At 43.6% G+C, this 144,179-nt stretch overlaps 1 protein-coding gene across 1 annotated transcript; it reads right to left on the bottom strand.

Moving 5' to 3' along the window:
- Positions 1 to 47,673: 47,673 nt before the first annotated feature.
- On the bottom strand, positions 47,674 to 116,307 carry KAZALD1 (Kazal type serine peptidase inhibitor domain 1). The gene is made up of 5 exons (XM_030202847.1): positions 116,169 to 116,307; positions 96,896 to 97,510; positions 76,970 to 77,130; positions 49,667 to 49,814; positions 47,674 to 48,290 (listed from the first exon to the last, which is right to left on the bottom strand). Exons 2-5 carry the CDS (start codon positions 97,395 to 97,397, stop codon positions 48,196 to 48,198), a joined length of 906 nt encoding a protein of 301 aa, XP_030058707.1. The 5' UTR covers positions 97,398 to 97,510; positions 116,169 to 116,307; the 3' UTR covers positions 47,674 to 48,195.
- Positions 116,308 to 144,179: the final 27,872 nt, after the last annotated feature.

Below are 144,179 nucleotides of genomic sequence, written 5' to 3'. Positions count from 1 at the left end.
TTTCTCTTAGTGGTTTTGCATTTTCATATTTAGTTTTTCCAGATATGAGTCTGGCAGCAGTATTCTGGGCTGTTTGGAGTTTTTTGATAGTCTGTTCTTTGCAACCAGCGTACAGTGTGTTGCAGTAATCCAGATGGCTTATTACCAATGACTGTAGCAGGATGCGGAAGATGTATCTCGGGAAGAAGGGTTTTACTGCTGAACTCTTCACGCAAGTGATCCGTTCCACAATTCAATACAAAGGTCTTTTTTAAGACCATTTATACACTATTCACCAGTATTTCTTATTCTGGATCATCATTAGCTGTCTACCTTAGTATTTAGACTCCTGATGCAGGCCCTTTGGCCGAAACACAACGGTTGTGTCGAGTCAAATATACGAGTCAAATATACTAATTAATAAAATTTGGTTTTAGCTTTACTGTGATCCAGTCTCTGGGACTCCTGGTTTTGTGCCCACTTTTTTGTTTGTTTTACAAAGTATCCGTGGGTCTTCTTTGAGTTTTCCACGCTTTGTGGATTCTCTATCTACAGAAAAGCTTTATAACATTGCCCTCTTAGGGAAAATTTTATATAGAGCTGCCTAGCTTTAAGCCTGAGAACGCACATAATGGAAAATTCCTTGCATTGTATTTATTTATTGGGATTTATTAACCTCCTTTATAAAGAAAGGTAGTGTACAGCAGGTCCAGTTTAACATAAAATTACACACTTACTTGTGGAAAGGGCTTGCTAACTTTTACAGCAGTGTTCATGTATTTTATAAACTCAATTATGGGTAGAAGAAAGAAATAAAAACAAGTTAACTAGGCACAGTGTTACAAAATTAGCCTCTTAAAGGCCATGATAAACATATAAGCAATAATTCTATAGGTGGCATGTAGGTTAGGCTGTAAAATACAAACTCATTTTGGAGTATTTTAATCATTGTAATCAAGTGTGCATCATCTCCCGGATTCTATAATGGGCCCCAAACTTGCACGCTCAAATTTGTACATGATCCAGATTTGTGCATTGAACTAAATTGGTAAATAAGCTTTTACCAGTTATTTTTTTCTGTTTTTATATGTGAACTTGAGTTTGTGATAGCTTGAAATTGAAATATCCTACATTTAAAAATATGTGGTTTAAATGTCAGCTTGGTTCTGTCTTCTCCTTTCAAGCAGTTGCTAGCTGGAATAACTTACCAGGTATAATTCAACTAGATCAAAATTATATGCATTTGCTTAAGAATTTTAAAACTTTTTTATTTGATAGATATGATGGTTCATATTTTGTATTACCATATAATTGACTGTGTAGCTTCTCATTTCTGATTGAGCCTTCCTTTCTGTAAACTGCCTGGAACCTCCTGTTGGGATAGAGCGGTATACAAGATAGGGATCGGATTGGATATTTGGCTGCTAACAATCAATTATTGGCATTAATTGGCTGTAATTTGGAGTTGTGCGCTTATGTACAATTGCATAATGATTTGCATCTAAATCTTCTTGTATGCAACCCGAACGGGGACATGACCATGGGAGGGGCATGGGCGGGTCAGGGGCATTCTAAGAAGTTACACATGATGTTACACTACCCACAACTGTACAATACTACCTTAGCCCTTAAAGGGTAACGGGGGGCACCTAGATGTGGGTACAGTGGGATTCGGGTGGGCTTTGGAGGGCTCCCATTTACCACCACAAGTGTAACAGGTAGGGGGGGATGGGCCTGGGTCTGCCTGCCTGAAGTGTACTGCAGTACCCACTAAAAACTGCTCCAGGGACCTGCATAGTGCTGTGATGGAGCTGGGTATGACATTTGAGGCTGGCATACAGGCTGGCCAAAAAATGTGTTTTAATTTGGGGGGGTGGGAGGGGGTTGGTGACCACTGGGGGAGTAAGGGCAGGTGATCCCCGATTCCATCCGGTGGTCATCTGGTCAGTTCGGGCACCTTTTCGAGGCTTGGTCGTGAACAAAAAGGGACCAAGTAAAGTCGGCCAAATGCTCGTCAGGGCTGGCCTTCTTTTTTCCATTATCAGCCGAGGACGGCCATCTCTTAACCACGCTCCTGTCCCACCTTCGGTACACTGCCGACACGCCCCCTTGAACTTTGGCTGGCCCTGCGACGGAATGCATTTGAAGCCGGGCAAAATCGGCTTTCGATTATACCGATTTGGCCGGCCTTATATATGTACAGGCTGAATGTGGACTAATGTATTGCCACTGCCCGATTACCGCCAGGTAAACATTGGTGCTACAACAATAAAAAATAATTTTTGTAGCCCCAGAAATAGGGTGGGAATTACCGCCGGGCTGCTGCGGTAGCCCGGCAGTAGTTTCGGATTAGCGGGCAGTAAGCCCATGTTAGGCTTACAGCCGTTTAGTTAAAAACCCCCTTAATTTGAGGTGGATCCATATAGAATCCAAAATACTAATGAATAGAACTTTAAAATAATCTGCCCAATATTCAGCGCTATTTAATCGGCCAGGGATGGCTTCTGGCTGGTTAAATAGCCTTAAGCCGGCTAAGCACTAATATTCAGCATATAGCTGGCTCTCTCAGCTGAATATTACTACTTAGCAGCTATCTGGATGGCCAGCTGTGTCGCGTGACGTGTCCAGTCAATGCTGATATTCCGCAGTGGCCAGCTATGTTTGGCAGCCATATCAGGCCACGTGAATAGCTTATCTTTGGCCGCTATGAATGGCCAGTACTGAATATCGACTTGGCCAGCTATGTTCATGGCGACCAAAATAAACTGGATATTCAATGCCGGTCACTGGAAAGGTGCCAGGCATTGAATATCCAGCATCACCGCCGACCACAGGAGTTAGCTGGGCTGCCTCCTGTAGTCTGAATATCGGCCCCAATAGGTACATGTACGGTATATGTAGCACTGCTGAGTGTACATATAGCTGCTCTGTATATAAACATCTAGGGCCCCTTTTACCAAGCTGTGGCAAAAGGAGGCCTGAGCAGGTGTCAACACGTATTTTTCACACGCGTCGAGGCCCCCTTTTACCACAGCGGGTAAAGGGGAAGTCTCTCTTTCTTGCAGGAAATGGCCATATGGCAAGTAAAGCACTTGTCGCACGGCCAATCCAGGGGGGAGCCCCTGCCAACCAATGAGGTAGCAGTAGGGGCTCCCGCGCTAACCAGGCGGTAACTGGGCAGTGCACGACTCTGCCCGATTACCGCCAGGTACACTCCAGCGCTACAAAAGTAAATGTATTTTTGTGGCGCTGGATATGACGGCCTGATAAGGGTGCTAGAAAAAATGCACTGGCGATCATTAAGCCTGCGTTGGACTAAAAGGGGTCCTAAATGTTGTGGCCAGTGTTTATATTGAAACACTGACCACCACTGCCATACCCCATTTAAGCCGAACAAAAAGTATTTCATGCTTTCAGGGTCCCAGATTCAAGGGAAAGGCAAAATCCATCACTGTGCTACACCTGGAAATCAAGTGCTCGGGAGCTGCCACAGTTAGGGTAGAGCGTAGATATTCCTATTAATGTACTCTAACCCATACATCTCACTCAGAGGAACAGGATCTGTGACTTCAACCAGCCGTTTCATGTCACTGTGCTCTTTAAGACTGTGGCATGTGGAAAACCAGGGCCGGGAAAACGCCAAGTGAGTATCAGCAGAGGCTACAGCTGTAGTTTTTCATCCTGAGCAGGGTGGCGACTGCTCCTGCTGCTGCTGGATCCCTTTGATGAAGGCAGTGCTGACACTCCTAATGGCTACAGGAGCAGGAAAGGGAGCAATGACCTCCCCCATCACCCACTCCCACAATGCTGTTTTATTGCAAGAGGAGACAGGCATCATGGGGAAGAAATGTTAACATGGAAGCAAACAGACGTGCCCTGCATCTTTCCTTCCAGAGCTCCTGACAAATTCCAGGCTACCCAAATCTAGGTTATAAGCTTTCGTTCATCAACTGGGGGTGTCACACAGCATCTGATGCTGAGTAGATTTGTAGGCACATAATATTTTAATAAGAATTATGTGTTCTGCCTTAGATGTTAATCTAGCTGATTGTTTAAAAACACTGCTCTCTCAGGTTCTGCTGTTTATATATAAATGTCTTCTTCCACTGCACTTTTTTTTTTGGGGGGGGGGGGAAGTGGAGAGAGGAATTTAGCTCATGCCTATCTGTAGTATTTGAAGGTTCACTATAACATCAATGTGCTGTCTCTAATTCCTACTGAAATCTATGTCCGATCCTTTCCCCCCGCTCATTATACAGTAAGCAGCTACAAATTTGGGTGTTTAAATATAAATTCCTAATTTTATTTATTAGGATTTAGGATTTGCTCTGAGTCAAGTAGGTTCTAATGATCTTCACTACTCCACACAGTCCAAGTAATGATTTGAAAAATATTCCTCTTCATTTGATATACTCCATAATGGACTTTTCCTTTAGGAAGTTTGGACAGCTTCCTAAAGGAAAAGTCCATAGACCGTTATTAAATGGACTTGGGGTGTTGGTTTGTGAATGGCCTTCTTATTGTTAGTCTCATGATACAGGCCACAGTTTGGATATTTTCAAATGCTGGCTCTATAGCATCTGAATCTGTTCACGCTTTCCAAAAATACTAGGACTAGGGGGCATGCGATGAAGCTACAATGTAGTAAATTTAAAACGAATTGGAGAAAATGTTTTTTCACTCAACGTGTAATTAAACTCTGGAATTCGTTGCCAGAAAATGTGGTAAAGGCGGTTAGCTTAGCGGAGTTTTAAAAAAGTTTGGACGGCTTCCTAAAGGAAAAGTCCATAGACCGTTATTAAATGGACTTGAGGAAAATCCACTATTTCTGGGATAAGCAGTATAAAATGTTTTGAACATTTTTGGGACCTTGCCGGGTATCTGTGACCTGGATTGGCCACTGTTGGAAACAGGATGCTGGGCTCGATGGACCTTTGGTCTTTCCCAGTATGGCAATACTTCTGTACTTATGTTCTATATTATTTCTGGCTCAAATTGAAAACAATACAGTGATGAGGATTTACAATTATTTTTACAATATCTGAATGAAGTTGATGTAAATATATCATTTACTTTACATATCGGAGGAGATACAGTGAATGTTTTGGATATTCATTTAACATAGGATCATGAGGGGTTTGGTACACAATCTTATCGAAAGGAGACAGATAGGAATGCTGTCCTGCATTATCAAAGTCATCATCCTGTAAGATTGAAGGACAGCATTCAGGGGGGACAATTTCTTAGGATATGAAGATTATGTACCAACCAGGGTACTTTTGTTCATCAGGCACAATATATGAAAGATCGGTTCCTCCAACAGGGGTATCCACCGAAATTGGTAAGTAACGCTTATAAAAGATTGTTTAATACACAAAGAATATGGTTGGTCAATCAGTCCAATCAAACTAAAGATGACAGATTTGACCTGCGTCTTGCCATATACTAATGTATCATCGCACGTAACAAATATCATTTGAAAACATGTTGTCATTATACTCTCAGTTTAATCAAAGCCCATGGTTTGCCTTCACCCGGGATTTTAATTTAGCAAAGTATAATGGAGGAGTGGCCTAGTAGCTAGGGCGGTGGACTTTGGTCCTGACGAACTGAGTTCGATTCCCACGTCAAGCACAGGCAGCTCCTTGTGACTCTGGGCAAGTCTCCATTGCCCCATGTAAGCCACATTGAGCCTGCCATGAGTGGGAAAGCGCAGGGTACAAATGTAACAAAAATAAAATAGATACTATTGGAGATTCTGCATGGAATGTTGCTATTCCACTAGCAACATTCCATGTAGAAGGCTGTGCAGGCTTCTGTTTGTGTGAGTCTGATGTCCTGCACATACATGTAGGATGTCAGACTCACAGAAGCATAAGCCTGCGCAGCCACATTGGTGATCTGCAAGGGCTGACTTCTACATGGAATGTTGCTAGTGGAATAGCAACATTCCATGTAGAATCTCAAATAGTAGCAACAGTGGAGGAGTGGCCTAGTGGTTAGGGTGGTGGACTTTGGTCCTGACGAACTGAGTTCGATTCCCACTTCAGGCACAGGCAGCTCCTTGTGACTCTGGGCAAGTCACTTAACCCTCCATTGCCCCATGTAAGCCACATTGAGCCTGCCATGAGTGGGAAAGTGCAGGGTACAAATGTAACAAAAATAAAATAGATACTATTGGAGATTCTACATGGAATGTTGCTACTATTGGAGATTCTACATGGAATGTTGCTATTCCACTAGCAACATTCCATGTAGAAGACTGCGCAGGCTTCTGTTTCTGTGAGTCTGACGTCCTGCACGTACGTGCAGGACGTCAGACTCACAGAAGCAGAAGCCTGCGCGGCCACATTGGTGGAATAGCAACATTCCATGTAGAATTACAAATAGTAGCAGTAGTGGCCTAGTGGTTAGGGTGGTGGACTTTGGTCCTGACAAACTGAGTTCGATTCCCACTTCAGGCACAGGCAGCTCCTTGTGACTCTGGGCAAGTCACTTAACCCTCCATTGCCCCATGTAAGCCACATTGAGCCTGCCATGAGTGGGAAAGCTCGGGGTACAAATGTAACAAAAAAAAAAGTATGTGTTTTGATACTGATATTCACATTTTATGTAGACTTAATAAAGATTGATATCATTTGTTACATTATTATAGTGGCATTAAGGATAAAATATTATCAATAGTGATGATATTGAACTAGTATTTTACCCAGTGTTAGTATTTCAAGGTGAGTTATATTCAGGTATAGTAAGTATTTCACTCTTCCCAGACACCACAGATGTCATTGGCTCCCAATCAAAGAATCTTCACCTTAGTCCACAAAATCATATACGGTGTAGTCCCAGAATACATGACAGACCTCATAGACTTACCAGTAAGAAACAAAGTCAGATCATCGAGATCCTACCTAAACCTAGACTACCCAAATTGCAAAGGACTGAAATACAAAACAACTTATGCAGCCGGCTTCTCTTACATACGCGCACAACTATGGAATGGGCTCCCAAAAGCTGTGAAAACAATCCACGACCACTTGAACTTCAGGAAATCACTAAAAACCAACCTCTTCAAAAGGCCTACCCCAAAGACCCCACGTAACCCTCTTCACCTACCAACACAGCATGACTATGATCGCACAGGACAACACGCAATCTTCATTTCGACCCTCCACTTATACCTCATACGATCACTATACAACTTTGTATTTGTTATCCACCGACTGGGCAAATGCCTTTGACGGTACTATGTAAGCCACCTTGAGCCTGCAAATAGGTGGGAAAATGTGGGGTACAAATGCAATAAATAAATAAATAAATTGTACCAAATTCATTTATGGCACCTTAAAAAATGGCCCTGAAAGCAAATGCCTAAAGTTAGGCCTGGTTTATAGAATACACAGAGCACCTGTCCCCATGACTAAAATGTAGGCATGACCATCTACGCTAATTAAAACATGATATAAACACTCGCCTAACTTAGGTGCGGATCGGGCATCTTTCATAACACTTTTCTTCCAGGAAATTGTCCAAATCTTTTATAAACCCAGATATGTTAAATGCTGTTACCAAATCCTCTGTCACTGATGGGCCGATGATCAGAAGCCTTGCGCTGCTCTAAACAGTGCTCTAAAAATAGCGCTGGAACAGCACGGGGCTATAACGTCCCTATGATCGAAGCTAATAGCACGCAAATGTATGTGCGCTATTAACTCTGATCATACGGGTACTTCTGTGGAAGGATTGTGCCTGGGCATGCGCCCAAGGCACAATCCTCCCACAAAAGCCCGGATCTCTCAAACAGCAGAAGAGGTTTGACAGGTCCGGGATTTTCTCCCTGACCTGTCAAACCTAAGCCCAAACCTAAGCCTGTCAAACTTCCAGGTCCCCTACCCACAAAGCACAAAAACCCTGGTGGGCAGTAGGACTGCTAGCTTCCGCCTTCCACCCTTCCCCCCCCCCCCCCCCCACATCGCACAAAAACGCCCTGGTGGTCCAGTGGGATCCCTATCTGCCCCTCCCCCCAGCAGCCTACCTCTTTGTAGTCGTGGTAGTTAGAGGAAGGAGGGACTAGCACTATAGTTCGGGGACAGTGTCGGCGGCCGCCCAAAAAGTAAGCTTGTTTGGCAGGAAGGAGGTTTTTGGCTGGTGGGGCTTGGGGATCCCCACCAACACGGGTATTTCATTTACATATGGGGGGTGCCGGGAGGACAGGCGGAAGTTAAATTTGGGTTTTGCTTTACTTTGAGGGGAGGGGGCAACAGACATGAAATTTTTGGCTTTCCCGTCTCAGGCCCGCCCTATATCAGCTGTCTGGCTATACTACTAAACCGGCTATGAGTTGGCTGGCTCTCTATACCCGGAAATTCAATGCCAGAGTCCAGACTTGGCCCAGCATTGAGTTTCTGGGTTTAACACTAGCGAGGATCAGCAAAATGCATACGCTGCTTACCGTGTTCCTCCAGCCCATTTTCTCTGAGTGGGCCAGAATACCAAGGACAAATTGTACTCCTTGCCTCATTCTCTTTTGCCTTGGCTCTGTCTCGGTCTTTCTTTTCAAAAACAAACACGGGGATTAATGATAGGAAAGCAGTCCTTTAATCTCTGTTTTTATAAACAATCAAGATCAGAAAAGTAACTACCATTTTTCTCAGTGCAAATACAGTTTCATGTTCACTGGTTCATCTTGTACATTCATTGTATCCGTAGAAAGCTGTTGAAAAACTTACACCTGCCGGATAATTCTACCTTTTGTTATGTTTGCAAATATTCCCTGGCAATGAGCAGGGAGAGGGGGGTGTATACTGAATTTTGTAAACTGTTCTCCTAACACATAGTCCATGCATTACTAAATAGTTAGTTAAACCAGCCCAACATCTAAAGGAAGACTCGCTTTTCTTGATTTATAGCTGTTTATTAAAACAAAGTAAACAATTGCCTTGAAACAAAGATTCTGCCCTGGCAGGATGAGTTTTTTTTTTTTTTAACTGGAGGAGTGAATTGACTGTCAGAGCAAAGGAGCATTGTTAAACATCTAGAGAGATGGATTCAGAATTATTGCAGAGATGGAAGTTGAATTGATAAGTCTGCCTGGATGTCCTTCTGATTGACTATAAGGATGTTGATGACAGTGAGAGACAGATGTTTAGCTTCAGTGGTATAAGGAGGATGTGCGTTCCAGGAGTGGAGATGATGAGAGAGAGAGGCTGTGAACTTCTTGCTTCCTTAGTTCAAAATGGAGAATTGAGAGGCCCTTTCACAAAGGCGTGTAAGGGCCTATGCTTGTCCAGGGTGAGCCAAATTGGTATTACTGCCTAGTTACCGCGTGCCCCAGGCGGTAATTTCGAATTTGGCGCAGGCTGAAAACATGCAGTAGAAAATATTTTCTACCACAGGGCGCCTACCTGGCAGTAAATGACAGTTGGAGGGACATAATCGAATGTCGCCGGCGAACTAGGTCGCCGGCGATCTATTTTGGCGGCGGCGCAACAGCTGACCGGAACCGTATTTTCGAAAAAGATGGCCGGCCATCTTTTTTTTCAATAATACGGTTTAGCCCGGTCAAATGCCAGAGTTTGCCGGGTTTGAGATCGCCATTGTTTTTCAGCGATAATGGAAAAAAATGCTGGCCATCTCAAACCCGGTGAAATCCAAGGCATTTGGTCATGGGAGGAGCCAGCATTTGTAGTGCACTGGTCCCCCTAACATGCCAGGACAGCAACCGGGCACACTAGGGGCACTTTTAAAAATGTTTTAAAAATACACAATTAGCTCCCAGGTGCATAGCTCCCTTACCTTGGGTGCTGAGACCCCAAATCCCCCCCCCCAAACCCACTCCCCACAACTCTACACTACTACTACTACTACTACTACTACTACTACTACTACTACTACTATTTAGCATTTCTATAGCGCTACAAGGCGTACGCAGTGCTGCACAAACATAGAAGAAAGACAGTCCCTGCTCAAAGAGCTTACAATCTAATGGACAAAAAATAAAGTAAACAAATCAAATCAATTAATGTGTACAGGAAGGAGGAGAGGGGGGTAGGTGGAGGCGAGTGGTTACAAGTGGTTACGAGTCAAAAGCAATGTTAAAGAGGTGGGCTTTCAGTCTAGATTTAAAGGTGGCCAAGGAAGGGGCAAGACGTAGGGGCTCAGGAAGTTTATTCCAGGCGTAGGGTGCAGCGAGACAGAAGGCGAGACAGAAGGCCCTTATGGGTGAAGGGGGGCACCTACATGTGGGTACAGTGGGTTTTGGGGGGGGGGGTGGAGGGCTCAGCACCACAAGTGTAACATGTAGGGGGGGGGGGGGTGGACCTGGGTCTGCCTGCCTGAAGTGCACTGCACCCATTAAAAACTGTTCCAGGGACTTGCATACTGCTGTCAGGGAGCTGGGTATGACATTTGAGGCTGGCATAGAGGCTGGCAAAAAAGTGTTCTATTTTTATTTTTTTAGTGTGGGAGGGGGTTTTTGACTACTGGGGGAGTATGGGGAGGTCATCCCCCATTCCATCCGGTGGTCATCTGGTCAATTGGGGCACCTTTTTGAGGTTTGGTCGTGAAAATTAAAGGACCAAGTAAACCCGGCGAAATACTGATTAACGCCGCTTTTTTTTCCATTATCTGCAAAAGCCCATGCCCGCCCATGTCCCACCTTTGCTTTGCCACCGACACGCCCCCTTGAACTTTCACCAGCACAGCGACGGGGAAAGCGGCGATGGTGTCAAAAACGCCGCTTTCGGTTATACCGATTTCGCCGCTTTTGCAAGATCGCCGGCCATCTCCCGATTTATGTCGGAAGATTGCCGGCGATCACTTTTGAAAATAAGCCTGTTGGCGTGCGGGGTCGGGAAACAGCACATTGTAACTTTGAAATTACCACTGGGTGGGCACGCTAACTGGGCGGCAGTGTTGATTTGACGCATGCTACACATGCGGTAGCCCTACCGCCGCTTTGTAAAGGGGACCTAAATTTTATCTGGGCAGTGCATTATCCAGATAAAATAACAGCAGCGGCTGAGGCAGCAAATTCAAATGGCAAGACCTTCCTCCGACTAAGCCCGCTACCTTTGTGCGAAATCTATATAACGCAGCCTTATATCAGGAGCATAGCCTAGAGTCTACCAGCCTTCAATAGAAAAGATAAAAACTTCGTCCGCATTCTTATCCAGTAACATTTGCAATCATAATTTCTTGAGCCAGCGTTCCTACTGTCTGGCACACGCTGCAAGTGCACAGCAGTCGGTATCCAAATTATTATGGAGGTCTTTTGGCAACTCTGGAATCCAATGAGTTTTCAGATAGCAGGTGGCAATTTTAAGTGACTGATCCAGTGAGCCGGCAGGATGAGGTTGGCATTTGAAAACAGTGCTTGTTTAGAGTGGAAATTATCCAGCCTTTGTATTGGAATGTTCCCTAATAAGATATTCTCACACAGGGAAGGGCTGCTTACAGTGATACAATTAATTTAAGCAACTATTAACTAGCAATTATTCATTTTCTAAAGTAACTGTTCTACTTATTGTAACTGATTACTTGTCTAGTTAGATAACTAATTATGTAGATACTATCTGTAATCAGAGGGACTTATGTATGTTTTTGAAACTTCTTTTCTGTCTCTCTGTGCCCCCCTCCCAGTTCATTGTTCACTCTTCAGTCCATTCCCTATTCTGCGTTCTTTTTTATGACCCCCCCCCCTCTCTTTGGAATACTCCCCCTGCTGATATCCACTTTGAATGATCTGTGCCTAGATTTAAAGCATTTATTTATTTACTTTAGCGTTTCCTGGCTCATGGTAACGCCAAGTGCGCAATGGTCAGCTGTTCATTAATTATGATTTTTTTTGGGGGGGGGGAAGTTCCCTCTCTTCTCTACCTTTTGCTTTCCTTGACATTTTTCCTCCATCCTGTTCGATTTTGTAGTTCTTTTCTACTTCCATTTTCAGTTTATGTTGTAGACTGCTTTGATGTAAGGGATGCAGTGGGTTGCGGACCTGGGAAATTGGGTTCAATTCCCACTGCTGCCTAATGGTCAGCAGTGCTTTGAGATCCTGGGAAACCGGGTTCAGTTCCCTCTACAGCTCCGTGTGACCCTGGGCAAGTCACTTAGCCCTTCATTGCCTTAGGTACAATATAATAATGCATTAGTACATAAGTAGTGCCATACTGGGAAAGACCAAAGGTCCATCTAGCCCAGCATCCTGTCACCGACAGTGGCCAATCCAGGTCAAGGGCACCTGGCACGCTCCCCAAACGTAAAAACATTCCAGACAAGTTATACCTAAAAATGAGGAATTTTTCCAGTCCATTTAATAGCGGTCTATGGACTTGTCCTTTAGGAATCTATCTAACCCCTTTTTAAACTCCGTCAAGCTAACCGCCCGTACCACGTTCTCCGGCAATGAATTCCAGAGTCTAATTATACGTTGGGTGAAGAAAAATTTTCTCCGATTAGTTTTAAATTTACCACACTGTAGCTTCAACTCATGCCCTCTAGTCCTAGTATTTTTGGATAGCGTGAACAGCCGCTTCACATCCACCCGATCCATTCCACTCATTATTTTATACACTTCTATCATATCTCCCCTCAGCCGTCTCTTCTCCAAGCTGAAAAGCCCTAGCCTTCTCAGCCTCTCTTCATAGGGACATTCTCCGAGGACAAGCAGGCTGCTTGTTCTCACATGTGGGTCGACATCCGCGTCGTCCCGGGAACCGGCATTTTGCAAGCAAAATATTTTAAAAGTCTTACCAGAGTCTCTGGCACGTGTGCAGCACGCACCGCGCATGCGCGGACCAATTTCCTGCCCTTTGCATGAACGTGTTCCTCTGTTATTTTTTCTCCGCGCTCCTCTCAGGCCCGGGAAAGAGTCTCATCCGTTTTGTGGCTTTTGCCTTATTTCTTTTCTTTTTTTAATAGAAATGTACATTAAAAAAAAAAAACTTCCCATAGTTTTCTTTATTTTTTTGCCCTTTTAATCGCGTCTTTTAATTTCGCCGAAGCCTGACTTCTGTAGTTAGTAAATTAATGGAAATGCTTTTAAAACAAAGAATAGTAAAGTTTTTGGAAGCCAACGGATTACAGGACCCGAGGCAACATGGTTTCAATAGAGGCAGGTCTTGTCAGACAAATCTGATTAATTTCTTTGACTGGGTGACCAGAGAGTTGGATCGAGGGAGAGTGTATTTAGATTTTAGCAAAACTTTTGACACAGTTCCTCAGACAACTAATAAATAAACGGAGTGCCCTCTTTATGGGCCCTAAAGTGACTGACGGGTTAAGAATTGATTGAGTGGAAGGCAACAGAGCGTAGTGATAAATGGAGCTCATTCTGAGGAAAAGGATGTTACCAGTGGTGTGCCACAAGGTTCGGTTCTTGGGCCGGTTCTTTTTAACATTTTTTATAAACGATATTGCTGAAGGGCTGTCTTCATTAGGGTAGACACCCCTCATGGTGTAGCTAACACGAGGAAGGACTTAGTGGAGCTAGAGCAATGGTCTAGAATTTGGCAGCTTAGATTTGATGCCAAAAAAATACAGAGTCATGTATTTGGGCTGCAAAAATCCGAGGGAACAGTACAGTTTAGGGGGTGAAGAACCTTTGTGCACAACAGAGGTGCGGGACTTGGGTTTGATCGTATCTAATGATCTTAAGGTGGCCAAACACATAGAAAAGGTGACAGCAAAAACTAGAAAGATGCTATGATGCATAGGGAGAGGAATGGCCAGAAGGAAAAAGGAGGTGATGATGCCCTTATATAAGACTCTGGTGAGACCTCATTTAGAATATTGTGTAGAATTCTAGATACTTCACCTTCAAAAAGATATAAACAGGATGGAGTTAGCCCAGAGGGTGGCTACTAAAAGGGTCACTGGTCTTCATCATAAAGCATATGGGGACAGACTTAAAGATCTCTGTATATATTCTTTGGAAGAAAGGTGGGAGAGGGGAGATATGATAGAGACATTTAAATACCTATGCAGCATAAATGCACAGAAGGCAAATCTCTTTCAATTGCAAGGAAGCTCTGGAACAAGGGGGAATAGGATGAAGGTGAAAGGGGACAGACTCAGAAGTAACCTGAGGAAATACTTCTTCACAGAAGTGTGGTGAACTCGTGGAACAGCCTCCCAGTGGGTGGAGAAGAGAACAATATCTGAATTCAAGAGAGCTTGGGAGTGAAAGGGAGAGTAGATGGCATGGATTGGCAGACTGGACAGGCCATATGGTTTTTATCTACCTACATTTTCTATGTTTCTATGTTAAATCGTTTTGAAAATCTGCTGGTAGGGTATTAAGATGGCACTTGCCAAAAGCCATTTACCTGAGTAAATGAGCTATTTTAACATTGCTTATTCTGCTTGCAAGTAAGAATACATGCATTGCTCCTGAATGGACTTACTTTTACTTGCTTTGAACAGAGCTATGCCTGGGGAGGGAATTAGGGCAGCGAGTACAGCAATGTGTGTAACAGTGTTTATGTTAAAGGAAACTGCGTGACTTTGCAGTTTAAGAATAGATTAGGGAATTGAGAATGAGGCCTGGCTATGACCACCTTGATGGTCTAGCAGAGAGCAAGATAAACCACAAAGCTAAAATGTGCTGTGGCTTACAGGCCTTAAGTGCTGAAAGATGCCTCTACATCTATTTGCATTTCTTCTGTACGTTTTTGGATATTTGGTGTGATGAGTCCTGTTCTTTAGAAAACAATTCCTCTAACTCTTCACCTGGAACCTGTCCTGTCCACCTTCAAGGCCCATCTTAAAGCCCATCTGTTTGCCACAGGCTTTTGACTCCTGCCATGCTTCGCTGACTACTGGTCTGAATGAGACCACATAATGACATCTCTCCTTGCCTACCTTGCCTACTCTTAGCCACTGCTCAAGCTCTTGGGGCCCCTTTTACCAAGCTATGGCAAAAGGGGGCCTGTGCTGGCATCGGCGCGTGCTTTTCACATGCGCCGAGGCCCCCTTTTAAAAAGGAAGTCTCACTTTCCTACAGGGAATGGCCGTGCGGCAAGTAAAGCACTTGCCGTGCAGCCATTTCGGGGGAGCCCTTACCATCACCCATTGAGGTGGCAGTAAGGGCTCCCTCTCTAACCCGGTGGTAACTGGGCAACACGCAGCCCTGCCCGATTTACCTCTGGATACACTTTGACGCCACAAAAATAAATACATTTTTGTAGCTCCGGAAATGATGGCACGCTAGGGGTGGGAAGTACCGCCGGGCTGCTACGGTAGCCCAGCGATACTTCCTGTATAGCGAGCAGTAAGCCCGCGTTGGACTTACCGCCACTTAGTAAAAGGAGCCCTTAGTTTTTTGTCCTATTCCTTTTCTTGCTTTTCTGTCCACGTTGTAGTCCTTTTCTAATTTCTAACTCTGATTTTTTTTTTCTATACTGTAAACCGCTTAGATGGAATTTCCCTTAGGTGGTATATCAAGTATTAATAAACTTGGACACTTAGATGCCATGAACTGAATTGGCCACAGGATCTTTACCTGCTTTTCATTTTTCCCTGGTTCTATGTTTTCTATTTGAGATTTGCTGATGGTAGCAGAAGCCCAGACAAAGTAACTCCAAAACAGATTCATCATAATTCAGTAGCGTGACCACAAGCTGCACAAGGACGATAAGGAACTGCAAGCAGCTATATATACAGCACAATGAGCTTTACAGTCTATAACATAACATAGTAACATAGTAGATGACGGCAGAAAAAGACCTGCACGGTCCATCTAGTCTGCCCACGATAAACTCATATGTGTATACCTTACCTTGATTTGTACCTGTCTTTTTCAGGGCACAGACCGTATAAGTCTGTGCAGCAGTATTTCCCGCCTCCCAACCACCAGTCCCACCTCCCATCACCGGCTCCGGCACAGACCCCGTATAAGTCTGCCCTCCCCCATCCTAGCCTCTCAACAGAGCCTCATGTCTTTCCACATAATATAATAGTATTATCACACCTTGGCAGAGTCACCCTCTGTGTGTTAAATGTTTAACAAAAGAGCCAATCTGACCTGAGCCCTAATGGATAAACAGAATTATTATTATTATTATTATTATTTGTAACATTGGTATCCCACATTTTCCCACCTATTTGCAGGCTCAATGTGGCTTACATAGTACCGTAGCGACGTTCGCCGGTTCCAGTCTGAACAAATTCAAAGTGTGCAGAAATACAGGGTGTGGTTGTGATAGAATAGGATCCATATATGATAGATACATTGGGGAAAATTATACACTTTAGCAACGTAAACCTTTTCAAGACATCTGGAGGAAACACCCGCCCTAAGTTTCCAAGATGGTGCTGATGAGAGAGAGCGGAGGGTGGACTGGGGGTATCCAATCTAAACAGATACTTTTGGGTGGTTCAGATTAGATCCTTTCCATCTTGGGAAACCAGTCACCCCTTGCCCTGGGTGTGAATTGAGGGGGTGTTTCTAGATTCTACCTCCTGCTGACAGGCTCTGTGGGCACCCTACCAGATAACCGTCTCATGGGTGTTCGATGTGGGTGTCCTGAAGATCTGGCTGGCTGGGGGGGCCTACAGGACTAGGTTTGGGGACCACTGGCATATACTCATTATTGAAGAGAGGCAAATTTGACTCCTGGCAACCATATAGTGAGGGATCCCCCTTTGTGATTTTCTTGGTATGAATCAGGAGAGGTTTGCCATTGTCTTCTTCTGAGGCATGACAAATTAAGGGGCCCTTTTAAAAAGGTGCGGTAGGCTCTACACATGTGCAGCGTGTGCCGAAAAGAGATTACCGCCACACCCCTGGCGATAATTTCGGATTTGGCATGCGCCCATAATGCCTGGACAGATTATTTTTTTATTACCTAACGCATGTGGCGTTTCCAGCATGAGTCAGCAGTTGGCACGTGCCGACCAATTGGTGCGTGCCAACCAGTCATTGTGCGTGTAGCACGAGCCCTTACTGCTAGATCAATGAGTGGCGTTAAGGGCTCAGTCCGTAAATAGACACGTGCTGGTTTCAGTTTTACTGCAGGCCCTTTTCCCGGCCCCTTTGAAAAAAAGCCCATTTTCCCAGATGCGGTAAAAACTGGTCCAGCAAGCACCCAAAATATGCAGTCACACTACTGCAGGCCACTTTTTACCGCGGCTTAGTAAAAGGACCCCTAAGTGACTTGCCCAAGTACACAAGAAGCTGGTGTGGGATTTAAACTTGGGTCCTTTTGGTTCCTAACCCAATGCTCTAACCATTAGGCTTCTTCTTTACTCCATACATTGTATTTGTTTCCATACTGGGCTTGGCGATCGCCTTTACGGTATTATGTAAGCCACATTGAGCCTGCAAATAGGTGGGGAAATGTGGGATACAAATATAACAAATAAATAAATAACTAGGCAAGGGAAAATTCAGAATCCTATCCTTCGATATATGGTGATTCACTGGATGAGATGCCTTTGTGGAACCCTTAGAATAGGAAAATACTTGCTGTTGTATTTAAAAACTGAAAGGAGCTTTCAGACTATATTACGGAATAAACCAACAGCTGGAAAAGCTTGTAGTGAGCTATCAGTGAAATATGGAACTACACTTGAACTGTGTTGGAACAACATAATATGCAGGCTTTAAAAAAACTGTTCAATATCTTAAACACATATTTGTAATTTTGCCAGAGAAATATAAAGACTACGATGTCCCCACATGAGTTTTGAAGAGGTACAAAAAGTATTTTACTCGAGAAGATGAATGAATGGACTTATTGCTCCGAGTCCAAAGGTCAGAACAACATCTGATTTAGACTGTCACTAGAGATAAAGCCAACAGATGAGGCAACTAGAAACTAGACAGGACAGTTTAAAAATAACTACTCGGGAAGCACCTAACAGCTAGCAGCTGAGGAAAAAAAAAACAGAACCATCAACTAGAAACCAAACAAGGGATCAAGACATCATCATCATTCATATGATGAACTGAGAAAGCACCCCAGCCAACAAGCCAGAGAGATACCAATGTACCAAAGAGGTAGACCAGAAACTATGTCATTCGGAGCCAATCACAGGAGATGGTCTCTAGCAAAGGTGGAGTCAGCAAGTAGTTGGTGAGAAGTTCCTTGGCAGAGCCACCACTGAAATGTGGTTTCCTGGAAATCTTATAAAATGCAAGTGCAACTAAGCAGGAAGAAGCTATAAACTACAGCTGAAAGAAAAAGAAGACCCAAGAATGAAACGAGTCACCACTGAGGTCTGTGACTTATTTATTATAAAGAGACTCATTGTTTCTGTGTAGCGTGAAAGTTTGGAGACGTTGGGTTACTAGTTATTTGCTAGTTGCCAGATACATGCATGTAATTTATAGGATTGGGCTCTCTTAGAAACAGGACACTGAGCTGGATGAACATTTAGCCTAACTACTAGGGCACGGTTGTGTAACCTTGGTCCTCGAGGGAGGGAACCCAGTTGTGTTTTCAGGATTTCCTCCAATAAATGTGCATGAGATCTATTTGCATACAATAGAGGCAATGCATGCAAATAGATCTCATTCATATTCATTGGGGAAATCTTTAAAACCCTGCACTAGGGAAACTCATGTCCTTATGTTCTAATAAAGCCTCTCCAAGACATGTAATATTTTTATGGCCTTCTACATGTGACATAACCTTACTATCATCTGCAGGTTGCCCAGTCTTAAGGACCTCATCTGGAACTCAGACCATGACAAAAAGAAGACAATGCAACGGCAGCAACTCCCACACTTCCAAGCACATGAATGGGCAGTGGCTACAAGGAATGATCCAATTCACAAACATTTCTAGTGTATAAGTGCCATTTATTTACAGTAAATCTGCACATTATCAGGGTTTTCCTTGCTGACCATGGCCAGCAATGGTGTGGTGCATTTGGGCACTGTGTCTCTGTAGGTGCACCCGCAGAAGTTAGGCCGGTCTCGGAAGGGGAGCCCTTCCTCCTCATGCTACTTCTGAGGTTCACGTGGATGCCCCAAGGAAGTCTGAGAAGACCAGGCTCTCCTTCCTTGCCTTCATGAGGGAGAGTGAAAAGAGAATGTGGCATCTAAGCAGACATTGCTGCTACTGTAGTGGTGGGAGGAGATTGATTATCCTTTTCAAAGGTTGTGCTATGGTGGAGGTCAAGGTAATGCCTGCTACCTCCTTGTGCATCCTAGAAGCTGATCTTTACACTCTTCTCAGTATAGCTTTGAAGACCCTGGATCTGCTGCATTGCTCTAACAATGGCTCCTCCACAGTTTGTGACAAAACTGCTGGGATGAACCTCATAGCTTCTCGTCACTGATTATCTCAACTTGCATCTCTTCTCGTCATCATCCTTTTTCTCTTCTGCATTATTTTTCTGCTGCTCCCTCTTTTATTAGAGCACGGTTGTATTTGCATTGCCTGCCACTTCTGCACAACCAGGACTAGATAGGCTTGCTTTCTCCTCTTCTGTGTCCCTTCTTTGGACATCTTCTCATCTTCTGCCTCATGTGGCTTAAATACTGCATCACCTACAGGCTTTAAAACAGAAAAGTGTACTTATCAATTGAACCCTGTCACATTCACATGCCTGTTGTCCATGGGACCACTGAGTAGGAGGTCTGGATTACAGTTAGCAGCCCACACAGGCTGGTACTAGCACAAGTAGATGGCTCCTGCAAGACTTATGGGGTCTCATCAGTCTTCTTCCCATCTGTCCCTCCCTGCTGGCCCTCCATGTTTGACACTGTGGAAATGACAAGAGTACAAGTCATGCTGGACAAATAGACCCTCATTTAATGATGGGGATTTTGTGCTTGCCATTGTAGACATGCAAATTTTAGAGGATATTGATTGGTAATATCTTATTAGATACATAATTACATTTGGGTCAAAAATCAACCACAGCAGCTAGCATCTACAAAGACTAGGGGACACTCAAGGAAATTACATGGAAATACTTTTTAAAACAAATAGGAGGCAATTTATTTTTTACCCAACGAATAGTTAAGCTCTGGGGCTCATTGCCGGAGGATGTGGTAATAGCAGTTAGCGTATCTAGGTTTAAAAAAGGTTTGGACAAGTTCCTGGAGGAAAAGTCCATAGTCTGCTATTGAGACAGACATGGGGGAAGCAACTGCTTGCCCTAGGATTGGTAACATTGAGTGTTGCCACAATTTGGGTTTCTGCCAGGTACTTGTGATCTGGATTGGCCACTGTTGGACATGCGCATATCCATTTTTCAGTATGCGTGTAAAAAATGCCTTTTTGGGGGCCGAAAATGGACATGTAGCAAAATAAAAATTGGCGCACTTCCATTTCGGGTCTCAGACCCTACTGCCACCCATTCATTTAGCGGTAAGGTATCACACATTAACCAGATGGTAATCATCGGCACATACAATGCCGATTACCACCTGATTAACGCCGCACACCGGAAAATAAAATATATTTTCCGGCACGCGTAGTGGATGCGCATAAAAAAATGAAATTACCACCTAGGCCGTAGGGTAGCCAGTCGGTAGGTCCAAATTGACACACGTTGTGTGCGTGTAGGTATCAACGCGGCTTAGTACCCTAAGTTGGTAAACTGGGAGTAGGTGGAACATTTTACAATGGATTTATGCCTTTCATCCCTTTCATACTATTAAGGTCATTTTCAAAGGTGAACTATCTCGGATTTTGCCTTGTGATGTGCCTCAAGGCTCACCTTTATCCCCAGTTGTATTTAATATATCTGTATGAGTTCCAGGGGATCTAATGCGGGGATGCAGTATCCCTCATTTATCGTATGCAGATGATTTTCAATTGGCTTTTTCCAGTGACTTCCTCTTTGATGTGAGCTCAGTAACCAATTTGTCGGGAGAATAGTTGTAAAAGAATGTTACAAAACAAACAAGCTGAATTTAAGGAAACATCTTGATTTGATCCCAACTGAGAAACTGAATCTAGGAAGGATAAACATTTATGAAGTTTAGGGAGAATCAGCAATTCAAAGCATTCTACTACTACTACTACTACTACTACTACTACTATTTAGCATTTCTATAGCGCTACAAGGCATACGCAGCGCTGCACAAACATAGAAGAAAGACAGTCCCTGCTCAAAGAGCTTACAATCTAATAGACAAAAAATAAATAAAGTAAGCAAATCAAGTCAATTAATGTGAACAGGAAGGAAGAGAGGAGAGTAGGTGGAGGCGAGTGGTTACAAGTGGTTACGAGTCAAAAGCAATGTTAAAGAGGTGGGCTTTCAGTCTAGATTTAAAGGTGGCCAAGGATGGGGCAAGACGTAGGGGCTCAGGAAGTTTATTCCAGGCGTAGGGTGCAGCGAGACAAAAGGCGCAAAGTCTGGAGTTGGCAGTAGTGGAGAAGGGAACAGATAAGAAGGATTTATCCATGGAGCGGAGTGCACGGGAAGGGGTGTAGGGAAGGACAAGTGTGGAGAGATACTGGGGAGCAGCAGAGTGAGTACATTTATAGGTTAGTAGAAGAAGTTTGAACAGGATGCGAAAACGGATAGGGAGCCAGTGAAGCGTCTTGAGGAGAGGGGTAGTATGAGTAAAGCGACCCTGGCGGAAGATGAGATGGGCAGCAGAGTTTTGAACCGACTGGAAACACAGGTGGCATCTCATTTTAAGAAGTTTTTTTTTTTTTTTAGTTTTACATATGATGAGGCAGATCCACAATTTGTTTAAAGAGGAGGGCTTTCGGCAATCAGTTCATGCAGTACTACTACTACTACTTAACATTTCTAGAGCGCTACTAGGGTTACGCAGCGCTGTACAAATTAACAAAGAAGGACGGTCCCTGCTCAAAGGAGCTTACAATCTAAAGGACGAAATGTCAAGTTGGGGCAGTCTAAATTTCCTGAGTAGAGGTGTAGTGGTTAGGTGCCGAAAGCGACATTGAAGAGGTGGGCTTTGAGCAAGGACTTGAAGATGGCAATCTCTTTTATTTAGGATTTACACCAAAACATTCTTGGTCATTTATAGTTACTACAGAATACGGTGGCCAAAGTGATTTGCGGAAAAAGGGTAGGAGACAGCCATAACTTTTCTGTTCTCCCTACACTAGTTACATCTGGATTTGATGACACCTTTTAAATTGTTAACGTTTGTATTCACAAGTTTTAACGGAATTGACCTAAAATCTCTTTCTAAGTTTGTAGCTCAGAATCATCCATTGGTGAAGGAGATAAGGTAGCCTCTGCTAGATCTTGGACAATTTCAGATATTGTATCACAACTCTGCAATGGTCTTCCATTACAAATCAAGGTGGTCCAATTATTTTATATTTAGGAGAACACTGAAAACACAGCTGTTCCAGCAATTATTATAAAGATTATGAATGACACATTTCTGCTAGTGAGTGTGGAAGAATTGGGTTTCAGGTCTGCCATTCATACAGTGGCACAACTAGGACTGAATGGGCCCTTGGCAGAAAAATTAAGATGGGCCCCTAGAACACCATTTCACCCAAGGTAGTGGGGATGGGGAGGAGGACCCCTTCAGAGCTCTACTCAGGGAGCGGGGGGGGGGGGGAATTGAAAGGATTCTGGGAAGAGTGTGTATGGAGCCAGGGATATGGTGTGTTGGGCAATGGGACAGCATTAATATCTCGGACTTAAAACAGCAACAATACCACCTATAAAAGACATACCAATATACTTCCTGCTGTAAAAACAGGACAAGTCAGATTGCTACAGATCCTTACACCAAAAACTAAAAACCAGCAGAATACCTCAATTCTATCATTCTTACAGAATACAGAGAGTATAGGTGGTCGGTAACTCCGAGGTTTCAGAAGGCTAATGTGGATGGGCTGAGTAGAGCTGAGGTAGATGGATGAGGCTAAGGCAGGGAAAGTTTAAATCCTTGGGGTAGTGACACCTGTGTCAGCAGTAAAAGGACAGTGAGAGCACTTTTGAACATAGCAAGGAAGAATCCCTTCACTGTGTCCCTCTGGTGTAGCTGCACCAGTTGCCTGCCGCCTAATATCTCTGTTACTAATTATAATATGCACACTGAACACACACAAGGGAATTATCTGCAAATCACAGTAATGCACCAAAATAATACAACAAATGAAACAGAATAATATTTGCAGCATTCTGGAAATATACATGGGTATTTTAACACTTGGATCCCAGTCAGCCATAGCTTCCCAATCCAGCATCTTCTTGTTGACCATGTGAATAATGGTGTTCAGCAAAACTGAAACAGAAATCCTGTGATTTCTGGCAACTATAAAATGATTTGCCTATCAATGTTTTTGGTAGGCTGCCAAATGGTCACCAGGTTTTAACTTTGCTGCCATTTAATTTATTGTTGAGTTACCAAACAACATGTTTGGATTATTATTAGCTGTACCTAATGGAACAGCAGGCTGAGAACCAGGCAAGCCAGGGTTCAAACCCAACTGCTGTTCCTTGACCTCTTGGACAAGTCACTTAATTCTCCATTGCTTCTGGTCCAAGCTTTAATTATAAGCCTTCCAGGGACAGGAAAATACCAACCGAACCTTAATGTAACTTGCCTTGAGCTACAATTGAGAATGGCATGAGCTGAATCCAAATCCTAATCCAAAATCTAGTACTATGCATATTGTGACATAATAAAAAACCTTGCAAAAGTCAATCAAAACATATAAAGCAAATTTATCATACCATAATAGCGCTAACTTCCAAGAGTCACACAAGGGCCAACCTAGAAAAAGGCAGCATCATAAACACTGCAATAGCCAATACAACAGTAATACACATATTGGGAAAACTAAACAAACTGGATTAGTATAATCAATCCTATACAGACATTCAATACTAAGAGAATACCTAGCTTTTTCTACAGACAAGCACAGACAAATCCTCACCAAGTGCAGAATAAATAACCACAAACACAAAATAGAAATCTGCAGACAAAAATCTAACTAAAAACCTAAGAAGTTAGACTCTGCATAGCCAGAAGGATGCTAGGTTGCGTAGAAAGAAGCATAACCAGGAGTTGAAATAAGGTGTTGATGTCCCTGTACAAGTTATTGGTAAGGCCCCGCTTGGAGCATTGTGTTAATTTTTGGAGGCCTTATCTTGATAAAGATATTTAAAAAAAAAGTTTCAGAGGAAGTTGATGAAAATAGTATGGGGTCTGTACCAAAAGACATATGAGGAGAGACTGGAAGACCTAAATATATACACCCTAGATGAAAAAAGGTATAACCACTTAAATTGGTCCGCATAAAAATCAGTCCTATCTTTAAGCGGTTCAGTTTATGTGGTTAAGGGTTGAATATTGCACTTAACCGCATAGGTTTTAGCAGCCAATATACAGTTGGATATTGAAATCAGGTGCCTGGACATGGCCTGGCATTGAATGTCCGGGAATACAGTAGGTGGCAGACATAAAAACACTGCCTCTGGTTGAATGTCAACCTCGTTGTATCTTCTTTAGAATAATTTATATTTAGTGTAATTTTTTAAATCAATGCATTTTATTTACATTTATTCTGTTTGTTTTAATATGCTTTCTTGATTATGTGATCCACCTTAGGGTATGGTGCAGGATATAAATTCTTAATTAAATTAAATTTGTACTGATAAATAGCTCGTAGCTATTTCAAGTTAAAACCTCTGATTTCTGTAAGCATTGTACAAGACCTGGAGTCTGGTTTTGTTGATGGAGAGCCAAGTCATGATTTCATTCAGCATATGCATACATAACTGTGCAGGGGGAATTGAGAGGATACAGGAATTTTATCTTCTGGTTGGCTATAATATCAGGCATAATATTTCTTTTCTATTTTATGCCTTATTTTGAACAATCGTGATCTTTTGAGTTACAACATCTTTCCTATACTTTAGCTCACACCTTTTTCAGTAGTAACTCAAAGTGAGCTACATTCTGGATAGTAGATATTTCCCTATTGCCAGAGGGTTTACAAGACTGCTTCGGGAAGCAGATGAAAGCTTAGCTCTTCTCCCAAGCAACTAACTACCTAGTCACACACACAAGGACTACCACTGGCTGTACATACTATGATAGGATTTAGCTATCCTACCCTAGCTGAGATCATAATTCATATACCTTTCTGACTTCACATGCATATTTTCTATCTAAATCTTGTTATTCTACCTTATCTGACTACATGTTTCATCTGTCTATATGTTTTCTTCTTATGCTGTCTATTAAGATGTCTTATTGTGTATTATGATGACATTGTAGGTAGCAATTTATGCCATTAGAAGGGGCATAATCGAACGGAAACGTCTATCTCCATGGGCGTTTATCTCCGAGAACGGGTCCGTGAAGGGGCGGACCAAACTGTATTTTCGCAAAAAATAGACGTGCCCTAAATTCTCGCTACAAATGCATATTTTTTTCCATTATCGGCGAAAGGCGCCCATCTCTGATCGGCCGATAACCACGCCCCAGTTCCGCCTTCGACACGCCCCCATCAACTTTGTCCGCATCCGCAACGGAGTGCAGTTGAAAACGTCCAAATTCGGCTTTCGATTATACCGCTTTATTCGTTTTTGTGAGATAAACGTCTATCTCCCGATTTGGGTCATAATATAGGCGTTTTTCTATTTCGATTATAAGCAGGTAGGTGTACCATTATTGGAATATTTTTTTTCTGTTGAAATTGTCTATTGCCTATGTCCAGATTGTTCTTGCTGTACTATGTCTTGGGTGAATTTCTTCAAAAAGATAGTAAATAAATAAAAAAAATTAAATACATTTACCCCCATGTTTACTAAGCCATGACCTAATGCCAACACAGCCCATTCACTTTGAATGGGCAACGCTGGCATTGCCACGAGGCAGCTTCTAGCGTGGCTTAATAAACAGGGGGAGGGGGTAATTTTGTACCTGAAGTAATGGAGGGTTAAGTGACTTCCCAAAATCACAAGGAGCAGCAGCAGCAGGATTTGACCCAAGCTTCCCTGGAGCAGTTGGGGGGAAGAGGGGGTGGTGGTTGGGAGGCGAGGATAGGGGAGGGCAGACTTATACGGTCTGTACCAGAGCTGCTGATGGGACAGAGGGGGTGGTGGTTGGGAGGCGAGGATAGGGGAGGGCAGACTTATACGGTCTGTACCAGAGCCGGTGATGGGAGGCGGGACTGGTGGTTGGGAGGCGGGAAATACTGCTGGGCAGACTTATATGGTCTGTGCCCTGAAAAGGACAGGTACAAATTCAAGGTAAGGTATACACATATGAGTTTGTCTTGGGCAGACTGGATGGACCATGCAGGTCTTTTTCTGCCGTCATCTACTATGTTACTATGTTACTATATGTCAGCCTATTGCTCTAACTTCTAGGCTACTTTTCTTTTCCACTTTTAAGAAGCTAATTTCTAGAAGCTACTCATTAACAAGCATGCATCATCCCTAACCCATTCTTCTTTTTCTGATACCCATGTTCAACTAATGTTTTTTTACACAAGAGCCCAAGATTCCCACAGACCTTTGACTTTGTCAGGGGAGATACATCCAGATAGCTTTAAGGTTATTTGTTCCCGTAAAATGTGGCAAGGTCCTTCTTTTTCTTCAAAGCCCCTTTAGACAATCCATTTCCTTCCCTCCAGTACTCCCTCAGCTTAAGGTCAGCTTCAAGCACTGTCCTTCTGTCACATACATAATGGTTTCATTTGTGTTATTATGATGCATGATATTCTTGCAAGCTCTCCAAAATCATCTTAAAAAGGATCCAAAAGATTACTGATATTAAATACACTGCTCAACCTGGAAACCATCCTAAGTGATGGAAAAGAACCAAGTGTTTATTTTTAAGAGACATCACTCTTCTCTTCTTTTTTGATCCCAGTGCACTCCATAATTTAATGGCTACAGCTGCAATTAATATGCGCCAAATGGTTTCTTCTCGTAGACTGCGAGTTTAACAGATGTCTCCATGTTCCTGTGGGTGACCTATCCTAATCTGAGTTAGCACTGACATTGCAAATTAAGCAGAGTTTACAGAATCTTCATTTACACTGGTGAAAGAGAATGACAGGGACCATTGTTAATTCTGCTTGCTTATTTTGACATAAACAAAACAGTTAACAATAAACTACAAAGTCTTAATCACTAGTCCATTATTCATTTCTCTTCGGCATCTGAATAAGTGACATATGTATAGGACTTTTATCCCCCAGTTCCCCCATTGGTCCTGAGGAACTGAGTTCAATTCCCGGCACAGGCAGCTCCTTGTGACTCTGGGCAAGTCACTTAACCCTCCATTGCCCCATGTAAGCCGCATTGAGCCTGCCATGAGTGGGAAAGCGCAGGGTACAAATGTAACAAAAATAAAATAGATACTATTGGAGATTCTACATGGAATGTTGCCACTATTGGAGATTCTACATGGAATGTTGCTATTCCACTAGCAACATTCCATGTAGAAGGCTGCGCAGGCTTCTGTTTCTGTGAGTCTGACGTCCTGCACGTACGTGCAGGACGTCAGACTCACAGAAGCAGAAGCCTGCGTGGCCACATTGGTGGAATAACAACCCTCCATTGCCCCATGTAAGCCGCATTGAGCCTGCCATGAGTGGGAAAGCGCGGGGTACAAATGTAACTAAAATAAAATAAAAATACCTTTCTTCCTTCCCAAAGTATATGTGTGCGCGCACACACACACACACACATATAAATTGATGCAAATTAAATTCTCCTGTACCTCTCATGCTTGACCTTGACACAGATTTAGTGAAAGGCTATACAGTCAATTATTATGTATGATTGAGAAATGCATCAGAAATAACAGGGCATCTTTATGAGAAGTCCAAAAGGGTGCCTATTTGAAGCCTCCTTTTAAAGGCATCATAGGCACCCCTTGTTCCTTTTTAAAATCGGCTTCTAGAACCAGCCCTCATAGTGCATAAATGCAGATACTAACAGGCAAACACAGTGAAGGTGACAACAAAGATGATGAAAAATCAAAACGTCCAACGGACTCAAGGAGTTCACATCAGAAGTTTTATTCAAAGTATGAAATGGACTGGACACGAATCGTGTTTCGGCCACAGAGGCCTGCCTCAGGAGTCCCTGTGATATGTAAGTATATAATATTCAGTGTTCTGCAACGTCTGAAAGCAATAATCTAATCACTACTACTACTTATCATTTCTATAGCGCTACTAGACGTACGCAGCGCTGTACACTTGAACATGAAGAGACAGTCCCCGCTCGACAGAGCTTACAATCTAATTAGGACAGACAAACAGGACAAACAAGTAAAGTCGGCCAAATGCTCGTCAGGGACACCCTTCTTTTCTCCACTATCGGCCGAGAACGCCCATCTGTTATCCACTCCCCCGTTTTATATGGTTTTATGTGATTTTGATTTCAATTAATGTGATTTTTTTTTATGCCCTTTGCTTCCCTGCTATACATACTGCACTTGAGATTGCTATCATGCTGTTTATGTGCCTGTGAGGTGAGTACTGTCAGCGGCATAACCGAAAGAGAAGGACGCCCATCTTCCGACACAAATCGGGAGATGGGTGCCCTTCTCTCAGGGTCTCCCAAATCGGCATAATTGAAAGCCGATTTTGGGCGTCCTCAACTGCTTTCCGTCGCGAGGATGACCAAAGTTCACGGGGGCGTGTCGGCAGTGTACCGAAGGCAGGACAGGGGAGTGGTTAACAGATGGGCATCCTCGGCCGATAGTGGAAAAAAGAAGGGCGTCCCTGACGAGCATTTGGCCGACTTTACTTGGTCCAATTTTTTTCACGACCAAGCCTCGAAAAGGTGCTCGAATTGACCAGATGACCACCGAAGGGAATCGGGGATCACCTCTCCTTACTCCCCCAGTGGTCACCAACCCCCTCCCACCCAAAATAAAATTAAAAACATTTTTCCAACCTCTATGCCAGCCTCAAATGTCATACCCAGCTACATCACAGCAGTATGCAGGTCCCTGGAGCAGTTTTTAGTGGGTACTGCAGTGCACTTCAGGCAGGCGGACCCAGACCCATCACCCCCCCCCCCCCACCTGTTACACTTGTGGTGGTAAATGGGAGCCCTCCGAAACCCACTGTACCCACATCTTAGTGCCCCCTTTACCCTTTAAGGGCTATGGCAGTATTGTACAGTTGTGGGTAGTGGGTTTTGGGGGGCTCAGCACCCAAGGTAAGGGAGCTATGCACCTGGGAGCAATTTCTGAAGTCCACTGCAGTGCCCCCTAGGGTGCCCGGTTGGTGTCCTGGCATGTGAGGGGGGAACCAGTGCACTACGAATGCTGGCTCCTCCCACGAACAAATGCCTTGGATTCGGTCATTTTTGAGATGGGCGTCCTCGGTTTCCATTATCAGCGAAAACCGAGGTCGCCCATCTCTAAGGTCAACCATCTCAACATTTAGGTCGACCATCTCTAAGGTCAACCATCTCAACATTTAGGTCGACCATCTCTAAGGTCGACCTAAATGTTGAGATTTGGGCGTCCCCGACCGTATTATCGAAATGAAAGATGGACGCCCATCTTGTTTCGATAATACGGCATGCCCCGCCCCTTCGCGGGGACATCCTCAGAGATGGGCGCCCTTAGAGATGGGCGTCCCCGTTCGAAAATGCCCCTCCACATGACCTATGAATTTTTAGTATTTGTCACTATCTTCATGAAACTGGCAACAGATAGTCCTCAGAAAGGTGAATCTTGGTAGGTTGACATGTATTTAGCTCTTTTTGTTTGTTTTTACTGCAGACATGCCAGTTTCCTTGAGGTCAGTACTGTATGACCCTTCTAATTGTATAGATGTTCCAGTAACTGGTTTCTCAAGAGACTGATAGTGTTGAGTACTTGCAAGATGTTTTTGAGTGGTCTAGCAGTGTTCTTAGATTTTTTTTTTTCTATGTGTAGAATTGTATGTTTATATTCCTCTATAATATAGGAAGATTGACATGGATAATGATTTTTTTTAGATGCTGATTTTATCTAATCTCTCTAACAGCTTCCACAGTACTCTGGGAACCCATTGTGAGCAACGTTTGAGAATGTCAGGTGTTCGCACCACAGGTATTTCCATAAATAAAGGCATTGCACTAAATTTTGATCATTTTATAATGGTGTGGGTGTGGTTTATTCTTTTTTTTTACCCCACATTTCCCATTTTATTTTCTACTTATCTGTGCTGATTTTGTCAGTAAAATCTTTCTAGAAAGTATTCTTATACATCCTCTATTTGTTCTCCTAAGTGGGATCGTAGTCCTGATAGAGTGGTTCTGAATTTGCCCCTAATGCAGGCGCTCCGTGCGGAAACATGTAGAGTCTTTGACTATTTCAAACATTCAGATCCCTATTTGTTTTTGAAGCTGCTCTTTTAATAAACTCACTATTCTAATACTATATCACTGGCTGTCAACAAGTCTACGTTTTGCATTTGGATTTACTCTATGATTTGGCCACATTTTGCCTCTTTTTTCCTGCTATCTAGAACCCTCTATAGTTACCTGATACTGCTAATCTATGACCTCAAAGTGCATCATATTACTGCGGAAATCCAGAGTACATTGTTGCACTGTTCCTCCCCTGATTCATTGGATGCAAGTTGAAGAAGAGGGGGTGGTAGGGCTGCACAAAGTCACGGGGAGCAGGGGGCTGATGGTGTTCATAAAGGTATAGTATTGACATGATTCCTAAGGTGGCTTTGCAAAGTCATAAGTACATAAGTAATGCCATACTGGGAAAAGACCAAGGGTCCATCGAGCCCAGCATCTTGTCCACGACAGCGGCCAATCCAGGCCAAGGGCACCTGGCAAGCTTCCCAAACGTACAAACATTCTATACATGTTATTCCTGGGATTTTGGATTTTTCCAAGTCCGTTTAGTAGTGGTTTATGGACTTGTCCTTTAGGAAACCGTCCAACCCCTTTTTAAACTCTGCTAAGCTATCCGCCTTCACCACTTTCTCCGGCAACGAATTCCAGAGTTTAATTACACGTTGGGTGAAGAAACATTTTCTCCGATTTGTTTTAAATGTACTACACTGTAGTTTCATCGCATGCCCCCTAGTCCTAGTATTTTTGGAAAGCGTGAACAGACGCTTCACATCCACCTGTTCCACTCCACTCATTATTTTATATACCTCTATCATGTCTCCCCTCAGCCGTCTCTTCTCCAAGCTGAATAGCCCTAGCCTCCTTAGTCTTTCTTCATAGGGAAGTCGTCCCATCCCCGCTATCATTTTAGTCGCCCTTCGCTGCACCTTTTCCAATTGTACTATATCTTTCTTGAGATGCGGCGACCAGAATTGAACACAATACTCAAGGTGCGGTTGCACCATGGAGCGATACAACGGCATTATAACATCCTCACACCTGTTTTCCATACCTTTCCTAATAATACCCAACATTCTATTCGCTTTCCTAGCCGCAGCAGCACACTGAGCAGAAGGTTTCAGTGTGTTATCGACGACGACACCCGTCATCCTTTATTGGCATTCACATGAGGGAGTACATTGCAAGCACTGTAGTAATGCAACAGTGCCTCAAACACCTAAGGAAACTATGCAGATATGCAGATGAGATGGAGGGGGTTGACTACTTGCTTGGGTAAGGCTCTGTAATGTCTGGTGTTATGATCTTATAGTGTTAATTAATCAAATTTGGTGTGTCGTTATGGACATGAACAAGGTGGCAGATGTATACTGTACCTCCATGTAGAGATGCATAGCTTATCTAGCTATATTGTGTAGAAACGGAAGTGATGTATGGCAGCATCTGTTTGAGAAAGGTGCCATTATACCTCGTGCCTACATTATCGATCACTGTCACTTTTCCAGAGGTGGTACTGTGTGTTGCTAGATGAGGGGTGAGGAAATGCGGCCTCCATAGAATTGGCTGTGTACTAGTCAGGGGAGTAGCCAGAACCCAATTTTTGGAGGGCCCCAGGGGTAGACTGGGGGTGCCAAGTATTTCCTGTTACTATATTACATTTGAGTCTTCTAGCTGGCATATACCTTTATAGTTCAATGCAGATAACGAAAGAGAGCTAGAGCATACTCTAGGAAGTCACAATGCAATAAAAGCCAAGAATACACATCTAAGTCAGGTTGCAAATTTAACAAATAAAAACATGTTATGTTGTCTCCTAAACTGATGATAATTTCTAACTGGTCTAAGTGACAAAGGTAGTGCATTCCATGACAAAGTGGCCTGATATGACAAAGTTGTATTAAACTGTTTTTTTTAGACTTCAGATGCTTAACTGACGGAAAAGTTAATAACAGCTGGTTCTTAAGACCATGCACTACTTTGCCAGTTAAACACTGAAAATAAAAATATTGCCTAGCATTTATAGGGAGTCAACGCAGTTCTAAAAACCATGGTATAAGTGCATCACATTCAGATGCGGAAAAAAATCAACCTAACAGCTGCATTCTGTACCAACTGCAACCTAGGTTTCAAAACTTGTGAGCAGCCAAAGTAGACCAAGTTGCAATAATCTACCTATGATAACATTAGAGCTTAAACATGAAGTCTAAACGTTGACTGATCAAAATATTTGCAGAGATGAGTTATTAGTTCTCTGCAAATATTTTGATCAGTCAACGTTTAGACTTCATGATCAAGCTCTAATGTTATCATAGGTAGATTATTGCAACTTGGTCTACTTTGGCTGCTCACAAGTTTTGAAACATAGGTTGCAGTTGGTACAGAATGCAGCTGTTAGGTTGATTTTTTTCTGCATCTAAATGTGATGCACTTATACCATGATTTTTAGAACTGTGTTGGCTCCCTATTCCAAAACTGAGTTGTATTTACCTTTCCCCTGGTAAGGGCCTCAACCCTTGGACAAGAAGTATGTCTAGAATGATCCAAGCAGTATATCACAAAATCAAAATGAAAATGGTAGGACCAGGGGACAGGACAACAATCAATTAGCTACATAAGTACATAGTACATAAGTACATAGGTATTGCCATACTGGGAAAGACCAAAGGTCCATCAAACCCAGCATCCTGTTTCCAACAGTGGCCAATCCAGATCACAAATACCTGGCAAGATCCCAAAAAAGTACAAAACATTTTATACTGCTTATCCCAGAAATAGTGGATTTTCCCCAAGTCCATTTAATAACGGTCTATGGACTTTTCCTTTAGGAAGCTGTCCAAACTTTTTTTAAAACTCCGCTAAGCTAACCGCCTTTGCCACATTCTCTGGCAATGAATTCCAGAGTTTAATTACACGTTGAGTGAAGAAACATTTTCTCCAATTCGTTTTAAATTTACTACATTGTAGCTTCATCGCATGCCCCCTAGTCCTAGTATTTTTGGAAAGCGTGAACAGATTCAGTTGCTATAGGGCAAGGCATTTGAAAATATCCAAACTGTGGCCTGTATCATGAGACTAACAATAAGAAGGCCATTCACAAACCAACACCTTCAAAAATTCCAAAAAATCTTTTGCCTTAATATCCAACTCATCATCTAAGTACAGATTAACATCACCAATAATTAAATTTAAATCTTACTTCAAAACACTCCTTGATATAAAATCATATACCGAATCTTTGGCATCAAGCCATTTTCCTGGAGGACAATAAAATAAAGTGAAACAATTAGATCCTACAAATTTATCATCAACTACATCACATGATAAAATCTCCAAAAAAGGAGCACTTAGAGTATCTTATATATTATCACGATCTCATTACCACTTCTATTAAGCCTGGGTAAATGAGTGATTTTATAACCTAATGGACAAAGGTCATTAAGCCTAGGATCATCAATCAATTGTAACCATGTCTCTGTCAAAAACAAAAATCTCTTCAAGCAAATCCCTAATTATATGAGATTTTATAAACAACAGATCTAGCATTAATGTAATAACATGGAATCGTATTGTGAGAGGTTTCTAATTGACTAGCAAGTGGAATCCTAATCAAATTATCCTTCACCCTGCCCTGACCACTCCATGCTCTTTTATATATGGAATTATTAAAAGCACACCCATTAAAAACTTTAGGGATTTCATCATCCACCTCCTCTCCCCCCCTCTCCCCCTCTTCATTGTCTTCCTCCTGTTCCTCCTCACTGCTGCTCTCACAAGCAACATGAAAACCTGTGATTGTTCCCAAAGTCTATCAGGCAATTACAAGCAAATTTAAGGAAAAAGGATCTTCCCACAGCAAAAACCTTAGGCTTTAGCCGTAGGAAGGCCTTCCTACGAAGCTGAGTTGGCCTGGAGACATCCGGGAACAACTGTATTATTTAACCACAAAACAGCAAACTCTTTTTAGGAAAATAAGCTTTGAGAACAATCATTATGTTTTCCTAGATCCTATACAACTGGAGGCTTTTCTGGTTGATAACGCTGTTATTACAGGACAAGATAGGGCTGGAGTATAGGGTTGGGGTATTAGTTAGATGTATGGTTTTTATTTGGCCTGCAATGTCAGTATTTGATATAGTTATTTATCCTTTATGTTTTGCCTTTTCTCTTTAGTGTACTGAAATTTTCTTCTTGATGTGGACTTGAAGATATTTTATTTTTATTATTCATTTGCTTGATGTATAATTGCTTTTCATTTTTCTGTATTGTTTGTAATACATGATTCAAATTCAATTAAAAAAATAAAAAAAAAATTTTAACATGAAAACCTGTTATAAAAAGAAAAGAAAAACATGAAAACCTGTGGGGTGTGGGAGAAGTAACGTGAGTCATGGTCAGGCATCATGTAAATTGCCCTATGATAGGATGATGCTATGCAATAGAATCTCACATGAAGGCCATGCCTCAGGCTGCAAACCTGCAAGTAATGCAGGTGACCCTTAAGTGCTGATGGGATTGTGACAGCATGTATATATTTTGTGCATTCTGAATTGTCGTCATCAGATGTGTGGGATGTGTGCTGCTGTTGGGGTAATCTCCATGAGTGCTCAAGCTCCTTTGTGTGCAGATCATCTTGTGTTTTAACAAATAGCTTCCAAGGTAATTCTTTTGCCTTATGTCATATATATCTTTGAACAAATACAGAAGGTCTCTAATGGTGGGGAAGTGAAGCTAACACTGAAGATTAAGTATTACAGTCGAAAAGGAAAACGGGCAAATAGACTCCACAATCATCATGTATCCTACTCTGTATTGCTCACTAGAAGCGGTTGTCCCTCCCCGGAGTCTTTTCACCCTCACTGGGATTACTTCTTTCTATATGATACTATATATTTGTCCCAGAGTTGTATCCTCTTTTCCGGAACCTTAGCTTCCTTGCACCTACTTTTAATCTATTTTCCACTCTGTATATATTTCCGAAGTTGGTACCAGGGGCGTAGCCAGACAACAGATTCTGGGTGGGCCTGGGCAAGAAGTGGGTGGGCACCTAGTGTTCTTCACCACCACCACCAAAAAAATATCTCAGCTGGCGAGAAAACGCTTCTGTCCACCTTGGCTTACCATGAAAGGGAAGTCTTCAGTTGATAGAGCTTGGGATCTCCACCAGCTACCAGTAAACGTATGCTACTGTTGGGTGGGCCTGAACCCTAAGTGGGTGGGCCCTGGCCCACCTGTGGCTACGCCACTGGTTGGTACTCTCCTCTACGGAACCTGTAAGCCACATTGAGTCTACTGCAATGCGGGAAAATGTGGGATACAAATGTAATAAATAAATAAATAAATTATGCTAGCTATGTTTCAGTAAATATTTTCCAAGAAGGTTCAACATTTTTCCAACTTTCAAAACCACAACCTTTACATAGCTGACTTGGAGACAAGCATAGTTCTTTTGTTTTGATGTGCGGTATGCTGCTAGACTTTTTCTGTGTTTTCTATTTTTATGGTTTTCTGTATTTGCTACATAATGAATTTCTTGAAAATACAGTTTAGCAAATAAGCAACAGATGTTACAGTCTTAATGGACTAGCCTACTACAGTTCTGACAATCAGTTATTATATTTGATTCGAATTGTGAGTCCAGTAAAAGGTATAATCTTCTCTATGATACAGGGGCGTAGCCAGACACCCAATTTTGGGTGGGCCTGGGCCCAAGATGGGTGGGCAAAAGAACCTCGCCCCGTCCCACAGGTGATTTGGTCTCTCCTTCTCTCGCCTGCATGCCATAAGGTCTCTCAAACATCCCCCCTCTCCCATATACCTTTTAAACAGCATATTTTCACCAGCAGCGAGCAGCAACTAATACACACTGCTCATGTTGGCCCCACACCTGTCCCTCTGATGCAACTTCCTGTTTCCACCTAGGCAGAATTACATCAGAGGAAAGGCTGTGGGGCCAGTGCGAGCAGTATGTATGTCACTGCTCACTGCAGGCGAAGATCTGCTACTTACAAGGTATGCAGGAGGGACACTTGTTGGGAGTTTTCGGCTGGTGGGGCTTGGGGATCCCTGCCAGCCACATCATAGGTATGCTGCTACTGGGTGGGCCTGAACCCAAAGTGGGTGGGCCTGGGCCCACCCAAGCCCACCCTTGGCTACGCCACTGCTATGATATGTATTTAAGTAGACAAACACGTCAAACTCATGACTTCATACTGAATTTTTATAACAAAGACCATTTTACAACTTTTCTTACAAGCAGATTTTACAAATTGCATAGGAGCACAGGTTCACTAAGCTTTTTGTTTCGCAGATAGAGAATAGGAAAATAGATTTCATAAATCAAGGCTCCTGTAGACTAAAAAGAAGTGATAGCAAAATAAAGTCCCTGATGGAACTGTTCATGAACACTAAGGTAAAAGTCGGAGGTTTTAGAGTTTCCTGCCTAATGACTGTTTAAAAAAATAGAAAAGGGTGCAGCGCTGCATCTTTTAGTAATCATATGAAGTCTAAAGTAGCAGAGAAAATGGAAAGTATGTAAAAGCAAAACTAAATTGCCTGCTGCTAATTGGGAAAGCATTGCTAAGTGCCTGCATGTTTAGGCCTGTTTAGAACAGTAAATGGCTTCATTATGGCTTGGGAATGTTGGCAGGGCTTATGATGGATAGCAGTGAATGCTTTCTTGGCCAGTTGAGATGATGCCTGAAATTCTGTAGACCAGATGTAGCAGCATTTGGCCCCATGTGATGTAGTTATACCTATGCATCGTGAAGATTTTTGTCCAGATAGGGCAGTGATGTAGATCCCTGCCCAGTCTCATTATTACCCTTTAAATATTCAGGCCATAGGGATGTGTACATATTTTTAAAAAACAAATGGGAAAGTGAGGCGATTTTCAACTGGTCCACTTTAAACAAACTATTTGTTTTCAGTCTATGGAGGGTCTGGAAAACACTTCTTGAATAGCCAGTGTGAGGCTCACTGCGTATTGAACCCATGACCCTTGCGAGTAGAAGCTGAAAGAACATTAGATATTTAGGCAAAATACAAGACAGTGAAGAGTTATCCACTGGGCATCAGAAGAGACACAGCCATGAAGGGAGCCCTTTGTACCAGTTTTCCTGGCATCACAAAGCATGCACATGCCATGCTATCCAAGCGCCTTAACCTGCACCAGCCTCCATAAAGACGACACACTGTCTGAAATTCCAACTGCAATTTGCAGAGAAAGATGAAAGGAAGAGGAGTCAAACTGCCCCTGCTGCAGTTGATGCTGGAACTGTGGTGGAGAGTTGGTAATATGGAGAGAGCAAGGTAAACAGAAGTTCTTTGATAAGCAGAGGCAGGACAGTTGGAGCTGCTTATGGAAGCCAAGATTAAGTCTTTTGTTTTGTCTTCTTTTCTGCACACAAAGTGAAGGGCAGGCCTACCCAGAAACAGTGAGACAGAGGCTAGTGCCAGTCAAAAAGGGGCATGTGACAGGAAGCTGAGGCAGACCAAGGTAGGTCTCTCTCAAAGAGGAGCAAAGAGGTCACATGCAAAAGGGGTGACCAATAAAACTCAGAGCTGCTACTTATCATTTCTATAGCACTACGCATGCCGCGCTGTACACTGGACATAAAGAGACCACCCCTGCTCGACAGAGCTTACAATCTAATTAGGATAGACAAACAGGACAAATAAGAAATAAGGGAATTACTAAGATGGGAATGATAAAACATGGGTATTGAACAAGTGAGTAAGGGTTAAGAGTTAAATGTAGCATCAAAAAGCAACTGGTAATTCAATATAAAAACTGAATTACAAATGCAAACAATATAATATGCACACCCAGTTATGGGGACATAACAGCCAGCAATCAAGAATGCATCCCCGTGTTGGTCCAATGGAGGCATCTGGGGTTATATCTCTTTAATTTTATTTCATGTCATAGTTGTGATAGTCTGTCAAAACATGAAATGTAAAGTACAAAGAATCGGTATAAGTGAGAGTGGGATGTTTGACCACGGGAATATAAATCCTGGCGACAAGAATCTTAAAAAGTTTGTTTATTGATGAAAAGACCCGACACAACTGTTGTGTTTCGGCCGTCAGGCCTGCATCAGGAGTCTTGCTCAATAACGTGTCGTTTATTGAGTCTTAGCAAGATTCCTGATGCAGGCCTGACGGCCGAAACACAACAGTTGTGTCGAGTCTTTTCATCAATAAACAAACTTTTTTAAGATTCTTGTCTCCAGGATTTGTACTCCCATGGTCAAACATCCCATTCTCACTTATACTTGTGTTTTCCCGTGGGGCGTTCGAGTTCTCCGCTTCGTTGTGGATTCTTCTGAACAAGTACAAAGAATCAACACATCACAGAATCATAAATCAATCAATCCCATCCGACATAAAACTATAAACAGTGTAATAACAACTGAGTTTTCAATGAATGTCTTTTTCCCCTTGGATATTTCTTCCCATTCCGTTATCGCTGTTGGACATCCTAATTTTGGGCCTGTCTTAGTCCTGCCTAAAATACCCCTTGCTATTTGGATGCACTGCAGTGTAAAATGTCCTCATTCTGCCTTTCCAAAATCGCTATTTAGAAGTTTTCAGTAGTTGGTTGTTTTATTGGCCCTTTTGAGACTCCCATCTGCTTTGAAAATGAGTGCCTTAGTGGCATTACTCGGGTGTTTCACATGTAAGCAGAGGTACTTAACACGTGTAAGTGCTGAACTTGCAAATTGCACATACAAGTTCTGGAAAACACAAATGTTTGTGCTACATCTTGCAAAAATACACAAGAAGAGCTAATTAAACCTCAGTTTGAGGTGGTTTTTATGGCCAGAGAGATAAGCACAATTAACTCCTCACTCACTCCTCAAAACTCCAGGTCTAAATGAGCAGTTAGCTCACACGTATATGTTATTCAGAAGAGGAGAAAATGCCAGCAGTGAAATTTTGAAAATATATATGTATCTGTCTTGTAAAATGGGATATATATAGACATTTTGCAAGTTTGTCTACACGATAAAAACAGAGAAAAATGAAGGCAGGTAAAGACCATATGGCTTATATAATCTGCTGACCCCATACCATCTATTATCCCTTCCTTTCCCTTAGAGATCCAATGTACTTGTCCAAAGCTTTCTTGAATTCATATACAGTCATCATCGCCACCACCTCTACCAGGAGGCCATTCCACGCATTTACCTTTTCCATAAAGATGTATTTCTTTAGGTTTCTCCTGAGTCTGCTCCCATTCACCTTCATTCTATGCACCCTCAATCAAGAACTTCCTTTCAATTTATGCCACAGAGGTAGTTAAACATCTCTATCATATCTCCCCCTCCTCCCTTTCTTCTGACGTATACGTACTCAGATCTTTGTCCCCCTATGCTTTATGAGACCCATTTTAGTACCACCCCCTGGCCTGACTCCATCCTGTTTACATATGTTTGAAGGTACCATCTCCAGAATTGTACACAGCACTCTAACCCCACTGTTTACTAAAGTTTAGCTCGAGTTATCTGCAGCAAGGCCCATTTTATTCCTATAGGCCCTGCTGCAGATAACTCGAGCTAAGCTTTAGTAAACAACCCCCTAAATGAGGTCTCACTAGAGACTTATACAGAGGCATGTGCCTCCTTTTCCCTGCTGGCCATTCTTCCCCACACACACCCAAGCTTCCTTTTGGCTTTTGCTATCACCTTTTCTACCTGTTTGGCCACCTTAACATCATCACATACCATCACACCCAAGAGCTGCTCTACTTTCAGGCATTATGCTTGCACTATGCTGGCACCAATCTCCCTTAAAATCTATTCATACAATGATATACAAGTGTAAGCAGTGGCTTCTCTAAACTTGCTACTCACACGCATATGCCCGTTCACATTTGTAAAGTAGCTTTTTACACATCTAAAATGCTGCCTATTTTAACAAGATCACTCTTATCCTGAGCTGGGAGTGGGCAGATCAGGGGCAGGAGCATGCGAACATATTTTACTATGGAATAAAAGCAAATACAACACTTAATTGCATTTTGTTAGTTTGTGTGTGTATCTATGAAAATGACTATAACATCTGATAAAGAATGGTAATATATCTTTGTATTGCTTTTTTAAGTACATAAGCATCGCCATACTGGGACAGACCAAAGGTCCATCAAGCCCAGTATCCTGTTTCCAACAATGGCCAATCCAGGTCCCAAGTACCTGGCAGAATGCCAAAAGAATAATAGATCCATACTGTTTATCCCAGAAAAAGGCAGTGTATTTTCACCAAGTCTACTTTAATTGCAGTTTATGGATTTTTCTTCTAGGGACTTGTCCAAATTTTTTTTAAACTCTGCTGTTCTAACTGCTTTTACCACATTCTCTGGCAACAAGTTCCAGAGCTTAATTATATGTTGAATATGTTGAATGAAGAAATATTTCCTCCAATTTGTTTTAAATGTACTACTTAGTAACTTAATTGTAAAACCCTTGGAAAAGAATAAACAAGTGATTCCTGTTTACCTGTTCCACTCTGCTATCATATCTCCCTTCAGCCATCTCTTCTCTAAGCTGAAGATCCCTAACCTTTTTAGCCTTTCATCACAGGGAAGTCATTCCATTGCCTTTATCATTTGGTTGTCCTCTGTACCTTTTCTAATTCTGTTATATCTTTTTTTTTTTAGATGTGATGATCAAAATAGCACACAATATTCAAGGTGCAGTCACATTGTGAAAGCAAATTACAGTAGAGGCATTATGATATTCTCAGTTTTATTCTCCATTTCTTTCCGAATAATTCCCAACATTCCATATGCTTTCTTGGCCACAACTGCACATTGAGTAGTGGATTTCAATGTGTCTTCAACGTTGACACCTAAATCCTTTTCCTGGGTAGTGACTCAATATGGAACCTTTGCAGTTTGGGTTCCTTTTCCTTATATCCATCACTTTGTATTTTCTCACATTAAATTTCATCTACCATTTGGATGCCCAGTGCACCACGCTTGCACGGTCTTTTTGCAATGTCTCATAATCCTCTTGTGATTTAACACCCTTGAATAACTGTGTTGACAACAGATTTGATCACCTCACTCATTATTCCTGTTTCCAGGTCATTTATAAATATGTTAGAAAGCAGTGGTCTCAGCGCAGATCCCTGGAGAACCCCACTATTTACCATTCTCCATTAAGAATATTGACCATTTAACCCTAATACCTGTTTTCTATCTTTTAACCACTTCTCAGTCCTCAATGGGATATTGCCTCCTTTCCCATGATTTTTTAATTTCCTGAAGAGTCTCTCACGAGGTATTCTGTCAAATGCTTTCTGAAAATGCAGTTTAACTCTCTATTATTGCATTATTATTATGTTTCCCTGTATGAACCCTAGTGCAATAGACCTTAAACTACTTTTTCACCATTTCAACTGTTTATTATAAATATTCCCATTTTAGCTGTTTCTCTGATTCGCTGTCACTTACACTCAATGCAAGCATTTTGTGTTAGTAATAATGTAGTCCTTTGGGACATTCGTTTTCTGGCCTATAAAGTGTATTCTCTGATGCTTCTTGGATGATTTTACATCTGGTACAACCTACCCCTGGTGAAAATGGCGCTCAAAGTGGACAATTTTGAAAGGGATTTACCTAGGCTACTAATGAGTTACCTTGAAATCCATGAAAATTGTCTCTCCCCTCAGAGGCAAGGTGGCTAGATTTAGCCATGGGGGTGGGGGGAAATGATATCTTTAGCTGAAGCAGGTTCCAAATCCAAAAACCTTCAAACTACCCATACTGTTGATAAGATTATTGGTTTTCATTTAGGGGTCCTTTTACAAAGGCGTGCTGAAAAATGGCTTGCGGTAGTGTAGGCGCAGGTTTTGGGCATGCACAGAATCATTTTTCAGCGCACCTGTAAAAAATGCCTCTTTTTTCCCCCCCAGAAAATGGACGTGCGGCAAAATCAAAATTGCCGCGCATCCATTTTGGGTCTGAGATCTTACCCGCCAGCCATAGACCTAGCAGTAAAGAATTTGGGCGGTAATGACCTACCCACGTCAGATGCCACTTGGCGCACATCTGCTACGTGCGCCAGAAAAAAAAATCACAGGACTAAATTTACGCATGTAAATTTTAATTAAATCCAATTAGCACCAATAATTGCTTGTTAAAATCTCAATTCTAGCAAAGGACTCAAGATCGAAAATAAGGGGGGGGGAGGGGAAAAAGCCTCAATGAGCTATTTAAACACAATCGCTCCGTGCTAGCCAGTATTATCAAAGTCATTAAAAAACCCTTATCCAGCAGAAGTCCAATGCAACAGTACAAATCCAACTGTGCAATAAAAGCCTCTGTAGCAGGGGTTCTTAACCCAGTTCTCGTGACACATCTAGCCAGTCAGGTTTTCAAGATACCCACAATGAATATGCATGAGATAGATTTGAATACAATTCAGGTAAGGCATGCTAATCTATCTCATGCATTTTCATTGTGGTACTCTGAAAACCTGACTGGCTAGGTGAGTGCCGAGAACTGGGTTGAGAACCCCTGACCTATAGAGAGAGAAGAAAATAACCTTGGGCCCTGTTTACTAAGCCGACCTAGAGGTGCGTTAGCATTTTTAGCAAACGCTAACTGTGTAGGCGCCCACAATATTCCTATGGGCGCCTACACAGTTAATTTTGTGCACGCGCTAAAAACGCTAGTGCATCTTAAACAGGGTCCCTTATCTTTTACCTGCAAACTCAGATTTAGAAGCCCAAAAGATAAGGTTTCTTCTTCTGTCTTATAGAGGCTTTTATTGCACAATTGGATTTGCACTGTTGCATTGGACTTCTGCAGGATAAGGGTTTTTTTTATGTCTATGATAATAATGAAACTAGCACAAGCAATTGTGCTTTAAGTGCACTGAAAAATGGCCTGCAGAAGTGTGGGCATGCGTTTTGGCCATGTGCAGAATCATTTTTCAGTGTACCAGTAAAAAAAATGCTTTTGGGGGGGGGGGGGGGGGGCCGAAAATGGACTTGTAGCAAAATGAAAATTGGCGCACATCCATTTTGGGTCTGAGACCTTACCACCAGTCATTGACTTAGCAGTAAGGTCTCACGCATTAACTGGGTGGTAATGGTCAACGCACGTTCAAATGCTGATTACTGCCTGTGCGCCAGTAAGTAAAAATATTTTCCAGAGCGCATAAAAAATGAAATTACCACCCGGGCCACGCAGTAGCCGGGTGGTAACTTGGAATTGATGTACGTTGGGCGCTCCTAGGCGCTTACACGGCTTAGTAAAAGGGTCCTTGAAGCTTTTCCCCATTTGTTTTTGATCTCAAGTCCTTTGCTAGAATGGGTGTGATATAATGCATTGCTTGCTGATTGTTATTATTGGTGGAGGGATTTTTTTTGTATATATTTTGAATAGAACATTTGGATTCCACTTTTCTTTTTGTGATAGTGTTAATTAGAATGTCCCTGGTCCTTCTTGTATACTCAATCAGTCATTCTCTCGTGGTTCCAGGTTCTAGCACAATTTATTATGCAGAGACATCAACATTTGTGTTTTCTGTAGCTGGACCATTGCTTTTGCATAAGCTATCGGGGCATCTTCGGTGCTGTTTAACCTTGTAGCAATTTAAGAAGATATTAAAGACTCATCTATTTTGCAGGCTTTGTTGCTGTAGGGGTGGAAAATTGATGGGTGAACAGCAGTTTTGCTTGATTTATACTGTAGTTTGATTTTTAGTTTGTATGTTTTTTGTTTTTGTTTTTTTAATTATGCATGTGTTGCTTTTTGTAAGCAGCTTAGTGTTAAGTGGAATAAAAATGTATTACTACTACTACTACTACTACTATTTAGCATGTTCAAGCTTCACCCCTCTTTCTAACCTTCTTTCTCTGTAACCAGTTCCACAAAGAATTGAAGAGTCCTCACCCCTAACATTATTTAAAAGGAACTCCTCCTTTTTCTTGAGAATTCCCCATAAAATTGTCATGATCCATTAATCTCTGCTCAGTCCCTACTGTGCTTGCAGTCTTGCTTTTGTAAAGTCAGCTTAAATAAGGGCACCACAAAACCCCCCAAATAATAATAATAATCCTTACATTCTAACTGCAGCATTTGAAATATTTTCCATAAATGATCAACAGCTTTTTGCCAATGTCTTATTTTTCCTTTTTACCATGATACATATACCAGTTATAGACAGTGGCGTAGCCAGGGTTGGGCTTGGGTGGGCCCAGGCCCACCCACTTTGGGTTCAGGCCCACCCAGTAGCAGCATACCTATGATGTGGCTGGCAGGGATCCCCAAGCCCCACCAGCCGAAAACTCCCAACAAATGTCCCTCCTGCATACCTTGTAAGTAGCAGATCTTTGCCTGCAGTGAGCAGTGACATACATACTGCTCATACCAGCCCCACAGCCTTCCCTCTGATGTATTTCTGCCTAGGCGGAAACAGGTAGTTCCATCAGAGGGAAGGGTGTGGGGCCAACATGATCAGTGTGTATTAGTTGCTGATTGCTGCTGGTGAAAATCTGCTATTTAAAAGGTATACGTGAGGGGGGTATGTTTGAGAGACCATATGGCATGCAGGTGAGAGGAGAGACCAAATCACCTGTGGGATGGGGCGAGGTTCTTCTGCCCACCCATCTTGGGCCCAGGCCTACCCAAAATTGGGTGTCTGGCTACGCCCCTGGTTATAGATACTCCTTTTTAATAATAAAACATAGATTTGTAAACTTGTGACCAATAAGCTTGAACCTTACAAATAAATACCGAGAGATAATTTGAGTATTTCTCTTTTGTTATTACAACATTCACACCTGAGATGACCCAGAAATGAACGCATCACCTCTGTAAGCGGTCTGGACATTCAGTTCTCTTGTATCCATGGAGCTAGACAACCATTTTATTTTTAATCAAATGCACATACTGTATGCATCATCTTTCATTTCATTTACCATATGAAGCCAACATGAATGATAAACCCCTACTATGGTCATTACATAGTAAATCTAAGGCATTTTTGCACACACAGATTGAATTTCTGACCTTATCAGCATTTGGTAACACTGACGCTCTAGCATGGAATGAACCGCATGTTTAATAGTTTACCTGATTTTAAACATTTTCTATTATGTCCAAATGTAAAAGATTCTGAACTCTTGTCCTAGTTCAGATTTACAAATCTGTAGGACTTATAGGGATAGCAACCCAGAATATTGAGCACAGTAAGGGCCTCATTTGGGAAAATGCATCAATAAGGGGGGAGTTATTAATATGGATTACTGTTAAGATATGTCATTTTACTATTACCCCAGTTATTAGTAACTACATTTCACTGCATAAAATGGGACCTGTGATAAAATAATCCATCTTAATGGTAGCCCACATTGATAATTTCTCTCCTTAGTGTGAAGAGTTTCAGTCTCTGGTAACCAGAGCTGATATTGTGATGTCATAATGCCTCATTCCACCAATGCCTAAGAGCCAGCCTCATCCGTGATGTCACAATGACTTGATTCCCCTATACTTGGTTCACTTTTACTACATATAGCAGTGATTTCCATTTCTAAAGACATTTCTCTTTTCTTTAATTAAGAGGGGAAAGTTATCAGTGTGGGCTACCATTAAGACATGTTATTCTACTGTTAACCCCAGTTATTATTAACTACATTTCACTGCATAAAATGGGACCCGTGGTAAAATAATCCATCTTAATGGTAGCCCACATTGATAATTTCTCTCCTTAGTGTGAAGAGTTTCAGTCTCTGGTAACCAGAGCTGATATTGTGATGTCATAATGCCTCATTCCACCAATGCCTAAGAGCCAGCCTCATCCGTGATGTCACAATGACTTGATTCCCCTATACTTGGTTCACTTTTACTACATATAGCAGTGATTTCCATTTCTAAAGACATTTCTCTTTTCTTTAATTAAGAGGGGAAAGTTATCAGTGTGGGCTACCATTAAGACATGTTATTCTACTGTTAACCCCAGTTATTATTAACTACATTTCACTGCATAAAATGGGACCCGTGGTAAAATAATCCATCTTAATGGTAGCCCACATCGATAATTTCTCTCCTTAGTGTGAAGAGTTTCAGTCTCTGGTAACCAGAGCTGATATTGTGATGTCATAATGCCTCATTCCACCAATGCCTAAGAGCCAGCCTCATCCGTGATGTCACAATGACTTGATTCCCCTATACTTGGTTCACTTTTACTACATACAGCAGTGATTTCCATTTCTAAAGGCATTTCTCTTTTCTTTAATTAAGAGGGGAAAGTTATCAGTGTGGGCTACCATTAAGACATGTTATTCTACTGTTAACCCCAGTTATTAGTAACTACATTTCACTGCATAAAATGGGACCTGTGATAAAATAATCCATCTTAATGGTAGCCCACATTGATAATTTCTCTCCTTAGTGTGAAGAGTTTCAGTCTCTGGTAACCAGAGCTGATATTGTGATGTCATAATGCCTCATTCCACCAATGCCTAAGAGCCAACCTCATCCGTGATGTCACAATGACTTGATTCCCCTATACTTGGTTCACTTTTACTACATATAGCAGTGATTTCCATTTCTAAAGACATTTCTCTTTTCTTTAATTAAGAGGGGAAAGTTATCAGTGTGGGCTACCATTAAGACATGTTATTCTACTGTTAACCCCAGTTATTATTATCTACATTTCACTGCATAAAATGGGACCCGTGGTAAAATAATCCATCTTAATGGTAGCCCACATTGATAATTTCTCTCCTTAGTGTGAAGAGTTTCAGTCTCTGGTAACCAGAGCTGATATTGTGATGTCATAATGCCTCATTCCACCAATGCCTAAGAGCCAGCCTCATCCGTGATGTCACAATGACTTGATTCCCCTATACTTGGTTCACTTTTACTACATACAGCAGTGATTTCCATTTCTAAAGGCATTTCTCTTTTCTTTAATTAAGAGGGGAAAGTTATCAGTGTGGGCTACCATTAAGACATGTTATTCTACTGTTAACCCCAGTTATTAGTAACTACATTTCACTGCATAAAATGGGACCTGTGATAAAATAATCCATCTTAATGGTAGCCCACATTGATAATTTCTCTCCTTAGTGTGAAGAGTTTCAGTCTCTGGTAACCAGAGCTGATATTGTGATGTCATAATGCCTCATTCCACCAATGCCTAAGAGCCAGCCTCATCCGTGATGTCACAATGACTTGATTCCCCTATACTTGGTTCACTTTTACTACATATAGCAGTGATTTCCATTTCTAAAGACATTTCTCTTTTCTTTAATTAAGAGGGGAAAGTTATCAGTGTGGGCTACCATTAAGACATGTTATTCTACTGTTAACCCCAGTTATTATTATCTACATTTCACTGCATAAAATGGGACCCGTGGTAAAATAATCCATCTTAATGGTAGCCCACATTGATAATTTCTCTCCTTAGTGTGAAGAGTTTCAGTCTCTGGTAACCAGAGCTGATATTGTGATGTCATAATGCCTCATTCCACCAATGCCTAAGAACCAACCACATCAGTGATGTCACAATGACTTGATTCCCCTATACTTGGTTCACTTTTACTACATATAGCAGTGATTTCCATTTCTAAAGACATTTCTTTTTTCTTTAATTAAGGGGGGAAGTTATCGGTATGGGCTACTGTTTAAACATGATATTTAATTTAACCCCAGTTATTAGTAACTAGGTCTCATTGCATAAACTGGGACCTGTGCTAAAATAGCACGAGTTCATGGTAAAATACTATATCTTAACAGCAGCCCACAATGATAACTTTGCCCCTAAGACATCACTAGATCTTGCACCAAAACTTCAACAAGTCACATGCAAGCACTGTAGAAATTGTATCACAGCTGTGCTGATTGATTGGAACTTACTGACAAAAGAAATGAGCATACTTCCTTTGGAGGAAACAAAAACAATACTGAACAAAAATTTCTGCTTCATTGTTAGGGTCCTCCACACATATCTGTCCTTCCAAGGAGGAGCCTTAGTAATAATCATCCCCATCTTCACTCTCCTCATCATCCTCAAACAGCTGATGGCGTGGTTTTGGCAATAATAGCCCAGTCATGTTCAGCTGATCTGTAAAGGAGCATTAAAAGAGAGCTTTCAGATTCTCTGCAATCTTAAACCGACATTATCAGAAGGTAAAACATTAAACATAAAACATCTCTTACTGGCCAGTTTTCAGAAGCTTTTTTTTTTTTTAAGTTGGTGAGTTACATTCAGATAAAGTAGGTATTTCACTTAGGGGTAGGTCTACTAAAAGGGCATTTAACTGTGTGATTAATCGCAATTAAAAATTTGAATAGAAATACAAATACAGGACAAGGCCTTGGGTTTCCCAGGGCTTCTGTACTTTGCGGTTATTTTTATAACAGGGCATCTCAGTTAAGTGAGCAGGAAGGCACTAGTTTAGTGCTCTTTTATAAAGACCCAGAGAAGCAAACCCAACAGCAACAGTGCCCACGTTCAAGGTGCGGGCATGCTTCGCCCAAACTCCGCCCCTTTGCACACCGGCTTCCACTGCAAATACCTTTCATCAGGACATTATTTTATAAGAGCTCATTTGTGCACCTGAATCAACATTTTACATGCAAAAATGCTTCATAAATTTAGCCTGTACGGGGGCAAGTCCAGAAGTGGGTGTATCCAGCTGGTATTTTGCACATTTGCAGATGGCACAGAAATGTGAGTGCCCGGTACTAAAACTGCCCTTTATATACCTAAAAGCAGGGGTGTGCTGGTAAATTTTTAACAACAGGCTCTTTCTCCGGACGTAGCCAGCTCTGAGGTTGAAAGGGCCAGGGGTGGCCCGGTGGGGGGGGGGGGGGGGGGGGAGCAACACTTGCCTCTCTCTCCTCCTTCCCTTCGTGCGGGCACGCTAGGCATACCTTTGCTGGCAACCAATAAATGGACTGCCACCACTCCCAATGTCTTGCTCTGAGCAGCATGCTGAAACTTCTCACACATGCTGGAGAAGTCCCAGCCTGCTGCTCAGAGCTAGAAACAAGGAGCTGGGAGCAGCAGCAGTCTATTTACTTGGCTGGCAGGGCTCAGCATGCCCACCAGCAAAGTAAAAGAGAAATCAGCAGGGGGCCCAAGCCTACATTTTGGGAGCCAGTTGTTAAAGTAGCCATGGAGGGCCCTACTTTAACAACCGGCTCCCAAAATTCTTAAAAACTTAACAACCGGCTCTTGCAAGCCTGTGAGAGCCTGCTCCAGCACACCACTGCCTAAAAGCATGCGTAGCCTTGGATTTTGTTACAATCATGTCTTGTAGCTACCCCTAGGGCCTAGTTCTTTTCAACATTTTTATAAGTAACTTTACTTATGAAACCCACAGCCACAAATGAGAGAAAACAGACCTTGGGGTGGTGGCCAGGGCACAGAGGGAACAGAGTCTATAAATATGTCTTACAGTAATAATGTATTGTGTATATAAATGTACACTTCACCTGGTGTGAGCACTGTGAGGCTGGCAGTGGCCACAGTTTCCCCAAACGTGTTCCTTGCAAAGCAGTGGTAGTCTCCCTCATCTGTTGTACGGACCTCTTGAATTTGAAGCCATCCAGTCACTTCATACTTCTGTGGACCTCCCCTAAACTGAGGTCATAAGAACATAAGAACAGCCATACTGGGTCAGAACAATGGTCCATCTAGCCCAATATCCTGCTTCTAGCACTGGCTAATCCAGGTCACAAGTACCTGGCAGAAACCCAATTAGTAGCAACATTCCATTCTACCCAGGGTAAGCAGTGGCTTCCCCCATATCCATCTCAATAACAGACTGTGGACTTTTCCTCCAGGAACTTGTCCAATACTTTTTTAAACCCAGATACTCTAACCACCTTTACCACATCCTCCAGCAGCGAGTTCCAGAGCTTAACTATTCTTTGAGTGAAAAAATATTTCCTCCTATTTGATCTAAAAGTATTTCCATGCAATTTCATTGAATGTCCCCTGGTCTTTGTACCTTTTCAATGAGTGAAAAATCGATTCACCTCCACCTGCTCCAAACCATTTAGGATTTTGTAGACCTCAATCATATCCCCTGTCAATTGTCTCTTTTCTAAGCTGAAGAGCCCTAACCTCTTTAGCCTTTCCTCATATGGGAGCAGTTTCATCCCCTCTGTTAATGTTAGCATGCATAACCGAATAAACAATAATAACTGCTATATCTGAAGGCATAGTTCATTTAGGAGTGGAGGAGTGGCCTAGTGGATAGGGTGGTGGACTTTGGTCCTGGGGAACTGAGTTTGATTTCCACCTCAGGCACAGGCAGCTCCTTGTGACTCTGGGCAAGTCACTTAACCCTTCATGGCCCCAGGTACAAGTACCTGTATATACTATGTAAACCACACAGAAAGGCAGCATATCAAATCCCAGTTCCCTTTCCCTATTTCAGATTCTACATGGAATGTTGCTACTATTGGAAGTTCTAGATGGAATGTTGCTACTATTGAGATTCTACATAGAATGTTAATGTTGCTATTCCACTAGCAACATTCCATGTAGAAGCCTGCCCTTGCAGCTGCGCAGGCTTCTACATGGAATGTTGCTAGTGGAGGAGTCATCTAGTGGTTAGTGTGGTGGACTTTGGTCCTGGGGAACTGGGTTCAATTCCCACTGCAGGCACAGGCAGCTCCTTGTGACTCTGGGCAAGTCACTTAACCCTCCATTGCCCCAGGTACAAATAAGTACCTGTAGATAATATGTAAGCTGCATTGAGCCTGCCATGAGTGGGAAAGCACGGGGTACAAATGTAACAAAAAAAATTTAGGCACATCATATATTGTTTATGCATCCAGCAATGGAAATATTTATGTGTTTCAGGGTTATGGTTCTTGTAATCAGGATACATTAATGTTTAATAAACTAGAACTTCACATCTACAGATCTGGATTTAATTCTGGTTTGGTATGCAAACAAGTGTGTTTGTATTCCATAGGTCTCAACTGACTTGGTCTATTCTGGTCAGAGATGTAAATCCATTGCAGAATGAATCTGTCCTGATTTTGAGCACTTCAAAACCCCATTCTTGAACCACAAAGTGGACTGAGATAGAGAGAGCAGTGAATTATATCTGCAGCACAGTTAGAAGGAGTATGAGCATTTTGGAAATCCAGTCCACCCTTCCTTGCAGCATTTTTCTACATTTCCCCCCCCCCCCCCCCCCCCCCCACCACCACCACCACCACCATACACACACAAACTTCTAACACATTTCGTGATGCACTATAAAACTTTGCCATTCTTAAAACATTCCATACCTGCCTACCCTCTTGAATTTTCCATCTGATGGTCTTGGAGAAAGGAATACTTTCACCTACCTAAATCTTGTACCATTCAGCAACAGTGAATATAATACACATGCATCCACAGGGATTAATTTGTGTGGGAATGGGACAGAATATGACCAGAATGGTCTGGTATTTCTTTAGTCTATAAGCAGGAAGTGACATAAGAGAGAATAGAAGCCTGGTCCTTTCAGGGCCAGCTCAAGGGTATCTGCTGCCTTAGGCAAACCTTCAGCCATGCACCCAGCCAAACACCTCCAAACACTACTCACACCCCACCATAGCCAGCATCTCCCCTAACCTTCCCTCCCCTCCCCCCATAATAAAGCATCTTCCCTTCCCTAACTCTTGTGTCCAGTATTTTCCCTTCCCCCCTCCCCCCAGGTGCATTGTTCCCTCTAAGCTGAGCAGGGCTCTCCAACTGCATGTCATTTCAAGATGATATTGTTAAACTGGTTTGGATGTAGGGGATTTTCCTTCCAATCAGGGAAAAATTGTCACCCCCATTATGAGGAATAATAGAAAACCTTACCATCCTAATTCATATTATAGACTGGTGGCCTCTATACCTATCTTTTGTAAGCTCGTGGAAGATGTTGTGGCCCTTCAACTGACGAAATACTTTGATATGTATAATGTTTTGAATCCCTCACAATCAGGATTTAGGTCAAATTATAGCACTGAGATGGTAATTGGGTCACTTATTGATAACATCCACAAACTTCTTTGTGAAGGGAAGAAAGCCCTAGTGCTACAGTTTGACCAAACTAGTGCTTTTGATTTGGTAGGTCACAAAATTGTTCTTCGAATATTGGGGGAGCTGAGTGTAACTGGAAAGGTTTATAACTGGCTCTCTGAATTCTTAAAATATTATACTTATAGAGTAAAGATGGATGGTATATTATCAGAGAGATGTTGTAATTCTACCAGTGTCCCACAAGGTTCACCATTACCTCCACTACTCATTAATGTTTATATGTATTCATGAAGACATGCTCTAGAAAAGTTGGGTATTTATTTTTACAGTTATGCAGAAGACATAACAATGTTAGTTCCAATTATTTCTCAAGGTTCAACTCATTTAGTTTTACTTCATAATATTCTCAATACTTTGGAATTATGGATGAAAATGCATAAGCTTAAATTGAATTCAGAAAAAACAAAATTTCTTTTGATTAGCCGCTCTGCAGGTGAAGAGGAAAATAGTGTAAGGAATGGATCAATCAAGTTACATATCAATTTTCATCCACTATTGAGTGTTGGGGGTCTTATTGGATACTAGATTATCTTTTGAATCTCAGGTAAATACCCTCATTCAAAAAGCATTTTTTATTACATACAATCTCCAGAGGGTACGTAAATACTTTGAGCAAGACTACTTTCATCTTATGGTTCAATCTCTGTTATTAAGGGGTCCTTTTACTAAGCTGCGGGAAAAAGGGTCCTGCGGTAGCGGCGAGGGACATTTTTCCTGTGCACCAGGGCCCTTTTTATCGCAGCGGGTACAAAGCCCCTTAAAAAAATGGCCAGAAGTCCTGATGCAGTTGACGACACGATGGCCAACGTTGGTTCCTGGCATTTGAAGATGGCTCTGTGAATGCTGACTCCAATTAACGAACATCACTACAGTTTCTAAAGCTAAGTGGAACTTTATGCTACAAACTGTGTGAATGCCTTGTTTCTGCATAAGCCTTTGAAAAGAATGTTTCTATACAAGATTTTCTGAAAGCATATTTGCTATTGAAAGAGATTTTGCATCCTCGGGCAGGAATGTTTTTTTATGTCAATGATTAATGTTTAGCCATAATTTGACGTTACAGCTTCTTATGGGTTTTATCCCTAGAAGCTCTTTGAGGTATTTTCCTTCCTGACCCAGGTATTTGTGACATTGTTTGGTTTCTATTATATTTTTGGGAGAACTATATTTAGTTTTGGATAGTTAGTATAACTTCCAAGTTCTCACCACATTGAATGTCTAGTTGATTCCATTTTATTTTATTTTTTTACAAAAATTTAGGAATACTATAACCAAGACTTTATTTATCTGCCCTTCTTTAAAGATTTTGAAAAGTCTAAAGTTAATAGATTATCTTTTTTTCATTTCAAGCTGCTCATCTTGATAATGAGATTCAATCTTTTCTATTTTCCGCTACAAGTTACTTATATTTTCAAAAAGAAGTTAAAACCATTTAATGAGGAAGTAGATCTTGAATTATTTAAGTACATAAGTACATAAGCATCGCCATGCTGGGACAGACCAAGGGTCCATTGAGCCCAGCAACCTGTCACCGACAGCGGTCAAAAGAACAAGCAATTTGTCCCGCCCATCCTAGAAATACTGTATTCCCTCGTCCATTCAATAACATTCTATGGCTTTTTCCTCCAGGAAGCCGTCCAACCCCTTTTTGAAGTCCGCTAAGTTAACCGCCTTAACCACCTTTTCCGGCAGCGAATTCCAGAGTTTAACTACGCGTTGAGTGGAGAAATATTTCCTCCGATTCGTTTTAAATTTACCACACTGCAGCTTCATCGCATGCCCCCTTGTCCTAGTATTTTTGGAAAGCGTAAACAGACGCTCCACATCGACCCGTCTCATTCCACTCATTATCTTATAGACCTCTATTATATCTCCCCTCAGCCACCTTTTCTCCAAGCTGAAGAGCCCCAGCCTCTTAACCTATCCTGATAGGGAAGTCGTCCCATCCCCTGTATCATTTTTGTCGCCCTTCTCTGCACCTTTTCCAATTCCACTATGTCTTTTTTGAGGTGCGGCGACCAGAATTGAACACAATACTCGAGGTGTGGTCTTTTAGGGCCCTCAGCAAACTTTTACTTGGGGGCTCTGTATTTAAACGTTTGCCACAATTATAGCCAATCTGGTCTTATTGAGATGCACAAATTAAGGGGCCCTTTTACTAAGCCACATAGGGTGCCTACATGCGCCCAATGCACGTCAATTCTGAATCACTGCCTAGCTAGACTGGATGGACTGTACAGGTCTTTATCTGCCGTCATTTACTATGTTACTAGGTTACTGCGTGGCCCATGCAGTAATTTCATTTTTGATGCACATCCACTACGCATGCCAGAAAATATGTTTTATTTTCTGGCACGCAGCGAAAATCGGGCAGTAACTCCAATGACACACATAGGCAATTATTGCACAGTTAATGCGAGAGACCTTACCGCTGGCGGTAAGGTCTCAGACCCAAAGTGGACACACACCAATTTTTATTTTGCCACATGTCCATTTTTGGCAAAAAAAAAATTTTTAAGGCTTTTTTTTACACGCGCGCTGAAAAATGGATCTACGCGCGCCCAAACACACACACCTACACTAGTGCAAGCCACTTTTCAGTGCACCTTAGTAAAAGGACCCCTCAGTACTGCGTGCGTTTGGGAATGAGACAGCTCACTTCTGTCCTGGTCCCACCTCTTCTCCCCACTTTCTTTTTGCCTACGAGTTAAACCGTTTACATATATAAATGTGACCCACTGAGCGAAAAGGTACATAAAGTGGGGTTACAAATAACAGAGATAAAGACTATAAAAGTTTGCAGAGGCAACTTTCATTTTCAAAGTTTTGTGTAGTATAAGGTCAGTAGAATGAGGCGTGCGATTTTCACAACTTTGATGTTTTTCATGTTCTATAGCTTAAAAACTGTAGGTACCTAAAGTAGGGTGTGTGATTTCCTGGGTTAATTACTTTCTTATTGATAAATATTTCTCATTTTTTAAAGACATACTTAGTACATACCTGACGCTGAAATTTGACAGGATTATGCAGTTGGTATCGCTCTATCTTGTGGTATAAATAAGTCACATACCCCACTTTTGGTACCTTTTTGCTCAGCAGGTCATAAATACACACGGATCTACAGAATAAAATGCATCATCTGAAAATATTTGGAAGAAAGCAGATACCATTAGGGAAAGGGGGTGGGATTTGATATACCGCCTTTCTGTGGTTACAATCACAGCAGTTTACATATATACAGGCACTTATTTTCCACCTGGGGCAATGGAGGGTTCAGTGACTTGCCCAGAGTCACAAGGAGTTGCAGTGAGAATTGAACTCAGTTCCCCAGGATCAAAGTCCACTGCACTAACCACTAGGCTACTCCTCCTCTGGCAACATTCCATGTAGAAGCCTGCACTTGCAGATCAGCAATGCGACCGTGCAGGCCGCGTTGCTGATCTGAGGGCAGGCTTCTACATGGAATGTTGCTAGTGGAATAGCAACATTCCATGTAGAATCTCAAATAGTAGCAACAGAATCTCAATAGTAGCAACATTCCATCTAGAATCTCAGCTAGGGAAAGGGAAATGGGACTTGATATACCGCCTTTCTGAGGTTTTTGCAACTACATTCAAAGTGGTTTACATATATTCAGGTACTTATTTTGTACCAGGGGCAATGGAGGGTTAAGTGACTTGCCCAGAGTCACAAGGAGCTGCAGTGAGAATTGAACTCAGTTGCCACTGCACTAACCACTAGGCTACTCCTCCACTAGCAACATTCCATGTAGAAGCCTGCCCTTGCAGATCAGCAATGCGGCTGCACAGGCTTCTGTTTCTGTAAGTCTGACGTCCTGCACGTATGTGCAGGATGTCAGACTCAGAGAAACAGAAGCCTGCACAGCCGCGTTGCTGATCTGCAAGGACAGGCTTCTACATGGAATGTTGCTAGTGGAATAGCAACATTCCATGTAGAATCTCAAATACTAGCAACATTCCATGTAGAATCTCAAGTAGGGAAAGGGAAATGAGACTTGATATACTGCCTTTCTGAGGTTTTTGCAACTACATTCAAAGCGGTTTACATATATTCAGGTACTTTTTTTTCCACCTGGGGCAATGGAGGGTTCAGTGACTTGCTCAGAGTCACAAAGAGCTGCATGAACCATTAGGCTACTCCTCCACTCCATTACTATTAATTCAGGCTTGTTTGTTTAGAGAGATTATGGAGGCTGTTTTACAGGGGTTCTGCAGTAGTGCCATGTGTAAATAGCGAGTTTAGAAAAACCATTAGCTTACCCATGTACTGTATATCCACATCATACACAGTTGTACAGGGGGTGTTTTCTGGATGTAGTTTGGGTGGACCTGAAAAGTATGTGTGCATTTCCTATATTGTACTGGCAATACATGCATAATTTAAATATTTACCTATCAGCAGATATAACTCCTCTGTGTCACGCTTCAATGTCAGCTAAGCCTTTATTTAGACTTAGACTTTGGAGGAATGATTGATGGAGCAATTTTGGTTACCTCTCTGGTGTTTAAACCGCCTCACATTTCTGAAGTAGGCTTTTAGAGGTCAGCTGCTTACGTGGCTCTCCTTGGACATCCAGATTTGTGAAAGTTGGCCCTGCTCCTAACAGGAAAAGGTTCTTACATTAAGCCTATTTCATAAAGGCAACATATATGCCTATGTGCCTTCATGAATTAAGCACCCAGAAGCAGCCTCTGTATTATGAAAACTGCAAGGCACACATTTACCCCCAAATTCTATAAATGCATGCCCAATTTGTGCATGCAATTTAATTGAGTAACGAGCCAAGTAGCGCCAATAATTGGGTGTTAACAATCAATCACTGATGCTAATTCACAATTTGAATTTTCATGTGCATGATCATCTTGCTAGACGATATTCTATAAAGATGCATGTGTAAAGTTTTCAGCATGCAACTGAAAAGGGAGAGTGGCCATTAGAGGGGCATGATCGAGTAAGGGATGTTCACTAAAGATGAACACAGTATTAGAGAACACGGGAGATTCCTGCCCATTTTAGGTACACGGATTTACACCAGTTTTCATCTGGTGTAAATTTGGGGGCAGATTCCGGCACTAAGAGTTAATATATAAACAGTGCCCAGTTCGGAGTGCCGTTTACAGAATAGCACTCATTTATTTTGGTGCCCAAATCTGGGCACCTTTTACTGAATCTAGTCCTTCCTATACCCCTGCTCCAAAAATGGTATAATATATGCAAGTACCCTACACATGTACTCCCATACTTTATAGAGTATGCACTTACATTGCAAAATGCAATTCTGAACCCTGCTCGACCCTAACTACAGCTCCAAGAATGACCTCATGCACTGTGAACGTAAGTAAATGCCATCTTGCCACAGACACCTATATGTGAGCACACTGCTGCCTAATTTTATATAGAGACCTTGAGAATCCTGCAGCAGTGCTTGCAGAAAATCCCACAGGCTCTACCAATAGCAGTGCAAGTCAGAATTTTCAATGACATCACTAGTTGCTGGGAGGAAACATTACACTTTTGCCCTTTCACCCTTGAACAGATTCTAGAAGGCAGCAGTGCCCCCTGTGGCCAGTGTTCTAATCAGGGAAGGAGTTCAGTTTTGTAGGGAGTATAGAACTCAGTCCAGAATTCAAACTGCCCAATATGTACTACTACTACTACTACTATTTAGCATTTCTATAGCGCTACAAGGCATACGCAGCGCTGCACAAACATAGAAGAAAGACAGTCCCTGCTCAAAGAGCTTACAATCTAATAGACAAGAAATAAAGTAAGCAAATCAAATCAATTATTGTGTACAGGAAGGAGGAGAGGAAGGTAGGTGGAGGCGAATGGTTACAAGTGGTTACGAGTCAAAAGCAATGTTAAAGAGGTGGGCTTTCAGTCTAGATTTAAAGGTGGCCAAGGAAGGGGCAAGACGTAGGGGCTCAGGAAGTTTATTCCAGGCGTAGGGTGCAGCGAGACAGAAGGCGTGAAGTCTGGAGTTGGCAGTAGTGGAGAAGGGAACAGATAAGAAGGATTTATCCATGGAGCAGAGTGCACGGGAAGGGGTGTAGGGAAGGACGAATGTGGAGAGATACTGGGGAGCAGCAGAGTGAGTACATTTATAGGTTAGTAGAAGAAGTTTGAACAGGATGCGAAAACGGATAGGGAGCCAGTGAAGCAACTTGAGGAGAGGAGTAGTATGAGTAAAGCGACCCTGGCGGAAGACGAGACGGGCAGCAGAGTTTTGAACCGATTGGAGAGGAGAGAGGTGACTAAGTGGGAGGCCAGCAAGAAGCAGATTGCAGTAGTCTAAACGAGAGGTGACAAGGGTGTGGATGAGGGTTTTGGTAGAGTGCTCGGAAAGAAAGGGGCGGATTTTACGGATGTTGTAAAGAAAGAAACGACAGGTCTTGGCAGTCTGCTGGATGTGAGCAGAGAAGGAGAGAGAAGAGTCAAAGATGACCCCAAGGTTTCGAGCCGAGGAGACAGGGAGAATGAGAGAGCCATCAACAGAAATAGAAAACGGGGGGGGGGAGGGGGGAATGTAAAGGGAAATTACCGCTGTAACGGCATCTATCCAGCTATCTGGCGATATTAGGCGCCGCCGGTTAGCAGCTTAAAGATAGCCAGTTATAGCATGTGATTTTCATCGCGGAGCCAGCTAAGCCACCACAACAGCCCGGCTATCTCCCACAGTCTGAATATCAGGGCCAAAGTCTATAGCAGCAATACCATAAACTGGCACCTTGTCACAAAGAGGCACGTTTAACACCAATTCTATTATGGCTTAAGGGTTTGTCTAAGTCATTATAGAATAGTAGCAAAAACTGCATTGGTGCACGAAAAAGTTAGGCACACCTACTTATGATTGGTCAATGGCTGGCAGAAGTGAGCACATCTAAGTGCACCGTGCGATGCGTGCAACTATTTATATTCTATAAATGGCTTCTATCGCATCACAACACGCCCATGCTCCCTCCATGTACACCCTCCCGACAGCTGAAAACACACTCATTATAAAATAGTGCCTATCACTTACGCAGATAACTGCCAACTACTGGTGCCAATCATGCTAGTAAATGCTAGTATTCTATGAAGTAGGCATGCTATTGGTACCTAAACTGAGGCACCAGCATAGAGAATTGGCTTTCATGCAGTGACGATCCTAGCCTGCATGACACCCGGGGTGGATCGCCAATGCACCCCCCTCCCAGCGAAATGACACCCCCCCGGGTGCACGCCGCTGCGGGGGGGTGCTGCGGCGCGCGCCTGTCAGCTGAGTTCGCTAACTTCGCTGCAGCTCCCTCTGCCCCAGCCGGAACAGGAAGTAACCTGTTCCGGGGCAGAGGGAGCTGCAGCGAAGTTAGTGAACTCAGCTGACAGGCGCGCGCTGCGGCACCCCCCAGCGGCGTGCACCCGGGGCGTACCGCCCCCACCGCTCCCCCCCCCTTGGTACGCCACTGCTTTCATGTCTTAAGTTTTGCCTTCCTACCTCTGACCACACATATGAAAAGAGAACCCTCCAGCCTAGAGATCTAGCCAACAGTTTTAGGTTATAGAGACACCCAATCACCCTAATTAGGTCTAGGAGAAGTCTAGGAAAAGATACAGTAGAGGCCAACTGAATTTTGGTTTCGACACCAACACTGACCCGAAATCTAGGTTTGGTTTTCAGCCGAAAATGTATGTTTATTATTGGCCAAAATCAAACCTCTGTCTCTCCCTTCTCTCCCTCCCCCCCTGAGATTGCTCTCCCGTGTTGCCCCCCGCCACCCGACCACTCCTCGGGCCTACCTTAGTGAAGTCCTGGTGGTCTAGTGGCCTCTTTGAGGGCAGGAACAGAACCCACTCGTTCTTGCTCTGTACACTGCTCCAAACCAAATGGCTGGCTGGTTCCAATCGGAATATGGCTGCCAGGACCTTCCATGGCAGTCGCAGCAGACATTTGGCTTGGAGCAGCGTACAGTAGGCCTGGGGAAAACCTACAGGTGGTAAGGCAGGAAGGGGGAGGCGCGGGAGAGTGATTGCCAGGGGAGGAGGCTTTGCCGCTGGGAGGAATAGGGGGTGCAGTTTGTTTCAGTTTCTGCCAAAAATGAGCAGCCAATTTTGGTCACAGATTCACAACTGAAGATCCTAGGCTCAGTCAGCAATCTGAAGCCACTTACGTTCTATGCTGTACTTGGGCTAGTGGGAACAAGAAACCGGCTCAACCAATCTTAGAACTTGAGAGAGAGAGAGAGAGAAGTTGGACTGGACCATCATCCAGAGGCTGAGGGAAATATAAGAAGCACTTACAACAATCAGCTTCCTAAGAATACCACCTCCACCCTGGTCCAGCCTGTCATCTAAATTGCCTGGCTGCTTTTTTCGGTGTCACATACTATGTTACTTTATTCAAAGTCTCAGGAACTCTGAAGACTCCAACACTGCTAATCTCAAATGCTGATTATTGTCGATAAGGTACCTAGCTGATATTAAATGCTACACTGTTCTAGAAGAGAGTTGTATAGAGATTATCCACCTATTCTCACCCAGAGAAACAGATGAGAAAACAAATATTCTTGCCTAATGCTTCTGCCAAAATAGTAGCCACTGTTGTTATTGTGTCCCATTTATTTTCTGACAAAGATTATAGTGAACAGGTCGGTTCCAAATGGATCTGCTGTAGTGGTCTAACTTATTGAATGAGAAAATAAAGAGCAGCATGTGTGATAATTGCCTCTGGCCTCCTGGTGCATGCTAGTCCCGGCCCTGGTCCCAAACTATCAAGTTACCATTTATGTATGGGGGATGCTCCTATTCCTAGCATACACTAGGCATCCACCTAGGTGAACTAATAAAAACATTGGCTACATTTATACAAGGCCTTTTTCACATGTAAAACAAGCTTTACATGTAAATAAACTTTTCTAAGATTATGCCCTGTGGTAACCAAGCCAGCTACTTAAACATGAAAGTGTCACTAATAACATGTTCAAAGCACTGTATGATGCCACACTTTTTTTTAAGTTATTTTGTTTTGGGGATTTTTTGTTTTGTTTTTTGTTTTTTTTCAAAATGGATGTGCCCTTTCTGTATGTGCTACAAATTGCATGTGTATTTCCCACGGCCTTATATGTATTTACAAAAGGCTCCATAATCAGTAATCCTTTTGTAAAATACTCACCCCCACCCTCCTCCCCGATATTCAAAGCTATTTAGGTTGCCAGGAATGGCTCCTGGCCAGTTCAATAGTACTTAGCTGGCTAAGCGCTGATATTCAGCATGAGATAGCTGGTTGTCTCCACTGAATATTAGTCCTTAGCGCATAGCAGCTAACCAGCTATATTGCATGATATAACCAGCTAGCTGCAAATATTCAGCGATGTCAGGGCTGCCGATAGGGGGCGGGGCAAAATTCCCCAGGCCCGAGCCTCCAAGGGGGGCCCGGCCCCAGGGTCTCTCTCTCTCTCTCTCCTGCTCCTGACAGCAGGGGCGCCGAGAGGGGGGGACAGGGGGGACAAAATTCCCGATGTCCGGGCCTCCAAGGGGGGGGGGGCTGGCGCTGCAGTCCCACCCACCACTGCCACCGGGCCCCTTCCACCCGAATCCCCGCCAGCAGAAGTGCTGTCTTCTGTCTCCGGCGTGCGCGGCCCACACAGACGCGCTCCTCTCAGCTGATCTTCGCTGTACTCTGCAGGGTTTCTGTGCATCTGACCGAGGTTTGGGTGGAAGGGGCCCAGCCCGGTAGCGGAGGTGGGTGGGACTGTGGCGCCGGGCCCCCCTCAGGGGGGGCGGTGACAACCTGGGGGGGTGGCAGTGGGGGCAGTGCCAGGGGCCCGGGGCGGCCCTGTCTCTCGGCGGGCCTGCCTGACAGGACCCGAGTGATCACGTCCTGACAAGAGCAAGAGAGAGAAAATTCTGGCACCGGGCCCCCCTTGGAGCCTGTGGAGGACCTGCAGCTGCTTTTTCCCTCAGGCTGGCGCATGCTTGGTTTTGAAACTGAGCATGCACCACATGAGATAAAAAGCAACCACAGGGGCAGGCAATGCGGAAGAGGAAAGAGCAGCACTGGAGGAAGACCTTTTCTGCTGGCAGGGCCTCGGGATCCCTACCAGTCAAGGCATTTGCCATTCTGGTGGGTGGGGGTTGGCAGCGGCAGCGATCCTGGAGAAGGGCAGCGGTCCTGCCCCAGGCCCGGCGGCAGTAGCCCTGCCCCTGGCCTAGCTCAGTCTCTCTGCGACCCTGAGCGAAGTTTAGCAGCCGAATTGGATCACATAAATAGAAGGGCTATTTTTAGCCGCTATAAACTTAATATTAATATTAACACACACACAAACAAAAACAGATATTCAATGCTGGTCACCGAAATGGCTCAGCCCCAATCACGGCACTTAGTCGACCTGCCTCCCACGGGCGGAATATCAGCCTCTCTGTGCATTGCAAATGTCCAGGCTTGAATGTCTTTTATTCCGCCTTAATGACCCATGCAAAATTGGGTTTCACGCATTGCTAAGGACCATTTAACTTTTTTTCTGAGGTATATTATTACTAGATATTTGCTCCTTTAGAAAGACTTACTAGCCGGGCTCTGTAATAGTGGAATTTGATCCCAGTTCTAGAGAAACCTATTTGAACTCTACAGAAGCATAGCTCAGGACAATCTTTCCCTACTTGTTAAAGGTTGCTCTGAGACATAACAGAGACACTGTGATAATTCATAATTTCATAAGCACTCAAAACGTTTTCACCGAAAAAAAAAATGACAATCATTTCTTTCATGATGGGAATCTGATCCATTTGCTCTTAGTTACACTAGTTTTAAGGGGTGCTTTTTAATCCAATTTTGTGAGTCATTTGGGAAAACATTAAAGATCACATTACAATAAGAAACCATCTTTCAGCCAGAGATAACACTGTTGTGCTTGCCAGCCCTTCTCTGCAGTTTTAATGATTCTGCTGCCTTTAACCTACATGAGGTTCATTAAAAAGGGCAATTAAAAAGCATCAAAAACCTATTTACTTTTCTCTGCAGCCTCTGGCAATGTGTCAAAACTGCCAGAGAGAGACTACGGACGGACGTGTATACAGTACTGAAACCTTAGCAATGGCTGGCAATAAAATTTTATTAAGTTCTAAATTAAACTTCCTTGAGAATCACAGAAAATAAGAATGGGTTAAAATGGTCCAAGGGGGTGAAAGGAGAGGTGAATGTTAACACTGTTCCAGGAAGATACCCCTCCCCCCTTATCCCAATTCCTAAGCATAGGATAAAGGGGATGTTAGGCAGGAAACAACCTCAAGGTGGCGCTCATGCATTCAGCAGTAGAAGGAGAGCAGTCATATGCTCACTTCTTAACCAGGATAGAGAGTTCTTTGGACAAAGTAGTTCTCTACCACAGAACGGACTTCTATAAAACTGCCTAGCCTATGTGTGGGTAAAGTTATTACCATGAATGCGTAATATTACCATAAAATGATTACCATAGAATGCGTTAATGCATTTTGCAGTAATTTGCCTGTCAGTGAATGCTAATTGCATGCTATTTAAATTTTTTTTAATGCTTTTGGGAGGGAGTATGTCATGGACTTGAAGTGGGTATGGAAGTGTTGTCCAGATAGCCCATTCTGATTAGCGCATGCCAACTGGATAACAAGGACTTAACATGGGAACACCTAGCACCTCCTAAGTAGGAGATAAGCGCTCCTGTGGTATTTTTCTGCAAGTCCCACATGGAAAAATTAGCATGGGGCCTGCATAAAAGAAGAAATCTTTAATATACTGTATGGGCTTAGCGTGTGGGAAGGCCCTGCATTAAAATGCACCACACCAGTATTTTAGCATGTTTTAGTAAAAGGACCCCTAAATTAGGACTGCCTTCTTTCTGTCCTAAGTTAACCAGGTATCACCACTGGATATTGGTAATGCCAAGATAACTCCCAGCTTTGCCCAGACTCAGCCTCCAGATCACCCTAATATTGCTGGATAGTGCCAAGACAATTTGCCTGGATTTTGAGCAGCTGAAAGCATTGGCGTACCAAGGGGGGGCGGTGGGGGCGGTCCGCCCCGGGTGCACGCCGCTGGGGGGGGGTGCCGCGGCACGCGCCTGTTGCCCTGTCTCCGAGTTTGCAATTCGCATGTGTTCACTGCTCCCTCTGAGTCTGCCCTGGAGGGGGTGTCATTTCGCTGGGGGGGGGGGAAGAGGTGTCATTTCACCGGGGGGGGGGGGGGTTGCGCTGCACCTGGAGGGGGGGGGCGCATCCGTGATCCGCCCCGGGTGTCAGCTAGGGTTGGAACGCCACTGGCTGAAAGAAAGTACCTCCCTCCCTAGATTTTTTTTCCTGTTTCTCAGCAACTGCTTGGAATTTCAGTTTGAAATTTTACAGCTTTACTTCCTGTTACTGTCTACATTAATGTGCGGAGTGAAATGAGATTACCTTTAAATACAGCAAAGTTACAGACTTTTTAGCATGACCACCCAGCGATTTTTGCACATTCAAAACTGTTTGCACTGTAAAACTACAATTATTTGGGGGGGGGAAAGGGGGTACCAGCTGTTAATGACATCACAGTGACTTAGGGCCCCTTTTAACAAGCTGTGGCAAAAAGGGGCCTGTGCAGGCGTGAGCACGTGGTTTTGGCACATGCCGAGGCTCTCTTTTACCGCAGCAGGTAAAAGGTAGGTCTTTCTTTTTTTTACAGAAATGGCCGTGTTTGGCCATTTCGGGAGGGAGCCCTTACCGCCACCCATTGAGGTGGCGGTAAGGGCTCCCACACTAACCCAGTGGTAACTGGGCAGCGTTACCACTGGGTACACACCGGTACTGGTGGCATAGCTATGTGGGGCCACAGGGGACTGGGCGTACAGGACATCAGACTCACAGAAACAGAACGAAGCCTTGCGCCGGAATAAGAGGACCTTGGCTGGCGGGGGTTGGGGTCCCCCGCCAGCAAAGATAGACGATGGCGGCGGCAGGGGAGGGTTAGCGGAGGGAGGGGGTCAAGAGGGTCATCGGTAGGAGGGGGTCAAAGTTGCTGTTGGTGGTGGCGGCGGTCAAAAATGGCAGAGGGGGGGGGGCTAAAATGTGCCCCCTCACCACGGGCTCTGGACCCCCCTCCTGCCGAAGTCTGGCTACGCCCCTGACCGGTACTACAAAAATAAATATGATATGACAGTGTGCTGAGGGTGGGAACTATAGCCCGATAAGCCCTCGTTGGGCATACCGCTGCATTGTAAAAGGGGCCCTTAGGCTTTTGTCTGGGACACAATGTTGGAAGCTTATTGCAAGCTCCACCTAAATCAGCAAACAATCATCAAGCTCAAGGAACGACTGCAGATGATCCGGGACAACCTGCCATAGGGACTGATCGACCAGGCTCTTAAGAACTTCTCCAAGTGACTGAAGGCTTCTGTTCAAGCTGGGGGTGGACACTGAGCATTCACAATGACTGTGAAATTCTGACACTATCATTTCAATGACATTAGTTTACTGTGGTTTAGTTCAAACATTTTTAATGCACAAAAATTGCTAGGTACTAATGCTAAAATGTCAGTAACACCAACATAGCTTAAGATAATTAAATGTTGTTTAAATCTATGATGACTAATTAAGCACAAAAAAATGTCTCGTTGAAATTCAAAGCGGCTGCTGAGAAAACAGCAAAAAAACTCTAGGAGGTTACTTTTTTTTAAGATTAGAAAGATAGATAGATAGATAGATAGATAGATAGATAGATAGATAGATAGATAGATCGATCTACTATTCCTGCCTGCAGGTAAAAACATTGCTGATGGTTCTTTGAGTTTGTGTAGAGCTCAGGATTTATTATTTTGTTTTGACCTCTGACCAGGGGCGTAGCCACGTGGGGCCACGGGGGCATGGGCCCCCACAGATTTAGTCCTGGCCCCCTCTACTTTCGACCCCCCCCCTCGCCGACCCTCCCCGCCACTTCCGAACCGCCACCGCAAGGTACCTTTGCTGGCGGGGGGTCCCCACCCCCCGCCAGCTTTAGTCTTGTTCAGCGCCGGTCTCCGGTGCATTCACTGATCTGTGCTGTGAGTCCTGACGTCCAGCACGTGCAGCGACAGGGGGGGGGTCGGCAGCTGGGGGAGGCGGGTTAAAATGTGCCCCCCCCATCTTGGGCTCTGGACCCCCTTCCCGCCGAGGTCTGGCTACGCCCCTGCTGCTGCTGCTCTTTGTTGCCCCTCAGAAGCTGCTGCCCGCAGGCGATCGCTTAGTCTTGCCTAGTGGTTAAGCCGGCCCTGTTCCCTAGAGATCTGTTTGTGCTCTAGGGTCCAATATAGTATGTGCAGTGCTGTGTTTTCCAAAGATAGGGGTGCTGTTTTTGCATGATTCTTACATGAAGCACACATAAGCCGCGGTCACAGCATTTTTTTTCCCTCACCAGCCTTGCAGGACATAAATTCTTGGAGCCACAGATGCACTGCTTCAAAACTGTAAGAAAACTATCACAGAATTTTTGCAGATGTTTTGCACTGTTTTTGTCCATACGTTAATCTAATGTCTGGGGCCTGTATCCTAAAGGATTTCTCCCATTTTGTTTCTATAGGGAAATGATTTATGGGTATCTTGAATTCTTAAACTTGGTTTAATGGAATAATATAGAGGGCTAGGGTTACTAACTGACCCCAGATCTTCAGTACAGACTGATCCAGTGCTGGTTTTATACCACTCCATGCAGGGACTGGCGTCTTGTTTTTCTAATTAATACAATAGGAACTGCAGTGGAGAGATAGGCCAGTGGTTAGAGAAGCTGACCGACAACCAGTGAAGTCTGACTCAAATCCTGCTGCTGTACCCTCTGAGTTTGGGCAAGTCACTTAACCCTCTATTAGCTCAAGTACAGATGTGAAAGGCGATTCAATAACTGTGAGCTTGTAATTATGTGCACGGTAGAGGTCGCCAAAAATTACACACACAAATTTAGGCACATTTCCCATTTGCACATGCAATTTAATAAAATACTGAGCCAATTTGTGCCAATAATTAGATTCAATTGGGGCCAACACACATAAAGTTAGGCGCAGGATCCGCACCTAAAATTTACGTGCAGTCAAAAAAAGAGGGTGTGGAAATGGGAGGATCATTGACATTTTGGGGCAGAACGGGGGCATGATTTTGAGTTATACATGTAATTAAAGAATAATGGAAAGGGAAATGGGACTTGATATAGTGCCTTTCTGAGGTTTTTGCAACTACATTCAAAGTGGTTTACACACATTCAGGCACTTACTTTGTACCAGGGGCAATGGAGGGTTAAGTCACAAGGAGCTGCAGTGGGAATTGAACTCAGTTCCCCAGGATCAAAGTCCACTGCACTAACCACTAGGCTACTCCTCCACTAGCAACATTCCATGTAGAAGCCTGCCCTTGCAGATCAGCAATGCGGCCATGCAGGCTTCTGTTTCTGTGAGTCTGACGTCCTGCACGTACGTGCAGGACGTCAGACTCACAGAAACAGAAGCCTGCGCTGATCTGCAAGGGCAGGCTTCTACATGGAATGTTGCTAGTGGAATAGCAACATTCCATGTAGAATCTCAAATAGTAGCAACAGAATCTCCAATAGTAGCAACATTCCATCTAGAATCTCCAATAGTAAGCAACATTCCATCTAGAATCTCAAGTAGGGAAAGGGAAATGGGACTTGATATACTGCCTTTCTGAGGTTTTTGCAACTACATTCAAAGTGGTTTACATATATTCAGGTACTTACTTTGTACCAGGGGCAATGGAGGGTTGAGTGACTTGCCCAGAGTCACAAGGAGCTGCAGTGGGAATCGAACTCAGTTCCCCAGGATCAAAGTCCACTGCACTAACCACTAGGCTACTCCGCATGTAAATTTAGAGAGAATGTGCAGGACATGGGCATGTCTCCCATTTATACAAGTAACTTACAGACAGGGATGCTGAGAGACAAAGCTGGGCCTGTGGCAAACAAATTTGAGAGTGCCCCCCCCCCCCCCCAGTCCTCGGGCCCCCCACCTGGCAGTAGCTTACTGCTCACTCGGTCTATCTTCTGCTCCTGCATGCTGGGTTATGGCATTAACTCTGCTGTGCCAGCCACGGGTCCTTCTTCCTGCTATGTGTCCTCCCACCTAAGCAGAAACAGGAAGTACTCCACATAGGATGTGGGACGTAGCCAGCAGAGCAGAATTAACCAATAAAGCAATACCTCAGCACACAGGAGCAGGAGATTAATCCAGCCTTCTGCCTGTGCCTGCCATCAAAAGCCTGAAAAAAAGTGGCTTTTCTATTGCCAGTGCCAGGCCCCTCTTGGAGGCTGGGCCCGGGGGAATCTTGCCCCCCCCCCCCCCCCCATCAGCGACTCCGCTTACAGAATACTGTAAGTTACATGTGTGACATGTTGTGCTTAGACATGCCCATTTATGCCTGCCAACTGACCTGGTGCAAATGAGCATGCAAGGTTTACGGTTCAAGGGTGCATTTATTTGATTAACCGCCTAAGGCCAAGCCATCAAAGCGGTGTACAGGTTCAATATTATTTCACAGTGGAAAATAATTATAATAGGAAAGAAGCAGAAATTTTCCTGAGCCCTGCCATGCTCCACAGGTCCCAGTGATCAACAGCTGTCCAGCTGCCCCAAGTAGGAAGCCTACTTTATACATTAAATGCTTGATGAAACAGGGGCATAGCCAGACAACAGATTTTGGGTGGGCCTAGGCAAGAAGTGGGTGGGCACCAAGTCCCTCCCCCCCCCCCCCCCGGCACCACCACCACAAAATAATATCTCAGCTGGCGAGAAAACGCTTCTTTCCATCTTGGCAGTCTGCAACAGGCATGCGCCGAAGACTGAGCATGCGCAGGTGCCAGTATCAAGGAGAGTAGCGTTTTCATTACCATCAGGGGGAGGTCTTCAGCTGGTGGAGCTTGGGATCCCTACCAGCTACCGCTAAACGTGTGCTACTGTTGGGTGGGCCTGAAACCTAAGTGGGTGGGCTCCGGCCCACCCAGGCCCACCTGTGGCTACGCCACTGTGTTGAAACAAATATGTTTTTAACAAAACTTTAAGGGGTCCTTTTACAAAGAGGCAGTAAGCACTACCGCGTGCTTCCCGCATTCCAAAATGCACTACTATGGGGCATGTTTGGGGGGTGGACAGTAGGAGTGCTCAGTGCTAATTGGCTAGCACAGCTACATTGCTGCAAATCAACCGATTAGTGCATGGTTAGCATGTGACCCCTTTCTGCATACTAAATAGGTGTCAGAAAGGCGCATGACCATTAACAGAAAAAAACTGAAACGCAGCCATTTGACAACTGCGCTAAAAATGGCCTCAGCCTGCGGGGAAACCTACGCGCTAATCATAGCACATGGCCCCTTTTAATGCAGCTTAGTAAAATGGCCCCTAAATGAGAAAAGTGAAGCCTCTGTTCAAACTGACAGAGGAAGGACATTCCACATTGTGGGCTCTACAATAATTTACATAATGTACAGAAAGAAATATTTCGGAATGAAGGGACATTTAGTAAATGTTGTTGGCTTGAACATAGGGCCTGAGCTGGGTTATATGGAGGGGCATAATCGAATAGGGACGACCATCTCTAAGGGCGTCCATCTCTAAAGACGTTCCGGCGAAGGGGCAGGGAAACCCATATTATCGAAACAAGATGGACGTCCATCTTTTGTTTCAATAATACGGTCGGGGACGCCCAAATCTCAACATTTAGGTCAACCTTAGAGATGGCCGTCCCTGGTTTTCAGCCATAATGGAAACCCAGGATGCCCATCTCAGAAATGACCAAATCCAAGCCATTTGGTCTTGGGAGGAGCCAGCATTCGTAGTGCACTAGTCCACCTCACATGCCAGGACACCAACCGGGCACCCTAGGGGGCACTGCAGTGGACTTCACAAATTGTTCCCAGGTACATAGCTCCCTTACCTTTGGTGCTGAGCCCCCCCCCCCAAATAAAAAACTCACTCCCCACAACTGTACACCACTACCATAGCCCTTAGGGATGAAAGGGGGAACCTACATGTGGGTACAGTGGGTTTTGGGTAGGTTTTGGGGGGGCTCACATTTACCACCACAAGTGTAACAGGTAGGGGGTGGGCCTGGGTCCGCCTGCCTGAAGTGCACTGCACCCACTAAAAACTGCTCCAGGGACCTGCATACTGCTGTGATGGAGCTGGGTATGACATTTGAGGCAGGCATAGAGGCTGGAAAAAATGTTTTTTTAATTTTTTTTTTTTAGGGTGGGAGGGGGTTGGTGACAACTGGGGGAGTAAGGGGAGGTCATGACCAATTCCCTCCGGTGGTCATCTGGTCAGTTCGGGCACCTTTTCGAGGCTTGGTTGTGAAAAAAAAGGGACCAAGTAAAGTCGACCAAATGTTCGTGAGGGACGCCCTTCTTTTTTCCATTATCGGCCGAGGACGCTCATCTCTTAACCACGCCCCCGTCCCGCCTTCGGTACACTGCCGACACGCGCCCGTGAACTTTGGTCATCCCCGCGACGGAAAGCAGTTGAGGATGCAAAAAAATCGACTTTCAATTATGCCGATTTGGGCGACCTCGGGAGAAGGACGCCCATCTCCCGATTTGTGTCAGAAGATGGGCGTCCTTCCCTTTCGAAAATAAGCTAGATGGTGTCAAGTACAGGGATAAAAACTGAGGGAAGCCCATATGTAAAATCTTAAACACCAACAGTAAAATTTTATACATATTATGGAACTCCACCGGGAGCCAGTATTAAGTTCTCAATTCCTGGAATTAAAAATCAATATAACAGCAGCATTCTGAATTAGTATGCCTAACTTTAAGCTCACCATTGTGGGGTTACACCAGAATTCTGTCTCACACATGTCCCTGGATGCTACATATCGCGCCTAATGTTCTGTGCTGAAATCCAAGTCTATTCTATAATAACACACTTCATTGGCTTAACAAGCTAATCAGTGTTGATAACAGCACTTAACAAGCAATAATGAGCACTAATTGGCAATAATTAGAATATATGCACAGAACTCGCTAAGTGTATTCTGTAACACAGGGTGCCTAAATTCTAATATGCACAGCCGAAAAGGGGCATGACTATAAGTGGGGAAATGGGCATTCCAAAATTTGCATGCACTGTTATAGAATATGGCCCACTGCGCCTAAATCTATGCGCCGGTATTTACACCACGTTTTCCTTGGAGTAAGTGGATGCACATAGGTCTAGGCACTGGGATATCAACTAAGCGTATTCTATATACTGCGCCTAAATTTAGGTGCCACTTATAGAATACGCTTAGGCGGAAATTTGCTCCGTTCGGATTTTTCAGGCGTCGTATCTAGAATCTGACCCATGGTGTTATAGAGCAGGCACTCTCTGGGGTGTCTAACAGAGGAAGTCCAGTTATTGAACTGCCCCCTAAGATTGTAAGCTTTCTGGGAACAGGAAATTATCTGCTGTACTTGAATATCACTTGCCTTGAGCTACTACTGAATTTAGTTTGAACTAAATCCAAATTTAAAAAAAAAAAAAAAAAAAAAAAAAATATATATATATATATATATATATATATATATATATATATATATATATCAGAAATACAAGTCCCTGCATGCAATGGGGTGAAAACAGGATTAGATTAATTCATCCTGGAATAATGGAGTCAGTTGGCAGTACTATGGAGGGTTAATGTCTAAATATTTTGAGCAGAATCCTCTCCTCTGGTCATGCCTTTGTTGTGGGATGCATTTAGCAATCAAAATAGTTGATGGTTAGCAATGTGGGCTGGCTTATAAAATATTTCATGTTTTGTCAAAGATGAAAAAAAAGAGGCAAATGGCTTCAAAGCTTTTCTCGTTACTTAAGAACAAAGTTTAATTTAACCCTTTATATGTGGGCTAGATTCTGAAATGCCGGGCACCAGCAATAAAGCAAATCAAAGTTAAAACATTTAAACTGCCTTGCTGAGGAGATGGTAGGGATCAGGAGATAGGGGGTTGGGTTACCGCTTTTACTGTGAACATAATTGGCCTGAATGCAGTGTTGTGCTGGAACCGGCTCGCACCAAGAGCCGGTTGTTAAATTTTTAACAATTTTGCAAGCCGGTTGTTATTCAGGGCGAACTGGCTCTCCTCCCTCCCTCCCTCCCACCCGCTACAGGGTCCCATACTTGAAGAAGGCAACTGATTGTCCAGTGGATGCTTTGGGGCAGGCAGGAAAGATCCCCAGTCTTGCCTGCCCGCTGATGGCACTGACCCTTCCCCGCTGCCGGATCGCTCTTTAAAAATGGCCGCCGAGACTTCTGCTGAACTCTTGGAGGCCGCCCTTGTAAGTCTCGGCTGCCATTTTGAAGAGCGATGCAGTAGCACCGCGGGAGAGTCAGCGCCGGCAGCGGGCAGGAAAGACTGGGGATCTTTCCTGTCTGCCCCGAAGAATCCACTCAACAACCAACAATCGCTGGGTATGGGTGGCTGGAGGGGGGCAGGGGAGAGAGGACAATCGCTGGGTATGGGTGGCTGGAGGGGGGGCAGGGGAGAGAGGACAGTCGCTGGGTATGGGTGGTTGGAGGGGGGCAGGGGAGAGAGGACAATCGCTGGGTATGGGTGGCTGGAGGGGGGCAGGGGAGAGAAGACAGTCGCTGGGTATGGGCGGCTGGAGGGGGCAGGGGAGAGAAGACAATCACTGGGTATGAGTGGCTGGAGGGGAGAGGAAGGTTGCTGGACATGGGTGGATGGAGGGGAGGGCAGGGGGGAGAGGAGGGTTGCTGGACATGGGTGGATGGAGGAGAGGGAAGGGAGAGAAGAAATGCTGGACATGGGTGGAGGGGAGGGAAGAGTGAGGAAGGAGATGAAATGAGGGAAAAGGGAGAAAACTGCACATGGATGAAGAAAATAGGCAGAAGCTGGATCCACTGGACAGTCAAGTCTGCGGAGGACCCAGCTTTTACTTACAGATGTAGGGCAAGAAATGAAGAAGAAAGGCGGAAAGTAAAGAAATAAATGGAAAGGAAGCCCTGGAAACGGAGTTAAGAGGACAGATAGCAGCAGAATCGGATACTGGGCCAGCATGATCAGAAAAACAAAGTCACCAGACAACAAAGGTAGAAAAAATCATTTTATTTTCGTTATAGTGATTGGAATATGTCCACTTTGAGAATCAGGTGCTCAACGTTAAAAGTTTATATTTATTTACTTATTTATGGCATTTTATCCCACATTAAACATGAATTAGATTGGAACCGATGCGCACCAGAAAAATAAATTTTATTTTCTGTTGCATGACGCTGCTGGGTGGTAAAAGCCATTTGACACGCGTAGACCATTACCGCCTAGTTAACGCGTGAGATCTTACCGCTAAGTCAATGGCTGACGGTAAGGTCTCAGACCCAAAATGGACGTGTGTCAATTTTCATTTTGCTGCATGTCCATTTTGGGTCAAAATTTTAAAAAGGCATTTTTACAGGTGCGCTGAAAAATGGATCTGCACGCGTCCAAAACACGCGCTTACACTAGCACAGGTCATTTTTCAGTGCACCTTAGTGAAAGAACCTTATGTAATCTGCATCTACCTGCATGGTAACTGTAATGCACAGTCTCCACCCATTCTCCATCTCCTTCCATGCTAGTTTAACACTGAAATAAGCATGTGCTAACTAAAACTAAGATGCTGGTTATTATGTCAAGTAAAAAAGCAGAAGATTCCCCAAGTAGCCAAAAAAAAAAAACACAAAAAGAAAGGGGAACGACCACTTCAATTCCAACACAAGGGCAATTTTAATCAAAAACAGAGAAAAATATGCATGTGGACTTAAAGTAAACACTTGACTAGATGAAGTCCTGCATTTCAGTCAAAACTATGTATATCGCTTCTGAAACATGGTCCACTGGACCTTTCCATATGGTGTCCAGACACAAGCTGAACACTTCCCCTACAGTCGGAGCGAGGCTGAGAACAAACACATGGGGGCAGACATACACCCAGCTCCCCCCCCCCCCCCCCCCCCTCAGTATCATGCAACTGATCAAACAGCGTACAAGTTCAGAGTAGGACAAGAAAATAATGTAGAAAATAAAATACACAGTTGTACAGATCAGAATGCCAAACACACACTCCTCAGTCAGTTCCTGTCAATACGGTGTTTTGACTGGAGCTCACCCAGGCTGCTGTACCAGGACCTCCACCAGGGAAAGGCTTTTGTGCGCATTTTTCTCTGTTTTTTAATCAAAATTGCCCTTGGGTTGGAATTGCAGTGGTTGTTCCCCTTTCTTTTTGTGTTTTTATCTAGTATGTCACCTGACATACAACAGTGTTGTATATGCACTTGATGCAAAATAGAGACAATGAGAAGTGAAGTTTAATGTGCTTATTATAAATCACCAATAATCTATGGCATTTTAATTATTTGAGATACAGCCTCTCAGGGCATTTCGAGGGGAAGCCAACCTGTTGGTCTTTGATTGTGACCTGAAGAGTGAAGCGACAAGTCATCAATATTTTGTTTCAGATAAGTTCACATTTTGATTTATTTTTGAATAGAGCGCTAAGGAAGAAAGCACTAAGGTGATATATTATAGCACATACAGAAAATTAAGAGAGACCCGATAAAAGAGATGCTATACCACTTGGCAAAAAAAACCACATATTGCCTTGAATAAAGTAGGTTTTGGCTGAGGGCTCTCTTTATTATATATATAAGATAACAAAAAAAGCAAGACGCATCAAGGAATCAGTAGATAGTACAGTGCCGTAGCGAGGGCGGCTGATACCCGGGGTGGTCCGCCGCTGCGCACCCCCCCTCGGGTGCAGCACGATGCACCCCCCCCCCCCTCAGCGTGCGCGCGCACCCCCCCCCCCCCCCAGGAGCGCATTCTTACCAAAGGGGGCAGGCGGGAGGAAGTAACCTGTTCCGGGGCAGAGAGAGCAGGGAACCAGCAGAGCCGACCCCCCCCCCCCAGCGGCGTGCACCCGGGGCGGACTGCCCCACCGCCCCCTCCCTTCCTACGCCACTGAGATAGTATTTTATCCTGCTTTGTTGCATATAAAGAGAGACATTTAAATCTGTATTGCGATTAGTTAGGTTTACGTAGCAGCAATGAGTCTTGGTTTTTGTTTCTCAGAAGAGTTCGGCATTCAAGAAGCTTTTACAGCAGTAGACTGAAATACATGTCTATCTCATTTTATGTAAACATTTCACATGCAACACTTTTTCTTCCCAGTGCCGATTAGTACAAATGCCCATGTCAACTGTTAGTGGAAGCTTACGGTTAATGCGGCTTACAAAATAGGCCCCTAAATCTTTGAAAAGGGACCTCAATGGGCCCAATATTCAAATTGATTTAGCCAGCCGCTGACTGGTTAAATCGCTTGGTTGGGGCTAGCCGCTAATATTCAACGGCAATTAATGAGCTAAAGGCCTCTTTTACAAAGCTGCGCTACTGATTCCCAGTGCGACAAAATGAGAGGAAGCCCATTCAATTCTTATGGGCTTCCTCTCATTTGCCGCGCGAGAATCGCTATCGCGGTTAGCGCAAACTCAAAGCCGACAATGTTGGTAAAGTTCCAGGCACAGAGTCATTTTCCCGTACAATTTTGAGTTCAGTGTGGCTAACAAGCTAAAAAGAAGTCATTACAAAAAAATGAAACAAAATGCATAAACCCACATATATCAATAAGGAAAGAATCCTAAATACACAAAGAATTCAATAATAAAACATAATGGAAGGGGGAGATTAAGCACCAGGATCAATTGACGTTGTAAGTCTAAATGCTTTGAAAATGAATCCCGGTGTCTTCACCGGTTCAAAATAACCAGTTATTCAAAGCCAAAGCCCACACAAGTCCCAGCTTTGAATACCTGGGAATAATGCAGTCATCGGTGAGCCTGACGGCTGAATATTGACCCCGATATGTACAGTTCTACGCATTAGTTCTGCTAAGCTGCCCTAACCTGTTTTCCTCAATCACTTTATATACTGAATTTCACCTAAACACAGTTATTGTCTTGTAAGTGGAGGAGGAGTGGCCTAGTGGTTAGGGTGGTGGACTCTGGTCCTGAGGAACTGAGTTTGATTCCCACTTCAGGCACAGCTCCTTGTGACTCTGGGCAAGTCACTTAACCCTCCATTGCCACAGGTACAAATAAGTACCTGTATATATTATGTAAACCCCACAGAAAGGCAGCATATCAAGTCCCAGTTCCCTTTCCCTATTTCAGATTCTACATGGAATGTTGCTACTATTGGAGGTTCTAGATGGAATGTTGCTACTATTGAGATTCTGTTGCTACTATTTGAGATTCTACATGGAATGTTAATGTTGCTATTCCACTAGCAACATTCCATGTAGAAGCCTGCCCTTGCAGCCGCGCAGGCTTCTGTTTCTGTGAGTCTGACGTCCTGCACGTGGTCACAGAAACAGAAGCCTGCGCGGCTGCAAGCGCAGGCTTCTACATGGAATGTTGCTAGTGGTTGCTAGTGGAGGAGTCGCCTAGTGGATAGTGTGGTGGACTTTGGTCCTGGGGAACTGGGTTCGATTCCCACTGCAGGCACAGGCAGCTCCTTGTGACTCTGGGCAAGTCACTTAACCCTCCATTGCCCCATGTAAGCCGCATTGAGCCTGCCATGAGTGGGAAAGCGCGGGGTACAAATGTAACAAAAAAATAAATAAAATAAAATAAGAGGACATCATGTTTCTCTTCACAAAGTTTCCCCTTTTTCTGGCAGTTCTAGCAAACCACTGATATACCTGAACTGAAATGTGGGGATCATCTCCTGGTAAGAGCATGTCAGTCCCATCCTTTCGCCATTCAATGAATGCCATGGGGTAGGCAAAGACTTCACAGCCAAAAATCACATCCTGTCCGGTGATGTTCCAGATGTCATAGGGAGGGGACAGGATCTGAGGTGCTGTAGAAATATTGCAGAGAGGCGTAAGGAGGAAGTTCAATCACACTGAGGTGCAAACATTCTGTCTTCCCCAAATTCTGGCCTACAGTACAGACCATCTGCCTGTAACACCATGTCTTTAGTTAATGTTTTAACCCACACTGTAATCAGTGCCACCCTCCCCCTCCCCCCCCCCAAAAAAAAATAGAAACCTGAGAAGGGACTAGCTGCAAAGTTTTGCCCTTGATTGACATCATTGTCTGTTGTCACAAGACAGACTGTCTACAGAGATTACTTTGAAGAGTAAATGGAAGCATTAAGACTGTGTAATTGTGTATATCAGAGATGATACTGGGCCCAAAAAAGAGTCAAAGTATATTTCTACACCTAGGGAACGATATTCAGCCAGCAGCAATCAGTGTTTTGCTGACTGCCACTGGCACTAAACCTGGAAATTCAATACTAGGTCATGTCCAGGCAACGGTACTGAATTTCCAGGTCTCTGGAGCCGGCTAACTCATAGCTGGTTATGAGCAATATTCAGCACGTAACTAGCTCTGGATTACCACAGAAAGATGAGACTGATTCTTATGTGGTCCTATTAATGCGGTTAACCTGGCTGTTTAAGTTCTGAATAGCAGCGCTTAACCAGCCAACTGTTGACTCCGCCCCCAGAACACTCCCAAAATAGCTGGTTTTGAATTCAGCACCAACTGGTTATTTTCAGCAGCGTTGACTGCAGGGGCATAGCCAGACTTCAGTGGGAGGGAGGTCCAGAGCCCGAGGTGAGGGGGCACATTTTAACACCCTCCCCCCCCGGCGCCGCTGACACCCCCCTGGTACCGCCACCACCACTCTTGACCCTCCCCCCCAGCACCGCCAACCCTCCCCTTTCGACCCTCCTTCCCGCCGCCGCTGCCGTCAGGTACCTGTGCTGGCGGGGGTCCCCAACCCCCACCAGCTGAAGTCCTCTTCAGCGCTGGTCTCTGGGCCGGCGCGTTGCTGCAGCTGATCTGGAAGGATTCTGTTCTGAGTGAGTCGTCCTGATGGCGGCGGGGAGGGTTGGCGGTAGCGGAAAGGGGGGGTCAAAAGGGTCGGTAGCAGGGGGGCCAGGGCCAAATTGGGGGGCCATGCCCCCGTGGCCCCAAGAAGCTGGTTAAGTGCCACTGAAAATGACTGATTAGCCCCAAACAGGTGATTTAGCTGGCCAGGGGCTGTTTCTGGCCAGTTAAATTGTGTTGAATATTGACCTCTTAGGGGGCAGTTCCATAACTGGGTTCCCCCTTTAGATGCCCTGATGCTGTGCTGGGAAAGTCTATTCTATATCAACATCTGGGCATCCAGATTCCATTTTAGAATACGAGCGTAACCTGGCTTCAGCGCACCTTATATTAACGCAGCCACAGTTACACCGGCCGTAGACCTGGCATCACCGTGGTCACATAAATAGAGCAAGTAAACTGCTCATGCCGCTCCTAAGTGCTCAACCCCTCCATTTATGCGCGCCCTTAAGGAATAGCACTCAATTGCTTTGCTGCCACTTACCCGTGAAAGTGGCAATATTGTGCACGTTAGTTGAATGTTCTAATGCGTGCTTATTTAGTGTATCATTAGTATTATGCTAGCATTGTATTATATCTCTGGTATTTGAATTCCAGTGCTGTTAAATGTGCATATTTTTGATACTGTTTCACAGTAGTTCTATTAGGTTTCAATTTACTGTTTTCAAGTTTACCTCATTTATTGTATTTATGTTTATTTTTGGTTATTTTACTATTGTTGTGCTGTTAACAAAAAGGTAAGTTTTATGTTAAACTGTACCTGTTGCACACTGCCTTGGCTGAATCTCTTCATAAAGACTGTTAATAAATCCCAATAAATAAATGTACACACACAAGTAGAAACTCCATTACAGAACTGCCCTTCATGTTTCTAATAGGCTCATTTTCGAAAGAGGACGCCCATCTTTCGACACAAATCGGAAGATGGGCGTCCTTCTCACAGGGTCGTCCAAATCGGTATAATCGAAAGCCAACTTTGGACGTCCCCAACTGCTTTCCATTGCAGGGACAGCCAAAGTTCAAGGAGGCGTAGCAAAGGCGGGACTTGGGCGTGCCTAACACATGGACGTGCTCGATCCATAATGGAAAAAAAAAGCGACCCTGACGAGCACTTGGACGACTTTACCTGGTCATGTTTTTCTTACGACCAAGGAACAAAAAGTTGCCCGAACTGACCAGATGACCACAGGAGAGAATCGGGGATAACCTCCCCTTACTCCCCCAGTGGTCACTAACCTCCTCCCACCCTCAAAAAATATCTTTCAAAATATTTTTTGACAGCCTCTATGTCAGCCTCAGATGTCATACTCAGGTCCGTGACAGCAGTATGCAGGTCCCCGGAGCAGTTTTAGAGGGTGAAATGCAGTTCAGACAGGCAGATCCAGGCCCACCCCCCCCCCCACCTGTTATATTTGTGGAGGAAACAGCGAGCCCTCCAAAACCCACCACGAACCACTGCACCCACATCTAGGTGCCCCCCTTCACCCGTAAGGGCTATGGTAGTGGTGTACAGTTGTGAGTAGTGAGGTTTTTTTTTTGGGGGGGGGGGGGTTTGGGAGGCTCAGCACACAAAGTAAGAGAGCTATGTTCTTGGGAGCAATTTATGAAGTCCAGTGCAGTGCCCCCTAGGGTGCCAGGTTGATGTCCTGGCATGTTAGGGGGACCAGTGCACTACAAATGTTGGCTCCTCCCACTTGCATTTGGTCATTTCTGAGATGGGTGTCCTTGGTTTCCATTATCACCGAAAATCAGAAACGACCAAGTCTGGGGACAACCATCTCTAAGGTCGTCCACAACTGTATTATGGAAACGAAAGATGGACGTCCATCTTTTTCGATAATACGGGTTTCCCCGCCCCTCCATCGGGACGCTTTGCGAGGACGTCCTCAACAAAACTTGGGTGTCCCTTTTGATTATGCCCCTCCACGTATTTTTTTAATTCTCTGATCACTAATATAAATTTTAAAATATTAAGGAGTCCTTTTACCAGTGCTTATTTTGAGGGTGTACTTGGGGGTACTGAGTACCGGCACCTTTTCCATTGTCTGCTATAGATCCCAAGTTTTAATGGAAGAGCTCGGTCTCCACACACCAATTCTGCCTTGTCATAGATTCTGTAACTGCTATTGTGGGGTGGGTCCCTCAGTGATCACCCCACTCCTGAAGGGCAGCCCAGCATTTGAGTACCGGCACCTTTTTTGCTAGAAAAAACGCATTGCCCTTTACTAAGACGCAGTGAAATCTGGGCTTAGCACAGGAGTTTCTCACATGCTAAGCCCAGATTTACCATGGCATTAAAGTCAGGCATTTTCTTTTTTTTTTTTCTTCAGTGTGGACTGTATTGATGAAATGGTGCCCAAATTTTGACACCAGAAAAAAAATCAGCACAGAGTGTTATTCTATTAAGGGCACCCCAAGTTGACTGCACTTTAGTAGCACTTAGAGCCCATTCCCACAATCGAATTTGAGCGCCTGTATTTACGCCAGTCAAAATCTGGTGTAAATGCTGATGCCCAACTCTTGGCATTTAGGCACAGGAATGCAATTTTTTTGGAACATCCCTGCAATGCCCACTAGCTTCTTTTTGAATTGCACACCAAGGGATAGGCACGCTGGGTATAGAATAATGCCCAGGAAGATAAGTACATAAGTAAGGCCACACTGGGAAAAGACCAAGGCTCCACCGAGATCAGCATCCTGTCCATGACAGGAGCCAATCCAGGCCAAGGGCACCTGGCAAGCTTTCCAAACGTGCAAACATTCTATACATGTTATTCCTGGAATTGTGGATTATAGTGGTTAATGGACTTGTTCTTTAGGAAACCATCTAACCCCTTTTTAAACTCTGCTAAGCTAACCGCCTTCACCACGTTCTCCGGCAACGAATTCCAGAGTTTAATTATGCATTGGGTGAAGAAAGGTTTTCTCCGATTTGTTTTAAATTTACTACACTGTAGTTTCATCGCATGCCCCTTAGTCCTAGTATTTTTGGAAAGCGTGAACAGACGCTTCACATCCACCTGTTCCACTCCACTCATTATTTTATATACCTCTATCATGTCTCCCCTCAGCCATCTCTTCTCCAAGCTGAAAAGCCCTAGCCTCCTTAGTCTTTCTTCATAGGGAAGTCGTCCCATCCCCGCTATCATATTAGTCACCCACACAAATTTTTACTAATGCCAATTAATTGTGATAATTGATTGTTAACATCAATTTATTAAACTAATTAAATTGCACGTGCATTTCCGAACAGCGTGCAAATTTCAACGCCCAAATTTAGGCACCATATATAGAATCCAGGGGGTGTGTACGCTAATAGTCCCATTAGCATGCAGCATCTGCAAAATAAATAGGAGTGGCCTAGTGGTTAGAGCACCGGTCTTGCAATCCAGAGGTGGCTGGTTCAAATCCTGCTGCTGCTACTTGTGATCTTGGGCAAGTCACTTAACCCTCCATTGCCTCAGGTACAAACTTAGATTGTGAGCCCTCCTGGGACAGAGAAATATCCAGTGTACCTGAATGTAACTCACCTTGAGCTACTACTGAAAAAGGTGTGAGCAAAATCTAAATAAATAAATAACACAGCAGCATTTACAACCTCCTGTTTAGGAGGCACTAAGGGCTCCCATGTTAACCTAGAAGCCCATTCATTCCTATGGGCTTCCTCTCATTTGCCATGAGGGAATCACTAGTGCGGTTTTGTAAAAGAAGCCCCTAGATTTCTCCAGTTAGCATGCAGTAATCCTAATGCTCTCCGCCCATGACACGCCTCCTCTAAAAATATTTTTTTTAAATGGTTAGCATGCACTTAGCACGTGAAAACAGAGAAAGTACCACAAAATACTTTTGTAAAAAGGTCCCTAAGGAAACAAGTAAGCCTGTACTAGGCCAAGTTCCCATTTTGAGGAAGTGGACAGTAAAATTATATTGACTGATGTTTGGTTTAAAGATATATATATATCCATAAGTCACAAAGATGAAACAGAATACTGTATTTTGTGGTGTTCTTCTGAAAATAGGGCTAGAAAATGTTTGTTAAAATCCTAGACCACATTTTACATACTCCGAATAGTACAGCGAGAAAATAAGTTCCTTCAAATCCACAATGCTTGGAGATAGAAAGTAGTCCCTCTCGTAATTGCTATTCTGTGCCCGGCAAGATCTCAACCACATCAGAAAATAGAGTCCTGAAACACTCAGGGGCAAAAGCACTGTCAGCAAGGATCAGTGAATTGTAGTGGGATCAACCTCAGAGAGAAGGCTCGCTGTGCTGCTAAACTACTTCATTGGAAGGCTGGTCAGAGGGACTCACACACCAGCCCTGCTGCTAGTGATGAATGGAGGTTAGTTTGAATTATGGCAGCATGGGGGTAGAGTATTGCTCGGTGGGGCTGTAAACAAGCAGCTTTAATGGGTTTGCCATGGTGATAGCACGGCATACAGGGAAAACTCTTAAAACCGCTTGGTCTCCTTTTTTTAATCTCAGTTCATCACTGAGTTTCTTATGTCAGGTTTTAGACTGAACTCCACAGTGATATGTCAAAAAGGGGCCCTTTTACTAAGCCGCGTGGCAGGGGCGTATCTGTGTGGGCCACAGGGGCCTGGGCCCCCGCAGATTTTGGCCTGGACCCCCCTACCGCCACCAACCCATCGCCGATCTTTGCTGGCGGGAGACCCCAACCCCCGCCAGCCGATGTCTTCTCTTCCGTTGCAGCAGGCTGCAAGTTGCAAAACTTCCTGTTCTTCTGAGTCTGAGAATTTGAAACTGAGTCTGACGACCTGCGCATTGTACGTGCAGGACGTCAGACTCAGAAGAACAGGAAGCTTTGCAACTTGCAGCCTGCAACGGAAGAGAGGACCTCGGCTGGCGGGGGTTTGGGGTCCCCCGCCAGCAAAGGTAAGCGACGGCAGCAAGGGAGGGTTGGAGGGGGGTGGAGAGAGTTGTTGGTGGCAGGGGGGTCTGGCAATGGCGGGGGGGGAGGGGTCTGGCAATGGCGGCGGTGGGGGGTCAGTGGTGGTGGCGCTGGGGGGGGTCGGTGGTGCCGGGGGGGAGCTAAAATGTGCCCCTCCCTCTGGCTCTGGCCCCCCTTACCACCAGAGTCCAGATACGCCTCTGCCGTGTGGGCACATATGCACGTCCAATGTGCGTCAATTCGGAGATACCGCTTGGCTACCGCATGGCCCGGGCGGTAATTTCATTTTTTACACATGTCCACTACACGCACCGGAAAAGACCTTACCGCTAAGTCAACGGGTGGCGGTAAGGTCTCAGACCCAAAATGGATGCACGCCAATTTTTATTTTGCCGTGCATCCATTTTCGGCAAAAATTTTAAAAAGGCCCTTTTTTACAGGTGCGCTGAAAAATGAATCTGCGTGTGCCCAAAACACAATCCTACACTAGCGCAGCCCATTTTTCAGTGCACCTTAGTAAAAGGACCCTCAAAGAAAACTAAATCTTTCATACATATTATACTAGCCGTTAAGCTCGTAAAAACGGGCGAGTATTGCAGCCCTCCTCTCTCCCCTGACCTCACCCCGTCCACCGATCCTCCCCCCCCCATATCCAGCAACCCTCCTCTTTCCCTTGGCCTCCCCCCTCCCCCCATGTCCAGCAACCCTCCTCTCCCCCTGCCCTCCCCCCATGTCCAGCTACCCTCCTCGCCGCCGCTCTCTCCCCCCTCTGTGCCGGGCCCCCTGCACTGACCTGACAGCGCCTCTCACCTCCGTGTGACAGCGCTACAGGCAGCAGCAGATCGCTCTGCTGCTGCCTGCAGCACTTCCACACGGAGGTGAGAGGCACTGTCAGGTCAGTGCAGGGGGCCCGATATGGAGGGGGGCGGGAGCGGCGGCGGGGATGGGGGAAGGGTGGAGGTTGGTTCGCGCGATGTTCGTTTCCAGGCGGCAGCGGCAGTGTCCGACAGTCCGACTCCGTTTCCCTCTCTGTTCCGACCTCTGACGTCATGACGTCTTGACGCGAGGGCGGGACAGAGAGGGAAGTCTGTACTGCGCATTTGCAGGTGAGTCGGTCACTTGCCGTTTATATGTTTGATACTTTTTTAATTATATTGCTACCACCAGAATTTTATTTTTTTAAGTAATTGCCGTATAATAATTCTACAGTACCTTAAAACCTTGTTAACATAACATTCTCTATTGCCTTTTAGCAACATAGTAAAGGATAGCAGATCAAGACTAAAATAGCTCATCCAGTCCTCCCAGGAGTGATATATCTACTTTGAGCAGATAAGGATACCAATTTCCATATGCAACCCATCAGACTTATACGGTCTGTGCCAGAGCCGGTGATGGGAGGCGGGACTGGTGGTTGGGAGGCGGGAAATACTGCTGGACAGACTTGTACAGTCTGTGCCCTGAAAAAGGCAGGTACAAATCAAGGTAAGGATACACATATGAGTTTATCTTGTTGGGCAGACTGGATGGACTGTGCAGGTCTTTTTCTGCCATCATCTACTATGTTACTATGTTACCTGGACCTTCTTACGTAGAAACACAGTAACACAATAGATAATGGTGGATAAATACCTGCACGCTCCATCCAGTCTGCCCAATAAGATAAACTCATTGCATATGATGTTAATATAACATATATTCTAGATCTTCATCTGTCCTTGTCATTTTCAGGGCACAGACTGTAGAAATCTGCCCGGCAAATTGGAGTTGCCATTGAAGCCCACTCCAGCCCATCCAGATGCGTCCAGCCATAATCGGGGCACAGACTGTAGAAGTCTGCTTAGCACTGGTCTTATTTCCCAATTACTGGAGTTACCGTCTCAGCACTGCTAAGTTTTGTTTTGCTTCCATTCTCTTTCCATATAGGAGTCCTTTGGATTTATCCCACACGAAATTCTGTTACTGTTTTCGTCTCGTTACCATTTTGTGTCTTCTGTGCTCTTCACCTAAGCTATTAAAGCACTACTGTTGCCTTTTAGGGTTGCAACGGTAGCTCCCCAGGTTATCTTTATAATATTTTTTCATAGACTCATTGGTTTATAGGTTGCACCCGCTACTCTATACAGATTATCCCAATGCTTCATTTCCATCCTGTTGCCACTTGGGATCCCATGCGTTTATCCTATATTTGTTGGAATCCCACTAATATTTTTGTCTTTATCATATCCTTTGGGAGGGCATTCCAGGTGTCCACCACTCTTTCCATGAAAAATAGTTTCTGACATTGTTCCTGAGTTTACTCCCTGGAACCTTCTATGGAACCCTTAATTCTAGCACTTTTGTTTCTGTAAGCTTTGCACAGAGAGAAGCTTGAAAAAACAGGTTACAATCTAATTAGAGAGGCCTCACGTTGGAGGCCATATCTCAGTGAGGATGGGAAAATATTATAGGCAGTCCAGAGAAAAGCAACCAAAATGGTGCAGGATCTTCACCAGAAGACATATGATATGAGACTTGAGGAATTAAATATATATAGCCCAGGTGAGAGGAGAGATAGGGGAGATAGGATACACACATTAACATACTGGAAAGAAGAAACAAACCATTTCAAAGAAAAGGAAACTTTACAACTAGGGAATATGATTTGAAGCTTCAAGGAGGTAAACTCTGGAGCAGCATAAAAAAGATGGTTGATAATTGGAATGACACAACAATTAGCTGGGTATTGGTCAAATGATCTGACTGGAGTCCAGTATGAGCTGGCACTAAGATTTTATACTTGCTGCCGAGCCAGGACATCTGAGGTCTTTTCCTCCATCTATTAATAGTGAACTTTGGAGTAAGGAATTATAGAATTGATCTGGATATTGAGAGGCAGAGATACAAATATTAGGTTGTTCTTTCAGCTCATTGTTGTGTCATTGACATTGGATTTTGCTGAATTAAATGTCTATATATTGATTTTGATAACTGGAATGCACACTCAGAGCTGCTGGGGGAGTCAAAAGTGGTAATGGAATTCAAAAAGATCTGAAATAAACACACACAATCCCTTGATGGCAAGAGGATAGAAACTAAGCATTGAGTGCTTCAGTCTAAAAAGTGGTGAACTGAGTTTTGTGGCACTTCTAAGAAAACAGGGGGAGGGGGGGGGTAACCTACACAGAGTTACAGCTCACATCTCCCTTATTAGACAGATTAGATGGGCCATTTGGTGAACGTGGTGAAGGCGGAGTTTAAAAAGGGGTTAGACGGTTTCCTAAAGGACAAGTCCATAAACCGCTACTAAATGGATTTGGGAAAAATCCACAGTTCCAGGAATAACATGTATAGAATGTTTGTACGTTTGGGAAGCTTGCCAGGTGCCCTTGGCCTGGATTGGCCGCTGTCATGGACAGGATGCTGGGCTCGATGGACCCTTGGTCTTTTCCCAGTGTGGCATTACTTATGTACTTATGTACATCTACTATGTTACTATATTAAAACTTATTCTGCATTAAAAGCATGTTTGCTTCTTGAGCATTATTAATAAATTTAGGAATTTAAATGTCTCTATCATATCCCTCCAGACCTCCCGGTCTCTTCTCTCCTCTACGGTATGCATATTTAGATTCCTGGGTCTCATATGACTTCTAACACAGACCCCTCACCAGTTTGGCTGCCTTTTTATGGATTGCTCCTAACCTCTCTCAATTCTGAGATACGGCATCTACGACTGAACACCTCATTTTTAGAGGAGACCTCACCAATGACACAGCATAATAGTCAGTATTTATATGTTGCCTCCACCTATAGCTCTTACTAATTTGCAATAAGAATGGATAGATCAATAAAACAAAATAACAGTAATCGGTATAAACCAGCGTTTCTCAAGTCGATCCTGGAGTACCCCCTTGCCAGTGAGGTTTTCAGGATATCCACAATGAATATGCATGAGATTGCATACAGTACCTCCTTTGTATGCAAACCTCTTTTGTGCATATTTATTGTGGATATCCTGAAAACCTTACTGGCATGGGGTACTCTAGGACCGACTTGGGAACATAAGAACATAAGCATTGCCAAATTGGGACTGACCAAAGGTCCATCAAGCCTAGCATCCTGTTTCCAACAGTGGCCAATCCAAGTCACAAGTATACAGTCTGTGCCAGAGCCGGTAGTGGGAGGCAGGACTGGTGGTTGGGGGGCGGAGATAGTGCTGGGCGGACTTGTACGGTCTGTGCCCTGGGAGGGGGGGAACGGGTACAGTTCAGGGTGGGGTATGCACGGGAAGTGGCACATGTGGGTTTGTCTTGTTGGGCGGACTGGATGGACCGTGCGGGTCTTTTTCTGTCGTCATCTACTATGTTACTATGGTATAAACTATCAGCATTAACAATAATAAAACTATCAAAATTGCCCTCCTAAATGTTTAGTAAATAACCATATTTTTAAAAGATTGTGAATTTTCAAGTAATCTTGTTCCTAGAATAGTAAAGCATTCCAAAGTGAAGGGGTGGCCCCTTTCAACAACTTTCTTCATGTAGACACTAATCTAAACTTTGCAAAAATAAGAAGCTAAGCTTTATTTAGCTGAAGAATTCAGAGAGAAAGAGTCGTGAAGGGTAATTCTATCTTTTGGCCTCATAGACCTACCAACCAGAAACACAACAAAATCAGCACGAACATACTTAAATCTCCACTACCCAAACTGCAAAGGACTCAAATATAAATCAATTTATGCAACCAGCTTTTCCTACATAAGCACACAACTATGGAACGCATTACCAAAAGTCGTGAAAACAACGTATGACCACCTAAACTTCCGGAAATCACTAAAAACTAACCTGTTCAAAAAGGCATACCCTACCGATCCAACCTAAATACCTGAACCCTGCAACACAAGTGAAACCAAAGAGCATAATGGACATAACACAACTCCTCCTCTCTACGATTCCCTATTGTGTCTTTTACACATGAACCTTATTCTACCACTACATCACTTTGTAATTGTTCATACTGGAATTGGCGATCGCCTTTACGGTACTATGTAAGCCACTGCTAATGGTTTATAGTCAGTTTCCACTTGGAGTTGTCTAGTGATCTCAGCTATATATTGAGCATGCTCTTGGATCTATAGCACCTCCTTTATCTGCTCTCCTAATTATAATATCCGTATTTGCTTTAAGGGATTCTAAAGCTTCTTTTTCTTTTATGGTTATATAGCTAAGATCACTAGACAACTCCAAGTGGAAACTGACTATAAACCATTAGCAGTAGATCCTACATCCCAGTTGCAAGAACATATTTTCAGATTAACAAGTGAAGCCTACGCCAGAGGAATATTAACACAGAAAGAATTTCACTTCCTTAATACAACTAATCCTAAGATACCTGTTTTTTATACTTTACCAAAAATCTATAAAACTTTAATATGTCCCCCTGGAAGACCTATTATATCGAGTAGAGGATCCATGTTGGAACCGTTATCAATGTTTGTAGATTGCTTTTGTCACGATTGTGGTTGTGACCCCTCTCAGACTCACCTTATTTCCGGCAGTCAGCTTCTGAGCTGGCTTCTGTCTGTTCTTCCTGAGTTAGTTCTGTCTCTGTGTGCTGGCTGCTTCCAGCATGGCTCTGATTACTCCACTATACTGTACCTGTTTGTGTTAAGCCTCTCTGTGCTTCAGTATGCTTTCTGCCTGTGTCTTGGTTTGTGTTCCTTTTGCCCTCTGGTGGCCACAACTGGTGGCTGCCATAGACTTTCTAGACTTTCTTTCTGGTCCGGTCTGGTCCAGATATTCTAGCCCTCCAGACTTGGTTTGAAGTTTGGCAGCTAGCCTCACCCGTAGCTGCCTCATGATTCCTGCACCTGAGTTTCAGCTGCTGATGGGTTTATTAGCACCTGGAACCTTCTGAGTTTGCCTTTGAATCGTCTAAGGTCCCTGGTTTGTTGGTGCTTTGTTGCACTTCTGCCTAGTCTGGTTTCTTGTTTAGTTCTTTGTCTGTTTCTAGTTATCTGTGTGTAGTTTAGCTTAGGATTATTTGCTTACTTCCCTAGTCTTGTTTCTGGTCTGTATTCCTTGTCTAGTTTCTGTTTGTCTGTGTCTCTTGCTTAGTGGCTCCTCTGCAGCTTTCAGTCCTGTCTCTTGTCTGTCAGTATTTGTACCCTGTTTCAGTGGCTGCGTGGCAGCTTTCAGTTCCTGTCCTTTAGCTTGTTCATTTCCTGCTTTGTGTAGTATTGTCTGTCTGTGAGTCTTAGCCCAGTTTCCTGCCTTGCTGACCATGTATATTTCTTTCCCCTCTGACCCTCAGTCCCTGTTCAGCCTAGTTGGTATCCAGTGCCTGCCCTGTCCGGTAAGTCCTGCCAGCCGCCTGCACCCAGGGGCTCAACTCCTGGGGAAGGGTGGTCAAGCACAGGTGAAGTCTAGCTGTTTCTGTCAGAGTTCTGCCTTGTCTCTGGTGTGGGGTGGTTTTGCCTGCTACTGCTGCTCCACGGCAGTGGCCCAAGGGCTCACGAACCTAGTTTCTTCCGTGAAAGCCTGATAGCTTTTTACAACCTTTAGTAAAAGAAGGTGATTCATATTTAAAAGTCACTACGCATTTCCTACAAATATTAACAGAACACAATAATAGATTGTATTTCCAGCAAGTTGTTTTATCGCTTGCAAAAATTTAAATGGTTATAAATAAAAAAATTTAAAAATTAAAAAAAAACAACAACACAATAATAGAGCATGTGGTTCCATTTTGGCAACGTTGGATGTATCCTCTCTATATACTGTCATTCCACAAGATGAGGCCTGGGAAGTTATGGAGATCTTCCTGGACACCCGAGAACCAAGTCGGGTTCCAACCGCTTTCATTCTTGCTTTAGCTAGCGTGGCGATGAAGAAAAATGTTTTCATGTTTGATGATAAACTATTCCAGCAAACCTCTGGAGTTGCTATGGGTGCTACCATGGCTCCGTCGGTGGCCAACCTTTTCATGAGAGCCTTTGAACAGAAATATGTATGTACTGCCAGTCTGTATAGATTTGTAAACCTATAGACGTTATATAGACGATATATTTATACTATGGACCAGCGATGAACAACATCTACATTAATTTGTCTCATATCTGAATGGTTGTCATGCTCGCATTAAGTTTACTCTGCAGATGGATTCGAGCCAGATTTCATTTTTGGATGTACTGATTAGCAAAAGGAATGGAAGCTTTGCAACAACTGTCATTCACAAAACCACTGATAGAAACACCTTTCTATATTATGATAGTTGTCATCCGAAATCTTTGAAAAACAATTTGCCGTTTTCACAGTTTCTAAGGCACCATCGTATATGCTCCGACAATCAGGAGTTTAAATTTCAATCAAAGATCCTGTCAGCTAAATTGGAAGCAAGAGGATATCCGAAACAAATAATACGTAATGCCTATAGAAGAGCACGGTTTAATAATAGAGATCTATTATTAACCCGGAAACCCAGCACAACTTCAGACGATGATGCTATAATGACATATGTGATGCAGTACAGTCCAATCTCGCCTAAAGTAGCCTCTAATCTCAAAAAACAACGGTCTCTGATTTGTACGATGCCACAATTCAGTAGCACACGGATAAGGTTTGCATATAGCAGGAATAGAAATTTAAAAGAACATTTGAGTCCAGCAGTTTTACCTAAGATACCACCCACGCCAAAAAATTCTGCAATTTGGAAAGGCCATTCTAAATGCGGCAATTGCAGTTTTTGTCCGCTAATGGAGGAAACCTCTACATTTACCAATCCGTTTAACCATAGAAAGTACATTCTTAAACACAACACTGCGTGTAGATCAAGCTATGTAGTTTACTACCTGAGATGCCCGTGCAATAAACTGTACGTGGGCAAGACAACCAGAGCACTATCAGTACGACTTAGAGAACATAAGAGTTCGATCAACACAGAGAAAATCGGGCTACCATTAGTGACACATTGCAACAGATATCAGCACACCTTTGAAGACATGTGATGCGTGGTACTTCAAGCAATTTGCATCACAAGTCGAGGAGGGGATCTCCAAAGATTTCTTTTACAACAAGAACAGAAATGGATCTTTAGATTGCGTTCCTTGGACCCCATTGGTTTAAACACTCATGTTGAATGGTGTCATTTTTTTCTAGGTCTCTGATAGGTGCATTCGCTGACAGCATGTGATGTCACCGTAGCTATATTACACAGGCCTATGGCAGTTAGTCAGATGACAAGAAGTGCGTTGTGAAACCGTGCTGTTCATTCTCCCAGTACTGTGATTGCTTAAAAAGCTGTTTGTTTATATATGTAAGAATTGAGAAGAGCGATACCTATTTTCAGCTGTTCTTATGTGTTTGTATCTTCAGTGTGAAACCGAGACCCTGAAGCAGCTTTGCGAAACGGTGGCCATCGTCAGCTCGGGGCACAAGAGTTGAAGAGAGAACAGCACAGCACCATTCTGGGCAATGCAGTCCCAGAGCACCACCGCAAAAGATAAGTGATGGTGCTAATATTGCTTTTGAAAATGAGAAAAGAGTGATATATATACATACATTACAATAGTAACTAACAGACTTGTAAAACTGAAGGAAATACTTTACTATATAATAGGTTTTTTTGGGCCAATGATGAAGGTAAGATCCCCATGATCTGTTTCAGCTCCGATAGATTTACTAAGATCTAGGAGCTCTTTGAGGTCTTTTTTTCCCTGCAAATTGATAAACTGATATGCTAGTATCTGAAACAAACTTTCACAAAATAATCCGCTGCCAAAAAAATTACTTTAATTTTAACTGTATTCAAAGTAATTTTTTTTGGCAGCGGATTATTTTGTGAAAGTTTGTTTCAGATACTAGCATATCCGCACCCCAATATCAGTACAATTTAGTGGATTCTATTATTTATTGTAATGCCAATTTATCCCATTGCATTATTTTTTTTTCTTGCATGGGAGGAAGGGAAAGTGAACAAGAATACATCTTTTGATCAAAACTTCAGCAAATACCTTGAATATATTTGCTTGCCTTGGCTTTTTCAGTTACCTAGTTAATAAATTACCTCTTTTTTTTGGGGGGGGGGGAGGAGGTGGGGGTTGCATCCCAAATTTGCCAGTAAAAACATATATGAAAAAAGATGATCACCCATACAATTGGCATGATGCCAGGGTAGAAGACTATGGGAGACATCCTGGTATCTGCTGTTCTCATTAAGAAGAAGTCAAAGGAGTTTCCAGTTAAACTTTTTGCTTCCGGACAGGGAGTTCTGTATTTCTACCCAGCCAATTTGCTTCAGAATAAGAAAAGTTGCCTTTCTTTTCCCGCTGTCATTTTTCCTTCTCTCCGTTTGCTCGCTGACAAGTGTTGCCTGCTGTTTCTACCTCCATGCAGAAACAGAGCTTCCTCTGAGGTTTAAGGAATGGTTAACCTCTCTGCTGTAAGTGCTCATAACTTGAAAATACGACAACGCACTGAGAAATTGAAAAGTGAATTTATTTTTACTGCAATTTTAAAACAACCCTCATCACCTTGTGCTGCCTTTTAATTCTTCAGTTCCTTCTAAAAGTGATTTTCTATTTTCAAGGTTGCTTTGGTCTATTGGCATGATTTCATTGAACGCTGGTATTTTTCCACTGGATAATCTTGCTTTTTTAAATACTACCAACTGCAGTTGGCTTGAATGACTACATTGAACGGAAAGCTACTGTTTGATAGGTCTGTAGAATAAATGTGATGTCATGACACTGTGAACGAAATTTAAAGGTTCTTTTTTGCCAGGCTGTATCATACCAAATGAAGGAACCGTTTGATAGCGCAGCACCGGCGTCCCTGAGGAAGATATTTTGAAACAGGGATTCTTGTCGGACGTTTTGAGAACAGACAGTAAAAGAGCAAGGAAACACAAGTTGAAGTTAAGTTTCGCTCCTGTCTGATTCTTTTTCATTTTCTGGTGCTGGGGTGCTTTTGATATATTTTGGATTATTATTTATTTATTTTCAAATATGTTTTAGTTTGTAGGGTTCCTTAGGGGAGGACGTGTATGGATTTTCATTAAGGTCTTCTCACACTTAGTAACCTGTTTACTAAGCAGGGTTATAGGCACATTAACATTTTTAACCACGTACATGCCTATACTATCCCTATAGGCGCCTACATGGTTAGCGCTCGTGATAAGTGTAGGTGCATTAAAAACACTAACACACCTTAGTAAACAGGGCCCTTAGTTTTTGAATTCATTGCTAAAGCATAACACTAATAATAAAAATTTTTTTGAAAGGGTCATACAGTGAGCAATGGCGTCGCGAGGGCAGCTGACACCCGGGGCGGGTCGCCGCTGCGCACCCCCCCCCCCCCCGGGTGCAGCGCAACGCACCCTCCCCCCTCCGTAGCGCAACACCCCCCCCCCCCCCGCCCGCGAGAACATACCTGGAAGGCGGTGAGGGGCGGGTGGGAGGGCCAATCCGCCGAGAGCACGCCGCTGGGGGGGTGTCGGCGCCTCGCTGGTTCCTTGCTCTCTCTGCCCCGGAAGTAACCTGTTCTGGGGCAGAGAGAGCAAGGAACCAGCAAGGCGCCGACACCCCCCAGCGGCGTGCACCCGGGGCGGACCGCCCCACCGCCCCCCCTTCCTACGCCACTGACAGTGAGGAGTACTGATAATGTACAGAACTTGGTAGTGAGCCATTATTACGGCTAGACTCACTGAAAAAAAAATGCAGCTCGGCTGTGGTAGCAACCTATACTGAATTCACGAGGAAATACCACAGCATTTCCTATACTGCATTTCCTATACTGAATTCTCCTCGTGTCTCTCGTTTCTTATCTAAACTACTTTACTGGTTTGTTTAAAAGTGTGTGATTCCTTTTTGGATCTCTCTATACATCCCGTTTATAGGGATTGACTATTTTTTGTGGTCTTGCTTTTTTAAACATCTTTGATCAAGTTAATCAACACGATGTATTCAACGTTTCAAATCTTCCTTTATTCTCAATCATTCTTTTCTTTTTGTATTTTATATATATATATAATTAAAATGGAAAAATTGTGGAGCACTTAGCTATGGCTCGCGGTGGTCAAACCCGTTTCACTTTACATGCTTCATCAGGAGCCGTGCATCAGCTTTCTTACAATATCAAAAAGATGATACCACATATTTATGTGATCACATTGCAGCTTGTCTTAGCTAAGAACGCTGTAATGAAAAATTGGGGTTAGACAAAATGCAATGTGATCACATAAATATGTGATATCATCTTTTTGATATTGTAAGAAAGTCACAAGACCTTCAAAGCTGAATATCTGGCAGTTTTGTAGCTGAATTACACAGGCAGAAGAGCTAGAAACAAGGCTGGCACTTAAAAATCACAACTAGTTGTAAACAAATGCAGAGCGATAGAAATGGATGGTACCTCCTGAATGTTTTGTTTCTCGGACTGCCTGTGGTGTTGGTCTGTTGGAAAGCATAGAAATGAATATACAGGGGCCACTGCTCCCTCTAAGCTGAGCGGGAGTCCTCCACCTATGGTCCTGCCAGTAGGTGGTGCTGTTTCACTATCACATTTTCAATATTGAGGGGACAGGCAAGCTCTGCAGGATTTCAGGGAACCTGCCTATCCCTAGCAATTGAAAACACAACACTGAAGCACCCTCCCCACTCCTGGCCGCAATGCAGTTGGAGGACTCCCACTCAGCTTAGACGGAACAATGACAGGGGCCCCTTTACTAAAATGTTTTATCGGACTAGTGTGCAATAAGTGTAAAGGCTGTGTGGTAACTGTTGGGGGTGTGCCCACCATGTCCTCTTCAGTTCCCACCATGAAATGTCCTTCAGGGTGTATTAAACCCGTTTGCAGTTAGCATGGATGCACTTACCCTCAGATTCTATATAGCGCACCTAGCATTCTGCGCCGAAATCCAAGCGTATTCCATAACAACATGCGTAACTTAATTGGCTTAACAAGCCAATCAGCATTGTTAACAGCACGTAACAACAATAATGAGCACTAATTGGCAATAATTCGAATTTATGTGCACAACTCCCTAAACGTATTCTGTAATGCACTGCTCCTAAATTTTAACGCACGCATGCAAAAAGGGGTGTGGTTGTGGGCGGGGAAATGGGCATGTCATGGGCATTCTAAAATTTACATGCGTTGTTATAGAATATGGCCCTCTGCACCAAAATCTACGTGCTGGGATTTACACCATATTCTCATTGGTGTAAATGATGGTGTATAGTTTTAGGCACTGGGCTATCAACTACGTGCATTCTATATACCGTGCCTAAATCTAGGTGCCACTTATAGAATACACTTAGGTGGAAATGTTTTTCACACAGATTTTTTAAGCTCCACATATAGAATCTGGCCCTTAGTGGCTCCTCAAGAAGAGTAAACCCATGCTAACTGTCCTGAATTTTATGGTTGTTGTTTTATGTTTTTGTTTTAATGTAAGTGATGTTTTAGTTTTGAGTTACGTATTATCATTATGAATGTAAGCTGTAACCCACTTAGATGTTTTGGATAGACGGGATATAAATTTGATAAATAAATAAACAGCAGTTTCCGCTTATGACCCAATACTGTATGACCTAACACAACACGCAGCTAACTTGCTCAATTAGCGTGCGCCAGCCTCCAGATTCTGTATGTCACCCAAATTTGGGCACTCAAATTTTGGTGCAGATCCAGATCCATGTGTAAACTAATTAGTCAATTAGGTGCTAATGAGTAATTAAATGAGTAATTAAACTCTGGAATTCATTGCCAGAGAATGTGGTAAAAGCAGTTAGCTTAGCAGGGTTTTAAAAAGTTTTGGATAATTGCCTGAAAGAAAAGTCTACAAGCCATTACCGACATGGACTTGGGAAAATCCACTGCATATTCTAGGATAAACAACATAAAATCTGTTTTACTGTTCTTGGATCTTGCCGGGTACTTGTGACCTAGATTGGCCACTGTTGGAAACAGTCCCAGTATGGCAATGTTCTGGCATTTTAACAAGCACTTGATTGGCAGTAATTAAGAGTTACACATGGATTTGCCCTACACCCTAATTTATAACATGCGTACCTAAATTTCACAGCGTGCAACTCCAAAGGGGGTGCAGCCAAGAGAGGGGCAGGGGTTATTCTCAGGAGTTAAGTTTGATGTTACAAAATTATTATTATTATTATTATTATTATTATTTATTGCATTTGTATCCCACATTTTCCCACCTATTTGCAGGCTCAAAGTGGCTTACATAGTTTTGTTAACACAGTTAATCCTGGATGTCAGGTACAATTATTGTTGTGCAGAGATTAATTAAGGGAAGAAAGTAGAGAGAAGAAGGAAGGAATTTATTAGGTATAGTAGACGGTGGGTTTTCAGAAGTGGATTAGTGAGGTTCTGGGTTTTCATTGTAGGCTTTGTTGAAGAAATATGTCTTGAGGGATACCTTTCTTTGCACACCTAACTGCCATCAGTTGAGCACCAGCATTTTCACCAGCCTTTGGCAGGTGTAAGTGCTCACTGCCGAAGTACGAAATGCACACTAAGCAGGTATGTTGTGAAGGATGGCCCGTGCAGAGTGGCCTCTGCCAAGTACTAGCTTAGCACAGCTCATCCTGGTACCTAACTTTGGGTAATGCAAAAAACAAAAGTGAGAAGGATTGATGAGCATAACTTTGGGTGTCATTGATTAAATCGACTCCCAACCGTCATGCCAACGCAGCATCAGTTACCATGTTTGTGTGCAATAACAGTTATTGTGCACTAATTCATGTATCCGACACACAGCTCAGCACACTAAGAAAGAGAGAAAAGAGAAGGGATGTAGATTAAACCATACCCGATTCACATGGTCCTTCATGGATCACTGTGAGGTTTGCCTCCGGATGAGCATTAACTGCCTCCATAAATTTACAGATTTGGGAGTGTGTCTTTCCATCAGATCCGCAGACTGCTGTGCTCGACAAGCAGACACACTGGGGTTCAGGAACTTCACCATGCCTGAGGTCCTCCATATCCAACTGGCACTCTAAGTTATCCCCACATTTCCCATAAAAGTAGTTGGTGTTGTCCAAGTCACAGATCTGCCCCTCCAGGTTGGCGCATTCAAAGCAGCAATCACAGGTGTCTTTTACCACCCCTGCCAGACAGCCCCGAGGGGTAGGGCATTCCTCCGGGCTGCAGTCTGTGCAACTCTCTCCTTCTTCCAGAAGTCTTTGCCAGCCACGATGTAGGTAATCCGAGGCACTAGGCAGCGCCAAGAGAGGCAATATTAAAATCCAGATCAAGTAGAAAGAGAAGAACAGTCCAGGACAGAGCCAGTGGGGACAAAATGTCTGCATTTTCAGGAGTTCTTCGGGTCTCTACCTCCAAGCTCCATCACTTAGACACCACTGGAGAAAATAAATCCTTCCATTTTTTCAGCAGGACAGCACTGCCAGAGCTCCACCAAACTCTGAAAGGAAAGACAAATCTGTTACTGATTAACACTGAGAACTGGCTTCATCTGTTTTACTTTTTTTTTTTTCCTACAAATCCTTCTGATATAAATTGCTTTACTCACGGAAAATGTATTACAAAATTACCCTTTTACTGTATGGCTCAATTATCTGGTAAACTGCCATCCCGTAGCTGGATTAAAAACCAACATTCGTCGGAAACAATTGGGACATCATTCAGTCTCACGATGTTTTCAGGAACTCTGGCTTACAGATAGCCTTTTCTAGGGACCGCAATCTTAAAGAAATATTGTGTCCGGCTGATATCGTCAGGAGATTTTCCCTTGAAAATGGTGCTCACAGACGATGTGGGTCATGCACTTACTGTGTCGTGATGGTTGAATGTGATGATTTTCCCAACCCGGTGGATGGGAAGATGTACAAACTTAGGCATCAGACAACATGTAAATCGGACCACGTAATATACGTTCTTCAATGTCCGTGCAGGAAGCTATATGTGGGTAAAATGGATAGAAGATTAAGTTGAGTGAGCATAAATCTTGTGTTTCTAATTTCAAGCTGGGGGCGCCTTTGGTATCTCACTGCAAAGAATTTCAGCATGATTTTGATTCGCTCAAGTGTTGGGCAATGGACAATGTAAAGGACCATATACGCAGGGGTGACCGTAGCAGGAGGTTACTGCAAGTGGAACAGCGGTGGATCTATCGTCTAAAATCACTGGAACCTTATGGTCTTAATTCCACAATGCATTGGGCTGCCTTCCTATAATTCAACAACGATTTTAATTGTTTTGTTTGTGTTTTGGGGCACTTTTTTGATTGACATCCATCGTAGAGTTATGTGCGTGCTGCATGATTGGTTATCTCGTCATTAGCTGAGGATGACGTGATCATCTCTGATTGGATGGCCAACGTCTTAAAGCTAGCTTTCTTCCCTGTCTCGATGTTTGCGAGTCGGGCAGTAGGAAGCTTACTCTCCAGCGCTTTAGAAGTTAGCATGAATTACAGTGACTGTTTTTTGCAATGAAGGTTTTTGGAATTCATGTATTAAGTTATGTGTTTTTGTTTTTAGAGTTTCAAGGTTTTGCGGTGTGGTTCCCTGAAGAAGCAGTGGGGACCGCACTTTTACCCATTTACAAGCTGGAACCTACCACTCTGCACATAACTGGACAAACGAGTCTAAGATAAGTTTGAAAAAAAAATTTCTTCACCTGCAGTATGCTGTTATATACAGAATATTAGACAGAGAAATTGATTTTTTCACTGTATATTTTTTTCTTGTTTTTGGCTTAAATTCATATGAAAAACAAAAAAACAATTTTGAGGGGTTTTTTTTGTCTATGATTACTTTTTGAACAATTGATCCTTTGCCACAGATTGATGAGACATTTTCCCCTTATTGACCAGTCACTTTTCACTGTGCGTAATATTAGCATTTAGCCATTAATGCAGCAAATAGAAATAACGGTTTGTTCACAATAAAGCATTTTCTCAAGTTGTGAAGATGATACAATAAATGAAAGAACTTATCAACAAGTGCACTATACATTGGTGTATCACGGCATATAATATGTTGTAAATATACTTGTGTGAGTATCATAGCCGCCAAGAGGGGGGGGGCAAAATTCCCTGGGCCTGGGCCTCCAGGGGGGCCCCACACAGGGGTCTCTTTCTCTCTCTCCTGCTCCTGACGGGACCCGGGTGATCGCGTCCCTACAGGAGCAGGAGAGAGAAAATTCTGGTGCCGGGCCCCCCTTGCATTGCCTGCCTAGCAGCTGCTGGGCCCTCAGGCCGTGCATGCTCAGTTTTGAGACTGAGCGTGTGCGACCTGAGGAAAGCAGCCACAGGGGTAGGCAATGCTGGGCAGAGGAAGGAGCCGTGCTGCCTGCAGCCACAGGGGCCAGCCAAGGTACTTCGGGCGGGAGGGAGAGGGTCGGTGGTGGTGATGACGATTTGTGGGGGGGGGGGGGGGTGGCAGCGGCGGCAGCGGTGATGATGATTCTGCCCCAGGCCCGCTGACAAGAGACAGATGTTGGTGCTGAGTGCATACCAACGTACATATACTTATTATCTCAACTCTAGATAACGGTCTAATGAAAGCCTAATCATTTTCTGGTTGCAGCAAAAGTGACCTTAGTGCGTAGGAAAGACCCATGTAAGGGTGTGCTATGGTCACTTTTTGCTGTAGCTTTGTAAAAGGGCCCCTTAGATTGTAAACCCTCTTGTAAATGTACGCAACTTGCAATGAGCTCAAGTTTGAAAGGTGAGTAATAGACTCTAAGACTGAAATCTGGCCCACCACAGTATCTTGCTGTGCCTAATGGTTTGTACTCCTCCAAATAGAGTTGTTTGACCCTTGATAGTATTCTGTATTAAAAATCCATATGTGGAAAGCAACACAAGTATTGTTTCTGTATGTTTTCCACAGGTAGCCCAGTTGTATCAATATTACTTGCTCAAAAAGAAAAAGGAAAACCCCGGTGTTCGAATTTCAGTGCTATTAAATGTGTATATTTTTGATACCGTCTCACGGTAGTCCTATTATTAGGTTTCAATTTACTGTTTTCAAGTTCACCTATTGTATTTATGTTTATACCTGTGTCATTTGATTATTGTTATGCTGTAAGTACAAAACATATTACGCATCCAATTTTTCCGTCATAGGCAGCCAACTCTGGAACGCCTTACCAAGATCCATTTGAATAGTCAATGACCATTTACCCTTCAGGAAGCTGCTAAAACCTTCAAGCAAGCCCACACAAATAAACTGACTTAAAATAGGAATCCACCTCCGTTACCCGGATTAGACTATGAAGACAGAACCTGGAATATTCTCCCCCATTTAATCTTTCTAAATCCATCCCTCTTCCAACCTCTCACTATACACCCTTCCTTACTAAGCATCACACTATTCCCAATACACACCCTCCTCCCACTCCCTACCTTTACCATCCTCCTCCCTTGTTCAACTAACTTACCCACATCCAATTGACCACCTCTTTATTCACTATATTACAGCTGTATCCATTCTATGTTACTTTGTAAACCTGAAATACTATGTAAGCCGCGCTGAACCTGCTAATAAGCGGGAAGCGCGGGGTATAAGCATTACCAATAAATATAAATAAATAAAATTGTAAGTTGTATGTTAAACTGTACCTGCTGTACCATGACTTGGGTGAATCTCTTCATAAAGGCAGTTAATAAATCCCAATAAATAAATAAATAAAGGACACTCAATAAACGATACCTATAGGATAAGACCTGGAAGAGGCTTTGCTAGACCTGTCCTGAAGACCCCACAGCAAGTCAGGTTTTCAGAATATCTACAATGAAAATGCATGAGAAACATTTGCGCATATTCACGACTGCGCTTATGCCAGCTCTATGGCTAGTATAACTGTGGGCGTGAAAAAGTACGGAATGCCAATTCTAGGTTACACTAGTATTCTAGAATAGAATCTGGACAGAATAGACTAGGCTTTCATTGTGCAGAGGTCCTTATACTAAGGTGCACCAAAAAGGAGGTCTGCGCAGATGTAAATGGATGTATTGGATACACGCAGGTTCATTTTTCAGCGCACATGCAAAAAAGGCCTTTTTGGGGGGCTGAAAACAGACATACGGCAAAATAAAAATTGGCGCGCGTCCATTTTGGGCCTGAGTCCTTACCGCAACCCTTTGACTTAGCAGTAAGGTCTCATGCATTAACTGGGAAGTAATCATCAGCGTGCGTACAATGCCGATTACCACCCGGTTAGCGCCGCCCACCAGGCGCACAAAAATAATGAAATTACTGCCCGTGCCATGTGGTAGCCGGGCAGTAGTTCCGAATTGTCTCATGTTGGGCACGTGTGGGCACCTATGTGACTTAGGAGTGGAGGAGCGCCCTAGTGTTTAGAGTACTGGTCTTGTAATCCAGAGGTGGCTGGTTCAAATTCCACCGCTGCTCCTTGTGATCTTGGGCAAGTCACTTAACCCTCCATTGCCTCAGGTACAAACTTAGATTGTGAGCCCTCCTGGGACAGAGAAATATCCAGAGTACCTGAATGTAACTCACCTTGAGCTACTACTGAAAAAGGTGTGAGCAAATCTAAATAAATAGTTAGTAAAAGGGCCCCCTAGATGGAGACACCAATTTACAGAACTGCCTCCTTTATACAAATTTACCTCATGCACTTTCTTTGTGGCTGGCTATGGGGTCCCCAGGAGAGGTTTGGGAAGCCCTGACCTAAAGGGCTTTTGGCGTGTTGCTCAGTCCTTGAATCTGACCTGTACTATTTGCATCCTGTTTATCAGTGCATCTGCTTCTCTGGTTGTTCTTCTTGTTGTCAGCAAAGCCAAACAGCTGAGCAACTGCCAGACCATGACAGCCAGACCTCATTGTTTCTCCATTAGGTCATGAAGGGCCTCTTCTCCTCATGCCACATGGAATACCAGCTGTCAGCTGGCTCGGGAGATGGCAGCAGTCAGTTCAGCGTGACCTTAGCAAAGTTCACATTTGAGGACTTTCTTGGATGGAAGGGGCAGGGACAGGGGCCAGCACTGGATAGCTGAGTCTAATTCGGCCACCACCAACCAGCTTCAAAAAAAAAAACGCTGGCCATCACCAGCTGAATATTGCCTTCACTATATGATTCCCATGGACATGGCCTATTCTTGTTCCAAAGATAATGAAGAAAGCAGCAAGTGCATAAAGAGTCACTCACCAGATGACAGAATTGGTTAAATATGGACAAGGCCTGATTTTCATTCTAAGGACCCTGTTTACAAAGGTGCACTAGCGTTTTTAGCGTACACTAACAGTGTAGACGCCCATAGGAATATTAAGGGCTTCTACACTGTTAGCGAATGCTAAAAACTAGCGAGCCTTTGTAAACAGGGCCCTAAGTACTTAGGCCATAGAGTCTATGAATCAGTGCCTAACTTTTAAAAAAGGTCCAATCAGATTATAAAACAGAAAATAAAAAAGATTTTCTAGTGCAGGATTTATGTACGCTGAGCGAAAAACTACCATGGGACTCCTCTGCATATCCCATTGTAGTTCCCTTTTAGAGTTCAAGTAGGCCCGCATTAGGCCTATCATGCCTTAGTACAAGGACCCCGTAATCCAGGCGCACTTAGGAGCTCTTTTACGAAAGTTCAACGCATGCTAATTAAATTACCACACAATAAATGCTGTGCTGCCCATTTTGTACCTATGGGTCAAGTATATGTTTATATTTATTGAGGTTTGCTATAGCGCCTTACCTAACTGGCAGATCCAGGCGATTTACAGACTAAAACTGCCTTTATGAATCTCTCCATAAAGGCAGTTAATAAATCCCAATAAATAAAATTATAATTTATAGCAATGTGAAAAAAAAAGAACTACAGCTTATGATAGGAAAGATAATACATTCAGTCAAGAGTCACATATGTACCAGGGACAGAAGAGGAAAGGAACAGGGACTAGAGAAGGGAGGGAGGAAAGGTCAGGGAAAAGAATTGGTGAGCAGGTAGTCCATGTTTAACTGCTAGTTATGTCAAATGCTTGTTTGAATAGCCAGGTTTTAATTTCTTGTTTACAGTTCCTAAAGGAGAACTCAGCATGTATCAAAAGGAGGCGGATCACGGCAGAGAGGGAAACTTCCAGACAGCCAGAGGCAGCTTGTGAGAGTGGCTGCCACTCTGGGGCCCCTCTGAGAAGGGAAATACATTTTTTAAGAAGATCGGGAAGGGAGGAGGAGGCGGACTGTATTGGAGAGAAGGGGATGCCCAGACCATGGGGACCCCCTGGAGCTGTGGGGCCCAGTGCAGCTGCTCTGTTTCCCCCCCCCCCCCCCACACACACACACCTAACGCTGGCCCTGCGCACCAGGCTCCACGCCCAAATCCGGATGCCCAACTTTGGGTAACCTATATGGAATCCAGGGGAATTTACCTAGGTAGCTGTTCTAAGTCCTATCCAGATAAGTTACCCAGATAGCAACCGAATATGACTGCTATCCAGATAATGCCAGCCTGGCACTGCTGTATCCAGATGTGCAATGGTAGCCCTATCCAGATACTGTCCCTGAACTGGATTTTTTTTCCCACTCTGGACGGCATTTTAAAAAACACTGGTACTCAGCCAGCGCTGTTAATGTTGTTACATTAGCACCCCACACTTTCCCACTCATGGCAGGCTCAATGCGGCTTACATGGGGCAATGGAGGGTTAAGTGACTTGCCCAGAGTCACAAGGAGCTACCTGTGCCTGAAGTGGGAATCAAACTCAGTTCCTCAGGACCAAAGTCCACCACCCTAACCACTAGGCCACTCCCCAATGTCCACCGCTGGAGTTAAACTCGGATATTTAAAGCTGGGTCATAACCGGTCGCCGGCATTTTTTTAAAGCTGGCTAGAGCATGCCCAGTTTACTCGATATTCATTAGCGTATAAAAATAGGACAGCTATTTAAGCAGTCTTATTTATGTGCTAATACTGGCCGATAAGCTCTGAATATCAGGAGCTAACTGGACTCCGTCCCCAAAACACCCCCGACATAGCCAGCTTGCACTTCGACGCTAACTGGTCATTTTCAGCAAAGATAACTGGTTAAGTGCCACTGAAAATGATCGGACAGCCACCAGTAAGCGAGTTAACCAGTCAGCGGCCGTTCCAGGCTACTTAACTTGCTTTGACTCAGCGGCGTGCCAAGGGCGGGACGGTGGGGGCGGTCCGCCCCATGTGCACGCCACTGGAGGGGTGCAGAGAGCAGCCATGTGCCTGTCGGCTCCGCTGGTTCCCTGCTCCCTCTGCCCCAGAACGGGTTACTTCCTGTTCCGGGTCAGAGGGAGCAGGGAGCCAGCGGAGCCGAGAGCTGCGCGGCGCTGCATATGCCTTGTAGCGCTATAGAAATGCTAAATAGTAGTAGTAGTAGTTCCGGGGCAGAGGGAGCAGGGAGCCAGCGGAGCCGAGAGCCGCGCGGCTGCTCCCGGCAGCCAAGAATGCACCCAGGGGGGAATGTCGTACTGTACCTGGGGGGGGGGGGGGGGGTGCGCATCGGCGATCCACCCCGGGTGGCAGCCGAACTAGGATCGTCACTGCTTTGACTATCGGCCGGACTGTGGCCTCAATAACAGGTGGATGTCTTTCACTGGATAATCTTGCTGTGCCTTGTTTCTGCATTCAGGTCTGCTAAAGCAAGAGATGGGGAAACTTTTCTTGATGTAGATCTAGGGATTATGAGATCTCAGTCTCAACTGATACCCCATAGGCTGGTATGAAGGAATACAATCCCCTAGGCTGATATTTTCCTGCAGTCTGCCCCTGAATGTCTTGTCTTAAAGTGGCAACAAATTAATTAGAAACACATTTACATTTTTTTTAAAGAATTATATTTATTTTTTCTGTACAGTATTTTAAAACAGCAGGAGCTTAAAATAAGAATTGCCTTACTGGCTCAGACCAAACATCTATCAAACCCAGTACTTTGTTTTCAACAGTGGCCAACCCAAGTCACAGGAACTTGACAGGATGCCAAGAAATACATCCATTCCATGCTGCCTATACCCAGGAATAAGTTGTGACTTTGCCCAAGTCTACTTGAGTAAAAACAGTTCATGGACTTTCAGGAACTTGTCCAAACTTCTTTTAAGCTGAGCTATGCTAACTGCTTTTGCCATATCCCCTGGCAATGATTTCCAGAGCTTAATTGTGTGCTGAGTAGAAAAAACATTCTCTCCAATTTATTTTAAACGTGCTACTTAGTAACTTCATTGAGCGTCCCCTACTTTCCATATTTTATGAAAGAGTAAATAACCAATTTGAGTTTACTCCGTTTCACTCCACTCGTGATTTTATTTTTCTTAATAATGTAAATGGAGAAGCAATGGGGAGTTTGGCTCGTGGGATTGCTCCTTCTGTGTGTGGTTTTGATCTGGTGGAGAGATGGGAGAGTAGGTTTATTGATTTGGAAAGAATAATAACATGAAATTAAGTGCAACAGTATATCAAAAAACCATTAGATGTTACTGTCAACAGATTTAAAAGGATGGATTTTACTGTTTAACCACAGGGTGCACTTTCATATGGCAAAAGGTACAAGGTGACTCAAATATAACAAACTGGAATTAATAAAATAATTTGAAAGTATTTTTACTCATCTTTTATAGGATTTATTTAGACTTCATATAACTCTTGGAACAATATTCATGAGTCCGTATCATTATTATCCATATAACTTCTGTTAAATATATTTTTGAAGAAAAAAGCCTCAGGGATCCTTTTACTAAGGTGCGCTGAAAAATGGCCTGCGGTAGTGTAAGCGTGGGTTTTGGGCACGCACAGAATCATTTTTCAGCGTACCTGTAAAAAAGGCCTTTTCTTTATTTTTACCAAAAATGGACGTGCACCCATTTTGGATCTGAGACTTTACCACCAGCCACTGACCTAGCGGTAAAGTCTCACGTGATAGCCGGGCGGTAATGACCTATGCGCGCCAAATGCCACTTGGTGCGCGTCCAATAAGCATGACAGAAAATTATTTTGGCCGCACATATCGGATGCGCGGCAAAAATGAAATTACCGCAAGAGCCACGCAGTAACCGTGCGTTAACTCCATTTTGGCACACGTTGGGCGCGCATAGACGCTTATGTGGCTTAGTAAAAGGGCCTCTCAGTTAGGGAGAGGGGTGTGGTAGCAATGGAGGGAGGAGAAGTGATGGACAAAGCATGCACAGCCTCTCTATGGAATCATTTCCAAACCCTCTATCTGTTCCGTTTGTTTATGCGTTTCCGTGTTTTGCTTCTGTGAGCCTGCCAGAGTCTATGATTTGTCTTTGAGGGTATGTACTTCATTTCTGCATGTGTGTATATGTGTGTGTGTTGTATGTGTACATATATGTCTGTCTGTCTGTCTGTCTGTGTCTGTCTATGCTGTATGTGTAAAACAACAAAAGAAATATCCACAATGATTGTAAATAGGGAACAATTTAGACATTTTTTCTATCTAGCGACTCAACCATCTTCCACACCGTTTCCTCTTCTGGTTCACCTGGCATTTCTGTAAACATGAGTAGTTTGCTGTGAGGTATTGTTTCCTGTCATTTCTTTGCCTGGAAGATTCATTAAAACTGGTTTTTTTTGGCTTTTTTAGTGTGTGTTGAAGACATTATTGCAATTCTATTACAATTACTTTTGCTTTCAGAGGTTTCACACAGCTGAGGCATTTGTCGATTGGGGAGGTCTTTTACTAAAGCTTAGCTCGAGTTATCTGCAGCAGGGCCCATAGGAATAAAATGGGCCCTGCTGCAAATAACTCGAGCTAGTCTTTAATAAGAGACCTTAATTACTAAGAATAGATTATTGTCAATTAAATATCAAATTCTATTTATTACCATAACCGTTACACACTATTAATATTTTAACATATATCATTCTCCACATCATTATTAAGGTACATAAGAACATAAGCACCACCATACTGGGAGAAGACCAAGGGTCCATCAAGCCCAGCATCCTGTCTCCGACAGTGGCCAATCTAGGCCTCAAGAACCCGGCAAAAACCCAAAAACAAAACAAAAATTTAAATTAATAATGTTCAATGGACTTTTCCTTCAGGAATCTGCCAAACCCCCTTTAAATTCAGGAAGGCCAACTGCTGTCACTACATTCTCCAGCAACGAGTTCCAGAGTGTAACTACGCGCTGAGTAAAGAAAAACTTTCTCCTATTTGTTTTAAATCTACCACATTCTAGCTTCAACTTATGTCCCCTGGTTCTATTATTGTTAGAAAGTGTAAACAATCGCTTCACATCTGTCCGCTCTACTCCGCTCATTATTTTGTAGACTTCTATCATATCACCCCTCAGCCGCCTCTTCTCCAAGCTGAAGAGCCCTAACCGTCTTAGCCTTTCTTCATACAAATCGCATGTCCTCCTGATAAATTATTGTTCACAACTTCTTGTAATATCCAAAGTCATAATCCGAGGAGGAACTTGATATTTGTAATCCTTGTGGAGAAATGAACAATGTGTCCACGTCGTTCTGTGTTATATTTTTCCTCAAATCACTCGTGATCAAACCGATTGTCAATAACCACCGAGGTGCTTAATCATTGCAGTTCAAACAATCTTTGTGTTTCTCCAATATGTTATCCCAATGAAGATCTTTGTTCAACGTATCTTACAGCTCTACACAGGGCTGTGTTTCGCCATAATTTATCAGGAAGACGTGATTTGTTAGAGGTTATACTTTAATAATGTTGTGGAGAATGATATACTTTAAAATATTAATAGTGTGTAACGGTTATGGTAATAAACAGAATTTGATATTTAATTGACAATAATCTATTCTTAGTAATTAAGGTTTTATATATATTTTGAAGAATAGTAACAGTTTGTTTATCCCTAATTTTGGTTTAATTTCTTTAGTGAAAGACCCCCTGGGTTCTTTGAGAAAGCTCCACCACGAAACATAGTTCATATCGGGACCCAAGAGGTGCAAATGGACACAACTAAAGGGCCCCTTTTACCAAGCTGCGGCATTACCCAGTCTATAGCGGCCTCAAGTATAAAACCACCTACGCCTCCACCTTTTCCTATATTAGCGCACAAATGTGGAATGGTCTACCTAAAGTTGTAAAAATTACCCCTGATCATCCGACCTTCAAAAAATATCTTAAGACCTTCTTATTTGGAAAAGCTTAGGCTCCAGACCCGCCCCGCATCGCTACCTATTGAATTAACTTACTCTTTCCACATTTTCCCACCTTTGCTATTAATCCCTTGTCTCTTTCACTTCCATGTTGTTGATTGTATGTTGTAGAACAGTTGTATGAGTTCTGTAGATTACTGTTAGCCACATTGGGCCTGCCCATGGGTGGGAAAATGTGGGATATAAATGCTTTAAAATAAATAAATAAATAAATAAAAGGGGGCCTGTGCTGGCGTCAGCACATGTGTTTGATGAATGCCGAGGCCTCCTTCCGCAGCGGGTAAAAGGTAGGTCTTGCTTTTCTACAGGAAATGGCCATGTGCCAAGTAAAGCACTTGCCGAGCAGCCATTTTGGGGGGGAGCCCTTACTGCCACCCATTGAGGTGGTGGTGAGGGCTCCCGCGCTAACCCGGCAATAACAGGCAGCGTGCGGCACTGCCCGATTACCACCGGGTACACACCGGTGTTACAAAAATAAATATCCATGAATATCTGGGCCTAATTGGTTAGGTGCTGGCAGTTGAATCTTATGCAGGTCCCAGTCAATATTCAGCCTGGGCCCACATAAAACAGAATATTGAAATGAATATTGGCCAAGAGCCGCATAAAATAAAATATTGCTGATTCCCTCTGAAACCCCCTCCCCCCAAATTAGCCCTTCTTTATTTATTTATTACATTTGTACCCTGCACTTTCCCACTCATGGGAGGCTCAATGTGGCTTACATGGGGCAATGGAGGGTTAAGTGACTTGCCCAGAGTCACAAGGAGCTGCCTGTGCCTGAAGTGGGAATCAAACTCAGTTCCTCAGGACCAAAGTCTGCCACCCTAACCACTAGGCCACTCCTTCACTGTTGCTACTATTTGAGATTCTACATGGAATGTTGCTATTCCACCAATGTGGCCATGCAGGCTTCTGCTTCTGTGAGTCTGACGTCCTGCACACACGTGCAGGACGTCAGACTCACAGAAACAGAAGCCTGCGCAGCCTTCTACATGGAATGTTGCTAGTGGAATAGCAACATTCCATGTAGAATCTCCAATAGTATCTATTTTATTTTTGTTACATTTGTACCCCGCGCTTTCCCACTCATGGCAGGCTCAATGCAGCTTACATGGGGCAATGGAGGGTTAAGTGACTTGCCCAGAGTCACAAGGAGCTGCCTGTGCCTGAAGTGGGAATCGAACTCAGTTCCTCAGGATCAAAGTCCACCACACTAACCACTAGGCCACTCCTCCCCAGCCTGCAACAGGAAGATCCCCCTCTCTCCAGCCTCAGTAGCCCCCCCCAGGCCTACATTAGCTCACTGGTGGTTCAGTGGGGGTAATGAACACAGGAGTGAGGCCCACTCGCTCTTGCTCTTTGTGGCAGCCTCAAGAAAATGGCTGCCACAGTGTCTGGCAACTTGCTTCACAGTACTATATAAATATCATGAGGTTGTAGCAGCCATTTTGTGAGGCTACCGTAAAAGGCAGGCGTGAGTGGGCCTCGCTCCTGGCCCCATTGGATCACCAGGGAGGGCAATAAATTAATGAGTGGAGTTGAAGGGGTAGATGTGAAGCATCTGTTTACGCTTTCCAAAAATACTAGGACTAGGGGTTAGCGATGAAGCTACAATGTAGTAAATTTAAAACGAATCGGAGAAAATGTTTCTTCACTCAACGTGTTATTAAACTCTGGAATTCATTGCCAGAGAATGTGGTAAAGGCGGTTAGCTTAGCGGAGTTTAAAAAAGGTTTGGACGGCTTCCTAAAGGAAAAGTCCATAGACCATTATTAAATGGACTTGGGGAAAATCCACTATTTCTGGGATAAGCAGTATAAAATGGTTTGTACTTTTTTGGGATCTTGCCAGGTATTTGTGACCTGGATTGGCCACTGTTGGAAACAGGATGCTGGGCTTGATGGACCTTTGGTCTTTCCCAGTATGGCAATACTTATGTACTTGTGTAAAGTAGGCCCAGGGGGAGGGGTTCTTCCTGTCACAAGGCTGGGGGGGGACTGTTTTGGGTGGTTTCAGAGGGAAACAGCAGTATTTCTTTATGCAGAGCTGTCCTAAATTCACCCGCTTAGCTATGAAGGTCCTGGAACTGAATATTGCCAGCGACCACATAACCCCTGACTCCTCCCAGCACCGCCCCCTGTACTACCCATGACCTGCTCACTTTTTGGGGGCCAATCAGAGCCCAAATTCAGCTCCTGGTTTGGCATCCAGGAGCAATTTAAATGGGCCGGAGCCTCTCCTCCACACCAGACATCACCGCGGAGACCCAGGCCAAGGTATCGGCCTGCTTATTTGACATTGCTGCCTGGATGTCCAACCGCCACCTGAAGCTGAACATGTCCAAAACCGAGCTCCTCGTCTTTCCACCTAAACCCACTTCTCCTCTTCCTCCACTCTCTATCTCAGTTGATAACACCCTCATCCTCCTCGTCCCATCTGCTCGCAACCTCGGAGTCATCTTCGACTCCTCCCTCTCCTTCTCTGTGCACATCCAACAGACTGCCAAGACCTGTCGCTTCTTCCTCTTCAACATCAGCAAAATTCGCCCTTTCCTATCTGAGCACACCACACGAACTCTCGTCCACGCTCTCATTACCTCTCGCCTTGGCTACTGCAACCTACTCCTCACCGGTCTCCCACTTAGCCATCTATCCCCCCTTCAATCCGTTCAGAACGCTGCCGCACGTCTTATATTCCGCCAGAACCGATATACTCACACCACCCCTCTCCTCAAGTCACTTCACTGGCTTCTGATCAGTTACCGCATACAATTCAAGCTTCTACTCCTTACCTACAAATGCACCCGGTCTGCGGCTCCTCACTACCTCTCCACCCTCATCTCCCCCTATGTTCCCACCCGTAACCTCCGCTCACAGGACAAATCCCTCCTTTCAGTACCCTTCTCCACCACTGCCAACTCCAGGCTCCGCTCATTCTGCCTTGCCTCACCCTATGCCTGGAACAATCTTCCTCAACCCCTACGCCAAGCCCCCTCCCTACCCATCTTCAAATCTCTGCTTAAAACTCACCTCTTCAATGCTGCCTTCGGCACCTAACCTTTCGAGAAATATAGTATTCCCTATCAGACGGACTCCACACTTGTCTTTAGATTGTACACCTGTCTTTTAGATTGTAAGCTCCTTGAGCAGGGACTGTCCTTCCATGTTAAATTATACAGCGCTGCGTAACCCTAGTAGCGCTTTAGAAATGTTAAGTAGTAGTAGTAGTAAATTGCTTTGACTATCGGCCAGTTAAAGTCTACTTTTGAAAAACAGTATGAACTACCCAACATATTTTATTTAGGAGTCTAGTTGCCAATATTTCTTCATGCACATTGTTAGTAAATAGGTCCCTTAAGGATTTACAAAAACTGACTGCAGAATGTGAAAACTATGCAAGGGTGGTTCACTCATTGATCGAGCACTGTATATATTACACCATTGTATATTTAACTGAACTCTGACCCCAAGTAAAGGGAAGCTGCATGAAGTTAGTGAGTATTGCAGAACCCCCGATTCAAAGCTGGGGATTGTTCCACGACTTTTCTGACAGGAAAAGAATATCAACAACAGTCTGGCAGCATTTAAAGCCAATGGCCTACAGGCACTGAAAATAAAAAAAAAAAAGATTTCAGTAAAGAAGATTTACTGCTACATATTACAGCGTTGGGCCCAGTTGGAGCTAGTTCCACAGAGCTTGCTCTCTGATTGAAGCTGAAGTTGAATAGCAAATAGCTGAAGTGAAAATGAACATTTATTAATTGCTGAAGTTTTCAAGTTGCATTGTGATCGTTGCAGAGCACTGACTAGGCTCACAGCACAGGGCTAATAAAGGCATAATTATACTTACACAAGCAGGTAACACAGGGGTGCGGTAAGTACTTTTTACAGACTCAGGTGGATCTGCTTGACTTTGCAACACAGACTGATAAAATTCCTCTTGACAGAAATTTGACGTGAAGGCCCCTTTTAAACGGAACATAGAGACTGGAACTGAGACATCGAAGTAATGAGCTACACGATTCCCATGTTATTTTAGAAGAAGCTCTGCTGACGTCGAGCCTTTTCAAAAATGCATACTGGTGTGCACATGTGTTTACTGGGATGTGCAGAGGACCAGCCAGTTTACAGATATGGACACTGAGAAAATATGAACGGCACAAACCCGGCATCTTACACATGGAAATGGTGAATTCACAACTTGTTTAAGTGCCAACGTGAAGTAACTTCTCACTAAAAGATCCGCACTTAGCAATGATAGCAGGAGACAAAAACTCAATTGTCCATTGTGAGAAGGAAAAGCCTCAAGGCACTCAAGACCCACGGGTCTAATGAGCCAAAGCGATCAAAACTGACCTAAATATTGGTCAAATGATCTGTTCCTCATCGTTGGCAAAAACCTTCTATTTTAAGGACACGTTACTAATCGGTGCATGCTCCTAAGTACTAACCACACACTTTAAATGCCCCTCATCGGTTCAGATTAACATTCACATATAGCCAATGAGTCATAGAATCATACAATCCAATTCTTAATGTACTTAGCTGAATCTGGTCGTATCAACCGCTCACGCTGCTCTTTTCTTTCAGAACTGCATTATTCCAAATCTCTGCCGTCAAATGTCTCCTGCTATCATTGCTAAGTGTGGATCTGTTAGTGAGAAGTTACTTCAGAGTGATTTAGATTCCACCACCACTACTTTGATTAGGATTCTAAGTGCCAACATGTAAATGTGAAGGTTCCCCATTTCACAAACCACGTGAGTTCTTCCAATTACACAGTAACATAGTAAATGTCAGCAGATGAAGACCTGCACGGTCCATCCAGTCTGCCCAACCAGGTGGCCAGAGTTGAATCTGGCAGTCCGCACCAGGGGCATAGCCAGACCTCGGCGGGAGAGGGGTCCAGAGCCCGAGGTGGCTGCCTCCCCCAGCCACCGATCCCCCCCCCCCCCCGCCATTTTTGACCCCCTCCTACCGTTGACCCCCCCCCCCCCCCGCTGACCCTCCCCGTCGCCGCAAGGTACCTTTGCTGGCGGGGGGCCCCAACTCCCGCCAGCCAAAGTCATCTTCAGCGCCGGTCGACTCCTGCACCTTCGCTGTTGATCTGTTTCTGACTCCTGACGTCTTCCGTGCACGTCCTGTATGTAGCCCCGTGCAGGACGTGCATGCAGGACGCCAGCAAACGTACCTGGTGGCGGCGATGGGTGAGGGTCGGCGGCGGGAGGAGGTCCAAAGTGGCAGGGGAGGGTCGTCAGCGGGGGGGGGTCAAAAGTAGAGGGGGCCAGGGCTTCATCTGTGGGGGCCCATGCCTCTGTGGCCCCAACTAGCTACACCCCTGCTCCGCACAGGTTCCACTTCAAGATTAAACACTGGAGTACTTAGAGGCTCATTTTCAAAGCACATCGACTTACAAAGTTACATATGTTACTATGGGGGTCCTTTACTAAAGCATGCTAATATTTAGGGTATGTTAAACGTTAGCGACGTCCATGGACACTAAAAACACTAGCATGCCTTAGTAAAAGAGGCCCTATGTAACTTTGTAAGACTATGTGCTTTGAAAAGGAACACTTTAATCTCTATCTCCCCCTGTCAATTTTAGGGTACAGACCGTAGAGGTCTACCCAGCATCAGCCCTACTTCCAAACTACTTGATTGTCATCAAAGCCCACTCCAGCTTTGATGCTGATGATTTTGCCATTCGTAGGACTCGGGGCCATGGAAGTCTGCCCGGCGTTGGTCTTACTTCCCAACCTCTGAAGCTGCCATCAAACCTCAGTCCAGTTATGAAATCAATGCTTAGTTTTAATTGGGCTTCGTCCTTTTTTCTATATAGTGATTCTCTGTGTTTATCCCACCATGCATTACCTTGTGAGCCTGCTACTCTAACATGGTTTCATTTTGGAAGTGGTCAAACACTGCCTGGGATTAGAGAGATCGACTCCCTTAAACAGAGAGACAGAGAAAAATGAAGGCAGATAAAGAACAGATGAGGTCTGCCCATCCATACCTTAATCCCTCTGGCCAAAATGATCACTTTTGTTAAACACAAAAATACTGTTGTGTAGCTGTAAAAGCCGATGTGTAATATTATCCCTTTGTGAAGTGGGAAATGCACTGTTGATTTTGGATCTGCCCACGTCCCACCCAAACCACACACCCTTGCAATCTATATGTAGTGTGGTTTCCACGGGTTAATAGCAGCTTTGTATAATTGGTGCTTGCACGTGTGTGCAGTATACACGTGTACATGCCATTATTTACATATGGAATAAAGCTTCTCCCTGTAAACAGCAACCTTCACCATCCCAAACATTCAGATCAGGAGAGCTCACCCACTGACCCCATGAACTTATTATCAAATGTATAAATAAATAACTAACTTACTGAACCCTCCACTGCCCCAGGTACAAAATATAGGTTGTGAGTCCACTAGGGACAGAGAGGATGGTGAAAGGGACTAGATATACTACCTTTCTGTGGGGTTTTTTGCAACTACATTCAAGGTGGTTTACATGGTATATATGGGTACTTACTTATACCTGGGGTAATGTGGGGTAAATTTAAAATGAATTGGAGAAAATATTTCTTCACTCAACGTGTAATTAAACTCTGGAATTCGTTGTCAGAGAATGTGGTAAAGGCGGTTAGCTTAGCAGAGTTTAAAAAAGGTTTGTACGGCTTCCTAAAGGAAAAGTCCATAGACCGTTATTAAATGGACTTGGGGAAAGTCCACTATTTCTGGGATAAGCAGTATAAAATGCTTTGTACATTTTGGGGATCTTGCTGGGTATCTGTGACCTGGATTGGCCACTGTTGGAAACAGGATGCTGGGATCGATGGACCTTTGGTCTTTCCCAGTTTGGCAATACTTATGTACTTATGGGTGGGAATTGAGTCCAGTTCCCCTGGATTGGGGTCTGCTGCACTGACTACTGGGCTACTCCATTATCTCCACCTCCTCCTCCTCCTAGCTGCATATAATCATGAGCCAACTTTTCAAAAATGATTAGGGGTGCTAAATCCATTACAAATTACCCTCCTTCTTGGACAAAATGAAGGCATCTGCTCAATACTGGAGCTGCTCAAGCACCCACAGCGCTAGCACTTATGCATAATATATATAAACCACTTTGGTTGAATCACAGAAAAAATGATATAACAAATCCATGGCCCTTTACCCTCCATAGTACACAAAATGGGACAGACTGTAAAATTGATGTACCGAAATAACGCTTTTTCCTCACTTCAAAGGGGAACAGGCCTTGATATACTGCCTTTGGCAACTACATTCAAAGTGGTTTACATGGTATATACAGGGACTTATTTGTACCTGGGGCAATAGAAGGTTAAGTAAGTGATTTGCCCAGAGTCACAGGGAGCTGCAGTGGGACTCCAACCCAGTTCCCTAGGATCAAAGTACAACTACACTAACCACCTGGCTACTCCTGCACGTCACTTAAACATTTGAAACTTGGCCCTTACTTTTCTGCCCCAAGCCAGGGTACTTATGATAGATGCTGCAGCCCTGTTGTGGATTGTTTACGCGTAGTAACACTATGGGATATAGGTTCTGCAAATGGGTAATTCTTTAAGTTCACACATTTCAAATACAGGCAAAGAAAAGGAGGGAGGGGGACCAAAAGCGTATGAAATGTGCTTAGGAAAACATGAAATTAGAAGTTGCAAGCCCTGCATATTGCCATCAGCTAGCGAACGCTACAAAGAATTGATAGTTACTACAGGGTGCAATCAAGACCGCAAAAAGTGCATGTTCTTTTATGCATGGCCGCAGATCCCAGAAGGAAAACATCCTATTCTTTTGCTGAAATGTTGGGACTTCATCCGTCTGCTGTACATAGATGAGGGGGGGGGGGGGGGGGGGGGGGGAGCGGCTAAGCTTTAGGTAACAAGTGGGTTGCAGCTTCAGAAACCTCCAGCACTGCACCTTTTAACAAAACGAGTGCTTACCTTGCAACCTTATTTAAGAAACTCCTTTGGGGTCGGAGTCCTACTTCCCCAGCGTTGCCGTCCTTGCATTAAAGCCCTCTGGGTGTCTTTACAGAATACAAGTGGTGACGAGCCCACAGACGGGTTATAACCTCTCTGCCGTTTTTGCAACTGCACTGCCGCCCTCAGTGTCTTCTATGCATGAGGACCAGTGATGTCAGAATGAAATATGATTCCTTTCATCCCCAACCTCTACCCACCCCCCCTCTCCCTCAAGTTGCTTGCTTACAGCTTGTTGTTTATTTCAAACAAGAGCACATGAATTTGAACCTCTCTATTACTACTTTCGCCCCACTGCTGTCATTTTTGTAACTTTACTTTTCTTGGTTTTGCATTTTATCGTGAAAGTCCCAGTGACAAACACCGGGGCACCACCTTCACGTCAGAAAAGCAGTAGAGTATGACACCTTCGCACTGCCGCTGTCAGAGACTCCAAGCTGCATCTTTCTTTCTTTTTTTTATTTTTAATCTCTGCTAAGTTTGAAGCAGATTTTCACTGAGTTGCAAATGCATTTGAAGTGGATTGAGTTATAGATAAGACATACAGTTCTGTGTCAGTGCACACGTCAAGAAACATTTTACACTTTATTGAATAAATGCATTTCCTTTCTGTGTGTGCTGCTGTGCGTATGCATTTTTCTGTGTAGACTTCATTGGAAGGGCATTTAAAGCGTATTTGAGGGGTGGAATGATAATTAAATTGTAAACCAGTAAAATCATTTCTAAAACAACTGTTACTTATATTTTTTTTAGAGTACAGCAGATGCCTCTTGTTCTGATATCAGGGATGGACCAGTGTATGAATCAAACTCACATATATCTTAAGATAGCACAGATGAAGGTTATCACCTGCAGGTTATTTATTGGCCTTTATTTCTACATACCCAAATGGACTAACAAGGTAATCACCCTGTCTCAACATCATAAAACATTCCTCATTTGCATTTCTTTTAGCCAACAAAACTATTATGTTAACAAGTGCTTGACTGGTCCATCCATTGTTTATTTGAATTTAGGTCACACTTTTTTGGTATTATTATTATTATTTATTACATTTGTACCCCGCGCTTTCCCACACAATGCAGGCTCAATGCGGCTTACATAGTAATTTGAAATACAAAGTTAAGAATAGAATTTTCAATAAAACAGTAGTAAAACAACGTAAAGTCAGGCTTAGTAGTGTATGATAAATTGAGCTAGATAATATATGACTAGGATAAAGGAGGTAGTAGCTCGAGGTCAGTTACAAGTGGGCTAAGAGGAATTCCTTGCCAACTGAGGTACCAAAATCCTCCTACAACTGAAGTACGGCTGGCAGTGGCGTTCCTAGGGGGGCTGAAACCCGGGGCGGATCACAGATGCGCCCCGCCCCCTCGGGTGCAGCGCCCCCCCCCCCCCCCCCCGGCAAAAGAACCCCCGATCCCCCGACGAAAGAACACCCCCCCCCCCGGGTGCACGCCGCTGGGGGGTGGGTGCAGCGCACCTGCCGGCTCTTCATTTTCATGCTCCCTCTGCTCCGGAACAGGAAGTAACCTGTTCTGGGGCAAAGGGAGCATGAAAACAAAGAGACAACAGGCGCGTAGCACCCCCCCCCCCAGCGGCATGCACCCGGGGCGGACCCCCCCCTCTTTGTACGCCACTGATGGCTGGGAAACACGGTGTCATCAAGGCTTCTGCCTCCATCCAGATGGACAGCATGATCCAAGGTGAGGGACAGGTTCCATCAGCAAGGTGCCTGCAGTTGGAATCCCTCCTGGAACAAGTAGAGGAACTGAGAGGAAGTGGTGAGACTGAAAAGCATCCATGACCAATCAAGGGTCTCTAGTAAAAGGGAAGAGGCAACTGTAGTGAAACAGGACAACTGGACACAGATCATCAGACTCTGCCGCATCAGCACCCTTACTCCACCTTACTACAAACTGAAGAACCAGTATGCAGTCTTGGACGTGGAAGAGGCAAAAGCGCCTGAGAAACAGGAGGACTTGGAGCTCAACATTCTCAAAAAGTTGTTGGATCGGTGACCATTAGAAAGCGAAGGGGGGTGGCAGTTGGTAATTCTGGGGTCAATATAGTCAAAGCAATTTAAATGGCCAGAAATGGCTCCTGGCTATTTAAATCACTTGTCCAGGGTCTAACCAGGCATGTTCAGTGGCACTGATCTAAGGAAATTATTTAATTTGGTGAAATCTAATTTAACACCTTCTATATCTGTGACTATTTCTCAGCCATCAGCTGCTGCTTCACAACTACTCTTTTGATAAACTTCCTTACTGTGATTTGTTAAAATCCCATTTTCATTTAGATGATACATAACATAACATAGTAGATGACGGCAGAAAAAGACCTGCACGGTCCATCCAGTCTGCCCAACAAGATAAACTCATATGTTCTACTTTTTGTGTATACCTTACCTTGATTTGTACCTGTTCTTTTCAGGGCACAGACCGTATAAGTCTGCCCAGCACTATCCCAGCCTCCCAACCACCAGCCCCGCCTCCCACCACCGGTTCTGGCACAGACCGTATAAGTCTGCCCAGCACTATCCCCGCCTCCCAACCACCAGTCCCGCCTCCCACCACCTGCTCTGGCACAGACCGTATAAGTCTGCCCAGCACCATCCCCGCCTTCCGCCACCGGCTCTGCCACCCAATCTCGGCTAAGTTCCTTAGGATCCATTCCTTCTGAACAGGATCTCTCTATATATAAAAGGCACCACCAACGTTCTATGAAGCCTCCAGCCGGAAGTGTGAAGCGCCAGAGATATCCGGTTTCCCCGTGAGTGAAGGAAAACAGCACAGCAGGAAATCCCTCTCTCTGTAACAGTGAAGGACTCAGAGGGGGGAGGGGAGAGAGATGCCCTCACTCTCTCTGTAACACAAACACAGAACAGGAGGAAACTTAACACTGAAGGACTGCACTCGAAGTGGGGAGGGGGAGGGAGAGAGGGCAGAGGGCAGGGACACACACTCCCACATGCACACTCTGAAGAAAACATTGCTAGCCCCCCCTCCCCCCCCCCCCCGTTTCATTTGCATCAGAAACGGGTCTTTTTTACTAGTCTGTTAAGAAGAGGAGATAACTCTGAATCAGAAACTAGATCAAAAGAAGACCAATATCTATTTACCGGGTAGTAAATAGTAGTGGATGCCACCCAATCTCGGCTAAGTTCCTTAGGATCCATTCCTTCTGAACAGAATTCCTTTATGTTTATCCCACGCATGTTTGAATTCCGTTACAGTTTTCATTTCCACCACCTCCCGCGGGAGGGCATTCCAAGCATCCACTACTATTTACTATCCGGTAAATAGATATTGGTCTTCTTTTGATCTAGTTTCTGTTTCAGAGTTATCTCCTCTTCTTAACAGACTAGTAAAAAAGACCCGTTTCTGATGCAAATGAAACGGGGGGGGGGGGGGGAGGGGGGGCTAGCAATGTTTTCTTCAGAGTGTGCATGTGGGAGTGTGTGTCCCTGCCCTCTGCCCTCTCTCCCTCCCCCTCCCCACTTCGAGTGCAGTCCTTCAGTGTTAAGTTTCCTCCTGTTCTGTGTTTGTGTTACAGAGAGAGTGAGGGCATCTCTCTCCCCTCCCCCCTCTGAGTCCTTCACTGTTTCCTGGGATTTCCTGCTGTGCTGTTTTCCTTCACTCACGGGGAAACCGGATATCTCTGGCGCTTCACACTTCCGGCTGGAGGCTTCATAGAACGTTGGTGGTGCCTTTTATATATATAGAGATGGTGGTGCCTTTTATATATATAGATAGATTATCTCGATCTAACTGCCCAATAGATATTTTCCTTCTTATTTACTCAAATATCTTCCGACTGAAGTTTTGGATTTGGATCGTTTCTTTTGTAAACATTACATTAAAGAATGGTTGGTTTTCCGAAGATATGGGAAATATTGCATTAACCCCAATGCCAAAACAATGGTGATTTATCACAGACTTCTATCAACCAATTGCAAGTATTCCTTTTTTTGACGAAATTGATAGAATTTGTAGTTAGTTCTCAATTAAATATATAGAACAGTTTAATCTTTTCCATAGCTCTCAACATGGATTCAGAACTTTTCATAGTACTGAAATTGTCTCTGACTTCTGAAGTTAAAAAAAATCTTTGTGTACTGGAGGAAACATGATTCTACTGCAGTTCGATATTTCAACTACTTCTTTTGATGCAGTAAATCATGTCTTATTTTATTATTGAGTTTACTTTCATTTTTTGGTTTAACAAACTCCGTTTTTTTTGTGGTTTAAGTCATTTCTTACTCAAAGGTATTATTCAGTACTAAAATATAACTTTTTATCAAACCCTTGGCAGTCTTCTCATGGAGTCCCTCAGGGATCTCCCCTATCCCCTATGCTATTAATTTATATTTAAGCACATTGAGCCAAATTCCTTTGGGATCCGATGCTAAACTTTGGTCATATGTTGATGACATTTTTTTGTTAGTTTCTGTTGATATGGCTATGGATATGTGTTATTCTAAGACTACAACCTATGTGTCAAAAATAATTGATTGGTCAAAAGACTAAAATTGAATGAAGAAAAAACAAAGGTTCTCTGGTTCGGTTTGGACCATTCAATTATTACACAATCTATCACTGTCAACAATAGACTTTCATTTCAGGTTGACTGTGAGTCAAGAGTGCTGGAACCTCAAGTAAAGAATGTCATAGACAAAGTTTACTTTAAACTTAAGCATTTATCCATGATACACTCCTACTTTTTAAATAAACATTTCAAAACTATTGTTTAGTCTTTGCTAGACTATGGCAATTCTTTATACATAGGACTTATGGTTAACTTGGAGGGGCATAATCGAACGGGGCCGGCCATCTATATGGCCGGCCATCTCTAAGGCCAGCCCCGTAAAGTGCCATACCCGACCGCATTATCGAAACAAGATGGCCGGCCATCTTTCATTTCGATAATATGGTCGGGGATGCCCAAATCTCAACCTTTGGGCCAGCGTTAGAGATCGCCGCCAAGGCATTTGATTGTGGGAGGAGCCAGCATTTGTAGTGCACTGGTCCCCCTCACATGCCAGGACACCAACCGGGCACCCTAGGGGGCACTGCAGTGGACTTCACAAATTGCTCCCAGGTGCATAGCTCCCTTACCTTGAGTTCCAGGGTCGTCCCCTCCCTCCCTCCCAGTTCCAGGTTCCCTCTCCCTCCCTCCGAGTTTCAGGGTCCCCCCTCCCTCCCTCCGAGGGGGGAGGGAGAGAGCAGTGGCGACTCAGGAGCAAGCGGGGGAGAAGGTGGGATCCTCCAGGTCCAGCGGCGAGGTGAGTTGGAATGGGAGAGGGTGGAGGGGTCCAATGGCGACTCGGGAGGGAGTCGATCATGGAGGAGGGGGAGGTCGAGGGTCCGAACTGGGAGAGGAGAGAGAGGTCGGCGGGATGCCTTGCGTGCAGCTGCAGGGAGTGTCCATCGTGGAGCAGGGTGGGTGAGAGGGACTGTGGCCGGGGGACAGGGTCCAGCTGCGACTCGGGAGGGGCGAGGGAGAGAGCAGCGTGTCCAGCGGTGACTGGGGAGCAATTATGCTGCATCCCCTTCCCTCTCAGTGTTCCGCCTTCGACGTCATTATGTTTGGACGCGAGGACGGGACAGTGAGATAGATGCTTACAGGCAGCATGAACCCTTCGAACCGCACGGACCCTACGAACACTTCAGTGCCACGGGGAGTCAGCTTCAGAACGTTGGAGTAGGAAATTATTATATAGGATTTCTCCATTGCTGGCAAAGTTGCACTGGCTGCCAGTTTCAGCTAGTATTAAATTCAAAGTAATATGTCTTGTATTTAAATATTTACATAGCCTTTATTCTGCTGATTTTTTGAATAGTTTTAAGCTAGTAAAAAACTTGCTTTTACCGAGAACATGTAATGTCTTGCTGTTGGCTTTTCCATCTATAAAAGGCATTCGTTTTAAGGTACTGTTTTCTGGATCGTTTTTGTTCTCTGCTGTCCGTCTTTGGAACAGCTTGCCTATTGAGTTGCACTCTTTATATAATGTATTTGCTTTTCGGAAAGCTGTAGAAACATATTTTTTTTCCTAATGGTAATTAGTCTGCTCTAACTTGTTTTACTTTCATATTGTACTGTAGTTGTTAAATCCTGATGTTTTATATCAGTTGTTTATCTTATTGTTATCCCGCCTTGAATTCCTTGGCAAAAGATTTGGCGGCTTATAAGACCCAGATAGCATAGTAGCACTTAACCAGATAGTGCAGCTGAAAATGCCCAGTTAGTACCTAGGCTGAAACCAGCTACTTTGTGGGCATTCTGGGGGTGGGATGGGCCCTTAGCTGGTTAAGTGCCAATATTCAGCCCTTAAGTAGCTAAGATTACTACTACTAAAACTACTACTATTTAGCATTTCTATAGCGCTACAAGGCATACGCAGCGCTGCACAAACATAGAAGAAAGACAGTCCCTGCTCAAAGAGCTTACAATCTAATAGACAAAAAATAAAGTAAGCAAATCAAATCAATTAAGTGCAAATAACAGAAAAGGTGCCACACTCACCCCAGAGCCACATCACAAGCAGGCAAAGGCTGTCGGAGGACAGAACACATTCTGCTGTCATGGAGGTGGGTACGGCATTTGAGGCTGGCATACAGGCTGGCAAAAAAGTATTTGTAACCTGTTTTTTTATGCTGGGAGGGGGTTGGTGACCACTGTAAAAAGGACTGCATGAAACACAGGAAGGGTATGGAGTCCAGGTGTGCGGATGTTATAATGCCGTTGTATCGCTCCATGGTGCGACCGCACCTGGAGTATTGTGTTCAGTACTGGTCTCCGTATCTCAAAAAAGATATAGTAGAATTGGAAAAGGTACAGCGAAGGGCGACGAAAATGATAGTGGGGATGGGACGACTTTCCTATGAAGAGAGGCTGAGAAGGCTAGGGCTTTTCAGCTTGGAGAAGAGACGGCTGAGGGGAGATATGATAGAAGTGTATAAAATAATGAGTGGAATGGATCGGGTGGATGTGAAGTGACTGTTCACGCTATCCAAAAATACTAGGACTAGAGGGCATGAGTTGAAGCTACAGTGTGGTAAATTTAAAACGAATCGGAGAAAATTTTTCTTCACCCAACGTGTAATTAGACTCTGGAATTCGTTGCCGGAGAACGTGGTACGGGCGGTTAGCTTGACGGAGTTTAAAAAGGGGTTAGATAGATTCCTAAAGGACAAGTCCATAGACCGCTATTAAATGGACTTGGAAAAATTCCGCATTTTTAGGTATAACTTGTCTGGAATGTTTTTACGTTTGGGGAGCGTGCCAGGTGCCCTTGACCTGGATTGGCCACTGTCGGTGACAGGATGCTGGGCTAGATGGACCTTTGGTCTTTCCCAGTATGGCACTACTTATGTACTTATGTACTATCTTTTTGCGGTTCATGGTAGCCAGTTCAGTGCTGAATATCACACTCAGTCAGCTTTGTTTTAGCCGCCCGCATATGCCCAGATCTTCAGTGCCAGTGCCCAGACATAGCCCAATATTGAATATCCAGGAATAATATTAGCAGTGCTCAGCAAAACGCTGACTGCTGCCACCTGAATATCAACCCCTCCATTCTTATAGGTGCAGAGACATTGATCTGCCAACCAAACCTGATGTACCGGGAGGTGTTCTGTCTACCTGGTGTTAAGATCTGAGATGTTGCAGAGAGTTTCCGGAGACTTATCAAGCCCATTGACTGACATTCAATGTTGCTCATCATGTTGGCACAAATGATACTGCTAGATATCCCTTTGAAGGCATCAAAGGTGACTTTCAGGCTCATTTTCGAAAGAGAAGGGCGTCCAAAAAGTGACACAAAAGGCACATGGGCATCTCCGTGAAAGAAGGTCACCCAAATCCAATAATCGAAACAGGGCTGCAAGGACGTCCTCAGCATGAGGACGCCCATCTATGGGCTAAATTGTAGAGACACATGGACGGGGGGGGGGGGGGGGGGGGACATGACATTGGTACAAGTGATGTCATTGAGGTGGACATGAGGACAGAGAGTACCGTTTGTGTGCAGTATTGTTGGGAAGTGAGAATGTTTTTCCTTTCTAGTAAATTGATTCTATTAATGAATGTGCTTGTGCACATACTGATTACCCTTGAATGCAGACTACAGTTAGTGCTTACATTACTGAGGGAGCTCTTATATGTGTAGCTACAGGAGGGGAACGTGATAGGCCAGGGGGGGGGGGGGGGGGGCGAACAAACAGTTACCTTTCCAACTGGTCTCTTATATGAGTCCAGGCTCGTATGCAGACAGTCCTGGGAGGCAGGTAGTGATGGTGCATAAATAAAGTGCGACGGCACCGCAGACACAGGTGCACCAGAAGCAGGCTCTCAGCATTTTGGTTCTCTTTGGAGCGCCATCTCAGTGAATAACTGTTAGAAAACGTGCATCGCCTTATATGGACGCCCATGCATGATGGACGTCCTTACATGAACAGTTCCATATGTGGACGACCATCCCATATATGGACAAGTTAGCACATGGACGTCCTGCCCCCTATATATAATGGGTCAACACATGGACGACCATGACGCATGGACATCCATGACATGCATGGACCGTCGTAACGCGTGCGGGGCCTTATTTGGATGAGTACGTGTTCATACTTGTGGAGCCTTCCTTATAAAGATCATTATCAAGTGTGCGAACCTTTTCATATATACACAATAAAATATGTATGTTCCTTACATTTCCTATAGCTGAATGTTCCGCAAGTACAGTGCATGTAGTTGCGGACATCCAGGTACGGGAATATAAGGAACATTAACGTGTAAAGTACAGTAACAAGGATGTGTTTCTCACAGAACTGGTGAAGGACGTCCCTCTTACAGGCCCGCCATCCTTTGGTGGGCCTAGTAAGATGGGCGTCCTTCTCCAGTTCTGTGAGAAACACATCCTTGTTACTGTACTTTACACTTATTAATGTTCCTGCAATTACATGTACTGTACTTGCAGACATCCAGGTACGGGAATATAAGGAACGTTAATAAGGGACGCACAAAGTATAATAGAAAGGACGCCCATCTTCCAGAACCACAAAAGGACGTCCCTAAAATGTTCACTATACTTGCCAATTTGTCATATCAACATCCTTATTACTATACTTTCGACTTCTCCGATGTACCTGGCTGTTCCGTAACTACATGCACTTACGGAACAGCCAGGTACATCGAAGAAGTCAAAAGTATCTATTTTATTTTTGTTACATTTGTACCCTGCACTTTCCCACTCATGGCAGGCTCAATGCAGCTTATATGGGGCAATAGAGAGTTAAGTGACTTGCCCAGAGTCACAAGGAGCTGCCTGTGCCTGAAGTGGGAATCAAACTCAGTTCCTCAGGACCAAAGTCCACCACCCTAACCACTAGGCCACTCCTCCACTTTGGTATGACAAGTTGGCAAGTACAATGAATGTTTTAGGGACGTCCTTTCGCAGTTCTGGAAGATGGGCATCCTTTCTACTATACTTTGGGCGTCCCTGATTTGGGCGTTTTGCACTGCGATAATGGAAATGTCTAAGAACGTTCATACTATCTTTCGATTATACCTACCTGATTTTGGCTGACTTCGCGAGGGGGTCCTAATTCATACTTGGACGACCTTTCGAAAATGCCCCTCTTTGTGGCTCTGGGAGGGATAGTGAAGCAGACAGGTGCACAGGTGGTGTTCTCATTGATCCTCCCTGTCTAGGCCACAGGCCAAGGAAAAGTGGATTTTATCCTGGAAATGGATCTCAGTGTATACACTTTAGAAGAAAACTGGGAGAGGGGAGATATGATAAAGGCAGTTAAATATTTCTATGGCATAAATGCACAAGAGGTGAACAGATTCAGAAGTAATCTAAGAAAATATTTCTTTATAGAAAGGGTGGTGAATGCATGGATCAGCCTCCCAGTGAAGACGGTGGAGACAAGGACTATATAAATTCAAGGAAGTGTGAGACAAGCACAGAGGATCTCAAAGGGAGAGAAAGGAATACTAGAGATTAGTAGTTGGTATGGATAGCCCATATAGAGGGGCATTTTTGATAAAACATTTAAGCCCGATTTTGTATTTGCTAGAAATGTCCAAAAATCGAATGGTGAACGTAGCCATTTTCAAACCTGAAAAATGTATTTTTGTTTCGAAAATGGCCATTTACTAGATGCTGTTCTGCTCAGTGCGTCTATCTTTTTGAACCATTTTCCAAAAAAATATATCCAATAGAAAAACGCAGAAAAACAAGCCATTGGGATGATGAGTGGGGAGCCAACATTCTTAGTAGACTGGCCACACAGACATCCCAGCAGAGCAGTGGGGCACCCTAGGGAACACTGCAGTGGACTTCACATAAAAAGTCCCAGGTGGACCTCTCACTGTAACCCCCTTACATGTTATGGTGAGCCCTCCAAAACCCACCTGAAACCTCTTGTACCCAGCTGTACATAATAGCCCTTATGCCTGCAGGTGGCACCTATATGTAGGTACAGTAGGCTTTTGATGGGTTTTGGAAGGCTCACATTTTCCACCACAAGTGTATCGGTTAGAATGAGTTATGGGCCTGGGTCTCCTTTTCCACCGACCACTAGGCTACTCCAGGGACCATAATTGCTGCTCTTATAGTTCTGGCCAAAACATCTGAAGCTGTCATAGAGGTTGGTATTGTCACGTTTACACAGCTGGAAACTGGGTTTGTGAGCCCTTGGGCCACTGCCGAGGAGCGGCAGTGGCAGGCAAAACCACCCCACGCTAGAGACAGGGCAGATCTCTGACAAACAGTTAGGCTTCACCTGCACCTACTACTACTACTACTTAACATTTCTAGAGCACTACTAGGGTTACGCAGCGCTGTACAATTTAACAAAGAGAGACAGTCCCTGCTCAAAGAGCTTACAATCTAATAGACCTGGCCACTTTCCACCAAGAGTAAAGCTCAAGGCTTCAGGTGGCCGGCAGGACTTACTGGACAGGACAGGACTGGATAACAGCTAGGCAGCACAGGGACAGCAAGGCAGAGAAAGGATAGGCTAAAGGACAGGACTGAAAGCTGCGAACAGCCACTGAAACAGGGAACAAACACAGCTAGACAGGAGACTGAACTGAAAGCTGCAAGCAGCCACTGAAGCAGGGAACAAACACAGATAAACCCAGAACTAGACAAAGACATACAAACAAGACACAAGACTGGGAAACAAGCAATACAGTATACAAGCAATACCCTAAACTAAACACAGACTAACTAGAACAGGCAAGACTTCAGGCAAGAACTAGAGCAAGGAAACAAACTCAGGCTGAAGTCCAAAAGCACCAACATATCAGGGCCTTAGACGCAATGCAAAGGCAAAGCAGCAAGGTTTCAGAATGGCTAATAAGCCCAGCAGCACCTGGAGCTCAGCTGCAACAATCACCAGGAAACTACGGGTGCTGTGTAGGTTCAATCCAAGCAAGCAAGTCTGGCAGCCCGGAAGATCCAGACCGGACTGGGCTGAAATCTGGAACGGGTGACAGCACACAGACAATCTAATGCAGCCAGCACACAGAGACAGAGACAGAACTAACTCACAAAGAACAGATAGAAGCCAGCTCAGAAGCTGACCACAGGAAATAAGGTGAGTCTGAGAGGGGGCACGGCCACAGACGTGACAGGTATGTACTGTTTCTTTCACATCTTTAGGGGGGGTGGGAGGGGGTCAGTGAATACTGGGGGAGTAAGAGGAGTCATACGGATCCATGTGCTTATGTTCTTGTCCATGTTGATATGCATAGATATTTTTTAATGCTTATAAATTTAAATTTTTATCCTGTGTTTAAATTGAGAGTAAAAGTGAACCACTCTGTTTCCAGAAGAGCAGTATATGAAGTGGAATAAATAAACAAATTTACTAGCACAGCTTAATAAAAGGGCAACTGAGTGATTTACAAAGCGTTCATATTACAAATACATAATAGATACAACATAATAGGAGGAGATCCCTTGTCCTTGTCAGGGAACCTGTTCTCTGTATTTCTGCAACAGGTCTTCAGAAAGGAGCTGAAGGGGCAGCATCTCTTTAGATCAGCTCTGGTAGCATCTTGGAAGATTTTCGCTTCTCATCTCACTTCTAGGCTGCACTTACATCTATGCCTCTAGGACAGGGGTTCTCAGTTCTGGCCTTGGGACGTACCCAGCCAGTCAGGTTTTCAGGATGCCCACAATCCATAAGCATGAAATCGATTTCATAAAATGGAAACAGTGCATGCAAATTTATCTCACGCATATTCATTATGAATATCTTGGAAACCAGACTGGCTCGGCATGTCCCGAGGACTGGGTTGAAAACCTCTTCCCTAGAAAAATGTATCCCCCTTCGAGCAGCCATTGTTGGGAAATCTGCATAGGAGAACTGTGAGTAATATCCAGGGGCGTAGCTACGATTGGGCCTGGGTGGGCCCAGGCCCACCCAATCTTGGCTCGGGTCCGCCCAATTTATCTTGATAGGTGCAGGTTATCAGTGGGAGTATACAACCTTTCTCCCGCAGCTCAACCACATGCTATTAGGCAGCCCGCACTGCAGCAGAAAGTTCTCCTCTGGTCCTTCTCCTACCGTACCAGCCTTTTTTTTTTTAGAGCACCGAAGTATGGGTCCTGATCCGGAAGTCTGTTGTGCGTCAGCCATTCTAGCGTGGCATCATGAACATGCTCGCCCCACACCACTACTGCCCTCCCTCCAGGTCTGACCATCCGGTTTCACTCTGCCTTGTTTTGCCTGCCCCACACCCCCTTCACACAAAGGCATCGCAGCAGCGCACAGGAAAGCCTGCCGGCTGCTGCTAGCGTTGCAGCTCCTCTTCACTGCCCTCGTTGGAACAGGATCAGCTTTTTGTTGATCCCCCCTGGCCTTAGCACTCCCCCGCAGCCCCACAAGAGGCACAAGAGCCAACACACATGGAGCACAGTGCTCAGTCTCCACCACCTGCCACCACATGGAAGCCCAGCTGTGTATTACTATAGTGTAATGCTTGCTGGTGGTGGGCTTCTGGGTGGGGGTGGGTTCTTCAATGCCTAGGGGGAAAAAGGTATATTTAATTCATGAAGAGCCCTCCCCCACCCAGAAACCCATCAACAATACATTTTAATAGTGCCTAGGTTAAAATTTTAAAAAGTTATATATATTTCTCATGTTGTGAGTTTTTCGGTGGGGGAGTCTGTGCAGTGCCCAGGTTAAAAAAAAGGTTTTAAACAAAGTAGGCAGGTTTTTGGGTGCAGGTGGACTCTGCAGTGCCCATGACATTAAAAAAAAAGGATATGCCAGACCATGGGGGGAAGGCTTCAGGGAGAGGTTGGGGGTAGGGTAGGGTAGGGCTGATGCTTACCTATGTGATGGGTGGTGGGGAAGGGAAGGGAAGGGCTGATGCTGGGCTACTGGGATGGATGGAGGAGTGGGGAAGGGAAAGGCGGATGCCGGGCTACAGGGATGGATAGATGGGGGATGGAGAGGGGAAGAGCTGATCCTGGGTAACAGGGTTGGTTAGGGGGTAGGGAAGGAAATCATTGATGGCAAGCTACAGGGATGGATAGGGGAGGTAGGGCAGGAAAGGGCAGATACTGGGCTAGAGGACAATTTCTAATTTGTGGTCCTTTATTCTGTAATTGATTAGGGTTGGTTTGTGTTCTGAATGTGACCGAGTAGGTGAGAGATTCTGCTTCCATGTGGCTTGTGTGGGGATCTATGAGTCTAGCGTTTCCAATGGGATACATATTGCTGTTGTGTATATTCACTGCTGCCTTTTTAAAGGTACTGTTATTCCAGCTGGTATTGGGGTTTGCAGCATCGGATCTAAGAAGCCTTTTTGCAGGATTTAGTGCAAAGAACCAGGCAGTGAAGGGATCTTGTGTTCCTATTACTGAGGCGCTACCAGAATTTGAATACATTTTTCCTATACAAAGCTGTAAGAGCCAGAGGAAGGGGAAAAGACTCAAAGGTATTTACCTGTTTTGCTTAATCAGGCATTTACATTTATGATAGAGCAAAGTTTGAAGGCTAACTAACTTCTGCAAACTACTGAAGACCCATCTCTTCAACAAGGCATACCCCAAAGACCAACAAATATGAACTCCAATACAACTATTTAGAAATGCTTTACAATACTAGCTTGCTAATCTACTAGTTTGTCCCATCATTATCATGTTCGCGTGTTAAACTACTACTATGTTTTATCATTATCATGTTACCCAAGATCCTTTTATAATACTAATTGTATATCTTCTTATATGTGTCCACTATTCACGATGTATTGTAAGCCACATTGAGCCTGCAAAGAGGTGGGAAAATGTGGGATACAAATGCAATAAAAAATAAATAAATAAATAAATAATATGCCATTGATGTAATTATGGTGCAGGATCCTGTCATGTTGAGATATTTGCTATTATAGTAGACTTACGTCTGGTCAAGTGTATGATATGAGGTAATGTAATTATATTTAAAAATATCAGTTTTTCCATTAAGTATGTATGTATGTGTGTGGTTTATGCTGATACAGGGCAGCTATTGGGCAGACTACTTAGAAATCCATCATCAAGTGCATTCTAAGGCATTATTTTTTAGTATCCCAAGAAACACTATTCATACCTACACACATAGCCACGCACATTAGCTCTGGGCCCACCCAAAATGCCAGGTCTGGCTACGCCACTGGTAATACCATCTGCTCATGGCACGTGAGTAGGGTACAGACCTCTTAATTTGTAACAACTGAAATTTCTAGAATTCTCAGAAAGGCAGGCTGAAATCCCCTCCGCTCCTGAAGAGAGGAATTTAAACGTCTTCTGAATCTGAGAACTACATTGACATAATTTCACTCTGGAAAAAAAAATCAATTAATAACTACAAAAGCCTATTGATAGCAACTTTAAAAGGGCAATTATTCTTCATTAACTGGGAAACATCATACGAAGCCAAAGCAATTATTTCAAGTTGTAGAAAATCTTTTTCTGACAAATAAACTAACTCTTTCCAGCTCCTCTATTTTATCTTTACCGACAGCTGCTGAGCTGGCATTGCAGATCTCAAATTGCCTTTTCCCATAGTGTTCAACCTAATAATGGGGTCACAACTGTATCCAAAGATGACAGTATCCTAACTATATCTAAAAATGATGGTATTCCAATGAAGGGACTATGGGAGCAATAACCCGGAACTACCACCGGCAACTGCGTTGGTCTGGTGGTAGTTCAGTTTTAGCATGCGGCAAGCCTGCTTGGACTTACCGCCACTTTGTAAAAGAGGCTCCTAAGTGCCATTTAACCGACCAGGAGCCATCCTGTCCGGTTAAATGATTTTAAATATCTGGGGCTAGGTAATTGAAGCAGATGATTGTAAAATATCACTTAGGCGCCATTCTAGCTCTTATGCACCTAAGTGTGTACATATGTGCATAATTGCAGGTACTGTAAATATTTACACACATAGAACTAGGTTCTAAAAATGATGCATAAAACAGTGCTTAGTGCTATTCTATAAACTACACTTACAGTTAGGCGCAGTTTAAAGAACAATGCTTAGCTCCAGGAAGCACAACTACATTTACACCAAAGGAAAACCTGGTGTAAATTCCCACACGTCAATTAGGCACAGGTCTAGCTAATTCTATAACAACGTGCATAAATTTTAGGAAAGCCCCTGACCCGTCCTTGCCCCTCCCATAGCCACACCCCCTTTTAGATCTGTGCATTAGAATTTACATGTATCTCTTTATAGAATATGTGTAAAACAATGCATATGTAAATTCTACTTATTGCCAATTGGTGCAGATAATTGATTGTTATTGCCCAATTATCAGTGCTAATTGGCTCCTCAATCAATTAAATTGTGCACGCAAATTGGATGCATGTCCAAATTTGCACACACAACTCACAAATCGCCATAAATAGAATTCAGGGAATACTGCACATGTAAATGTCAGCACCTAGGTTATAGAATTGCCCCAATACTCCGGGATTCTATCTGTGGAGCCTTAATTTCCACACAGAAATCGAAGCATATTCTATAACAATGTGCATAACTTAATTGGTAAATTAGCTAATCAGCACTGTTAATTGGATATTAACAAGCGATTATCAGCACGAACTGGCATTAATTCAGATTTATGCATGCAACTCACTAAGTATATTCTACTACTACTACTACTTATCATTTCTATAGCGCTACTAGACGTGCGCAGCGCTGTACACTTGAACATGAAGAGACAGTCCCTGCTTGACAGAGCTTACAATCTAATTAGGACAGACAAACAGGCCAAACAAGAGATAAGGGAATATTAAAGTGAGGATGACGCGGTGCACTTAAATTCTAAGTTGCGTAGTTGAAAAGGGGGCATGGCCATGGGTGAAGTATGGGCGTTTCAAAATCTATGCATGTTTTTATAGAATACACCTGCTCTGCACCTAATTTAGGCATCAGGATTTACATAAATGGCCGCAATTAAATTTAGTCACTTGGAAAGGCACTCAGGTTATTCTATATACCATGTGGAAATTAAGCCTATTCTGTTAAATATAGGCATACTTCAGAGAATACATCTAGGTCTATTTTTTTTCTGCGCAGACTTTTCAAGCACCATATATAGAATCTAGCCCACAACGTCCAGTTCTGAAGGCAGTACTTCTGAAAAGGTATAGAGAGTAGAGGTGGATCAGAGAAGGACCTACCTAAATAGTACAATGTCTACCCCATGATTTGAGATGAAGGAGAGAGAAAAAAAATATTCAAATAGTTCTTAATACACAAGAAGTAAACATTTTACACTGAAAAAAAAATTATAGACAAGAAAGCTGGTAGTTACTGAGACATGCATTCTTCAGAATGATCTATCTTGTGAAGGATAGTAAGAAAACATGGAAATAAGGGCCTCCCGACAGAGATATTGCAATAAAGGCAAAAGTAACCCTGATACCTTTAAGTAAAGAGCAGAGTTGAAAGATTTCAAATTACCTGTCAAACTGATTAGTAGGTTGTTCATACAAACAAAATCGTTCTTTGAAATATATGTATACAAATGCTAGAAGTCTTAAAAAGAAAATGGGAGAGTTAGATTGTATAGCACTGGATGAAAAGGTAGATATAATTGGCATCTCAGAGACTTGATGGAAGGGGGATAACCAATGGGGACACTATGATACCAGGGTACCAGTTATATCACAATGATAGGATGGATCAAATTGGCAGTGACACTATAAAGAGGGCACTAAGTCAAACAAGATAACAGGTTTTATAGGAAACAAAAATGCACTGTTGAATTTCTATGGATAGAAATTCCATGTGAGAAGGAGGTGAGAGCAGGAGTGGAGATGCTTAGCCAGAATGAACAGATAGACCATGGAAACTAAGACAAATGAGAGAAGTTAACAAATTGTAACAAAATAATGTTGGGTGATTTCAGTTACCCCAGTATTAATAGGATAAATGTCACCTCAGGACATCCTAGAAAGATAAACCCCCTAATTCTATATATAGGGCTAAATTATATATATGGTGCCTGAAAAACCCACGCAGAAAAAATTACGCCAAGGTGTGTTCTCTAAAGTACACCTACATTTCCTCCAGGAACTTGTCCAAACCTTTTTAAAATCCAGATACGCTAACAGCTGTTACTACATCTTCCAGCGAAGAGGTCCAGAGCTTAACTATTCATTGAGGGAAAAAATATTTCCTCCTATTTGTTTTAAAAGTATTTCTATGTAACTTCCAAAAGCATTTCCCTGGCTGCAGATTGTATTCTGTTTCGGCATAACAAAATCTTACGGACAACAATTTTATGGACCACTAATGTACAAAATATAATTGTTTACATCACTTGTATAAAATAGGTTACAATCCATATATATGTTCTTCAGTAGATATATTTGTTTTTTTATAGGCCATTTTTCAACATCTGCTTGTACCAATGTTCATTGATCTTTTGATGGTTTTACAGGTCAGTCCTTTTACATCTTTTATTTGTATTTGGTTGTTCTTGATTTTATTTGTGTTTGTTTAATATCACGTATATTTCATTATCTTTTTTTTAAATTTTTTATTTATCATTTTAAACATTTTACAAGCCTTCACTTGAGTAGGAAAAACAAATTTAACACTATTGTAAAAATATATTCAACAAAGAAATCTGATCTTTTCATCTTATCTTAGACCACTTTTCAGGGGAGTAAGCCAAAAACACTCAGGAGAAGAGAATTAAAGAAACTATTGACTTAAAGAAAGGCATTAACGGATTTCCACTTATTTCTACATTCTTATCTCAAGGATTACTGTGGTAGTTTCCCAACAGTTTTCATGATATTTTTTTCTGATCTATAAATTGTTTTAAGTAATCCAGTAAAAGAAAAACATATTTAACATCCATATATTTTATAATGCATTTACACGGATAATTGAAATTGAAAGTAGCGCCTAACGCCAAAACAGCAGGTCGAAAAGATAAAAATTCTTTCCTTCTCATTTGTGTCATTTTAGTAACGTCTGGGAAAACCCAGATTTTCCCTCCATAAAAAGGATTATGGAGGTTTCTTAGAGCCAGTTTCCTCACCAGCTCCAAGTCCTGTTAAAATACAAATGAGACCAACAATGTTTGTCTATCAGTTGTAGAAGTCAAAGAGGTTTCGAACAATTCTGAAACATTTAAATCACTTTGCGGAATCTGTTGAGCCTCATTTAGATTCTTTGATGGCAAATAATAAATTTTATTCAGAGGTGGTATTTTATCCATAGTAAATTTTAGGTTTTCCACCAAATACCGTTTGAATATATACACTGGAGAATACACTGCTATCTTAGGAAAATTTAACAATCGAAGGTTTAATCTCTGATTATAGTTTTCAAAGTACTCAAGTCTGTTATGTATAAGTGTATTGTCCTGTATTAACTTCACTGTTGTTTCTTTCATTTTGGTGGAATCAACATCCAAGAGATTTATTTTCTCGTTAACCTCATCTCTCATTGTAGTAAATGCATTATTCAAAGTTTGTACATTTTCAAAAAGAGTATCAATCTTGCCTGTTGAGATCCTGACCGCATTGTCCAAGCGCTGGAGCACCTCCCATATTGTCTCCAGCGTTACCTTCACATTCAAGGCCGTAGAAGTTATTGGCCTTTCCTGAGGAGCAGCTGCACCCTCCGGCTCCGTTTTCGAGGAAGCCCTGGTGGAAAATCCAATTTTCTGGCCCGGCGGTGGAGCGCTTTCTCTGACTTCCGGGGTCAGCAATCCACCCGTCAAGTTGAGTATCGCCGGTTGCGAAGGTGGGCAGAGGGTTGGAGGAGACAACGACGTGTCTATTCCCTGGATTACGGCGTCTCCTATCGCCGTTACATCAGCGGGAACTCCAAACCCTTGAGCAGTGGAATGCCGCGTCAGGAACTGCTCGATCGTCTGCTGGTCGGGCATTGAAGTTAGTGACGGCCGGGTCACCGTCCTAACAATCCCTTTCCTCTTTGTGTGAGGCATATGGCAAGTAAGAAAAAAATTTTTAAAGCAAGAAAAACAAAGAGGAATTTATCCCCAGCAGCGTTGAGCTAGTCACAAGTGCGAGCAGTTGGTACTGCCGCCATCTTGCTCCGCCCCCCGTCTCATATTTCATTATCTTTTAAGATGTCATTTATTTATATGTTTATATCTGTCTATCTCATTATATACATATATGTTTATATGTATTGTTTTTAATGGTTATGCATATTATATTTTATTTCTCATTGTTATTGTTATTAATTTAGACTCCTGAAGCAGGCTTACTGCCGAAACATGGTGCTATATCGAGTCTTCACCAATAAACATCTTACCATCTTTTGAAATCTCCTCGTTTGTTCCTGGTCAGCCTGGTCTATTTCCCACTCCATTCTTTTCTCTGTTACTTCACTGTAGGATCTCAGTGTTCCTTCGCCTTGGAAGACCTTCACTCACCCTACTTAGGCACCATCATTTACACCAGGTTTCAGCAGGCCTAAGTCTGGTGTCCAAATTTAGTGCATGAGAATTTGTGCTAAACACAATTCTATAAAGGGCACGTGCCCTTTATAGAATCGCAATTTACGCCAATCATTTTCAGCGCCCATTTTTGAGCTCCATTATAGATTCCAGCCCTAAATGACTACAAACTAAAAATAGAAATGTGTAGAGCAAAATTAAACTGAAACCTCAAGAATTCACACTCTGCATGCAGTGCAACATCAGAGAAATAGAAACAACAAAGTATTTCTCCTGTGCTATGCAAAATTCAAACATAACAGATGTAAATTCCCAAAGCTAGCATGCTCCAATCACTAAATTGAAAATAAAGGGGTCAATATTCAACATAGTTTAGGCAGGCAAAATTTCCAGATCGTAGCAATTGAAGGCTTATGGTACCAGATCCCAGCCTGGAACCAAATGGAGGAATCTACTGGAACAAAAAAAAAAAACCAGGCCAGTCAATATTCAGCTGGGGGAGGACAGCATTTTTTTAAAGTGCTAACTGCCGCCAGCAAAATTAGATTTGGATATTCAACGCCAGGCTATGACCAGGCACCAACATTGAATATGCAGGTATTACCGAGCATGTGCTAGCTGCCAGCACTCATGCATTCCCAGCCAATATTCAGCCGGGACCTACATAAAATACCTATGCAGGTCTCACATGATTATCAACAGGAACCCATGTAAGGGCATATTTCATTTACTCTGCTCCCAAACTTCCCTTATATGGAAGGCAGACCCTAGTGGTAGTACCATGAGACTATCACTAGAGGTCAGTGCCATCATTTTGAACCTGGAACCAGACAGGGCTGGAGTGGATGGTGACTACTCCTGCCTCATCCCACTAGACTACCAGGGATCTCTTCCAAGTAAGTCCTGGAGGTGGCTATGGATATAGGGGATCCAGGAGGTAGGGGAGGAATCAGGGGGGGGGGGATCAGATCAGAACTGGGGAGATTGAGGTGTCAGGGGATTAGAGTGGGGGATCAGAAAGTGGAAAGGTAGAAGGAGGGTTGGGTGATTCGAGTGGGGGGGGGGGGGGGATCGGGAATATCAGGGTTTGAAAATCAGCAATCCAGCGGCTGTGACCCTGAATTTAGGCAGGTACCAGGTGATGTTCAGTGCCAGCACTGGCATAGCTAAGCGACCAAAGATAGGACAGCATTTGTGTGGTCTTAGCTGGCCACTTAGCTATGTGGGTGCCAGCAATTAATATGGCTTTGCCTGCATATGTCCTGACTCCTCCCCACCCCCCACCCCCACCATCATTCCTCTTCTGCCCGGTTTATGAATGGGTGATTAGAGCCAATTCTTAGCAACACTGCCCAGTTAACTGCTGCTGAATATCAGTGGGAAATAATCTGGCAGGAGCTTCTTTTCCCTGGTTAAACCCTTTTCAATATCAGGCCCCTGCTATATTAAAATGTCTTGACAGTGAGAATTTTGATTTATTTATTTTCAGTGTAATGGGCTTACAATCTAGTATTATATTGTACCTGGGGCAATGGAGAGTTAAGTGACTTGCCCATGGTCACATGGAGCTGTAGAGGGAATTGAAGCTGGTTCCCCACGATTTCAACCCACTGCTGATTGTTGGGTAGAAGCAGGAATTGAACTTGGTTCCTCAGGACCGCAACCCACTGCGCTAACTGTTAGGCCACTCCTCCGCTCCATTGCAATATATCTATTATTTATACTTTATTTCATGCAACTTACAAAAGGACACAGTAAAAACTATGAAAGATTATCTTGTTTTTCTTCAGTGATATAATTTCTCCCTGGTCTACCATTGTGTATCTGACAAGGCCCATAGCCTGCTGTTTTCCCTCTTTCTCTAGTAAGTAACTTCAGATGTGGCCCTTTTCCTCCCGCAGGACAGTGAATGCTGTAGTGCAGCCTCCTCTGAAGCTGATAGCAGCTCTGCTTCTGGGCTGATGAGCTGATAAAAAGTTCCTTTGGCAACATATTACAAAATGAGCAATGGTTTTTATAAATCATTTTGACAGAATGAAAAAAATTCATTGAAGCACCATGCTATTTTTCCTTGTCTACAACGACAGACATTTCCTGGTAGCTAGTACCCCCTTCTGTAGCTAATCCTATTCAGGGATTCACATATATAAATTATCCATTAAACGTAGAGAGAAATACAGTACACTACATGCTAGGTCTCACTGAGGTTTGAATCTAAGGACACTCGTTCTTTAACTCAAAGTACAGTAATACAAGCAGTACCTGCTGCCTCCACCTGGTATATTTATTTATTGGTATTTATTAACTACCTTTATGAACAGATTAGTACATAAGTAATGCCACACTGGGAAAAGACCAAGGGTCCATCGAGCCCGGCATCCTGTCCACGACAGCGGCCAATCCAGGCCAAGGGCACCTGGCGAGCTTCCCAAACGTACAAACATTCTATACAATCAAGCCATTGTGACATCACTAATGAGGTTGGCTCTTATTGGTGGAATGAGCCACTATGACATCACAATAGGGTAAATCACTGCTCTATGTAATAAAAGTGAGCCAAGTAGAGGACATAAATACATAAGTAATGCCACACTGGGAAAAGACCAAGGGTCCATCGAGCCCAGCATCCTGTCCACGACAGTGGCCAATCCAGGCCAAGGGCACCTGGCGAGCTTCCCAAACGTACAAACATTCTATACATGTTATTCCCGGAATTGTGGGTTTTTCCCAAGTCCATTTAGTAGTGGTTTATGGCGGGGTACAATTTGTACAGTTTAACATCAAACTTACAATTTTATTAACGGCATAGTAAAATGAACAAGAATCAACATAAATACAATGAAAGAGGAAAATGTGAAAACAGTAAATTGAAACCTAATAATAAGACTACCATGAAGCAGGATCAGAAATATACACATTTAACAGCACTGAAAGAGCGATATAGTACGACATGATTATAATAGTGATGAAATATCTAATAAGCAGACAATTAGAACAGTCAAATAACTTTGCTGTAATACTAATGCTGAGGGGCCAAATGCAGATATGTAGATGTCCCTCATCTTTTCCACCATACCTCTTCAACAAATTAAACAAGATGTACTATAGCATCATGATTCATTAATTTTATCTATTTTCATAGTAACATAGTAAGCTGTTTGTTTATTGGGATTTATTAACCACCTTTATGAAGCAGTGGCGTAGCCACAGGTGGGCTTGGGTGGGCCAGGGCCCACCCATTTATGGCTCAGGCCCACCCAACAGTAGCACATGTTTAGTGGTAACTGGTGAGAATCCCAAGCTCCGCCAGCTGAAGATTTCCCCCTGATGGTAACAAAAACGCTACTCTCCACGACACCGGCACCTGCGCATGCTCAGTTTTCAGTGCATTCCTGCTGCCAAGGTGGAAAGAAGCGTTTTCCCACCAGCTGAGATTTTTTTTTTTTTGGGTGGGGGGGGGGGGGGAGAACACTTGGTGCCCACCCAATTCTTGCCTAGGCCCACCCAAAATCTGTTGTCTGGCTACGCCCCTGTTATGAAGAGATTCACCTAAGGCAGATATAGCAAGTACAGCTCGACATGAAACTTACAGTTTTGCCAACACCATAATAGTGAAATGACCAAATATAAACATATATACCCTAACCTTACCTGACCCTTATTTTATACTGTATTTGTTTAACATCTACTGGACCTGGCGATCGCCTTTACGGTATTATGTAAGCCACATTGAGCCTGCTAAAGGGTGAGAAAATGTGGGATACAAATGTTACAAATAAATAAATAATATAAATATAGTAAATAAGGTAAACCTGAAGATGGCAAATTGAATCTTGGTATTAGGACTAATATAATAATAATAACATAGTAACATAGTAGATGACGGCAGAAAAAGACCTGCACAGTCCACCCAGTCTGCCCAACACGATAAACTCACATGTGCCATTTTTTGTGTATACCTTACCTTGATTTGTACCTGTCTTTTTCAGGGCACAGACTGTATAAGTCTGCCCAGCACTATCCCCGCCCACCAACCACCAGCCCTGCCTCCCACCACCAGCTAAGCTTCCGGGGATCCCTTCCTTCTGAGCAGGATTCCTTTATGTTTATCCCACGCATGTTTGAATTCCATTACCGTTTTCCTCTCCACCACCTCCCGCGGGAGGGCATTCCAAGTATCCACCACTCTCTCCGTGAAAAAATACTTCCTGACATTTTTCTTGAGTCTGCCCCCCTTCAATCTCATTTCATGTCCTCTCGTTCTACCGTCTTCCCATCTCCCATCTTTCTACCGCCTTCCCATCTCCGGAAAATATCAGAAGTATATACATTCAACAGCACTGTAAAATAATCATATAACAGAAATATCATAAACGTCAGCAGAACATGAATGATAACATAATAGCATGGAAGACCATTCATATAAGACAGATATGATACTCATGATGTCAGCAAAGTACAAATGAAACACCTTAATAGGCACACGTTAGAAAATTCATATAATATAGATATGATGTTAATGCTGTTCATACACTACAAAATAACACGGGGGCAAGTGCAGTTGAGATATATAGACAAAACAAGATAGGCAGTACAAAGTCATTGGCAGAAACAGATGGGTGGCTAAACTGATGGCAACTTATATGTACAGTTGAATAAGATATAAAAACTGGTCTAAATTACAGGGTGTGCAGTAAGCTAGTCCAGCTGTGGAGTGAGTGGATAATCAGTCACCACATGTATTAAATTCATTAGTTACATTATCCTTTCTTGTTTAGAAAAGCACGGCCTTCTCCTTTGTTAACTCACATTTTATAGTCAAGAGCAAGCCTCTGACATGGCAAACCACTAGCACCCAGAAGCAGCACATATATGATTTCAGAACTCAGGTATGTCATTCAACTGAATAATGGAAGAAGTAAATTACTTGTTAGTTTCACTCAAACACACAAGGAGTGAAATGGGCTACATAACGTGCAGCAGGACATATTTATCCACTTCTACCCTAGCTGAGTTAATATTTAACCATCTCTCTGACCTCATGTGTACCGTTCTTTTAATTAGTCACCTTACTTTCCGAGTCCTCTTACTCTCTTACATATCTATATGTTAACCATCTCTCTGACACAGTGCACAAAAAGTAGAGGCTGACCACAGACTAGACCAACTCGGGAGATGATCATGATAAACTTTATTGATAATTCAAGGGTTGGTCTATTCTGTGGTCAGCCTCTACTTCTTGTGTACTGTGTGAATTCATGCTCTACACTAGCACTCTCCTCCCACCGACTGGGTCTCAACCGCCTCTGGACGAGTCTCCCGCTCTCAAATTATCCCCAGTGATTTCTAGCTTTCTGGAGGCCACACTCCCAGTGGTCCCACATTTCCCAGAAAGCACTCACAGACCCAACACACAAACCACTAGGATTCTATATCAGTCCAGACAGGCAGAGGCACTAAACAATTGTTTATTGACTTAAAAATATATTGAGCAACGAATAAAACATGTGCAATCAGCAAACAATAACAGGTAACTGAAATACAGAACAATTGTAAAACTATCTAAACATTTGTTTACTTTCTAAAAAGTACCTGGGGAGATCAGGACATGTAGCTGCTCACCAGTTATCAAATATAACTGTTTTTGCAGGTTTTCAGCAAAGAGCTTTCTCTCTCTCTTCTCCCAAGCTGAAACTTAAGCAACAGCCAGCAACTGCTTGGTAATTTCAAACTTCAGACCAATCAGAATAACATTCAAAAAAGCTGGTTACATCTCTACAGGTATTTCCTTTATCTGTGTTAACTAGAGAAGGGAACGGTTGGTTCTTTGTAACAGCTTAAAACACAACATGCATAACCTGCTGGCCAAACTAGAGAAATGCACTTCAAGATTTAATAAAAGCGATTCTGTCACAGGCCCCTTTTACCAAGCTGCGGCAAAAGAGGGCCTGTGCTGACATCGGTTTTTGACGTACGCCGAGGCCCCCTTTTACCACAGCAGGTAAAGTTAGGTCTTTCTTTTCTTCAGGAAATGGTCATACAGCAAGTGAAGCACTTGAGCCCTTACCGCCAAATATGAAGGTGGCGGTAAGGGCTCCCACGCTAACCTGGCAGTAACTACCACCGGGTACACACTGGCACTACAAAAATTAAAATATTTTTGTAGCGCCGGATATGAAGGTGCGCTGGGGGGGTGGTAGCCCAGCGGTACTTCCTTTTTAGCGAGCAGTAAGCCCGCGCTGGGCTTACCACCACTTTGTAAAAGGGGCCCCTAACTTCTCGTACTCTCTTACCTATCTATGGAGGTCTTTTACTAAAGATTAGCTTGAGTTATCTGCAGCGGGTCCCACAGGAATAAAATGGGCCCTGCTGTAGATAACTCGAGCTGATCTTTAGTAAAAGACCCCCTATATGGTGCAGCGCGCCTTCCGTCTCGCTGCACCCTACGCCTGGAATAAACTTCCTGAGCCCCTACGTCTTGCCCCATCTTTGGCCACCTTTAAATCTAGACTGAAAGCCCACCTCTAACATTGCTTTTGATTCGTAACCACTTGTAACCACTCGCCTCCACCTACCCTCCTCTCTTCCTTCCCGTTCACATTAATTGATTTGATTTGCTTACTTTATTTTTATTTTTTGTCTATTAGATTGTAAGCTCTTTGAGCAGGGATTGTCTTTCTTCTATGTTTGTGCAGCGCTGCGTACGCCTTGTAGTGCTATAGAAGTGATAAATAGTAGGTTAGTAGTCTCTTGTAACCAGAGCTAATGTTGTGATGTCATAATGCCTCAGGCCACCAATAAGAGCCAACCTCATCAGTGATGTCACAATGGCTTGATTGTCCTATACTTGGCTCACTTTTATTACATAGCTCTTTGAGCAGGGACTGTCTTTCTTCTAGGTTTGTGCAGCGCTGCATACGCCTTGTAGCGCTATAGAAATGCTAAATAGTAGTAGTAGTAGTAGTATATGTTCCATTTTTGATTATATCCTACACTGTCAATTAAAATGTTTTATTATGTAATGTATTGATATTATAAGTAGTATACTGTGTCATACTTTGTATTGTTATTTGAATATTTTTACTGCTGTAATTGTCTGTTGCTCATGTTTGATTTATTCTTACTGTACACCGCCTTCAATGAATTCCTTCAAAAAGGTGGTAAATAAATCCTAATAATAAATAGTAAGTCAAAAAGGGCCGATAGCAACACCCCACCATCCCTGCTCAGGAAAATGTTTTACTGCACACTGAGTGATACATTGATGAAAATGTTCCCAGACCCACAGGGATATGAGAAAACTATAGCTATGGGTTTGTCTACTCAAACCAGACCTGAAATGCAATCTTTTTTTAAAAAATGCGTTTGTCTGCCAAGAATCCTAAGCAAAGTGTTCTTGCAGCTGCCCCCTCAGAATCCAGATTAAAATGTAGGTCTGCAATGCCATTAACATGCTTGAAGAATATTCATGGATTAAGACCTCCTGGGAAGAGATTCCATCAGGGGCAGGGGAAATAGGATTGGTTTTCAGTAGGGATGTACATTTTCATGGCAGTCAGTTTTAGTTTTCTTTTAGCACATGCTGTTTCCTTTAGTGTGATCTATTATAAATGTCACTCTTCAAATCATACTCTGTGAACAATTATCAATACCTTAAACTGTCAAATAGTACTTAAACCCATAGTTCAGCCATAAATTACCAAGCCAAATTCTATTATCAAATATTGCTTTAGCTTCAGTTAACTTTATCTTCACAATTCATATGTGCATTAATCTCCAAAGGCTGCTACAAACAACCATGGCCTCAATATTCAAACCTCAAATACCAATTACTAAAAAATATATTCTCAAAACATGCTGACAGTACAAAATACCTAAATGCTAGTGACAATCAAATTATAAGGAGCAAAGGTGGATTTTTACTTTAAATACTGTTAATCCGGGAGGCTTTAACATGGAATTAGACTGGGCCTCCTTAATTTGATTGTCGCTAGTGATTGGCCCTCCAGCCAA

The sequence above is a fragment of the Microcaecilia unicolor genome, chromosome 5 (assembly GCF_901765095.1).
Source record: "Microcaecilia unicolor chromosome 5, aMicUni1.1, whole genome shotgun sequence".
NCBI classification, from domain to species: Eukaryota; Metazoa; Chordata; class Amphibia; order Gymnophiona; family Siphonopidae; genus Microcaecilia; species Microcaecilia unicolor.
The sequence above is the reverse complement of the archived record's forward strand: the minus strand, read 5'-3'. Positions and strand labels throughout refer to the sequence as shown.

Coding starts and splice junctions, on each gene's coding strand:
- KAZALD1 (XM_030202847.1), bottom strand. CDS start 97,397: ATGCAGACATTTTGTCCCCACTGGCTCTGTCCTGGACTGTTCTTCTCT. Junction 77,131..96,895: donor TGAAGGACCATGTGAATCGG/GTATGGTTTAAT, acceptor ATATTTCTACAG/CACCTCAGATCCTGTCCCCT. Junction 48,291..49,666: donor CCTCACAGTGCTCACACCAG/GTGAAGTGTACA, acceptor GCTCCTTTACAG/ATCAGCTGAACATGACTGGG.